Source organism: Lithobates pipiens, unplaced genomic scaffold (genome assembly GCF_037356315.1).
Source record: "Lithobates pipiens isolate NorthernLeopardFrog02 unplaced genomic scaffold, aLitPip1_a1.2 Scaffold_88, whole genome shotgun sequence".
NCBI classification, from domain to species: domain Eukaryota; kingdom Metazoa; phylum Chordata; class Amphibia; order Anura; family Ranidae; genus Lithobates; species Lithobates pipiens.
Window position 1 is genome coordinate 597,429 of NW_027507912.1, and position 144,179 is coordinate 741,607.

General features: G+C 44.2%; 3 protein-coding genes across 11 annotated transcripts; 2 read left to right on the top strand and 1 right to left on the bottom strand.

Moving 5' to 3' along the window:
• Positions 1-2,570: 2,570 nt before the first annotated feature.
• Positions 2,571-62,341, bottom strand: LOC143973629 (uncharacterized). 4 transcript variants are annotated; one of them, XM_077474486.1, is made up of 14 exons: positions 62,190-62,340; positions 60,406-60,509; positions 60,215-60,279; positions 59,990-60,101; positions 52,141-52,227; positions 49,392-49,484; positions 42,354-42,409; positions 38,547-38,649; positions 35,908-35,923; positions 31,089-31,128; positions 28,914-28,979; positions 24,400-24,468; positions 18,765-19,135; positions 2,571-2,889 (listed from the first exon to the last, which is right to left on the bottom strand). In XM_077474486.1, the coding sequence occupies exons 2-14, from the start codon at positions 60,434-60,436 to the stop codon at positions 2,691-2,693; spliced, it is 1,308 nt and encodes a 435-aa protein (XP_077330612.1). In that variant the 5' UTR covers positions 60,437-60,509; positions 62,190-62,340; the 3' UTR covers positions 2,571-2,690. The 4 variants fall into 4 exon arrangements, with proteins under 4 accessions (XP_077330612.1, XP_077330613.1, XP_077330614.1 ...); XM_077474487.1 differs by lacking the exon at positions 52,141-52,227 and having other exon boundaries at positions 62,190-62,341; XM_077474488.1 differs by lacking the exon at positions 60,215-60,279 and having other exon boundaries at positions 62,190-62,339.
• A 69-nt stretch (positions 62,342-62,410) lies between these two features.
• LOC143973626 (uncharacterized) lies at positions 62,411-84,036 on the top strand. 5 transcript variants are annotated; one of them, XM_077474479.1, is made up of 8 exons: positions 62,411-62,539; positions 68,217-68,283; positions 69,954-70,051; positions 70,159-70,258; positions 70,351-70,584; positions 71,218-71,316; positions 74,509-74,622; positions 77,141-84,036. In XM_077474479.1, the coding sequence occupies exons 2-8, from the start codon at positions 68,229-68,231 to the stop codon at positions 78,472-78,474; spliced, it is 2,034 nt and encodes a 677-aa protein (XP_077330605.1). In that variant the 5' UTR covers positions 62,411-62,539; positions 68,217-68,228; the 3' UTR covers positions 78,475-84,036. The 5 variants fall into 5 exon arrangements, with proteins under 5 accessions (XP_077330605.1, XP_077330606.1, XP_077330607.1 ...); XM_077474480.1 differs by having other exon boundaries at positions 70,354-70,584; XM_077474481.1 differs by lacking the exon at positions 74,509-74,622.
• Positions 84,037-95,544: 11,508 nt separating this feature from the next.
• LOC143973628 (uncharacterized) lies at positions 95,545-111,587 on the top strand. Of its 2 annotated transcripts, XM_077474484.1 has the most exons (9): positions 95,545-95,686; positions 102,044-102,153; positions 102,391-102,534; positions 102,623-102,719; positions 103,332-103,429; positions 103,529-103,628; positions 105,382-105,486; positions 105,582-105,680; positions 109,945-111,587. In XM_077474484.1, the coding sequence occupies exons 2-9, from the start codon at positions 102,061-102,063 to the stop codon at positions 111,159-111,161; spliced, it is 1,953 nt and encodes a 650-aa protein (XP_077330610.1). In that variant the 5' UTR covers positions 95,545-95,686; positions 102,044-102,060; the 3' UTR covers positions 111,162-111,587. The 2 variants fall into 2 exon arrangements, with proteins under 2 accessions (XP_077330610.1, XP_077330611.1); XM_077474485.1 differs by lacking the exon at positions 102,044-102,153 and having other exon boundaries at positions 95,566-95,686.
• Positions 111,588-144,179: the final 32,592 nt, after the last annotated feature.

Genomic DNA, 144,179 nt, shown 5'->3' on the forward strand with positions numbered 1-144,179 from the left:
AAGGGGCCAGGATCGGCCCTTTACTCGGATCTGTGATCACTCAAGTCAGGGCGTGCGCAAAGGGGAGGACGTCATATGACGTCATATGACGGCCTCCTGGAAATTCAGGTCCGCGCTGTAGCCGTCATTCGGCTATAGCGCAGACTTCAAGTGGTTAAAGGAAAGGTGAGGGCAGAAATATGGAGGCTTCCACAACATTCTATCCATTCACTGTACTTGTATCTCCCACATTGCTCAAACTACAGTAATATACGGTGCCTTGAAAAAAAAGTATTCATACCCCTTGAAATTTTCCACATTTTTTCATGTTACAACCAAAAATATAAATGTATTTTATTGGTATTTTGTTATAGACCAACACAAAGTGGCATATAATTGCGAAGTGGAAGGAAAATTATAAATGGTTTTCAAAATGTTTTACAAATAAAAATGTGAAAAGTGTGGCGTGTATTTGTATTCAGCCCCCCCTGAGTCAATACTTTGTAGAACCACCTTTTGTTTCAATTACAGCTGCAAGTCTTTTTGGGGATGTCTCTACCAGCTTTGCACATCTAGAGAGTGAATTTTTTCCCCATTTTTCATTGAAAAATAGCTCAAGCTCTATCAGATTGGATGGAGAGCGTCTGTGAACAGCAATTTTCAAGTCTTGCCACAGATTCTCAATTAGATTAAGGTCTGGACTTTGACCCAGGCCATTCTAACACATGAATATGCTTTGATCTAAACCATTCCATTGTAGCTGTGGCTGTATGTTTAGGGTCATTGTCCTGCTGGAAGGTGAAGCTCTGCCTCTGTCTCAAGTCCTTTTCAGACTCTAATGCCGCCTACACACGATCAGACTATCCGGCGGACAATCCGCCCATGTGTGGGCTCCAGCTGACTTTTTTTCCCCAAAAGTCTGGCGGACTTAGAAAGTAGTTTTGACTCAAAAATTTTCACCAGACTGCGAGTCCGGCAGACAATCCGGCCATCTGTGTGCTAGTCCGCTGGAACGCGGCTCCAGGTAGACGGGACTAGCGCAGGAGGTCAATGTCGGCACCTACCTACGCCGCCGTCCCGGCTACCTGGAGCCACATTCAAAATTAATGGACTTTTCTCCGTGTGCGGGAAAGTCCGTTCATTTCAAAATTCCGGTGGCCCCCACCATAGTCCGGTTGTGTGTGGGTAGGTCCGCTCGTTTGGAAAGTCCGGTGGACTTTCCGGTGGTTTGTCCGCCAAACTAAGTCCGCCAGATAGTATGATCGTGTGTACGCGGCATTACAGTTTTTTTTTTCTATATTTTTTTTAGCAGAGACCCTAGGGAATAAAATAGCAGTTGTTGCAATATTTTATGTCACATGCTATTTGCGCAACAGTCAATGCAATTTTTTGGGAAAAAATACACTAATGATTTAAAAATAAATAAATAAATAAATAAAATAAAAAAACAGTAAAATTAGCCCATTTTTTTCTTCCAAAAGTTTTGATTACCTGTTTTTGTGTATTTAATATATAGTTTTTTTTTTCTTTTTATCTAAATTATACATACAAGTTAACTGATTGGAGGTTTGTTTTGTTTAATAAATGTTTAAATGTAAGAAATTTTCTGTATTACTTATTGTAATGTATTTCTGTATAAAGCTGCTTTGGAGTGGGCAGGCATTGACGGTAAAACGCTGCTAGCTTTAGAGGCGCTTTACCGTAATTTTAGCGGCGCTATTCGGCTGCTAGCGGGGCACTTATAACCCAGCTAGTGGCTGAGGAAGGGGTTAAATGCGCCCGTGAAGCGCCGCTGCCAAATCACATTGCAGGCGCTTTGCAGCAGTGCCCATTAATTTCAATGGGCAGGAGTGGTGGAGGAGCGTTATACACGACTCCAAAGATGCTGCTTGCAGGACTTTATTTTAACGTCCTGCCAGCGCATCGCCTCAGTGTGAAATTCACACAGACTGCAGGGGAGCCGTTTTGCAGGCACTATTTTTAGCCCAAAAGTGCCTGAAAAATGCCCCAGTGTGAAAGGTGTCTAACTGTTAGAGTTTATGAGATGAAGGAAAAAAAAAATCGCCCTAACATATTGGCCCAAAAAAAAACGGCATCATATATCGGCCATGAGCAAACAAGCAGGACAAAACTCTGGATAGCCGCACACTGGAAAAAGACTTGAAATCCCATCTTTAATTGAAACAACGTGGGTCACATCAAAACAAAATAAAAAAATCCACAGAAAAAGAATAACAGGGTACAGGAAAATGTTGACGCGTTTCGCCCCGTAATCAGTGCTTACTCATAGCTCGTATATCGGTCGCCGCGATTTCTAAATATTGGCATCGGCCAGAGAAAAGCCCATATCGGTCGACCTCTTTTTTACATAGGCAGATCGCCGTTTTGTCTCTGCAGCTTGACCAGCAGGTGCCAGCAGACATTGTGAGCTGCCAGCGGCACACATTGGCGTCTGCTACCTGGCAGCGCAGGATCCCGTACACATATGTGATCTTGCACACAGCGGCTGCTGTAAAACTGCTATAGGGTGGTCAGCAAGCAGTAAAAGCAGATTGTAAAGTATTTGGCTAGCTCTACAAATAAGCCATATATTAATTTTAAACATCTTTATTGAATAGTAGAAACCATGGAAACAAAAATAGAATCTTAATTGCATAAAACAGCATAACGTTTGAGGGTAAGAACGCATCAACATAACTAAAAGGTCAGGACTAATACATGTACAACGCCATATCACTGGCTATATAATCACTCGGCCACAGGCCCACTTCTATGTAACGCCCATCTGGGTCTGGGAAGGCGTTTCGGACAGCCCATACAACACAAGATGGCACTGGGATTCTTTTCTTCTTCCCCCAAAATCCATGAATCATCCGAGTGTAGGACCGGAAAGCGGCTTTCCGCAGGCACCTGGAAAAAGGAAAAAAATAAATAAAAATCAATCGATTTTCAGCTCCTGTAATTAAAGCAAGTCTGTCCCAAAGTCAGGCTTCCTATTGGTGAATAAGAGAACCTCTCACATTCAGAGCAAGCATTGTGTGGGGTCAAGTACAGATTTGACAGCAATAAGGGTGCCTTGCTGTTGTTCTCATCTCAATACAGAGAAAAATCATTGCACCCTACATGTGGCTGAGGTTTAAATTTTGCACTTGAAGCGCAAGGTGGCTAAATAACTGCCTGCAATTAAAACTGTTAGATGTAAAATAAGTACGGTTGACCCGATGCCGTTTTTATTACCAGCGAGTACAGATATTTTCCGTCAAGTATTCACCGATACCTTTGCGGAACGATCTGAGACCATACAAAATGAATGGGCTCGAATCGCACTGCAAAGAATCGCATACAATTGGAACAGGAGTATGGTGCGATTCCTATCCGATTCACATGCGGTTTCCCACACCGCTCCTGTGTGAATCCAGCCTGAATAATAAAAATTTACACTGTACTAGACATGTGCGCTGCCGAAAAATGTGTTTGTTTCTGTTTCATTCGTTGTTTTTTTTTTTTTTTTATCTCTATTATCGAAATAAAAAAAAAATAAAAAAATAAAAAAAAACTATTTTGCATAAATTTGTAACTTTGGAAAATGTTGAATTCGTTATGTTCCATTAGATGCGGTATTCAAAAATCCCAAAATTTGCATAAACTAATAATAACTATTAAATTATAAGTATTGGAATTTCCTTTCAAATTTGGCTGTTAGTGAACGTAACGCATACGAATTTATCGGAAGTTACAAATGATCCAAAATAACGAATGCCCCATCTAAATGAATGGAATATAACAAATTAATAATAAATAAATAGTAACAATAAAACCTTTTTATTATTATTATCATTAACCACTTCAGCCCCGGAAAGATTTACCCCCTTCCTGAGCAGAGCACTTTTTTGCGATTCGGCACTGCATCTCTTTAACTGACAATTGCGCGGTCGTGTGACGTGGCTCCCAAACAAAATTGACGTCCTTTTTTTCCCCACAAATAGAGCTTTCTTTTGGTGCTATTTGATCACCCCTGCGGTTTTTATTTTTTACGCTATAAACAAACAAAAAAAAGTAACAATTTAGAAAAAAATAAAAACGCATTATTTTTTACTTTTTTCTAATAAATATCCCCCAAAATATCTAAAAAAATAGTTTAGGCTGATACGTATTCTTCTACATGTTTTTGTTTAGAAAAAAATAAATAAATGGCAATAAGCGTTTATTGATTGGTTTGCACAAAAGTTATAGCGTCTACAAAATGGGGGATAATTTTATGGCATTTTTATTCATTTTTTTTTGTACTAGTAATGCCGGGGATCATCGATTTTTTTTTATCATGACTGCAACATTATGGAGGACACATCTGACAGTTTTGACACATTTTTGGGGCCATTGGCATTAATACAGCGATCAATGCTATAAAATTGCATTGATTACTGTAAAAATGTCACAGGCAGTGAAGGTGTTAACCACTAGGGGGAGGGGTTAAGTGTGTCCTGGGGGAGTGTTTCTAACTGTCTGGGAGATGGGCTAGCAGTGGCACAACACTGATCGCTGTTCCGATGAAAGGGAGCAGACGATCAGTGTCCTGTCACTAGGCAGAACGGGGAGATGCTGTGTTTACATGGGCATGTCCCCGTTATTCAGCTCCGTGATACGATCGCGGGTATCCCCACGGCGATCGAGTCCGCGGGTCCTGCGGGCACGGTCACGGAGTTTGTGGCGCGTTGGCACGGTGGGAAATGCAAAGTAACGCATGGATACGTTACTTTGCCCAGCCATGCCATTCTGCGGACGTATATGTGCTGACAGCGGTTGGCAAGTGGTTAATTTGTTACGTTCCATTTGGTTAGATGCGGCATAATTCATAACGTCTGATAAATTCGGATTCTTTATGTTTACAAACCGCCAAATATGAAAGGAAATTCTAATACCTACAAATTAATAGTAAAAGTTATTATTAGTTATTATTTTGGATTTTCAAATTTTTAGGTTTTGGGATTTTCATTCTTATTTTCTAATTTTCTAATTTTTGTTTTGGAAAATATTTGTTAATTCGAATATTTCCCAATTAATGAATTTGTCGAATTTAGTTGAAAAACGAATTCGGAACAAAACGAATTGCACATGTCTACACTGTATCTAATTTTATTTTACTTTTTATCACTGTTGCTATCACAAGGAATGAACATCATCCCTTGTGATAGTATGGGTCCTCTTTATGGAGACATCAGGGGTCTATTAGACCCCCCCCACCCCCCCTTTGCCCCCAAAGCACCAGATCAAATGGAGATTGGTTTGATCAGATGCTTTCACAAGCCAGCAATAAACCGAAAATTGGAATCAATTAAATTCTCGTTGCTTCCAGTTTCTGGCATCACTCAGCATGAGGAACAATATCAATTCCTCTCAGTGTCCCAGGAAGCAGATGCCGCTGGCTGCATTCTTACTGGGCTGTACCATGCGAGGGCGCCCCCTTCCACCACCTGTAAAAGTAGTCCAGCAGCTCTATAGCTACTAGGATTACTTTTACAGTGAAGAGATATCTCACCGACCATCAGCCTTCCCATCCCAGGATGTACAGGTGCATCCTATGCACGGGAAGTGGGTGAATCAATGAAAGCCTCTTTGTAAGTCAGTCCCTAAAAGGGTGACCGACCTTAACAACTTAAGGTTCACCCTAAAGAAGTTCTACTGCTACAGGGCGGCACCTCTGCGACGGATCACGTGCCACCGGCGGCTCGCTCCCACTGTGAATACATACAGCAGGAGCTGAACAGCAGGTACCAAGGACTTGATGTGCTCCGGCACCCGCCGATCATCAGGCAGAGACAGAATGGTGGTCTACCTATGTAAACAAGGCATACTGCTGTTCTGACAGGAGGGAAGGGATGGATTCTGTGTCTCTGCAAAGCATGTACATGGATCCAGGTCTTCCCCTAATAAAAGCACCTCCTGCACAGTACAAAAACACTGGCTAAGCACACAGTTAACCTTTTGATTGCCCCTGATGTAACCCCCTTTCCCAGCCAGTGTCATTAGTACAGTGACAGTATATATATTTAGCACTGATCACTGTATTAGTGTCACTGGTCTCCCAAAAATGTCAGGTGTCCGATTTGTTTGCCACGATATATCACATTCTCCCTATAAGTAGTACACTAGTACTAGTAAAAAAATTAACAAATAAAAATATCCCATAGTTTGTAGACACTATAACTTTTATGCAAACCAATCAATTTAGGCTTATAGGGATTTTGTTTACGAAAAATATGTAGCAGAATACAGATTGGCCTAAATTTATGAAGGCATTCGATTTTTTTTACATTTTTGTATTTGATATGTTTTACAGCAGAAATTAGAAAAAGGTTTTTTTTTTCCAAATTGTTGGGTTATTTTTGTCTATAGCGCAAAAAATAAAAAATGAGGTGATCAAATACCACCAAAAGAAAGCTCTATCAGTGGGAGAAAAAAAAAGACATAATTATAATTTGGGTACAGTGTCCACGACAACGCAATTGTCAGTTAAAGTAACGCAGTGCCATATCATAAAAAATGGCCTGATCAGGACGGGGGGAAGGGGGGGGGGGGAGGGGTAATTCTTCTGGATTTTAAGTGGTTAATAAAAAAATAAAATAAAATCTAGACAGGTAGAGGGTGCTTACCTTCAACCACTTGCCTACGAGGCAATTTTTTCATACGTTACTATATGCAAAATTTTGCTATAAATTACCGTAAACTACCCAAAGAATAAAAGGATTTTTAGAACAGCTTACCTGTAAAATCCTTTTCTTGGAGTGCATCACGGGACACAGAGCACCATAGTAAATACTATGTGGTTATACTGTAGGCCACCTTCAGGTGATGGACACTGGCACACCCTAAACACGAAGTTGCGTCCCTATATAACCCCTCCCATATCAGGAACACCTCAATTTTTGTAGCAAAGCAATATACATATACCCCAGAAGAAGAGGGGTGGGACCTCTGTGTCCTGTGATGTACTCCAAGAAAAGGATTTCTACATGTAAGCTGTAATAAAAAGCCTATTTTCTTTATCGTACATCACGGGACACAGAGCACCATAGTAATTACTATGTGGGACATCCCATAGCAATGCTATTTGAGGGGAGGGAGACAACCCGTAGGGCGCCAACAGACTTGACGATCTATACTGCTGCCTACAGCACACTGCGCCCAAAGGCAATATGTTCATGCCCTTTTTTACATCAACTTGATAAAATCTGGTGAATGTATGGACTGCAGACCAAGTTGCGGCCATGGAGGCTTGTGATGCACTGCCCCAGAAGCAATAACCGCTCTAGTAGAGTGCACTTTGACATGAAAAAGGTGAAATCTTACCTTATAACCATTAGGCCTGAATTATAAATTGCCAAATCCACTTGGCAATAGTGGATTTTGACGCTGTCTGTCCCTTCCTAGGACCTTCTGGCAGCATAATTATACATCAGTCTTTCAGTCCTGAGCAGTCGTCTTTAAATAGACCTTGACTGCTCTCACTACATCAAGACAATGTAATGAGTTCTCTACCTTAGACCCTGGTTTTGAAAAAAAAAAAAAAAAAAAACTATGGTAGGGCAACATCTTGGTTTAGGGGGAAACCTAAAACCACCTTAATTAACTAGATGCCGACCGCCGGCCGTCAAATGACGGCCAGGCGGCGCACCTATTGTGGCGGGAGGCCGTCATATGACGGCCTCCCGTTTAAACAGGGAATGCGCGCGATCGTGCGCGCGCATCCCTGTTTCTTCGGTGGCGGCGTGTCACTGGGACACCGCTCGCCACCGAAGGGGGTGAACAGCCATTCGTTATGGCTGTTTACCACGTGATCGGCCGTGATGAAGTCACGGCCGATCACAGATGGTCACACCCCGAACGTGCACGGCGCATGCGTGCGATCGCGAGCACGCTGCGCGTGCATGTCGGTGGCGGCGTGTTCCCCGGGAACACTGCTCGTCACTGACGCTGGTAAACAGCCATTGGCCGGCTGTTTACCCACGTGATCGGCTGTGATCTTTTCACAGTCAATCACTAAAATGTAAACAAACTGCGGTAACGGGATGTTACCGGGTTCTCCTCCTCACACACCGATCGTGTGTGAGGAGGAGATTGCGGTAACATCTCGCTACCGCATACAGTGTACACCAATCATACTGATCGCCCCCCCCAATAAAGAGGACCTGTCACCACCCCTCATAGTACCTGTCAATCACAGTCCATCAGAGTACCTGTCACAGTCCATCAGAGTATTTGAGTACCTGTCCCAGCCCATCAGAGTACCCGAGTACCTGTCCCAGCCCATCAGAGTACCCGAGTACCTGTCCCAGCCCATCAGAGTACCCGAGTACCTGTCCCAGCCCATCAGAGTACCCGAGTACCTGTCCCAGCCCATCAGAGTACCCGAGTACCTGTCCCAGCCCATCAGAGTACCCGAGTACCTGTCCGAGCCCATCAGAGTACCCGAGTACCTGTCCCAGCCCATCAGAGTACCCGAGTACCTGTCCCAGCCCATCAGAGTACCCGAGTACCTGTCACGGCCCATCAGAGTACCCGAGTACCTGTCACGGCACATCAGAGTACCCGAGTACCTGTCACGGCCCATCAGGGTACCCTAGTACCTGTCACGGGCCATCAGGGTACCCGAGTACCTGTCACGGGCCATCAGGGTACCCGAGTACCTGTCACGGCCCATCAGGGTACCCGAGTACCTGTCACGGTCCATCAGGGTACCCGAGTACCTGTCACAGCCCATCTGAGTACCCGAGTACCTGTTCCAGTCCATATGAGTACCTGTCACCGCCCTTCAGAGTACCCAAATACCAGTCACCAAACCATCAGAGTACCTGTCACAAGGCCATCAGAGTACCTGAGTACTTGTCACCAGGCCATCAGAGTACCCGAGTACCTGTCACCAGGCCATCAGAGTGCCCGAGTACCTGTCACCAGGCCATCAGAGTGCCCGAGTACCTGTCACCAGGCCATCAGAGTGCCCGAGTACCTGTCACCAGGCCATCAGAGTGCCCGAGTACCTGTCACCAGGCCATCAGAGTGCCCGAGTACCTGTCACCAGGCCATCAGAGTGCCCGAGTACCTGTCACCAGGCCATCAGAGTGCCCGAGTACATGTCACCAGGCCATCAGAGTGCCCGAGTACATGTCACCAGGCCATCAGAGTACTCGAGTACCTGTCACCAGGCCATCAGAGTACCCGAGTACCTATCTCCAGCCCATCAGAGTACCCGAGTACCTATTTGCAGCCCATGTCTCATAGAATATACGTTGGGGTGTTTGCTTTCCAAAATGGGGTCATTTTGTGGGTAATTTCACTGTCCTGGTGCTCCAGGACCTTTAAAAGTGTGATGGGTAGGAATGAAATGAGATGTGTCATTTATGCTCCTAGAACGCCTGAACGTACTACTTCAATGTTCGGCCTCTCTATGTGGCCAGGCTGTGTAAAAGTCTCACACACGTGGTATCGCCGTACTCGGGAAGAGTAGCAGAATGTATTTTGGGGTGTAATTTTTGCTATATACATGCTATGTGTTAGAAATATCTTATAAATTGACAATTTTGTGTAAAAAAAAAAAAAATGCGTTTTAATTTTTTCCACATATTCCAAAAACTTCTGGAAAAAAATTAACCATTCAAAAGACTCATTATGCCTCACAGATTATACGTTGGGGTGTTTGCTTTCCAAAATGGGGTCATTTTATGGGCAATTCCATTGTCCTGGTGCTCCAGGGACTTCAAAAGTGTAATAGGTGGTTGAGAAATGAGATGCGTAATTTTTGCTCGTAGAACGTCTGAAGGTACTACATCAATGTTGGTGCTCTGTATGTGGCCAGGCTGTGTAAAAGTCTCACACATGTGGTATCGCCATACTCGGGAAGAGTAGCAGAATGTATTTTGGGGTGTAATTTGTTGTATGCATATGCTGTGTGTGAGAAATAACCTGATAATATGACAATTTAGTAAAAAAAAAAAAAAATCCTAATTTTGCAAAGAATTGTGGGAAAAAATGACAACTTAAAAAAACTCACCATGCTACTTACTTAATACCTTGGGATGTCTACTTTGTAAAAAGGGGTCATTTGGGGGGTATTTGTACTTTCCTGACTTGTTAGTGTCTCAAGAAATGAGATACACCTGATGTACTGAAGGCCTGATCAGAAGTGATAAATTTTCAGTGATTGGCACCATAGTTTGTAGACTCTATAACTTTCACAAAGACCAAATAATATACACTAATGTGGGTTATTTTTACCAAAGATATGTAGCAGTATACATTTTTGCCAAAATTTATGAAGAAAAATTACTAATTAGCAAAAATATATGACAGAAACGAAGAAAAAGGCATTTTTTTCACAAAATTTACGTTTTATTTTATTTATAGCACAAAAAATAAAAAACCCACTAGTGATTAAATACCACTAAAAGAAAGCTCTATTTGTGTGGGAAAAAAGGACGCAAGTTTCATATGGGTACAGTGTTGCATGACTGAGTAATTGTCATTCAAACTGTGAGAGCGCTGAAAGCTGAAAATTGGTCTGGTCAGGAAGGGGGTGTAACTGCACTGTATTGAGGTGGTTAAAGGAATATTTCACCTTTTTTTTCACTTTATGCATCATTAAAATGACTGCTCCAGAAAAAACATCAGTTTTTAAAACTTCTTTTTGCATTGATACATGTCCCCTGGGGCAGGAGCCTGGTCCCCAAACCCTTTTTAGGACAATAACATGCATATTGGCCGTTATAATTATCACTTTAGATTTCGAACGTTCGCGTCCATTGTAATTAATAGGGTTCTAACATTCGTGCAAACTTTAGATCCGTTCGCAGGTTCTGGTGCGAACCGAACCAGGGGGTGTTCGGCTCATCCCTATCTAATATATAAAACAAAGTTTCTTTTTCTCTTTACCTAAATAGAATGGTTAAAAGAGCTCTCCTTATTTACTAAGAAGGGAGGCAAAGGAGAAAAGGAAAGAAACGATCAGGGATTACCTAGAGAAGCTTAAATGCTTAAAAGTGACATGTGATGATCTACAGGAATTAGAGACCCCTATCTCAGTTACGGAAGTGGAAAGGGCAATTAAGGAAACAGCTATGGGGGGAAGCCCCGGACCGGATGGCTACTCTATCTTTTATTATAAAAAATTTCAAAATTTTCTAGCACCCAAGCTCTGTGATTATTTCAATGAGGTGGGGGACGGGGGGACTTTCCGTGAAGAGGCCCTGCTCGCCCACATCACATTGATTTTGAAAGAAGGAAAGGACCCAGCAGCGATGGAGAGTTACAGGCCGATTTCATTATTGAATACAGATGTAAAGCTCTATGCGAAAATTTTGGCTGAGCGATTGAAAACACTCCTCCCCGAGTGGATCCATACCGACCAGGTGGGATTTGTCAGGGGACGAGAGGGGAGGGATAACTCTCTGAAGTCAATAATGCTGATACAGGAAGCAATTAGAAGAGAGACTCCCACGCTGCTCTTGTCGGTGGATGCCGAGAAGGCATTTGACAGAGCAGATTGGGAGTTTATAAAGGAGACCCTAGAACATTTGGGGCTGGGTGAGAGAATGATGCAGAGGGTAAAAGCATTGTATAATAAACCGACAGCCAGGATCAAGGTGAATGGCTCCCTGTCTCGCCCCCTTGAATTATTCAACGGGACGAGACAGGGATGCCCCCTGTCCCCGATCCTCTTCGTGATTGCCTTGGAGCCGTTATTGGCAGCAATCCGGGGCAGTCAGGACATACGGGGAATAGCAGTGGGAGGTAGAGAGTATAAGGTCTCTGCATTCGCGGACGACCTGCTTTTGTATGTGACACACCCCAGAATATCAATACCAGCGATAGTGAAGGAAATGGAACAATATGGTCGAATATCTAATTTTAAAATCAATCTATCTAAATCAGAAATATTAAATTTGAACCTATCCAAAGAAGTTCAGAAAGACTTAACCGCAAGCCTACCATTTAAATGGAGTGGAGGGGAACTGAGCTATCTAGGGATTAAATTAACGGTAAAAAAGACGAATTTGTACGAAGCTAATTATATACCTCTACTTAATAAAATTAAATCTCAAATGGAAAATATGAAACATAAAAGAATATCGTGGATAGGCAGAGTGAACGTAATAAAAATGTTCATACTGCCGACGGTATTATATACATTTCAAATGCTCCCCATCGTCCTCCCGAGTAGTTTTTTCAGAAAATTAAAATCTCTTGTCCTTGCATTCATATGGCACCTCAAAAAACCGCGCATTGCACACAAGGTCCTTGTAAAGGAGAAGGAAAAAGGAGGAGTGGGTCTCCCAGATTTTAAAAAATATTATGAAGCCATAATATTATCTAGGATAGTAGATTGGATACACAACTTAGAGGGGAAGAGCTGGGCAGAGCTGGAAACAAGATTAAGTGGGACAGACTTAGCAAAAATGATTTGGATACCAGCCCAAGCAAGGAACCTAGGAACAGGTACTAGTACAGTCACAAGGCACATATTGAGAACATGGGACAAAATAAATAAGTCACATAACTGGACATGTAATTCTCCCTTAATGTCACTACTAGACACAAAATATTTTTTGCCAGGAATGGAAGAGCGGATGTATTATAGTAGATGGGCACAGAAAGTAGAAGTAACACTGGGAGAGGTGATGAAAGGGGATAGGATCCTAACATATAGGGAAATCACTCAACAATGGGGACACAGACCTTTAGACAAATGGAGATACAATCAATTAGCACACTTCACACAAGGGCTTCCATATCCCCTACGAGGAATGAATGAGTTAAGGCCACTAGAAAAATTATTTAAGGATCCACATAGCATAGTGAAAAGGATATCTAAATTATACAAAATACTAAGAGGTGAGGGAGAAGGGGAATTACCTGTATATTTAGGGAAATGGGAAGGGGAACTGGGGACACTTAGAAATGATGAACACAGAAGAAAAATCTTAAAAATGACATATGCACTAGCGAAAGATTCACGAACATATGAAATGGCATATAAATTAATAGCGAGGTGGTATATGACACCCATAAGAATGCAGAAATTAAGAAGGGGTGAGGATTTGATGTGTTGGAGGGAATGTAAAGAACAAGGCACGTTTAAACACATATGGTGGGATTGCCCAAAAATAAGACCCTTTTGGGATAAGATAATTGAAAATATATATTTGATAACTGGAAAGAGGATTAGGAAATGTCCATGGACTTGCCTGTTCCACGATACAGACATGGGAGTAAGGCAGTACAAAGCCACCCTCATCCCTCATCTCTTGAATGCAGCCAAAGCCGTAATACCAAACCATTGGGGAGATCCCCAGGGGCCGACAATCCTAGAGTGGGTGAAGAGGGTGGAGCAGAGTAGATTGATTGAAGATTCGATCAATAAAACCCAGGAGCCAGAAAGTGAAATCCAAGGGAAATGGCAACAATGGCTGACATTCATAGAGAGTGGGAACTGTCATGTCTGATTAATAGGAGCAGGGAACAGGGGAGGAGGGCGAAGGACACGGGCACAGCTCCGTCCGTTTTTTTTTTTTTTTGCCCGCGGGGGGGGGGGAGGGAGGAGGGGTTTTTTTTTTTTTTTTTTTTAAGTGTACTATGTAAGATGAGAGGTGTAAGAAGTTTGTAGCTCTGTAATACACTGTACGACTCCACTCCCAAGATTTGTAAAATGACGTGTGAATAATGTACGAAAAATAAAAATAAAGAATATATAAAAAAAAAAAGAAAGCTGTATTTGTGTGGAAAAAAGGACACAAGTTTCATATGGATACAGTGTTGGATGACTGAGTAATTGTCATTCAAACTGTGAGAGCGCTGAAAGCTGAAAATTGGTCTGGTCAGGAAGGGGGTGTAACTGCACTGTATTGAGGTGGTTAAATATGGCTTCTTTACAGGATAGAGTAGCCAACTCCAACACCCTTTTGTAGAGGGTGTAGCAAATCTAAACACTATTTCCCTTGTCAGAAGGCCCAAGGGAGTATGCTGTAATGGTTCAAAGGACTGTTTTGCAATACCGACAAAAAACTAAAGTTCAAGTCCCAAGGGTGGTCTAACTGGCAGAATAAGCCACATTACCCTTTGTATAAAAACCCAGCACCAAATAATGTGAAGCAAGCAGTCTGTGAAATAAGACCAATAAAAGCAGAGACTTGGCTCTTAATAGTACTCAAAGCCAGCTTCATTTGTACTTGTAGAAAAAACAAGAATTCTACCTATGTTATATTTCTGAGGGCGCCAACCCTTGGCTTCACCCCAGGAAACACAAGCCCTCCAGTGTCTATAATATATAAAACTCTGGAAGCCGGTTTCATTAATGAAAGTAGAAATCACTGACCCAGAGAGACTACGTCTCTTGAGAATGTGGGCTTCAATAGCCAAACCGTCAAACTTAGAGTTTGTAAGGTAGGATGGACTATTGGCCCCTGTGAGAGTAGGTCTGGCCATAGTGGAAGGGACCATGGATCCTCCACCGCCATCTTTACGATTTCTGCATACCAGGACCTTCTGGGCCATGCTGGGGCTACAATAATTACCGGCTTTCTTTCCAGCTTGATCTTGCAAAGAAGCCATGGCAACAACTGAATAGGGAATAAACCTACCTTAGTGAAAACTGACCCCATGGGATCACCACGCATCTGTCTCGCATGCGAGTGGATCCCTTGTCCTTGACATAAAGTTGACCAACTACATGCTGAACCTGGATGCCAAAAGTCTGGGATCCCCCATCTTTGGCATATAGCCAGAAAGATTTTGGGGTGAAGGGACCACTCCCCTGGGAACAACTGCTGGTGACTCACGTAGTCCGTCTGCCAATTCTCTATTCCTGAAATGAAGACTGCCGATAGTCAAGGAACATCCTTTTCCACCCAAGCTAGAATATGGTCCACCACTCTCTGAGCCACAGCTCTGGCATTGTCGGATTGGATCCTGACAGGACAATCCCTTAACCTGAATGTTCAGGGCTTCAGAGCCAGAAGCACTGCCCGAATCTCAAGGATGTTGATGGGCAAGTCTTTTTCGGTTCCATTCTTGGATACCGAGAACCAACTGAAGGCTCTGGAACACCTTTGGGGACAGCCACATTGGCAAGTCTAAAGCTTGAATCGTTTTGTTCCAAGCAGACAGGATACTGTTTTACAACAGTCTCAAATGGAACTGGGTACAGGGAACCGCTTCAAATGAAGCCACCATCTTTCCTAACAACCTCATGCAAAGGCAAATGGAGGGATCTCCTTTCGACCTGACCATCCGCACCAGCTCTTATGGAATTGATCTTTGCCTGAGGCAAGAACACCTTTTTCTGTGCTGTGTCTATGATCAGCCCCAAGTAATTCAGCCTTTTTAGAGGCAACTGGTTATAATGTGCATGCTTTGATCCAAACGAGTCACTGACTGATCTATTAGCAATAGATCGTCTAGGTACGGTAAGACAGTCATGCCCTTTGCCCTTAACCTGGCTAGAGGTGGGGCCGGGGCTTTTTTAAACACCCCGGAGTGCTGTAGCTAGTCCAAAGCGCAAGGCTACAAACTGGAAATGCTGCTGTTCTACCTCTAGCAGCAGAAACCTTTGGTGAGCAGGAAATATAGGAACATGCAGATATGCATCCCCGATGTCAATAGATGCCAGAAGTTCTTCTCTTTGTAGGATAAAAACCAATGACCTGATCGACTCCATGCAAAAGGAGTGGCTCTTCAGGAACTGATTTAGATTTTTTAGATCTAGAATGGGTCTGACATCTCCATTCGGTTTTGGTACCATAAAGAGGTTCGAATACAACCTCAAACCTTGCTCTTCTGTGGGGATTTGTATGACCACCCCCTGAGCCATTAATCGGTCTAGTGCCTGAAACAGAGATTTTTTTTCCCTGGATCTTTTGGAACTTTTGACCTCAGAAAATGAGATGGTGGAAAGTCACCAAATTACGGTTTGTACCCTAGAGTTACTGTGGCGATAACTAACCCATCTGTCCTGAATTTCCTCTTGCCAGACTTCTGAGAACTGCGGAGGTCTTCCCCCCATCCTGGCGAGGGGGGGGGGGCACGCGCACCCCTTCATAACGAGGCTTTAGAATTTTGCTTTGCAGGATTCTGGCCCCAGGACTTCTTTTGCGCCGCTCCTAGGCCACACCCCCTCTGTCAACCCGCTCCCCCTCCTTTCGTTTTTCAAAAACACTTTCCCGCATGCTCCGCGGGTGGCCTTCGGGTCCACAGACCCAACACAAGGGGGGAGCCCAACGACACAAGCAGGAAGAGAAAAACACAGCGAATCTCTGGACTTCCAGGGGAGGGGGGTATTACAAGGGGGAAACAACAGTTGCTGATTCCCTAACCCTCCTGGTCCTTTCAGGGGGGAAAAAGCATGGCAAATCGCTTACCTTGTGAGGAATCCCCATGCAAGCTGCTGCAACCACACAGACCGACACTGAGCTGAAGTGAAGACAACAGATTAAGGTATATGCATATACTCCCTCTAGTGGAGATTTAAGGCATGAAAATTTTTTTCCCTAAAGAAGAATGGATTTTTATAGTTCCTAGGCTTCTTCCCTTACCTTATCACCACCGCAGGATTCTGCTGAAATAACAAATTCAACCTTCACCCATCACGGCGGGCTATATTTAACAAACCTTCAAGGCCCGGGTCCCTTTTTAATCGGGGTTCCACTCCATTGGACCCGTATAGCACCCTGCCATAAAAAAATGTAGGCAATGTAGCATGACCAAAGCTCTGGGACCCGGAGTCCAGTCCTGCAAAGAGAGGCGTTACAGGCAAAACCTTGTGCTTTGTATACAAGGCCCGGGTACCTTGGGCTCAATGGCACTTTGGATGGATCTGGTCTGTGGAGGCTATTTAAATCCAGCAAGGATCCCTCCTGGAGCACCTCAGAGCACATCTTCACTTGTGACCAACAACTTAGACACTGGCAAAAAAACTGAGGTGTTCCTGGTATGGGAGGGGTTATATAGGGAGGCAACTTCCTGTTTAGGGTGTGCCAGTGTCCATCACCTGAAGGTGGCCTATAAATAACCACATAGTAATTACTATGGTGCTCTGTGTCCCGTGATGTACTCCAAGAAAAGGATTTTACAGGTAAGCCGTTAAAAAAATCTTATTATTCTTTGGGGAGTTTACGGTAATTTATAGAAAAATTTTGCATATAGTAACGTGTGCAAAAAAACGAAAAAATTGCCCCATAGGCAAGTGGTTAAAGGTAAGCTCGCTCTACCTGTCTAGTAGATTTTTTTTTTTATTAACTACTTGACCGCCAGAAGATTTACCCCCCCCCCCCCCTTCCTGATAAGGCCAATTTTTATGATACGGCACTGTGTTACTTTAACTGACAATTGTGTGGTCGTGCGACACTATACCCAAATACAATTATTACAATAATAATAATTATTAGTAATTACTATGGTGCTCTGTGTCCCATGATGTACGATAAAGAACATTTCTGAAAGCAGAGACCCTGTTGATAAAAATGGTGGACGTTGCAATTTTTTTTATGTGGCACAATGTTGTTTTATCTGTTTTCAGAAGAAAAAAAAACCCACTAAAACAAATTTTTGAACAAACACAATATTGTACCCAATTTTTTGGTAAAATATGAAAGACTGGGTTGTGTCAAGTAAACAGATCCCAAACATATTAAGCCTTAGTCCAAAGACACGCTGGTAGATTAATTGGCTTCTGACTAAATTGGCCCTAGTATATGAATGTGAGTTAGGGACCTTAGAGTGTAAGCTCCTTAAGTGTAGGGACCAATGTGAATGTACAATGTATGTGTAAAGCGCTGCATAAATTGGACGGCGTTTTAGAAGTACCTTAAATAATATTATTATTATTAAGCCTTAAAATTGCGCACGCTCGTAAAATGGCAAAAAAAAAACGACAGTGACCAAAATTCTCCATAACTGATGGGTACTGATTGACGTTTTTGATGGGCACCGATTGGCATCTGATGGGCACTGACTGGCGCTTTTGATGGGCACTGACTGGCATCTCATGGGCACTGATTCAAATCTAATGGGCACCTCTGATGGGGCTGTGCTGATCATCAATGCACTGATTATCAGAGCAGACCCCTCCCTGTCAGGAGAGCCTACGTCATAGGCTCTTTACCAAGATCGGAGATGCGGTTTGTCAGAGCGAGGCACCAAACCACCGATCTGCGTGCCCCTGCAAGCGTGCACGAGCGGCTTATCCTGCTGGATGTCACATGATGCCCAGTCAGGATAACTGAGCCACTATGCGGACGTCAAATCGCAATCGGGTGGTAGGGAAGTGGTTGTAAACCTCAGACATGAAATACGTACAAAGCATATCCCTCTATAGTATGTACTTGTCTCAGTCCAGTGTCATTTCTTTCTGCCGCCTGCTTCCTCTGTTATCTGCATGAGTTACTTCTGACAAGTTTTCATGACATCAAGAGGTAAAAAGGTGAGAGCTTAGGTAACTCCAACACACCATCTGTGATTGACAGTCTCAGCTCTGTTCCTGTGTGCTCCAATCATGAGCTCTGCAGAGTGTAACTTCAGCCCTCCGCCCTTGCTTTCTGAAAGCTCAGACAAGCTGTATAAATTATGCACTTTGAACAGATGCAAAGAAGAGAAGATGCAAATGAACAGGTGCAACTTATGTAGGAGTATTTGTTCAATCTCTGTGTATCGCTTGAGGATAGTCACGTCACTGGGTATATGTGAGTTTACATCCACTTTAAGGGGGAAAAAAAACTGTTAGGACGCATGTAATTTGTACTCACCGGTTCCTATCATTATCAAAATCTTTTTTAGTTGTAATGTTGTCGCATTCAAGCAGGTACCGAAGGATTCGTTCATTCAGGCAACGTTCACGGAATTCTTCTGCCTCCGTCAGGCAGTGCATTTCACCCGTGATAAACCGATCGGCACTGTCCACGTTGTGGCAGCACACCGATTCATAATTTGTCAGCATCGGTCGGCAGTTCCCGCAGACACACCAGTCACTGTTGCCGATGAGGGTGTCTCCCGAGGGGCTTTCGTCAGATGGTGAAGGAGGTCTAAGCCGTATTGGATCGTCTTGGAAGCATGGAGGTATTGGTTGACCTGGAGGATTTACTCTCTCATACATTCTTTGAAGTAATTCTTTAAGTTCCTAGTAAAAGAAAAGAAAAAAGTATTAATGTATTATGGTATAGCAGCAATGATAAACACCCAGTACTATCATCCTTAATATTTATACTATTGTGTTTTCCTTAATCCCTTAGAGCTGGCACCTGCCGGCCCTTTAAGGGGCTTAGAATGCTGGGAGGCAGGGTGGGGATTTTGGTCATGTGACCGCAGTGATTGGCTGTTACAGCGGTCACATGATCTGTTAGATGTCGGTAACTGTGTTGGGAGCTTGCTCTTGGCACAACTGTATTTGCACTATTGCAAGCAAATATGTGGCAAATATGTGGCTGCTCAACACAAAGGCCTGCCCTCCAAGAGGTTAAATGGATTGTAAAGGTTTTATTTGTTTTTTCTTTAACCACTTCCATACCGGGCCTATTCTGGCACTCCTCTCCTACATGTACAAATCATTTTTTTGCTAGAAAATTACTCAGAACCCCCAACTTTTATATTAAAATTTTATATATATATATATATATATATATATATATATATATATATATATATATATATATATATATATATATATATATATATATATATATATATATATATATATATACACACATACATACATATATACACATATGTATTTATATATAATACATAAAACATACAGCCTGTGTGTGTGTGCGCGCGTGTGTATATGTATATATATATATATATATATATATATATATATATATATATATATATACATATATATATATATATATACACATACACACACGTGTGTGTGTGTGTGTGTGTGTGTGTGTGTGTGTGTGTGTGTGTGTGTGTGTGTGTGTGTGTGTGTATATATACATACACACATACATACATACATACACACACACACACACATATATACATATACACACACACACACACACGCTGTATGTTTTATGTATTATATATAAATACATATATACATTTTTTTTACAATTTACATTTTTTACGACCCCCATTGGTGGGCTTTGGCGAAATATCAGGGAATAACAGATGTCTCACTTTTGAGAAAGGGACTGAGAACAGATTCATCAGTCCCTTTCTCTGCAGCCTCAGATTTCCAAAGCGAGCAAAGTCCTTTCTTGTATCACGTAACCTCCCTGGCGGTATGATTCAGTCTGGAATAAGGTGCTGAAAGCGGTACAATTATTTTGCATGGAAATCTGACTTTTATTTTGTAGTCCTGTAATTCTTAGGAATAACGCTCTGAAATCTCTTCAAACCAGAGTCTAGCGGACATCCCGGGTATGATAAAGTTTATAATATAATAAAGAATAATAAAAATTATTCAATAATGTAATCAAATCCAAAAAAAACTGAAAAAGGGACATGTTTTGGTTGCTATGGACAATCTCCAAATTCCAAGCAGTAAAAAACAGTATTTATAATATAAAAGTGCATGCAGGGCACTTCACAAACCACTAGGGACAAAGGGGGTGTGTATTTTTTTACTACAGCACTGTAATCTGTAAGATTACAGTGCTGTGTGTGTTTTGTGTGTTTTTACTTTTTTGAATTTGCCGCCGTTCTCCGCTCCCGTGCGTCGTAACGTCGCAGGGAACGGAGCTCGGCGGCATTCGGCACTGTGAATCGAGCGCAGGACGGCTCGATCACACAGCGCGGCGGACATCGCTGGATCCAGGGGACAAGGTAAGTAACGATCCCTGTGTCCTCCCCTGCATCGAGCGGTGCAAACCCGAGTCTGGCTCGCGGTTACCGCTATTGTAATGAAAATCCCAACCCGAGCCAGACTCGGGATTACCGCTAGGGAGGTTAAGGACCGGGCCTATTTTTCAAACCTGTTTACAAGTTAAAATCTTTTTTCTTTTTTTTTTGCTAGAAAATTTATTTAGAACAATCATAAAACATTATATACATATACACACTAGAGAATAAAATGGCGGTCGCAAATGACACAATACATTTTTTCACACCATATTTGCGCAGCGGTCTTACAAGCACACTTTTTTTTGGGGAAAAAATTCACTTTTTTTTTTTTATTGAAAAAAATAAAAAAAACAGTGAAGTTAGCCCAATTTTTTTATATTGTGAAAGATGATATTACGCCGAGTAAATTGATACCCAAGATGTCACACTTCAAAGTTGCGCCCACTCGCGGAATGGCGACAAACATTTACCCTTAAAAATCTCCATAGGCGGCGTTTAAAAAAAATCTACAGGTTGCATGTTTTGCGTTACACAGGAGGTCTAGGGCTCACTCTACCGATCGTAGCGATACCTCACATGTGTGGTTTGAACACCGTTTTCATATGTGACGCTACTCAAGTTTGCGTTTGCTCCTGCACGCGAGCTTAGCGGGATGGGGTGCATTAAAATCTTATATATTTTACCTTTTATTACATCCCTTGTAATAGAAACAAAAAATGACAGGACCTCTTAAATATGAGATCTGGGGTCAAAAAGACCTCATGTCATATTTACACTAAAACGCAATAAAAAGTGTTGTTTGAAAAAATAAAAAATAAAAAAGATCCCTTACCTGTACCAAGCTAGGAAGTAGACATGATCGCTTCCCCCACTGCCGGCGGCTCCGGTAAGCGGCTGAGGGTATAGGACAGCAGTGGGAGGGGGGCCCCCTCTCCCGCCGCCAATAATAGTGATCTTGCGGCGAATCTTCCACAGAGACCACTTTTATCTTGAAGAGGACCGGAGGATACCAGGGTTATGGCAGCTAGCTTCTGCCATAACGATATTCCTCTTCAAAGTAGCGACGTAAAACGACAACGGGCACTCCGTAAGTGGTTAAGAAAGGTATGGGAGAGGGAGAGGGAGGGAGAGGGAGAGGGAGATCATTTTGCCCTATACACATCATTAGTAAGACCTCATCTGGAATATGCAGTTCAGTTTTGGGCACCAGTTCTCAAAAAAAATATATTAGGGAACTGATAAGTTATAACCAAACTGATAAGAGGCATGGAGGAACTCAGCTATGAGGAAACTGAATTTATTCCCTCTTGATAAGTGGAGATTAAAGAGGAAGTAAACCCTGATGGGTTTACTTCCTCTTTTTTTCCCTGCAAAGGTAAAGCATAATGGACTACTATGCATCGCATAGTAGCTCATTATGTGTCACTTACCTGACACAGGAGCCAGCGAAGTCGCCGCTGATCCCTGTAGTCCGCCGCATCCATCTTGCTGGTGGCGTCTCGCAGCTCCGACCAATGACAGCGGCGAAGCCGCGATGACGTCACTCCCGCGCATGCGCACGGGAGTCGCGTCTCGCAGCTCCGCCGCTGCCATTCGGCGAAGCCGCGATGACGTCACTCCCGCGCATGCGCACGGGAGTCGACAAATTAGGCAAATCCATTCTTGGACTTGCCGCATTTAGTGCGCCTGCGCGCCGTAGACAGCGGTGCCCATTTTCGGGCAAATATCTCTTAAACCATATAGGTTTAGGAGATATTGCTTGGACCTACAGGTAAGCCTTAATCTAGGCTTACCTGTAGGTCAAAGTGGTTTGAAGGGGTTTACTTCCTCTTTAAGGGGGGGATATGATCAACATGTACAAATACATAAAGGTATGGTGAACTTGGTGTTGAGTTATTCACTTTACGGTCAACACTGAGGACAAGGGGGCACTCTTTACGCCTAGGGAAAAAAGATTGCATCTCCAAATACGGAAAGGTTTCTTTACAGTAAGAGCTGTGAAAATGTGGAATAGACCTGAGGTGGTTCTGGCCAGCTCAGTGGATTGCTTTAAAAAAAGATCTGATTCTTTCCTAAATGTACATAATATAACTGGGTACTAAAATTTATAGGTAAAGTTGATCCAGGGAAAATCCGATTGCCTCTCTGGGATCAGGAAGGAATCTTTTCCCCTGCTGTAGCAAATTGGATCGTGCTTTACTAAGGTTTTTCTCCTTCCTCTGGATCAACTGTGGGTATAAGATTGTGTATATGGGAATGTATGACATTTTTTATTTATTTTTTGGTTGCACTAGATAGACTGGTTTCTTTTTTACACCCGCTTAACCACTTCCCGACCAGCGCACGACGATGTACGTGGACAGAATGGCACGGGCAGGCATATTGGCGTACATGTACGTCCAATCTTCAATACCGCCCTGCCATCGGGAGCGTGCCGGCGGCGGCATGCTCCCGCGCTGGTCGGGACCCCCGTGAGTCCGGTCGCGGGACCCGCGCACTCGATCGCCGCGGGCCTCCCCGCGATCGTCTCACGGGACGGCTGAATGGAGGAAATGTCGTGTAAACAGCATTTCTCCATTCTGCCTAGCAACTAGTGACACTGATCTCTGCTCCATGTGATTGGAGCAGAGATCAGTGTTCACTAAATGAAAGCCCAACCCCCCCACAGTTAGTAACACACCCCTAGGAACACTTAACCCCTACACTGCCACCCCCTGGTTAACCCCTTCACTGCCAGTGTCATTTACACAGGAATCACTGCATTTATATAGCAGTGATTACTGTATAAATGACAATGGTCCCAAAAATGTGTCAAAAATGTCCGATGGGTCCCCCACAATGTCGCAGTCACAATAAAAATCGCTGATCGCCGCCATTACTAGTAAAAAAAAATAATAAAAAATTATTAATAAAAATGCTATAAAACTATCCCTATTTTGTAAACGTTATAACTTTTGCGCAAACCAATCAATAATCGCTTATTGCGATTTTTTTTACCAAAAATATGTAGAAGAATAAGTATCGGCCTAAACTGAGGGAAAAAATGTTTTTTTTATATATTTTTGGGGGATTGTTATTATAACAAAAAGTAAAAAAATAATGCATTTTTTTCAAAATTGTCGCTCTATTTTTGTTTATAGCGCAAAAAATAAAAACCGCAGGGGTGATCAAATACCACCAAAAGAAAGCTCTATTTGTGGGAAAAAAAGGACATCAATTTTGTTTGGGAGCCACGTCGCACGACCGCGCAATTGTCAGTTAAAGCGACGCAGTGCCGAATCGCAAAAAGTGGTCTGGTCTTTGACCAGCAAAATGGTCCGGTCTGAAAGTGGTTAACTATGTGTTTGACCAACAGCTGCGGAAATATTGTGCGCCATAAAAAATTGCAACTGCCACCATTTTATTCTCCATGGCCTCTGCTTACAGAAAATATATAAATGTTTTGGGGTTCCAAGTCATTTTCTAGTCATTTTGAAGGTAAGGATGAAGCAGAATACCAGTTAGATGTATAGAAGTTTAAGATAACTGATTTGAGTTGAGGTTATCCAGTAGTGCAAATGACTTGCAAGATTCACATTAAAATCAACATACCTCATCTGGCTCCCTTTCTGGAGAGGATGGTTCCGATTCCTCGTCTTCATCCGATGAATTCTCAAAAGACTTCAAAGTAAAAAAAAAAAAAAGGATTTAATATAAAAGTAGAATTTTTATTCTTCAGGAAATCAAACTTAAAGTGGAAGTCCGGTCAAATACTATGCTTAAACCTGCTTCCAACCCCATTCTAATCCCTATTCTAGCTACCCCCCTGTAGAGGGCAGACGTATATACCCATCTATCCTGAGGGCGCTCCGGTCCAGTCATGTGATTGGCTCCTAGTGCTGGTTTCAGTGCAGAGGAGGGACAGCCGACAACAGATGATCGATAGTAAGTCTTTGGGTGATGTCATCGTACAGACATTGCAGTCATTGTCATTGCTCTCTCCTCTTCACTGAAACAACCTGCTGGGGAGATCATGTGACCAGACTGGAGTATCCTCCAAAGAGGCAAGTACACACATCTTTCCTTTACAGTAGGGTTACCCATCGTAGGTGTCACTGGGGAGAACGGGGCCCCATCGTTGGTGTCACTGGGGAGAACGGGGCCCCATCGTTGGTGTCACTGGGGAGAACGGGGCCCCATCGTTGGTGTCACTGGGGAGAACGGGGCCCCATTATAATAATAATAATAATAATAATAGGAGGAACAGTGCCCCATTATTAGTGTTAATGGGAGGAATAGTGCCTCGTATTTGGTATTACCGGGGGGGGGGGGGGGGAATAGTGCCCCGACATTGGTATGAGAGGAAGGAATAGTGCCCCATTGTTGGCATCATTAGGATGAATAGTGCCTCATTGTTGGTATCATTGAGCGGACTAGTTCACCATTGTTGGTATTAACGGTAGGAATAGTGCCCCGTCATTGGGAGGAATAGCACCCTATCATTGGTATCCGTGGCAGGAATAGTGCCCCATCATTGGTATCGGTGGGAGGAATAGTGCCCCATTGTTGGCATCATTAGGAGGAATAGTGCCCCACCATTGGTATAATTGAAAGGAATAGCGCCCTATCATTGATACCAGTGGGAGGAATAGTGCGCCATCATTGGTATCAGTGGGAGGAATAGTGCCCTATTGTTGGTATAATTAGAAGGAATAGTGCCCCACCATTGGTATCAGTGGGGAGAATAGTGTCCCACCATTGGTATAATTAGAAGGAATAGTGCTCCATTGTTGGTGTCAGTGGGAGAAATGGCACCCTATTGTTGTTATTAGTTTGCGGAATAGTTTCTCAGTATCCATGAGAGGAATAATGCCCCAAGGGCCGGATAAAGGCAAGCAAAGAGCGGCAGTTTGGAGACCACTGCTTTACAGGGTAGTTAGAACAGAGCTTAGAATAGGGGTGGCAGCAGGCATACAAATCATTTCTTTTTTACTTTAATTTTAATTGACTTTAATTCTACTTTAACCGCTTGCCGACCGCTTCATTCTCTATGTTCGCCAGCGGCCCGTGACTGCGGTGAGGAGAGGCAGGACGGGGAGATGACTGTAAACAAGGCATTTCTCTGTTCTGCCTAGCAACATGACAGAGATCCACTGCTCCCTGTCATCGGGAGCAGTGATCTCTGTCATGTTGTAGTGAGCTCACCCCCCCCTCCCCCAGTTAGAATGACTCCCTAGGACACACTCCCCCCTAGTGTTTAAACCCTTCCTTGCATCAGTGCATTTTTATAGCATTGATCGTTGTATAAAAATTGTGTCAAAAGTGTCCGATGCGTACGCTATAATGTCGCAGTCACGATAAAAATTGCAGATCACCGCCATTGCCAATAAAAAAAAAATAAAAAAAAATAATAATATATATATATATATATATATATATATATATATATATATATAATAAAAATACCATAAATCTATCCCCTATTTTGTAGATACTATAACTTTTGCGCAAACCAATCAATATACGCTTATTACGTTTTTTTTTTACCAAAAAAAGTAGAAGAATACATATCGGCCTAAACCAAGAAAGATATTTTTTTTTTTATATATATTTTTTTGGGGATCTTTATTATAGCAAAACGTAAAAATAATATTTTTTTATATTTTTTTCAAAATTGTCGCTTTTTTTTGTTTATAGTGCAAAAAATAAAAATAAAAAAAACGTAGAGGTGATCAAATACCACCAAAAAAAAGCTTTGTGGGAAAAAAATGTGTTTGGGTGCAACGTCGCACAACTGCGCAATTGTCAGTTAAAGTGGTTGTACACCCTGTACAACTACTTTTCCCTACAGGTGAACCTATAAGGCTTATCTGTAGGTACTAGAAATATCTCCTAAACCTCTACGGTTTAGTAGATATCCGCCATAGAACCCGGCGCCGACATAATCGGCGCATGCGCACTAAAGAAAGTGCACGATCTGTGTCACTGGTCCCCAAAAAGTGTCCGTTTCCAATTTTTCTGCAGCAATGTCGCAGTCCAGCTAAAAATTGCTGATGGTCACCATTGCTAGTAAAAAAAAAAAAAAGAAAAGTCAATATAAAGTCCCAAAATCTATAATACGATAATTGGGATTTTTTTTTTACCAAAAATATGTAGCAGAATACATATTGGCCTAAATTGATGAAAAAATTCGATTTTTTACATTTTTTAATCGGATATGTTTTATAGCAGAGTAAAAAAAAATATATATATATTTTTTCCCAAAATGGTTGCTCTTTTTTTGTTTATAGCACAAAAATAAAAACCGGAGAGGTGATCAAATGCCACCAAAAGAAAGCTCTATTTGTGGGGAAAAACAAAAAAGTTTTTAAGTACAGCATCGCACGACCGCACAATTGTCAGGTAAAGTAATTCAGTGCCATATCACAAAAAATACCTATAAACTGTACCACTATAACAAATGTTTTAGGTGAAGGGAAGCAAAAATAAATAAAAAATAATAATATGGTTGCATAAGTGTGCACACCCTTACACTAATGCTTTGTTGAAGCACCTTTTGATTTTATTACAACACTCAGTCTTTTTTAGGTAGGAGTCTATCAGCATGGCACATCTTGACCTGGCAATATTTGCCCGCTCGCCTTTGCAAAAGCACTCCAAATCTGTCAGTTTGCAAGGGCATCTCCAGTGCACAGTCCTCCTCAGATCACCCCACGGATTTTCAATGGGATTCAGGTCTGGGCTCTGGCTGGGACATTCCAAAACTTTAATCTTCTTCTGGGGAAGCCATTTCTTTGTTGATTTGGATGTATATTTTGGGTCGTTTTCATGCTGAAAGATGAAGTTCCTCTTCATGTTCAGCTTTCTAGCAGAAACCTGAAGGTTTTGTGCCAATATTGGCTGGTATTTGGAACTGTTCATAATTTCCTCTACCTTGACTAAGGTCCCTGTTCCAGCTGAAGAAAAAACAGCCCCAAAGCATGATGCTGCCACCACCATGCTTCACGGTGGGTATGGCGTTCTTTGGGTGATGTGCAGTGTTTTTGTGCCAAACATATCTTTTGGAATGATGGCCAAAAAGTTCAGCCTTGGTTTCACCAGAACACATTTTCCCACATGCTATTGGGAGACTTCAGATGTGTTTTTGCAAAATTTAGCCAGGCTTGGATGTTGTTCTTCATAAGAAAAGGCTTCTGTCTTTCCACTCTTCCCCATAGCCCAGACATAAGAATACGGGAGATTGTTGTCACATTGACCACACAGCCAGATATTCCTGCAGCTCCTTTAATGTAGGCTGTAGGCCTCTTGGCAGCCTCCCTGACCAGTTTTCTTCTTGACTTTTCATCAATTTTGTTCTTGCTAATGTCACTGTTGTGCCATATGTTCTCCAATTGAAGATGACCGTCTTCACTGTTCTCCATTGTATATCTAATTCCTTGAAAATTCTTTTGTACCCTTCTCCTGATTGATAACTTTTAACAATGAGATTCCTCTGATGCTTACATTCTTTTTCTGCGATTAAGAAAATGTCAGGAAAGACCTACTAGAACAGCTGAACTTTATTGGGGGTTAATCAGAGGCACTTTAAATGATGGCATGTGTGTACTGACTCCTATTTAACATCAGTTTGAATGTGATTGCTTAATTCTGAACATAGCTACATCCCCAGTTATAAGAGGGTGTGCACAATTCTGCAACCACATTATTTTAGTTTCCTTATCTTTACTACCCCTCCCCCCGAAAGATTGCAGTTTGTTTTTCAATTGAGTTGAACAGTTTATAGGTCACATTAAAAGGTGTTAAAAAGTTCTGAAATTATTTATTTCAGTCTTTTTACATCACAGAAACCTGACATTTTAAAAGGGGTGTGTAGACTTTTTATACCCACTGTACCCGAGTGATCGCTGGCTGTGCCGCGAACTGCGGTTAGCTGCAGCCACCGGCAAACTGTCATTATAGTGAATGGAGCTGCAGTGGGAATCTCTGGTTCCTTCCGCTACTATACCGGCTCTAATCACCAGTGTGAATGTAGCCTTAGGAACTTTTCGCAGTTGGTCTCCGAGTGGTGAGACCGCTATCTGTCTGTGGTTATTACAACAGTCATGGCAACATCAAATACAACTCACTCCTCGATCTGAGTCCATGGTGTAGGAATACATATCTTCAATTGTTTCTTCATCATAAAGAAAATCCTGATTAAAATAAAAAGAAAAAAGTAACTGATCAATATGCATAATTCATCCTACAAAGTATAAATAGCACTGTGGTCTATATTGCATCTTCACCAACCCATTTTAAAACCACTTCCGGAATGCCCACCATCATTATACGCTGGCTGTTTTGAAGAGGGATATCGTTGTTATGGCAGCAGTTAGCTGGCATAACCCCGGTATCCTCTTCTTCAGCGAGCGGTCCAGTTTCAGATAAAAGTGGTCTCTGTGGCGGATTCCCGCTCCGGTGCCCTCTGCCGCTTACCAGAGCTGTTGGCAGCGGCGATCGGATCCTTCTTGTGGCTTGACATGGAGATTAGTGAGGGGAAGATGGCCGTCTCCATATCATATCATTGCAGGGCGAAAGCCACATCAAAATGTCACTTCAGCCCATAGCTCTAAAAAGGGCCATTTTTTATTTCACTTTTTGAAAATGACATTTTTTTTTTTTTTTATTGCATTTTAGTGTAAATATGAGATCTGAGGTCTTTTTGACCCCAGATCTCATATTTAAGAGGTCCTGTCATGCTTTTTTTTCCTATTACAAGGGGATGTTTACATTCTTTGTAATAGGAATTAAAGTGACACAATTTTTTATTTTATTTTAAAAACAGTGTAAAAATAAAAAATAAGAGGTAAAATAAATGTTATAAACGCGCCACATATGAAAACGGTGTTCAAACCATACATGTGAGGTATCGCAGCGATCGGTAGTGCGAGAGCAATAATTCTTGTACACACGGTCGGACATTCCGACAACAAAATCAAACTGATTTTTTTCCGACGGATTTTGTCCGAAACCGGTGTTGCATACACACGGTCGGACAAAGTTGTCGGAAAATCCGATCGTTCGGAACGTGATGACGTTAGTATGTTACGACGGGACTACGTTCAGGCTAGTAGCCAATAGCTTTGGTCTCGTAATTTGATCTGAGCAATGCGTGGCACTTTGTCCGATCGGAATTCTCTACTAACTTTGTCCGATCGGATCATGTTGTCGGAAAATTTTATATCCAGCTCTCAAACTTTGTTGGTCGGACATTCCGACGGAAAAAGTCTGATAGATCCCACACATTATCGGATTATCCGACAACAAGGTCCAATTGGACATTTTACGTCTGAATTTCTGACAGTGTGTACAAGGGCTTACTCAAAACATGCAACCTGTAGGATTTTTTTAAACGTCGCCTATGGAGATTTTTAAGGGTAAAAGTTTGTCGCCATTACACAAGCGGGTGTAATTTTGAAGCGTGACATGTTGGGTATCAATTTACTCGGCGTAACATTATCTTTCGCAATCTAAAAAAAAAAATTGGGCTAACTTTACTGTTGTCTTATTTTTTAATTCAAAAAAGTGTATTTTTTTTCCAAAAAAACTGTGCTTGCAAGACTGCTGCACAAATGCGGTGTGACAGAAAGTATTGCAACGACCGTCATTTTATTCTCTAGGGTGTTAGGGAAAAAAAAAAAAAAAAAGTATAATCTTTGGTGGGTAATTTTCTAGCATAAAAAAAAAAATGGTTTTAACTTGTAAATAACAAAATCTCAGAAAGAGGCTTGGTCCTTAAGTGGTTAAAAACCCTCTGACCCATACTTCCACCCCCCACACCGCTCTGACCGTCCTGCACCTCTTAACGTCATATATTTGGCCCTCAAACGTTAAGAGGTGCAGGACGGTCAGAGTTTTTTTTGGAGCATATCATGCCCTATGATTGCTTCGCTTTGCTCCAAAAAAAAAAAAATGTGTGTTAGCCACGTGGCAATCAAAAGGGACAAAAACCCCAAACATTAGCCACAAGATTTCTGCTAAGAGTAGGGCCAGCCCACCAACAGCTCCGTCTGAACACCTTTCATACAGCAGAGAACCATAACCAGCATCAATGAACAGCCACTGCCATAGAGATGTAATTGTGTGGCCTATTTTCTGATCACACGATGCATTAGTGGGCACCAGACACACTCATGAGTGGGCACCAGACACACTCATGAGTGGGCACCAGACACACTCATGAGTGGGCACCAGATTCTCCCATGGCCGGAGGGAGATTAACATATGGAGCGGTGTCATTCCTCTTAGATTTGACTACTTACTGTTGATCTTCCTAGCAGTGGGTCAGCGCCACCAGGAAATCTACAAAAGAAAAAGGGCAATGTAAAATAAATCAATATTGAGCTTTCTTATATATAGCACTATTATAGAATCTGTATAAATAACAAGGACGCCGCACACCTAAACAGCCCAGGTACTGAGCGAATGAAGTGCAGCTTCAGCCTGGCTCCTCTCAGGCCACGTCCTCTGATACGTTTCACCCCCACCCACAAGGCCTTGTCATAAAGAGGACTCTGTGACTAACATTTGAAGGTGGGGTGAAACGCGTCAGTGGCATGGGAGGAGCCAGATTAAAGCCACACTTTGTTCAGTCAGTACAGGGCTGTTTAGGTAAGTGGAGTCCTTGTAATTTATAGCATGCTAGGATGGGCGCTTCAGATGTCAGCAGTGAGGATCACCGGGGAGCCTCGGACTGTCGCTTGGAGCAGCGCCCTAAAAGGTATGGTGGGTTCACATTATTATAGCATGTCTACATTCTATTATAATGAATTAAGCCTGGTCTTGTCCATCATCAGCACCTGACCTCACAAAGGTTTTTTTTTTTTTTTTGATGGACCAACAAAATCCCATAGACACTCCACACAAAAGAGTACGGGGTGTTATAGATTCACAGGAGGTAAACTGCATATTAATGGCCATAGTTTTGAAATGGAATGTCCTATAAGCTCATATAGGCTGATAACAGGAAAAGAAAACCTGGGAATCAATCTCTCCTTCCCTGAGAGCTTACATTGGCTAACCGTAAAGAATCGGATCACATTCAAGACCCTTTGCCTCATCCACAAATGCGTGCATAGAGACGCTCCTCAATACCTACTCGAGAAAATAAAACACCCAACCGCAGTCTTCGATCATCTAACCAAAACCTCCTCCTCGCTCCCAAATCCCAGTACAAATCAAAGGGGGAACGGAGATTCGCTGTCCAAGGACCACGGCTATGGAACGCTCTACCAACCAACATCCGCTTGGAAGAAAACCACCAGGTCTTCAGGAAAAAACTCAAGACCTTCCTCTTCTAGAAACTGGACAACAAAGCTCCGCACAGCGCCTTGAGGTGATTCAGTTCGCATTTTGCGCTATACAAATTATTCATTCATTCATATAGTTGGGGTGGCCAGGTTTCCATTACCTTTTGCCCACGTATAATAAATATGGTAGCTGGTACCATTTTTGCTCCATCCCTGAGGAGTTTTCCTGTTGGGTCTCGTCAAGGACTTGGATCCTACCACAGCCTAGAGGACACTGCTTGGGCTTCTAATGTTTCACACCAGAAGGGGATTAAAACATCCCCACCCTCGGTTTAATTTCGGAAACAATTAGTGAATGCGGATACTTACTGTATGCAAACTGAGAATGTTTCATGGTTTGGGCAAGGTGGATAGAAAGTGTTTCTACAACCACAATACCCGATGTGTTGTAACCTATGATGATGGGTCATCATTCTTCTCTGTAGCACCACACACACACACACACACACACACTTTCCTTGAATATCCCATTTCTGTACTGAGTAGTAACCGGTATCAGACTACTTATGTGTAGGCGGCATACCCCTGTGTGGGTGGAGCCACCTTTTCGATCACGTAATAATTTGCTTGATTTTTAAAAACTCAAAAAGACTAAATTGTAAAAAAAAAAAAAAAAAAAAAAAAAACACTTTTGCTCACTTAGGCTCGGTTCACACTACTGCAACCTGAAGGTCATGCGGCTTTTCCAGGCGACTTGGGTACTACTTTGATGCGACTTTAGAAGCAACTTTTGGGAATGCCTGGCTAATCTTCCTGTAATGTCACATCAAAATCACATCATCAATATAGATGAGCAAGAATCCAACTTTTGCCAAAGTCTATTGGCACAAGTCAGATAGCAGTCGCCTTGAAGTAGCATGTTAAGGAAAAGGGGGAGGATTTAGGACTTTGAGTGAGATGTGTGTTAAGCCCCATACACACTATGCATTTTTCTGCAGAGTTTTTTTTTTCAGATTTACCAAAACCGTATAATAAGAGGTCAAACCTTAGGTGTTTCAGTTAGTATACAATCAGACAGGGCCTTGCACTACATGGTTTTGGTAAATCTGAAGGAAAAAGGTCAGCAGAAAAACTGATAGTGTGTTATATGGGGCTTTAGACAAAAAGAAATAAATTGCAGAATAATGAGAAAGTTTATTCATATATTTCCCCAACGATCAGGTTTTAGCATTCCATGACCAACTTTAGAGCCGATACGCAAGTCATTTTGGGGTGTTTGGCTTTCTCCTACCCCTACATCCTTATTTCCTTTATTGGAGTAATTTGGAATATTTTTTTATAGATACACATTCTGCACTTTTTTCTGAAGAAGTCAAACTTCATCCACGAAATGCGTCAAGATTTTAAATGCAGTTTTTTTTATTCAATCATGTATTTATATTATACCCTTTTCATATCTGCTATGCACCATATCCCATGTGTATTTATATGAATAAACTTTCTCATTATTGTGCAATTTATTTATTTTTGTCTAACACACATCTCACTCAAAGTCCCAAATCCCCCCTTTTACTTAATCAATAGGGAGGTGTATGTTTGTTTGACCATAGACCTCATTTAAAGTCCTTATTATTACCCTTTTTATGCCTTGAAGTAGTACATAACCTTTTGTAAAGTCAGAGCGACTTCAGTAGTGCTAATTAACCGCTTCAGCTCCAGCAGCGCAATGCTTGCTGCCGCACCCTGTTGCTAGAACATGGTGTGACCCCAATCTATGTAAAGAGCCGTGTCTCTTTAACCACGTGATCGGCTGTGTCCAATCACAGCCGGTCACATGTAAACGGTGCCGGTAATCGTCTCTCTTCGCCTCACACTGACAGAGTGTGAGGAGAGGAGAGCCGATCAGCGGCATCTCCTCACAAGGGGATATGTAGGAATGTAATCAGGGCACTAATCAGTGCCCCGATTACAATAAAGAAAAAAAGTGTCACCAATCAGTGCCCACCAGTGGCAGCAATTGCCAACAGTGCCCATTAGCGATGCCAGTCAGTGCTGGCAATCAGTGCCACCCATCACTGCTGTCAATGCCCATCAGTGCCACCCATCAATGCCGATCAGTACTCATCAGTGTCGCCTATCAGTGCCACATATCAGTGCCCATAAGTGCGGCATTAGTGCCTCCTCATCAGTGCCACCTAATTAGTGCCCATAAGTGCCACCTTATCAATGCCCACCAGGTTCAGCCTATCAGTGCCCATCAATGAAGGTGAAAAAAAACCTTTTTTTTCTCAAAAATGTTGGTCTTTTTTTTGTTTTTGTAAAAAATTAAAAACCCAGCAGTGATTAAATACCACCAAAAGGAAGCTCTATTTGTGTGAAGAAAATGATAAAAAATGTGATTTGGGTACAGTGTAGCATGACCACGCAACTGTCATTCAAAATGTGACAGCGCTGAAAGCTGAAAAATGGCCTGGGCAGGAAGGGGGTGTAAGTGCCAGGTAGGCAAGTGGTTAATGGAGAAGCTGCAGAAAAGCATGTAGTGCTTTTTTGCCACAATTTGCAGTTTTTAAATTTGCTCAACAACAAATCGGCAAAAAAAATAAAAATAAAAAGCATTAAAAAAAATAAAAAAAAAAGCAAAAATGCTAATTATTGCAAAATCACATATGTAAAAATGCACAGCAGTACTAGTACTATAAGAGCATTAGACGCACTGCCGTATGGTATGTGCGCCCACCTGGTGTGGTAAGAGTACCCATCTTCACATTTGAGTATCTTCCAGATGTATACCACTGTATATTCAATCCATCTGCATTTCTGATTTATCCATCTTGACCACGTTCCCTACTTCAGTTTGAGATTGAAGAGAAAGTTTTCCATTTATTGGACACTTTATATGTGGACGTTTGGTTGTTGGACTATTATGGTTCATTACTATTACCTTATTTTTTTGGTGTATGTTTTTAGGTCACATATACTTATTTTATTTTAATCTATGCTCATTTGAGGTGACTTAATTGTCATTTCACATAGTCACAATGTTTTAGCACTACACTATTTATCGGTTATATGATTTATTTCACTTTTATTTTATTGAATACTTAGCTGTGATTATAATATTTGGTTGCACTTCACTTATAATACTTTGATATGAACATGGTCCATGTGAAAATTTTCAAAATCTGTTGAAGAGTTGACTTCCATAGGAAGCTTTTCCTACATTGGGCCATGAAAAAACTGTTCCTGTCCTGTGTGAGTCAAGCTTGGTTCTCCAGGTAAAACCTTTGCTACTCTTTGAACAAGAGAACATTCCCACCATAAAAATGGTTCCTGACCAATGCAAGGTAAGCTTGGTTCTCCAGGCTAAACATTTGCCACCTCTTTGAGCAAGAGAATATTTCCATCATAAAAATGGTTCCTGACCTGTGTGAGTCAAGCTTGGTTCTCTGGGCAAAACCTTTGCCACTCTTTGAACAAGAGAACGTTCCCACCATAAAAATGGTTCCTGACCTATGCTAGTCAAGCTTGGTTCTCCAGGTAAAACCTTTGCCACCCTTTGAACAAGAGAACGTTCCCACCATAAAAATGGTTCCTGACCTATGCGAGGTAAGCTTGGTTCTCTGGGTAAAACCTTTGCCACAGTCTGAACTCAAGAACATTCCTACGACTCTATTGACAAGTTGCGAGGGATCAAGAAACTTTAGATGGATGATCTGTAACTAGAACACAATGGAAGGGTATTTGGGGTTTTTGGATTTTCTTCTGAAGTACGGAATGGGATATCATCTTCCATTTCACTATCCATAAATAAGTCTTTCGCACGGTATCGTACCTTCTGTATTGTCCATCTGAAAGAAAATTTAAATGGTAATGATTACTCAAATTCTTGAATATGTTCTATATAATAAAAACACATTCTGGAGAACAGGCTGTTAGAGGACCTGTTCTGCATAAGTAGACAACTCTACAAAAAATGTGCTTTCTTTTTATTTCAGGGTTTTGGTTTTCCAGGTATGGCCACAAAAAATAGCTCCAGCTGTCACATTGGAAATAGACAATTACTTAAATTAGATCTAAACCTAACTACTGCAATCTGTGTTTGTATGATTGGCTGAAGTCAGCTGCCAAACTCATGCTGTGTCCAAGCATAAGTTCTTGCTCCCCCCTTCTGCAGGCCCAGTTATAACACACAGTATAGTGTGAAGCCAGCTGTGAAGCCACAAGGAGTCACGGCTTCCCTAAGTAAACATTCCAGTGCCGAGTACTCAAAGACTGGTGAAGAACTGTCCCCGGTGAGGATGGTGAAGGATCCTTGGACAGGCAAGTGTACTTTATAATTTTTAAAGTCAGCAGTTAAAATTACTTGTAGCTGCTGACTTGTAATTTAAATTTTTTTATTTTTTTTGGTAAGCGTGAAGAACCGCTTTAAAAGAGAAGTTCACTTTTGGAACATGTTACATGTTCCACCCATTTTTAGGGTGGGACATGTAACATGTTCCAGCATCTGCAGCCTCTCCCCCCAATCCCTCTCCATCCATATGACAGGTGGCCAGGTATCTTTTCCCCGCACCCGCTGTCACTAATTGGAAATAGCATGGCTCCACCCACACAGCTGCGTCATTTACAATTCAGATTCCCTTTGAATGAATGCCTACAAGTAGTGTAAGCCATTGCGACTGACAGACTGTAGTTCTCAATGAACTGAAAGGGCGCTGCTAAGCGTCCTCATAGTCCAGGGATATACAATTAGTGGACCTCCAGCTGTTGCAAAACTACAAGTCCCATCATGCCTCTGCCTCTGGGTGTCATGCTTGTGGCTGTCAGAGCCTTGCTATGCCTCATGGGACTTGTAGTTTTGCAACAGCTGGAGGTCCGCTAATTGCATATCCCTGCCATAGTCCATTGATTTTCCTGTTCTCAAATAACTGCCTGTCCGTATGAGGTATGAGCAGACCGCTATCCTGAGAGTCTGCAGGAGCTGGACTTTGCACCCTTCATCTGCTGATCACGGGTGTCATGCTCTGCAGGCTCCTTAGAAAAAAACAAAAAAACAAAACAAAACGCACATTTTTTTTACCTGCATTTATTACTTTGTTTTTAAAAGGTGAACTTATCCTTTAAGGTGGCATGGAAACCAGGGATCTATTAGAGGCTGTTGGCTCCCGACTCCTCCACTTGGCACATAGGGGGAGATTTACTAAAACTAAAGCACACAGATTCTAGTGCAGCAGTGAATGGTAACCAATCAGCTTCTAGGTTGTATTGCCAAAGCGTAACTGAACATGCTGAAGTTAGAAGCTGATTGGTTACTATGCACAGTTGCACCAGATTCTGTGTGCACCAGTTTTAGTAAATATCTCACATAAGGAGGTTGATTTACTTAAAGGGGTTGTAAACCTGTGTGTCGTTTCACCTTAATGCAAAAACTTCTGGCAGTCACCGGACCCCAGCCTCCCCGTTTTACCCTTGGTGGGGATGTGCGGTCCCTCTCTGTACAGGGTATCGGCTCTTGATTGGATAGATTCATATCAGAGCAGCCATTGGCTCCCGCTGCTGTCAACCAAATCCAATGACACAGGCGCTGTGGGAGGGGGGGGCGAGTCCAGCATTCGCATCTATGGATGCCAAATGCTGGACTCGGGAGAATGCCTGCAAGGTAACCCCCGGGAGATGCTTCTCCTAGGGGGTTATCTGATGTGAGGAGCCGCTGAGGGACCCTAGAAGTCAAGGATTGGGGCTACTCTGTGCAAAACGAGCTGCACAGTGGTGGGTAAATATGACGTTTGTTATTTTAAATAAAATAAATATGAGCCTTTACAATCTCTTTAAAGTGTAAGTCCACCCTAACACTATAATCTCTACATCTACAGACATAACAATCTAACCCTGTAAAGAAGAAATCTCTATACATACCTTTTTTAAGCTGATCCGGTCCAATGCTGAGCTGTCAGCTGCAGCTTCGCTGTGGAGGCAGGTATAGAGGACACAACCGACAACAGAAGCCCCATAGTAACTCTATGGATGACGTCACTTCCTATTCATTTCACAGCCGTTGTCGGCTGTCTCCTCTGCAGAGCATCCACCGCTGGAGACCAGATCGGATTGGCTTCAAAAAAGATATGTATACCGATTTCTTCTTGCCAGCGCTAGATAGGTTAGTGTTAGATTGTGGATGTCTGTAGATGTAGTGATTTTAGTGTTAGGGTGGACTTCTCCTTTAAGGCAAATTTTACGTGTACTGCAAATGCAGTTGCGTTAGATCTGTGGGGAAGCGCTAATACGAGGAGAAGCTCTGCTGGTTTCCATCATCCAATCATGTGCAAGCAAAAATGCTGTCTTTTTATTTTCCTTGCATGTTCAACCCTACTATGTCCCCATTACTATGTACTGACAGAGGAGAGGAAGAAGAGATTGTTGTAGTGAAGGAACAAGGAGAATCTGGGACTCTTCTCTGGTTTTGGTGCTACTTACCTGCACCGATCTCTGTAGGAAATTCCTCCTCCTTACACTGTCCTGCATCTCTCATGTCCGAGTCTTGTGCTTCCTCCTTGACTTCAGCTTTAAGACTGTCATTCTGAATGGCATAAAGCAAAGAGAACATTACAAAAAGTGCCTACAAACATTGACACAACATATGGGGGGCCCCGTAGGATCCACGCGAGGAGTACTGTACAGGCATGATTGTGTCTCCTGTGTCAGAGTCACTATTACAGATGTGAAATCACTGCTGGATCGCAGAGAACAAGAAAAACTGACCCACTACAACCTTTATACAAAACTGAAATTTGTAAGACATTACAACACTGCAGAGGTGTGCTTTTCCTTGGTATGGCCTTGAGAGTCGGCCAACAGAACCATTCAGCCCTGAACGTGTGACAGGGATTAGCTGTAGCTTCAATATGGGGCAGATATGGGCAAATCGTGGGCCAATTTAGCCAATGGGATTGCTTTTACAAGTGTTCTGCCAGCTAAAAAAATAAATAAATAATAATAATAAAAAAAAAGGATAACGGAATGATGCCAGCACTTGTAGGCATCATTCCGGTATAGCCACTCAAAGTTGGGCGATGTACCGGTAATTTGCACGGTGTTAAGTGGTTAAAGTGTTAATAAAAAGGTAAAATAATAAACATGGTATACTCATCTGTAGAGATGGGCTCTGGCATGCTTGGGATCGAAGTCTCAACCCACCCGCCAGGAAGCCAACACTGCACACCGCTTATTACAGGCAGTGAGACATTTCCTGGTCTGTGCAGCTGCAGATCAGGAAATGTCTCAATGCTTGTGATTAGTGGTGGGCAGTGTTGGCTTCCTGGAGGGATCAGGCAGATGGGTTGGGACTAGGATCCCAAACACACCAGAGCCCATCTCTACTCCCCTGCTCTGTGCAATAGTGTTACACAGAGTGGTCCCGACTCTCTTCTTCTGGGGTCCCACGCAGGCAATCTTGGCTTCTTCTCTTCTTCGTGTGCCCCCATAGCAAATGGTTTGCTATGGGGGCACACAGTATGTGCTCGCTCCCAAGCTGTACATTTCTGTGGAGCCACGCTTCATAGACACACACAGGAAAAAGCCTTTTTTCCATCGGTGGGCTTCTTTTCATGTCCTCACATTCATACATTCTCACCATTCATTTTCACATCCTTATATCTCTTCACCAATCATTCAATTATTGAATTTTTCTTTATCATTCATTTTTCCTTGATTTCTATTTTATACATCATGGTAATTACTCCTTGTGTAGTCACATTGAGTTCACTACACAAATAATTCATTTATAATACACTTTTGTTTATGCACTTTCACACATAATTAGTATAATATTCTGTTTCTCAGATATCCCTGTTCCACTGATTATATATCATCACGTCTTGCTATATCAAATTGGCTGCCCACACTGTACACTTCCTCTGTTCGTCTGATGTTGCACCTCCATATTATGCCGCCTCAGCTCCCGTGTTGGGGGTCTATATCCGGGGCCTGCCCTGCGCCGGTCACCATGCGCTGCGTGTGCGGTTCGGGTTGGTGAGTGTGTTTAGTGAGCCATCTATTGACATATAATATCTTGTATAATTCTATTTTAAATATTGATATATCTTATATACCTTTATAGGAATCTCTGGTGCACTTGCTCCTGACGAGTGGATAAATCCACCAAACGCGTCGAGCTATACTTGATGACACAGTTGTATTCCATATGGATTGATCCCTACCCAGCTTTTATCAACATCTTATGATATTGTTTTTAGATTAGCCAATAGATCTGTATATACCCTGTGGGTGCATATGCCAGTTTTGGGTCTGTCGCTGTGGCATTTTTTTGCGCCATAGCATTTATAATTTTTCAAAATCATTTTCTCCTTTTTTATTTACTTATTTGACTTTGATCTTATATCGTTTTGACTATATTATCTTACTCATTGTGTTCAGGCTTTATGTGCAGTATATATGTATATGAAATAAATTATATTCTTCATGATTCTAGATGAATGTCTTCAATTAAATATTTAAATATTATTCATTTACAGTTTGTCTTCACTATACAATTGCTTCATCTAAAAGTCCCAAAACCCTCCTTACAGTTTTTACTGACTATTGGGATGGAAGCACCATGTTGTGCTTCATTTAAAGTCCCAAACTCCCCCCCCCCCCTCTGTTTTAATAAATATTGTCAAAGATGGTTTTACATGATGGAATATCCTTCCACTTTTTTAAATGATTAATGTGGAGCTGATGTGGATTCCCTTGGTATATCCTGTGGGGTGGGGGGGGTTAAGATTCCATCTTTGTGAGCCCATATTAACGTCTCTTAATAGGGGGGTCAATATGATATAGTAAGTGTATCCATTTCAGTATCGTCAGGTCACTGTAGTGTCACCGTTTGGGGTATACACGTAAAGCCACCCATAGACGGAACATTTTTTTTTCCTGTCTCGACTCCCCCATTAACTTAGTAGTGATGGGGGAATCCCTTCTGCAGAGCCATTGTGTTCTCCTGGCCGAGGAAGCCACCCCCAGCAAGAGAACACAGTGATTAATGCAAGCAGCTATAGCAACCGCTAGCAAAAGCCGCTAGCAATAACTGCATGTAAAATCTAGCAGGCTGGTTCTACCCAAGTTGATCGATTCAGCCTGCCCATACATGGCTCGAATCTTGGACGTTTACTGCTAAACTGGCTGAGATTTGAACCATCTATGGCCGGCTTTAAACTGGATATTGAAGATCCTTTCACTTTGATATCACCTTTTATCTATATTGGTGGACTGTTTTTTTTTTTTTTTTGGGACCTTTCTCAATTCACTTTTATGACAAATCAGAAAATCAGAATCCGTTTGAGCTTTGCCTCTACAGGAGGTTTTCATTATGGCTAGACCTGCTAGTGGACAAATGGTGAATATACTCTGTTGCTATAGTCTTACTGAAACCTGCTTAGCAAAATCTGTCTGCAATGTCTCTCCTTTTCCTGGATCTTTATTAGGAAAGCTCTGCCTGCCCCAATCTCTGCTGTCCTATGTACTTAAAGGATAAGTCCACCCCAACGCTAAAATCACTATGTATATAGACATCCACTATATAAACATAATCTATCTAGCCCTATAAAGAAGAAATCAGTATACATACCATTTTTGAAGCCGATCCAGTTCGGTCTCCAGCGGCGGAAGCTCTGCAGAGGACGTGGCTGACAACGGTTGTGAAATTAATGGGAAGTGACGCCACCCATAGAGTTACTATGGGGCTCCCGTTGTCGGCGGTGCTTTGCAGGTTGTTTTAACCCTTTTTTGGCTGCTAGCGGGGGGTTAAAAGCACCCCGATATCAGCCAAAAACGACGGTAAACCTCAGATGGCGCAGACGCCGCAGGGTGAAAGGGGCCTTAGGGTGCACTTATCCTTTAATGCTTGCTGGCTTGGAACTGTTAGGGTGGATGTCTACTTTAAGCTCTGATTTTCCTTGCAGAATGCGGTACAGAGTTCTGCTAGGTCACATGGGTGCTCAACCTGTGGCCCTCCAGCTGGACCAGCAAGTCCCATCATGCCTCTGGGAGTCACGCTTTTAAGTGTCAGCAGCTTCATGGTACTTGTAGTTCAACAACAACTTTAGGGCCACAGGTTGAGCACCCATGTGCAAGGACATTTCAGTTTTTGGTTCTCTCTCAGGATTGTGTTTGAATAAAAGTTGTACGTGTACTGTGTTGGTTTGCACCTTAGCCCTTTCCTTTGTTGTTACACCCCCCCCCCCCCCAATGAATTATATGATTTCAAAAAGTAATCTCATCTACCTGACAATCCTGTACGATCCAGCTATCGTCCCGTGCACGCTTGTTACCAAATTCACCTGTAGGAAAACACTTTATTGTTAAAGTGACCCTGTCACCATGACTCGCATTTAAGCCTAAACACAACCAAAAAATAGGATTTTTATAACAGCTTACCTGTAAAATCCTTTTCTTAGAGTACATCACGGGACACAGAGCCATAGTAGTTACTATGTGGGATAAATAGGCCACCTTTAGGTGATGGACATTGGCACACTCTAGACAGGAAGTTCACTCCCTATATAACACCTCCCCTTACTGGGGGTACCTTAGTTTTTGTAGCAAAGCAATATACGTGTATCCAAAGAATGGAGGGACCTCTGTGTCCCGTGATGTACTCCAAGAAAAGGACTTTACCGGTAAGCGGTTATAAAAAATCCTATTTTCTTTACCGTACATCACCGGAAACAGAGCCATAGTAGTTACTATGTGGGATGTCCCAGAGCAGTGCTATTTGAGGGGAGGGAGACACAAACAAAAGTAAGGCGTCATCAGACCTGAGGACCTATACTGCTGCCTACAGCACACTGCACCCAAAGGCGATATTCTCATGCCTTTTTACATACACATGATAGAATCTGGTGAATGTATGGACTGAAGACCAAGTTTGTGGCCTTGCAGATTTGAGCCATGGATGCCTGGTGATGCACTGCCCATGAAGCACTAAATCAGCCCTGGTGGAGTGCGCTTTGATTTGAAAAGGTGGAATCGTCCTCCTCAAACCATAAGCTTGAATTACTTGCCAAATCCACTTAGGCCCCTTTCACACTGAGGCGTTTTTCAGGCGCTACAGCGCTAAAAACAGCGCCTGAAAACCGCCCCTTTTCACTCCAGTGTGAAAGCTGGAGGGCTTTCACACTGGAGCGGTGCGCTAGCATGACAGTGAAAAAAGTCCTGCTAGAAGCATCTTTGGAGCGGTGAAGGAGCAGTGTATCCACCGCTCTTAAACCACTCCTACCCATTGAAATCAATGGGGCAGTGCGGCTATACGGCCAGCAAATCACCGCTGTATCGGCGCTTTGGGGGCGGTTTTAACCCTTTTACGGGCGCTAGCGGGGGTTAAAACCTCCCAGCTAGCAGCCGAATACCGCCGCTAAAACGATGGTAAAGTGGCACTAAATATAGCGCCGCTTTACCGCCGATGTCTGCACTGCCCCAGTGTGAAAGGGGCCTTAGAAATAGTTGATTTCGAAGCTGCCTGTCCTTTTCTAGGACCTTCAGGAAACGCAAACAAAAACATAAATTTTTGGAATCTAAGTAGTCACTTTCAAGTAGACTTTGACTGCTCTCACTACATCAAGAGAATGTAGAGACTTTCCTAACGTAGAACAGGGTCCTGTAAAAAATGAAGGTAGAGCAATATCCTGGTTTAGATGAAAACCTGACACTACCTTCGGCAGAAAGCTAGGATGGGGACGCAATACCACCTTATCCTTGTGAATAACTGAAAGAGAGAGGGAGGGGGGTGGTCGAGGTGGAAAAGGGGGGAGGGGGGTGGTCAAGGTGGAAAGGGGGGGGGGGGGAATAAGAGCCAGGCCATCCATCCCATTATCCTGATTGGTATGCCCCGTCTCAACAATAATATAGAATCATCAGTTAATGCTCAGTTAGACATCCAAGGGGATCAGACCTGGTTATACTTCCAAGGACAACCTCTATTCCAGTGGTGGCTGGTGCGCCATCTTCTTGGGGGGGGGGGGGGGGGAGCCCTCTGAGGCAGCCAACCACATAAATGACCCAACCCCTGGTGCTCGCTCCATTGTTGCTCCCCCCGTTCCTCGGATGATGACCTGTCCAGGTGGCGGCTTCTCCCTCTGACGCTTCTCCTCCCGGCCAATCAGGAGTTAGGAGGACTCCCAGCTAATCGGGGACTCATCGCCCCCTTCCTGACTGGCCGGGAGGAGAAACAGGAAGACATTAGCGAATATTAATTCTCTATTGTCACTCGACTGTTTGGAGCCTCTGGGTTGGAAACATATGCCACTTCAAGGCTAGTTGCCTTCTCCTCCACCTCATCTAATGATCAAGATGTGCGATTCAGAAGATATATTCCCCCCTAACCCATGACTTGAAGGAGTCCCACAGCAACATCTGATTGAGAAAGCTAAACATGGAAGAAAAAGAATGTTAAAAAAAGACAACGTTGTGCCCAGGCGTGTGTTTAACGAATCCCTCCAAAAATAAAAAGGGAATATGAACACATCACAATCCTATAATCTCTCTCCAATCATGTCTAATGTAACAGTGGTAATTATAGCTAAAAAATGTGATAAAAAAAAATTAAAAATATTAAATGATAAAAAAAAATATTTTGTGATGTGATATTTTGTAATCTTGACGTCCAACAGGTTTCCTTTTCAAGGGGCAATGGGCTGCAAAACCAAAAACCAGCCACTCTCCTCCACTTTTATATAATCAATCTCTCCAGAGGCGTAATTCGAAATAAAAGAACCACAGCATAAAATCCTTTCTTATTTTATGTAAACCACATGCAGCACTCATGTGTAAAAGTGTCTCCCAACACTGGTAAAACGGGCATAGGTTATATGTGTCCATCTTGAATCTCACGATCCCATTTATTGACTTTTGTATTTTGCTTTTTGGTTTGATATAGATATGTATACAGATTTAAAATGATTGTAAAGTTATTTATAATATATATATATATATATATATATATATATATATATATATATATATATATATATATATATATATATATATATATATATAATTTCTTTTCTTTTTTTTATAACAAACAGAGCAGCTCGTTTTGCGCAGAATGGCCCCGAACCTCGTCTTCTGGGGTCCCTCGGACGGCTCTCATGGCTTCTCCCCGCATCAGATAACCCCCTGGGAGAATCGATCTCCCGCGGGATTAACTTGCGGGGGCGCGTGCTCAAGTCCAGCATTCGGCATCCACAGAGGCCAAATGCAGGACTTGGCCCTGCCCTCCTGATCATTGGATTTGATTGACAGAAGCGGGAGCCAATGGCTGCACTGCTATCAATATATCCAATCAAGAGAATGGAGCCCATGGAGAGCGAGACAGCGCGTCCCCACCGACTGAATGAAGGGGGTCAGGTAAAAACGGAGGGGGGGGGGGAGGGGGCTAGTGACTGCCATAGGATGCATTAAGGTTAAAAAACATGAACCTTTTACAACCCCTTAAGGTCCGGTTCACACCGCTGCGGGTGAGAGATCCGGATGTGATTCGCACCGCACTGCAGTGCAAATCACATCCGATCTCCGTAGCGATGCGAGTTCAGCCATACAGATAGTATGGCTGAATTCGCATCGCTCCCGCGGCAAACTCGCACGGGACCCTTTTTTTGGTCCGCAGCAGAATCGGATCGCATGGGTGTTCACACCATGCGATCCGATTCCTGTGCGAGTGTGCAGATCGCACTGCGATATGCGGATGGATCTGGGGGTGTCATTAACATTTCATTGACACTCCCAGCAGTCCGCATAGGGCAGTGTGAACTGCCGGCGGGAGGCATGCGATGCGGGAAAACGCTGCGGATTTGCGGCGTTCCCGCATCGCTATAGTGTGAACCCAGCCTTAAGTAGATGTTTATGTGGGTTTAGTTACCCACTCTTTCATCTTATCATTTAATATTTGAATTTTCATTTCCTATTTTTCTATCACATTTTTTTTTTTTTTTAGATATTTTTATTTTAGATTACCAGTGTTACGTTAGAAATTATAGGATTTTGTTGGGTTTATATTCCCTTTATTTTTGGATGGATTCGTTTTAACACACACACCTGGGCACAAACACTGTCTTTTTTTCTCATTATATATTGAATAAAGATAATACACATGTATGTTTGTCATGTCTAAAAGTCTATAATAAAGCGCATTAAATAAATAAACACAACCAAAAACCCCCCTTCCCAAACCCCCACCACATATTAAAGCGGGATTCCACTGCCGTTTTTTTTTTTTTTTTTACCTGTGTCACTGTTGGGCGATTCCTACCGGGTCTTTGCAGTCACGATCGGCGTCTTTTTAACCCCCGGCGTGACGATTTCATTGCTAAGGAAAACTTTTAAAAAAGCAGTCCGGCGGTTTCCATTTTCACTGTGGGCGTTTGAAGCCCACAGGCATTTACTTCCTGGATGCGATGACACTGAGCTCCCAGCATCCACTGCTCCATCTCGCACATGCTCATTGAGTGTCCTCTTTGTTTTCCTTCCTTTTGTCTCCTGTGCTATAGTGGTAATGGCTGATAGAGCTGCCTGCCCACTTTCAAAATGGCAATTTCGGCTTGACTGTGTCCCCCATGGATTCCTGGGAAATAGCTAAAAAAGTTCCCAGGGACCATTGCGAAGCCGATAAACACGCCTACTCCCACGGGAGGAGAGCCCAGAAGTCGGCATAAACATTAAAAATAAAAGGTAAATACTGCATATTATTTTATTTCAATGGTCATAACTGCATCTATGTTCCAAAGCCATTTGAATAAGATGAACTTGCAATTTTCTGTACAAAACCACCTTAAGCAGCAGGGAAAGAGCCCACCGCCAGCCTTGGAATACTTGAATCCTCAATCAATTCAGAACACCCAATAGGGGTGGTGTGAGCCAATAGGTGTACCTCCTGTGGTGGAAAAACACAGGTAACAGTAGAGATGCTGGTGCAGCAACATAAGTCACATAATAAAGAGCCCTCCTAGAAAAGAACAACAGAGTTCTCCTCGTCTGGTGGTGTAGTAGTGCAAAAACTGACATACAAGACCCTAGTGGATCACCCAAAGGGTACCAACACCAGTTCATGGCATATATGGATATAAGGGATAGGAATCCCAGGTGTTGCAGATAGCCAGGGAAAAAGTTCCAGGGCATTACACAGAATCTTCTTCAATGGATCGGTGGCAATGAGTGCAGCCAGGTGGACCCCTCACAGGGGGAAGTGAAGAACCGGACCATTACCCCACCTCGAACCCACAGGTAGGCTTGATAGAGGACACTGTAGTGAATTCCATAGGTGCGCAGAGCAGCTTTAACTTGATCAAAAGATCTCTGAAGCTTCCGTGTCTTCAGAGTAATCGGGGAAGATAAGCAAGTTGGTATTTTGGTAGGTAAGCTCTCCCTGCACCCTGGCTCTCCGGAGAACTTCATCTCTGTCCCTAAAACGCAATAACTTCAGGATGAAAGTGCAGGGTGGCGCCCCCTGGGGGTCCAGGCTTGGGTGGTATACGATGGGATCTCTCCACATAGAGAAAGAGAGATCTGGGCCACAGGTAGCCGGGTGCGCAGCAGATTCTCCACAAAAACGGTTGGATTGAAGCCTTTCCACACCCTCAGCCAGGCCCGCGATGCAGAGGTTGTTCTTCTGGTTGTGGTTCTCCGCATCTTCAGCCTTGTATTCCAGTGCCCGGATCTTGGTCTGTAAAGAGCGGAGAGCAGTAGTGTGCTGAGACACCATGTCTTCAGTTTGGCACCTTCTGCTGAGGAAGGCTGGGACCCCACTTTATCCATGCCCTGACGGAGAAGCCTCACATCCAGCTGCAACCTTGGAGGTTAAGGCAGCCTGAAAAACAGTAATAGCCACCATAACATCAGCCAAAGCCAGCTGAGTGGAATGAGCTGGCTCTTCCAATTCTGAGACACCATGTTTGAGAAGGTATGAGCGCGGGTCTCCACATGGGCGCCAACAGCCAGGAGAATCTCTTCCACCAGCGGTGGGAAATTAAGCTTCTTGCTACATCCGGATGAAGGGCGGCACATTAATGTGTCATCGGCTGCTGTAGAGAAGAGAGCGGAGAAACAGGAGAGGAGATGGATAAAGCCAGCAGAGCTCCAACATTTGCTTCCACTTAGGCCACCATCTTGGTCACGCCCCCACGTGAGCAGTGATTTCTAGCAGCCTCACATAATATGTCCGCAGTCTCTGACCGCCTCTTGCATCATGTCCGCAGTCTCTGACCGCCTCTTGCATCATGTCCGCAGTCTCTGACCGCCTCTTGCATCATGTCCGCAGTCTCTGACCGCCTCTTGCATCATGTCCGCAGTCTCTGACCGCCTCTTGCATCATGTCCGCAGTCTCTGACCGCCTCTTGCATCATGTCCGCAGTCTCTGACCGCCTCTTGCATCATGTCCGCAGTCTCTGACCGCCTCTTGCATCATGTCCGCAGTCTCTGACCGCCTCTTGCATCATGTCCGCAGTCTCTGACCGCCTCTTGCATCATGTCCGCAGTCTCTGACCGCCTCTTGCATCATATCCGCAGTCTCTGACCGCCTCTTGCATCATGTCCGCAGTCTCTGACCGCCTCTTGCATCATGTCCGCAGTCTCTGACCGCCTCTTGCATCATGTCCGCAGTCTCTGAACGTCTCTTGCATCATGTCCGCAGTCTCTGAACGTCTCTTGCATCATGTCCGCAGTCTCTGACCGCCTCTTGCATCATGTCCGCAGTCTCTGACCGCCTCTTGCATCATGTCCGCAGTCTCTGACCGCCTCTTGCATCATGTCCGCAGTCTCTGACCGCCTCTTGCATCATGTCCGCAGTCTCTGACCGCCTCTTGCATCATGTCCGCAGTCTCTGACCGCCTCTTGCATCATGTCCGCAGTCTCTGACCGCCTCTTGCATCATGTCCGCAGTCTCTGAACGTCTCTTGTATCATGTCCGCAGTCTCTGACCGCCTCTTGCATCATGTCCGCAGTCTCTGACCGCCTCTTGCATCATGTCCGCAGTCTCTGACCGCCTCTTGCATCATGTCCGCAGTCTCTGACCGCCTCTTGCATCATGTCCGCAGTCTCTGACTGCCTCTTGCATCACGTCCGCAGTCTCTGACTGCCTCTTGCATCATGTCCGCAGTCTCTGACTGCCTCTTGCATCATGTCCGCAGTCTCTGAACGTCTCTTGTATCATGTCCGCAGTCTCTGAACGCCTCTTGCATTATATCCACAAAATGCACCGCAAAACGCGCTTGGAAACGCATCAACCGCATAGACGTGAACCTAGACTAAGATAATTCTGTAATTAGTATTCACCTGTGCTGATCTCTACAGGAACTTCCTCCTCTTTAATCACCATGTGCATTTCTCCCGACATGTCGATTCCGATGTCTCTGGTGTTTCCACGGTCTGTGAATAAAGGATATGAAATAGAAATTGTTGGTGGCTTGGTATTTTTTTTTTTTTTCATGGGGAAAACCCTGGCATGGGCAAATTTTCTGTTGAACTTTTACTTTCAGCAATAATAAACCAAAAAGCAAAAATGTATTATTATTGCAGCTTACCAATCAGATGGCTGCATTGGTTTTAATTTTTAGGCTCTTTTCCATTCTATTTTTATTTGATGATCTGGCCAACAAGTCTGTTTTTCAAAAGAACAAGCTCTCTTCCAAATGTATCAGTTGACAGGGAAGAGACTAACCATTCAACACTGGCAGGGGGTGCTTGCAATGATAAGCTTTTATTTATCCATGGAAAACATTTATCCACAAAAACAAAATAAAAAGACAGTTGCTGCAACTGATTATAAAGCGATTCTGGAGTTGGTCTTCAATTGGTTAGTGTAGTTAAATCTGTTAATACATTTAACACTCCCCTACCTCCCCCCAGACAGACAATGCTGCTGTCCAAAGGTTCCCCTTTACTCCTTCATCCAGAGTGGGGGCGTTCTAATACAGATGGTGTCTTACTGGCCAGATCATCAGGTGAAAAACAGAGGAGAAAAAAAGCCTAAATAAAACCAATGCAGCCACCACATCTAATGATTGGTAAGCTGCAATATTTTACATTTTTGGTTTTAGGTTTAACAACACTTTAATAAAAATGGATCTGACATACCCTAAAAAAAAGTTCAGATTGGCAGGATCTCACAAAAATTCCTACTACCAATAAGTGAACAATGCCGTCACATCACACTATATAACAAACGATTTTGGCTTGATATATCCTTTATTCACTCTATGTCCTCCGGCACCCGCCGCTGGATCATAGAGAACACACACAGAATGGGGATCTGCCCATGTAAACATCTCTTCCCCTAGTGAAAGCACCACAGTGTACACAAAAACACTGGCTAGGCACACGGTTAACCCTTTGCTTGCCCTAGATGTTTAACCCCTTCCCAGCCAGTGTCATTAGTACAGGGACAGTGCATATATTTTACCACTGGTCACCGAATTAGTCACTGGTTACCAAAATTGTGAAAAGTGTCCGATTGTTCACAACAATATCGCAGTCCCACTTTAATGCGGAGTTCCAACAAAAAAACAAAAGTCAGCAGCTACAAATACTGCAGCTGCTGACTTTTAAAAATTGGACACTTACCTGTCCCAGGGTCCATCGATGCGGAGGAAAATGCCCGGTTCGTCTCCCCCTCTTTGCTGTGGCGCCAGCATTGTCACTGTGGGCGCCCGGCTGTGGCTTCACAGCCGGGCACGCACTGCGCATGCGCGAGCCGTTCTGCGACTGGCCGGGCAATCTGGGACCTGTGACGTGTCCCGGATGATTGCCGAAAGGGGGGGGGGGGGGGGGAGATGAACATACTTCTGGTGCCACAGTGCCCCCGGGAGGAAGTGGGAGCTGAAACCCTCTAAAAAGAGGTTTCCCCCCCCCCCCCCCAAAAAAAAAAAAAAACTGACATGCCAAATGTGGCATGTCAGGGGGTCACCTTCCCTTAAAGCAAACGTTCCATTTTTGGGTGGTACGCAACTTTAAGTCCTGATTTCCGCCATTACAAGTATAAAAAATAAATAAAAAAAATTACATAAATATATCCCATAGTTTGGTTTACGTGAATGTTATAGCGTCTACAATCAATATACACTTATTGTGATTTATGAAAAATGTAGCAGAATACATATTGGCCTAAATTTATGAAGAAATTTGGATTTTTTTTTTTATTATTTTTATTGGATATGTTTTCTAGCAGAAAGTCAAAAAAAAAATATTCTTTATTTTTCAAAATTGTCAGTCTTTTTTTGCTTATAGTGCAAAGAAAAGAAAAAAAAAACAAATAAAAAAAAATAATAATAATAATAATAAAATGCAGAGGTACTCAAATACTAACAAAAAAATGCTCTATTTGTGGGAAAAGAAATGATATAAATTTTGTTTGTGTACAGCATTGTATGATCGCGCAATTGTCAGTTAAAAGTAACGCTGTGCCAAAAAGCAACAAATGGCCTGGGCATGGGGGGGGGGGGGGGTAAATCTCCCAAAGGTCAAGTGGTTAATAAGCTTTACCTGTGGGTACTTGTGAATATCTTGTAAAAACTTGTGCCGTTTAGAAGATATTCACTGTGGATGTAGCCGGTAACATCACCAGCGCATGTGCAGTAGTTCTGCATTCTGGGCACACCGAGTGTGCCATCAATGCAGCAAGCACTGTGCCGCAATCATGACTCCCAGGTGCATGCGCAGGGATGATACCATCACAGCTTGGCTGTTCAGCAGCATGAATACAGGAGGAAGACCAGGTGGGGGTGGATGCCCTGGTAGCAGTGACAACTTGCCCCGCTGGAGGGCTCCGCTTTACAAGCAAGTCTGCCATAATGTGCTAGTATGTGGTGCATACCAGCACATTATGGCCTTACCTGCAGGGGGCAGGCTAATCTACATAATGGGGACAAAAACAATAAGAATCTGACAGAGGTTCTAACACCTCGTCACAAAAAAAAAAAAAATAATAATAATAATAAAAAAAAAAAAAAAGTGTTTCTATGCAGCAAGTGTCATCTGTACAAGAAGACTCTGCAAATTCATTTTGTACTTAGTGTTTATTACTCACTTGTGCTGATTTCTGTAGGAATATCCTCCTCTTTTATCCTGCTCCTTCTTTCCTCAGCTCTGGTGCTTCTCAAAGTGGCTCTGGTGTCTGTGAATAAAGATGAGAGTGAAGCCCCCTGTACTGAGATGTATAATGTATAAACAATGCTCAATGCTATAATATCCAAGCACACTCAAGTCACGTGATGGTGTGATGAAACGCGTTGGAGGGAGCTTTTTACATCGTTCCACAAACCCAGAAGAGGGCAGCGTTCCAGTGAGTTGATGCAGAATTGAGGTGCGTATCATTTGGACGAGTGGTATAACCCTTGCTAAATGTATGAGAGACCCCAGAGAGTGTGTGGGGGGGGGGGAGACTGGTCACGTCTCTTGGCTGGTAACACACAATGACATGATGTGAGGAGGAGATCCGGAGTCTAATAGAGGCTGATGGCTCCTGACTCCCCCACTGGGCACATACTGTCCCCCCATTACTGTCTACTGACAGAGGAGGGGGGAGGAGAAGAGATTGTTTTAGTGACTGAACAGGGAGAATCTGGGACTCTTCTCTGGATTTAGTGTTTATTACTTTGTCGCTTCTCATATGTAAAATGTTTTTTGCTTCATAAGTACACATCAGGTTTCTTTGAGTGGACATTTCTCAAACAAAATATCCCTGGAACGTTTGCATAAGCCATTCAAAAGGAAAATAGGACTATGACTAAGCCCTGGGGGTGGGGCGAAACGTGTTGAAGCTGCTTTCACTTCATTTCCACCTGGGGTTGTTTTTCTTGGAGTGTGGCATTTTATACTCTTCCTTCCCACAATGGGAAAGCAGGTAATGTATTACGTTGGGCCAGTGTAAAGGAGTCAATCGGCAGCCTACACATTTTTATCTGCTTCCATTGTTTTAGAGTTCACGGCAAACATTGGCTCCAGATGTCAAAAGGCCAACAACAGCATGACCCTTTGACATCTATGACCTATTGCATGTATAATACAACAGTGCCATCTAAAGATGGAGTTTGTGAAATTTTCGCTAGTAAACAAATGCGAAAAATGTATACGGCCACGTGGGAATGGCTACACACAAACTTTCCAGCATAAGCTGCAAGGATAGGCTCCATAACAACGAAGGAAGATCTGTGCCAGAGAGCTTCCATAACCACAAGACGACCAATGCCGCGTACAAACGCTCGGAATTCCGGCCAGGAAAAGACCGATGAGAGCTTTTCATCAGAAAATGCGACCGTGTGTACGCTCCATCGGAATTTAGCGGCCCGAATTTCCGCCAGCCAAAAAATCGATAGCATGTTCTCAATTTTCCCAACGGAAAAACTTTCTATTGGAAATTCCGATTGTGTGTATGCAATTCCGACACGCCAAAACTAACACATGCTCAGATTCAACTACGAGACGGAAGCTATTGGCTACTGGGTATTGAACTTCCTTTTTCTAGTCCCGTCGTACGTGTTGTACATCACCGCGTTATAAACGATCAGAATTTGGTGTGACTGTGTGTAGGCAAGACAGCTTGAGCCGAATTACAACGAGAATTCCGATCGTGTGTACGCGGCATCAGAATGAACTTCACCTGGGAGGAAGTAAAGGCAAAAAAAAAAACCCCCCAAAAAAAAAAAAAAACCCACACCCTGTAAAGGCAAAGGCATAATGCGCTAGTATGCATAGCATACTAGCTCATTATGAATAACTTACCTGAGAACGAAGCCACCGAAGCAGTCCTCCGTCTTCATGTCCGCCGCTGCCATGGATCCCGGAGTGACTTCCGTGTCTCGCTGCTCCAGCGCTGTGATTCGCCGGAGCAGTGATGACATCATACGCACGGGAGCCGACACTCGCGGCATATCACAGCGATCTGCGGCCTGCCCAGTGCGCATTGGCAGCTGTGGCTGTCTTCGGGTAAATATGACTTCCGGGTCTCTCTGCTCCGGCGCTGTGATTCGCCGGAGCAGCGATGATGTCACTCCCGCGCATGCGCACTGGATCTGACATGAGCGGCATATCACAGTGATCTGCGGCCTGCCCAGTGCGCCGCTGTCTACGGTGCACAGTGGTGGCTGTCTTTTTGCAAATATCTCCTAAACCTACACGGTTTAGGAGATATTTCTTGGACCTACAGGTAAGCCTTAATCTAGGCTTACCTGTAGGTCAAAGTAGGTTGTAAGGGTTTACAACCACTTTAAAGCTACACAAAGAGAGAGACCCGTTTCTGCAATCTCTCAAATAGCTGGAAGCCCTGGTTGTCTACAGAGATCATGAAACCGTAGCAAAGTGATTAAACAGCTCAAGTATATCTAGATCCGATTTCTTCCCATTTTGGAATAAGGTAGTAAATGGTTATAATCCGTGTCCCATTGGAGAGTTTATCATGCACTTTCTGTGCTGAAGACACAACAGGAATCAGGAAAAGTTTCTCCAAAATTAGTAAAAATTGTAGTAAAGTCTTTGTGTGGGCTTGTACCTACAGGTAAACTTTTAATAAAGCTTACCTGTAGATACTGTGAGCATCTTCCATACTTGTGCCGATTGTGCCGCCATTGTTCATGCACATTCACTAGGAAGGGTAGGTAGTGTGTGCATGCGTTGTATGTATATCTCTAACACTTTGTATGTCTTCGTATTGTTTTTCTACGGTTGTAAATAGTTTGTATGTGCAACATTCTTGTTTAGCAAAGCACCTTATCCACCTCCGATCCAGAAGGTTTTACCCTCTTCATGACCAGGACGTTATTTTTGCTATTCGGCACTGCGCTAATTTATTTAGCAATTGCGCAGTCATGCAACGCTGTACCCAAATTTTATATCATTTTTTCACACAAATAGAGCTTTCTTTTTTAGTGGTATCTGATCACCACTGTTTTTTTTTTTTATTATATAAATGAAAAAAAGACCGAAAATTTGGGGGATTTTTTTGTTTTTTTAACTGTTATAAAAACATATTCAATAAATTAAAAAAATAAAAATAAATCTAATTTCATCATAAAATTTAGACAAAATGTATTCCGATACAGGTCTTTGGTTTAAAAAAAAAAAAAATAATAAAAATCCCAATAAGTGTATATTTATTGGTTTGTGTGAACGTTATTAGCGCCTACAAACTATTTGATCCCCACAGATTTTGTAAGATTGTCCGCTTACAAAGAAATGAAGGGTCTATGATTTTTATATTAGGTGTATTCTAAATGATAGACAGAATATCAACCAAAAATACAGAAAAAAAAAAAAAAACATAATACAAATGTTATAAATTGAGTTGCAGTTCAGTGAATAAAATAAATATTTGATCCCCTACCAACCAACCATAATACTGGCGCCCACAGACTGGCTACAGCAGGGATCTCAAACTGGCGGCCCTCCAGCTGTTGCAAAACTACAAGTCCCATCATGCCTCTGCCTGGGGGGAGTCATGCTTGTAACTGTCAGCCTTGCAATGCCTTATGGGACTTGTAGTTTCACAACAGCTGGAGGGCCGCTGGTTTGAGACCCCTGGGCTACAGTATGTGCTCATGTGGTACACAGATTAGTCCTGTCAATGTAAGAAGGTGCTCCTAACGTCAACTCCTTATGTGTATAAAAGACACCTGTCCACAGGATCTCTCTCTTACATTCAATCCTCACCACCATGGGCAAGACCAAAGAGCTGTCAAAGACAAGATTGTAGACCTGCCCTAGGCTGGAATGGGCTACAAGACCATCAGCAAGAAACTTTGTGAGAAGGAGACAACAGTTGGAGCGATTATTCGCAAATGGAAAAAATACAAAATAACCATCCATCGCCCCTCGGTCCGGAGCTCCATGCAAGATTTCACCTCATGGGGTGAGGAGGATTATGATAAAAGTGAGGGATCAGCCCAGAACTACACGGGAGGAGCTTGTGAATGATCTCAAGGAAATTGGGACCACAGTCACCAAACAAACCATTGGTAACACAATACGCTGCCATGGATTGAAATCCTGCAGTGCCCACAAGGGCCCCCTCCTCGAGAAGGCTCATGTACAGGTCCATCTGAAGTTTGCCAATGAACATCTGAATGATTCAGAGAAGGATTTGGAGAAAGTGCTGTGCTCAGAGGAGATTAAAATAGAGCTCTTTGGCATTAACTCACCATGTTTGGAGAAAGAAAAATGACAACCGTAACCCTAAGAACATTCCTACAGTCAAACATGGAGGTGAAACATTATGCTTTGGGTGGTTTCTCTGCTAGAGGTACAGGCCTCACTGAGGGGCCAATGGACGGGCCACGTATTGTAAAATCTTGGATGAGAACCTTCTTCCCTCAGCTAAACACTGAAGATGGGTGGTGAATGGGTCTTCCAGCATGACAATGACCCAAAATATACCGCCAAGGCAACAAAAGGAGTGGCTCAAGAAAAAGAACATTAAGGTCATGGAGTGGCCTAGCCAGTCTCCAGACCTTAATCCTACAGAAAATTTATGGAGGGAGCTGAAACTAAGTTGCCAAGAGACAACCAAGAAACATTAAGGATTAGTGAAGATCTGTAAAGAAAAGTCCCTTCTGAGATGTGAAAAAAATAAATAAAAATCTGGTAAACCAACTACAAGAACCGTCTTACCTCTGTGCTTGCCAAAAAGGGTTTCTCCACCAAGTACTAAAGGTGTCCATTCATGAAGCAGTGAAAGAAAATATTTCAATGCTTCATTCTCTGGCATTCTCAGAGGAGATTGTTCTCCTCTGTGTGCCAGTTTATGACGTTTTGTAGATCGCTTCTCCTTTGGAGGAGTGAAGCGATCTACAAATGCTTCAAACAGTGGAGAACGACCCCTGATACTGGAATCTCGTGAGACTTTACGAGATTATAGTATCAGCAATTCATAGAAATACGGAGATGTACGTTTATTAAGCAGTGATAAAATTATCACTGTTCAGTACACGGACTGATGGCGTGGTTAATACTAATAATATAAAGAGTCCCCCTACACACACACACACACATATACGTGTGTGTGTGTGTGTGTGTGTGTGTGTCATATATATATATTATATTTTAGGGCTGTGGAAATTAAAGATTAATTCCTCGATTCATTTTTTTGATCGATCAAAAGAGTTCCGTCGGAGATCCGGTGACATCACGGACATCAACGTCATTGGACTCCTCCCCCCTTCCCCAAGTGCCTCCGTCTGCTAATGAAGGGAAGGGGGGAGGAGTCCGGTGACATCAAAGTTCTGATTGAACGCATACGGGGGAGGAGCTACGCATGACATCACCCGCTGCTGCCCTACGAAACGAACACAATTGTCGGCTTTACATGCTGTGTTTTTATCATCTTTATGTCAGTAGTTTGCGTTCGAACACAAAAAAATAAAATCTTATACTTAAGCGGTGAGCACTTCGATCTTTTCTTTCTACCCATGACCTGGTGTTATTGCTGAGATCTAAGGAGACGTGAGAGAAGTTTATGGTCCGTGTTAACCCTTTTGATACCCGCTTGCATGACCACCTGTTTGCACAGGGGTCCATGCCATAAGGTGAGAGTGATTAGTTAGACCCGAGGTGGAGGGATTGTCACACTACTGTGAACAATAAAATACTTACGTCAGTGCTACAGTTTGAATTTAAAACGTATTTGTGAGAACTGTGAAGTTAAGTCATGGATTGTGGAAACAAACTAGTGTCGGGTGATTGTATATAGTGTATACCACATTTACCACCGACTAATGCAGAGTTGCAATGCAAGGAGATCAGCTAAAAGTAGTTGGATCTGTATGTGCGTTATAATTAATCGAAATTAGTCGATTTAAAAAAAATAATCAAACCCAATTAATCGAACACGAAAATTTGAATCAGTAACAGCCCTAATTAATATAATATAAAATATATAATATATACACACTAGTGCTGAAACGATTAATCGACATCATCGATAATAATGGATAATGAAAATCGTTGTCAACGATTTTCATTATCGATTAGTTGGTCCGCACCATGCGATCCGCGGAGCGGTCCGTGGCTGCGGCCTTAGGAATGGCCGCGGCTTCGGCCTAGCTCCGGTGCTGGCGGCCATCTTGGCACACCCGGCGGCGGTGTTGTAAATTGTAACCCCGTCACTTCCGGTGTGGCTCCGTTGTATTGTCATATTTTGCTGCCTATCACAGAATGCTACAGAAGTGAGGTTGCCACCAGAAATTGCGTACTGCGCATGCGCATAGCGTTCCAAACACTCGCGCCGTGCGTTCCAACATAGTTTCGGCAATACGGTTCAGCGAAACCATCACATAATGTTACGGAAGTGACGTTACAGACAACACAAACACTGGGCCGTGCGTTACAACACTAACATTTCCCTTGTTACCTAGTATCATTATTTACCAACCATGCTGAGCTACGTGCCGTGTTAGGTTCTGCATTGCTGGGACTTGTAGTGCCTATCCTGAGCTACCTGCTTCAATGTTCAGTGTCCTCATCCCCATCCCCGAGCTTCAATGTTCAGTGTCCTCATCCTTATCCCCAGGCTTCAATGTTCAGTGTCCTCATCCTTATCCCCGTGCTTCAATGTTCAGTGTGCGGAGATAAATAATCGGGGGGAGAACATGTTCTCCCCCAATTATCTCCATTTCATAAACCACTTACCGCTGTTCACAGTTTCATAAATAGACACCCAAGTCATATTTTGCTTGGGGATCAAATACTTATTTTACTCACCGAACTGCAACTCAATTTATAACAATTGTATCATGTGGGTTTTTTTTTCTGGATTTTTGGTTGATATTCTGTCTCTATAATTTAAAATATACTTATGATAAAATTTGTAGACCTTTTATTTATTTGTAGGTGTGCAAATAATTATTTTCTCCACTGTATACTGGAACTTTTTTTTTTTTTTTTTTTAATAGTAGTAATGTCAGCGACTTATAGTGGAACGGTGATAGTGTGGAGGGTACTCTGACACTGGGTGAGATCTGACTGACATTTTCATCACCAGTGACATTAATACAGTGATAAGACAATACACTGTCACTGTACTAATGGCACTGGCTGAGAAGGGGTAAAGATCTCAGGGTAAGCAAGGGGTTAAATGTGCGCCTAACAAAGTGTAATGTGTGCTGATTTTTTACTAAAGATCTGTTTCTTATCCCTGCTTTGCAGGGATAAGAAATATTGTCCCCTCTGTTCAGAGCCCTGTGTTGATTGTCAACACAGGGCTCTCGGCTGTGATTGGACTGCTGACAGACTCCCGTTGTGTACAATCACAGAGGGTGTCCGTCCTTTTCCTAGGAGCAAGCAGCAGTATGTCGCTTTGCCTGCATGGGCCGCCTACATTGCGGGCAGGTGGTCCAAAAAAATGGGCAATACACTACAGAGGTTTATGCTGCCTTGATTTTCCTGCAAAGTGACCTTGAAGCGGGAGGTTCACAAAAAAACGGAAACCTCCGCTTTTCGGTACCCTCCCCCCCCCCCCTCCGGTGTCACATTTGGCACCTTTCAGGGGGGGAGTGCAGATACCTGTATAATACAGGTATTTGCACCCACTTCCGGGAATAGATTCCCGCAGGAGTTAGACCCCTCCCCCCCACCGTCTTCTGGGAAACACACAGGTCACAGGAGATAGCGGGGACCATTAAGGACGCGCAGTGCGACTTGCGCATGCGCAGTAGGGAACCGGGAAGTGAAGCCGCACCGCTTCACTTCCCAATTCCCTCACACAGGATGACGGCGGCGGCGGCAGCAGCAGCAGCCGTGAGATTGATCGTCTTCCAACATCGCTGGACTCCAGGACAGGTGAGTGTCCATTTATTAAAAGTCAGCAGCTGCAGTATTTGTAGCTGCTGGCTTTTATTTTTTATTTTTTTAGGTGGAGCTCCCCTTTAAAGACAAAGACGATGACTCACCTGTGCTGATCTCTGGAGCGATTTCCTCCTCAATACATTGCTCATCACCCCACATGTAGGTCTCTTCTACTTCCTCCTTCACTTCCGCTTTAATGCCACTTGAATTTCCACTCTTAAAAATACAAAACAAATTTTCCATGCTATATTATAAAGCCAATACGCACCCATAAAAACAACACCGAGCATTACAAAGACTAGGCCATCATAAAGACTATTTTCTGCTACCTTGTGATATTGTGGGAAATTGCGTCCTTCCTGTCTATCCGATGTATTTTTATTACTGGATCCACCTGCAGGAAACACACATACTGATTGAATATGGCGTTCCTAGGGCTTTATATGGGAGGATGTGTGTATCTAGGTGGATCCTCAATAAAAAAAACTCTCCTTCAGAAGAAATGAAAGTCTCCTCTCACCTTCTGACATCCGGGGCGGCCAGTTCTCCATCTTCTCCTCCTCCCACAAGTCCTCGGGGCTTTGGAAACAGTTCCTCTCCTCTGGCCTCTTGGTTTTGCTCACACTGAAAAATGTAAAGAAATTGCACAAATTTTAGAAATACTGATGGGAACCAACCAAGGTAAAAAGATTGACGTTCAACCTGGAATCACTTTAAGAACAATAAATAGCCGTATGCCCTTGATGAACGCATGGCACATTGGCACTGTTTGACTTTTGTCCTCTCAGGTTCTCCAGCAATCGGCACTTGAGTATGAAAGAGATCCCAGTAACAGATGATCCTTTTACTTCATTTATTTCAGAACTTTATTGGTGATCGTAAAGGAAACAGATGTAGCCAGCGCGTTTCGGGGAACAGCCTCCTCCCCCTTCTTCAGGGCTGTAGATATGACAACTTCTACAGCAGGAGTCTCCAAACCGTGGCTCTGTACTTGTCTTTATCCGACCCTTGGGGCACTACTCCTGTCTCCGACACCAACAATGGGGTACTATTCCTCCCACTGACACCAAAACAGAGTACTAGTCCTCCCACTGACACCAAAACAGAGTACTAGTCCTCCCACTGACACCAACAATGGGGTACTATTCCTCCCACTGACACCAACAATGGGGTACTATTCCTCCCACTGACACCAACAATGGGGTACTATTCCTCCCACTGACACCAACAATGTGGTACTATTCCTCCCACTGACACCAACAATGTGGTACTATTCCTCCCACTGACACCAACAATGGGGCACTATTCCTCCCACTGACACCAACAATGGGGTACTATTCCTCCCACTGACACCAAAACAGAGTACTATTCCTCCCACTGACACCAACAATGGGGTACTATTCCTCCCACTGACACCAACAATGAGGTACTATTCCTTCCACTGACACCAACAATGGGGTACTATTCCTCCCATTGACACCAACAATGTGGTACTATTCCTCCCATTGACACCAACAATGGGGTACTATTCCTTCCACTGACACCAAAACAGAGTACTATTCCTCCCACTGACACCAACAATGGGGTACTATTCCTCCCACTGACACCAACAATGGGGTACTATTCCTTCCACTGACACCAACAATGGGGTACTATTCCTCCCATTGACACCAACAATGGGGTACTATTCCTCCCGCTGACACCAACAATGGGGTACTAGTTCTCCCGCTGACACCAACAATGGGGTACTAGTTCTCCCGCTGACACCAACCCGGATAGGAGCTTCGTCTAATTGACCCAGAAGTGTGTATTATTGTGTCTGAAGTACCATAGGGAGAAAAGGAAGGGAGGTCTTCTCTCTGATCTCCATCACCAGACTGCGGTGCAGAAAAGATTATATATATATATATATATATATATATATATATATATATATATATATGTTACCCAGGCTCCACCCCCTCTTACAACAGCCTGACCAATCACAACCTTGTGCTAAAAAGTCCTCTTTTGACTAATCGTGGAAGGACGTTTCTCTTTTTCGAACTCATAAACCAGGACGGGAACGCTAACCTGCACGCGCCCTGGAGGTTTCCTATCATCCCCAGATCCCCAAACCACTCCATAAGCTGATTTCCATAGAATGTGAGTTCTATCACCTCCAGCACAGCCCCCATCTCATGTTCTACACATCAGAGGAATTGCAGGAAGATGATGATGTGTGGCGGTGACATGATCCCCCCATCCAGTCCACACACAGAGTGCTGAGACTCCCTTCTCTCATAATAAGAATATTATAATTACCTCCTCTTCACTGGGTACACTCTCTCTCTCCACACTCAATTCACGCAGCAGGACCGCTTTAGTACTACATCTCCTCCCCGCCTCTTCCTCAGGGCTACAACAAAATGGCGGCTACCTGCACTCCTTCGGCTAACCTGAGCCACTGGAAAATGGCGACTTCCTTCCCATTCTCCAGGGAGCCAATCAAAATAGCTGCTCTCCCCGGGCTTGACGGCCAGCAGAGGGCGCTGGTCGGTGCTTTCCCTCCCTGCGTTCCGTACAAGGAGAGAGGCGCTGCTCTGTCACTCACTTCCGGTGAGTGGTAGAGAGGTGACCAGGGACTTCCGGTCAGGGTGGCTTGAGAGCTGCTGGTGAGTGCTACCTGATAATGAGCTCATGAATATTAATGAGGGAGGAGAGGGGTATTGTGGGAAGGGGAGGTGCTCTTTTTACCTACTTTTTAGAAGAAAGGGGCAGATGCATTGCAGAGGGAGGAGGAGGAGGGAATAATGACTCCTTATTAGGAGAGCACACAGTGTGGACTGACATCATCATATAAATGCAGGACCAGTGCCCACTGCAAAAAAATGTAATGACACCCCCAGCACTCCTCATTTAGGCTGATGTCATCACTGGGCCTCTATGCTTCTCTATGCAATGCAGGCAGATTGTGGCTGGTGGGAGGGGCCAGCAGGGTGCTGTATTTACTTTCCTGAAAAGATCACAGCACTTCATCTCCGCACTCCTCTCAAGAGCCCTCAGTCAGGAAAAGTACAGCAACATTGCTTTAACCGCTTCCGCACCAGCCGCAGGTTGGCTCCCCTGTGCAAAATCATGTAACTATACGTGATCTGACGGGGTCCCCATAGCATTGCTTATGCCCGACGGTCGTGATGACTGCTGGCCACAAGCGATTGTGACCAGGAGACACAGAACAGGGATGAGTGTGTGTAAACACTTCCCGGGTTTTGACAGGAGTAACAGATCTTGTGTTCCTATTACCCTGACTCCCCCCCAAAATAAGACCTAGCGTGACTGTCGGTGATGGCTGCAATATAAGCCCTACCCCCCCCCCCCCCCAAATAAGCCCTAGTTAAAGTCCTTGTAGGTCTTATTTCCAGGGTAGGGCTTATTTTCGGGGAAACAGAGTAGGACTTATTTGGGGGTGTAGGGCTTACATTACAGCCATCGCCGACAATCACGCTAGGTCTTATTTTCGGGGAAACAGGGTAGTAGAGCTGCACGATTCTGGGGAAAAATGAGAATCACAATTCTTTTGCTTAGAATGAAGATCACGATTCTCAAGAAACTGTTTTATTTGAAAATTTAGGACTACTCACTACTATACACAGGTCCCTGCTGGGAATTGTAGTCCCTCATGGAGAATAAATCATGCTGGGGAGTCCTCAGTGCTATATGTCCCCTCCCCCCATATAGGGGCATGCTAAGGGTTGTAGTCCCCAATAAACCAGAATCATGCTGGGGGGTTATAGTCCCACATAAGCCAAAATCAGTCATGCTGGGGGTTATAGTCCTCAGTACACCACCTCCTATAGGGCCTTTTGGCAGTCAGTCTTCAGGTGGTTTATATTGCCCCATATAGGGTCATAATCCCCATACAACAGTAATGCTGGGGGTTGCAGTGCCCCATAATATAGAATCAGCCATGCTGGGGGTTGTAGTCCTCTGTACACCAGCCTCATTACTTAACAACTCACCTTATAGGGCCATGCTGTAGTCCACTCCAGTCCTCAGTACTGTATGTCACCACCCCCCTAGAATCAGCCATGCTGGGAGTTGTAGACCAACATCACAGTGCGCACTCACGGCTGTTTCCCGGCCACTGTACCCGCCCACGCCCAGGCAGCGCCGCGCCGCATCACATGCTCCGATGACTGACTTCAGTTCCGATGACTGACGTCAGTTCCGATATCCGCCATTTGCGTTCCACGCTGGTTACGTGGAACTGGCGGCGCTAAACGAAAATCGTGGGTCACCCAGACTTTAGATCGCGTGGGGGGTGAATAGAGATTGCGATCTTTTTCGCGATTAATCGTGCACCTCTACAGGGTAGCTATGTAAACGAGGCATTTCCCCGTTCTGCCTAGTGACATGACAGGGATCTACTCCTCCCTGTCACTGGGTGCCGTGATCGCTGACATGTCAGTGGTAGCCCTCCCCACCTCCCTAGGACACACTTAACCCCTTAATGTCCCCGTAGTGTTTAACCCCTTCCCTGCTAGTGTCATTTACACACTAATCAGTGCATTTGTATAGCACTGATCGCTGTATAAATGACAATGGTCCCAAAATGGTGTCCGATGTGTCCGCCATAATGTCGCAGTCATGATAAAAATCGCAGATCGCCGCCATTACTAATAAAAAAAATAATAATAATAAAAATTCCATAAAACGATCCCCTATTGTGTAGATGCAATAACTTTTGCGCAAACCAATCAGTATACGCTTATTGCAATTTTTTTTTTTTTTTTTACCAAAAATATGTAGAAGAATACATATCGGCCTAACCAGGGGTGCCCAACCTTTTGAAGAGCGAGGGTCACCTAAGCAAATTGGTAACCGGTCGCGCTCCACAATGAGCGGAGAGGGTGCATGGCAGCCCACTCTACTCTATAGAGCCCACTCTACTTTTTTTTTTTTTTGCAGATTGGATTGGAGGTAGGTGTTTGTAAGCGAACACAAGTCCATTTACATCTACTACTCCTTAGAGGTGAATGGAGGGTCCAATTGGGTCAGACTGACCATGTGAAAGGGGCCTATGGCACAGTGCAGGTAACCCTCAGGTGCACTGCTCTGCTCTGTACTGCACTGCTCTGTACTGCACTGCTCTGTACTGCACTGCTCTGCACTGCACTGCTCTGTACTGCACTGCTCTGCACTGCACTGCTCTGTACTGCACTGCTCTGTACTGCACTGCTCTGCACTGCACTGCTCTGTACTGTACTGCACTGCTCTGCACTGCACTGCTCTGCACTGCACTGCTCTGCACTGCACTGCTCTGTACTGCACTGCTCTGCACTGCACTGCTCTGTACTGCACTGCTCTGTACTGCACTGCTCTGTACTGCACTGCTCTGCACCTGCCAATCAGTTTGAAAGCAGCCCCATAACCACTGCAGAACAGATATGCCCATACCATATATACACTGTGGTTTTAGTAATAAACTTACTATTAAAGAGGAAGTAACCCTGATGGGTTTACTTCCTCTTTGTCTCCCTGCAAAGTAAAGCAAAATATAATGGCCTACTATGCATCACATAGTAGCCCATTATGTGTCACTTACCTGACACAGGAGCCAGTGATGTCACCCCTGTCCCCTGTAGTCCAGTCCCTTCCGGGTATCGCTGCTCTGGCCACTCAGAGCAGCGATGACGTCACTCCCGCACATGCGCAAGGGAGCCGTCACTAACGGCATATCGCCGTAGACAGCGGTGCCTGTGTTTTGGCAGATATCTCCTAAACCGTATAGGTTTAGGAGATATTTCTTGGACCTACAAGTAAGCCTTAATCTAGGCTTACCTGTAGGTCAAAGTGGTTTGTAAGGGTTTACAGCCACTTTAATAACAGTATTCTATTCTAATCCATCCCAGAGCAGGAGGTCGCCGCCACATCAGAGGGCTCCTCGGGCCACATGTGGCCCCCGGGCCACTGGTTGGGCACCCCTGGCCTAAACTGAGGAAAACATTTTTTTTTATATATTTTTGGGGGATATTTATTATAGCAAATTGTCAAAAATATTGCTTTGCTTTTCAAAATTTGCGCTTTTTTTTTTTGTTTATAGCGTAAAAAATTAAAACCGCAGAGGTGATCAAATACCACCAAAAGAAAGCTCTATTTGTGGGGGAAAAAAGACAACAATTTTGTTTGGGTGTAATGTCGCACCGCCACGCAATTGTCTGTTAAAGCGACGCAGTGCCGAATCGCAAAAAGTGCTCTAGTCAGGAAGGGGGTAAAATCTGCCGGGGCTGAAGCGGTTAAACACCTTTACAGGTTACCAGTTCAGCAGTAGGAGAGCTAGTGCTAGAATTAGTTCTCTCTCTCTAAGGTTTATGGCAATACCTCATGTATGGTGCGAACGTTGTTTACATATGCGTGCCTGACTTACGTATGTATTCTCTTCTGCGTGTGAACACAGTAGGATGGGGCTCTTCACATTTTTATTTAATTTTTTTCTTATTTTACTTTATTTTTTATTTTTTTTACACTGTCCCTTTTAATTTTTTGATCACTTTCATTCCTATTACAAGGAATGTAGGTAGAGGCGCACCAAATGGAAATGTTGGTGCTGAAACCGAAAATGCAGGATGCACTTGGGCGAAAACCGAAACCAAAAATGACAGTTTTAAAAAATATATATATTTTTATATATAATTGTATTATATTTGACTTTTTAATTAATATTTTTAAATGAATAGGCCATTATCTGCACCTTTAGCGCAAGAAAAGCTTAAGAAAAAAATGCATCCCTTTAAATTCTATGAATGTCTTCACACTGGTCCACTGCGCTTCCATTGTGGTGTTAACAATTTTGCTTGCTGCATTTTTGGTCAATTAAAAAAACAAAACTGCACCTCCCCATTGAAATGCGTTGAAAATGCAGCAAGAACGCATCAATAGCACACCCTTGTTATGTTTTTTATGTCGTTTTTGAGTCACGTCGTACCCCTACCCATTCACCTGAGGGAAAAAAAGTGCCAATAAAAAAACACACTAGACAGATTTTTAAAGTAATTTATTAGGCAGCTCCGGGGGTCTTTTTCAGACTTCAGGGGTCTCTTCCGACTTCTTCGCTCTCTTCTCCCGGTCTCCGGTTTTTCTCCAGCTCTCCGGTTCTTCTGCCGGGCTCCTCCGCAGGGTGCCCTCTTTCCCCAAAGCACCCACCCCCTCATGTTGAGGGCATGCGGCCTGGTACGGTTCAGGGGGGCTCACTCGTCCCCATCCCCTTTTCTGACCGGCCAAGCTGCGTGCTCGAATAGGGGTCTGGTATGGATTTTGGGGGGCCCCCGGGCCTTTTTTCCGGCGTAGGGGTTCCCCTTAAAATCCATACCAAACCTAAGGGCCTGGTTTGCCCCTGGAGGGGAACCAATGCGGTTTTTATTATCAGATAGGCGACTTTTGCTCTAAAGTCGCTTCAATATAGATGAAGATCCAACTTGGAGGCGACTTCCATTGAATTCTATGGGTACAAGTCGCCTAGAAGTCTGATTGAAGTAGTACAGGAACCTTTTCTAAAGTTGAAGCGACTGCAGTCGTGTGCATTAAGACGGATCCATTCACTTACATTGATTTTTTTCATGTAGCGCGACTTGAGGGGACTTGAAGTCGGATCCAAAGTTGCCCCTGTGTGAATGGACACTCACCTGCAGACCCTGTTTTTACATGCAAATAACCAACATTCATATGTAAATAGCAGCAACATTCATATGTAAATAGTTGCAATCAGCAGCATAGATATGTAAATAAAGGCAGCATTCATATGTATATTATGCGCCCTGCAGTGAAGAGATGGTGTGCTGTAACTTCTAGCAACCAATCAGTGAGCGGTATTGATGTACAGTAATCTATAGCAACCAATCAGTGAGCAGTATTGATGTACAGTAATCTCTAGCAACCAATCAACAAGCAGAAATTGTGCTGCAACATCTAACAACTAATCAGTGAGCCCTAATGTGTGTTGTAACCTCTAGTAACCTGTCAGTAAGCGGTAATGATACACTGTAACCTCTGGCAACCAATCGCTGCCTGATCTGATACAGTAAACTGATTTTAAGTCTAGCTGCTATTTATTGTATGTCTCAGAGCAGATGGAGAGCGAAACTGTATGGGGGGGGGGGGGGCAAGAAAAAATGTGCCCAATCAATATTAAAGATGGCCCTGTTACAGATCTATCACCATCCCCCACTACAAGAGTTATTCTCATACAGCCATATATGGTACCAAGTGCCAACTGCACATTATATTTATAACCGGGGTCATTCATGAAATACGTGTTGCACACTGACGTTTACCAATTTGCATATTTTACAGTTGGGGTTTCAGATGTCATTCTGTGAGGATCCCATGATGGAGGATGAGCGGTGCCCGGTCTCACCTGGTAAGAGAATTCTTTAACCATCATTGTACTGTGGACCGGCGTCTCCTACAGGCACAGCGACGTACCTGTACATTGCTGTCCTCCGCCGAGTCACCTATCCTGCCCGCTCCCGCTGTGATAAGACTTAGCAGGGTTTTGTCAGCAAGTCACGATTCCTGCTGATCGGCTGTGACCAATCACAGCCCAGAGCTCTGTGTTAAGAATCAACATAGGGATCTATACAGAGGGAAAAATCTCTTTGTTTCTTCTCCCTGCAAAGCAACTAATGGATTTTTTTTTGTAAAAAGCAGCACTTACATACATACACACATTAAAGCGGACCTCCACCCTAAAAGGTTCACTCATCGAAAACCCTCCCCCCTTCCGGTGCCACAATTGGCACCTTTCAGGGGGGAGGGGGTGCAGATACCTGTATAATCCAGGTATCTGCACCCACTTCTGGGACAAGCTAGGCACAGATGCCCCCCCCCCCCCATTGTGTTCTGGGAAACACACAGTTCCCAGCGGGGACTAGTGGAGACACGCAGTGCGCCTCGCGCATGCGCAGTAGGGAACTGGGCAGTGAAGCCGCAATGCTTCTTTTCCCGATTCCCTGACGGGATGGTGGCGGGGCCAGCTGAGAGACGAGCGATTGCTTGTCATCTGCTGCCGACATTGCTGGACCCTGGAACAGGTAAGTGTTCATTTATTAAAAGTCAGCAGCTGCAGTCTTTGTAGCTGCTGACTTTTAATATTTTTTTTTAAGGTGCAGCTCCTCTTTAACACTTGTTAGGCACACACTGAGCGGATGACAGATGAGAGCCCTGTGTAGGTAAACAACACAGGGATCTCTATAGACAGCAGCAATGTGCCGTTTATATTCTCCCTGCTTATCAGGGAGTAAAAACTGTCACATTGCTTAGTGAAAGCAGCACACACACTAAACAATGTTAGGCACACATTCAACCTCTTGATCGCCGGAGATGTTAACCCCTTGCCAGCCAGTACAGTGACCGTGTATAGTATTGTCACTCTCCGTGTAATTTAGGCCCGTTCATACCTGAGCGATTTTTTTGCTTGTAGCTCTAAAACGCTCAACAAGCCAAACCCCATTCATTTCAGTGGCCCCTGTTCACATCAGAGCGTTCTGTCACCTAAAGCAGAACGCCTTTCACTCAAAAAAGTTATTTTTGGCAGATTGGGCCCCCATAGTCTTCAATGAGAACACCTGAAAATGTGCTACATGAGCGACTTAGAAGTATTTTGTCACACGCTTTCTCCTCAAAAAGCAGCTCTCCATTATATTATCCACTTAAGGACCACCCCACGTACATGTACTGCGGCAGGGCAGCCCTTAATCGGAAAATCACATACCTGTACATGATTCCTCGGATTGGCTCTGGGGTGCACCAGATCAAACGTCACCAGATCTCCAGAATGTAAAGAAGAAATCTCCCATGGTGAAGTACATATATTTTATTAAAATAGCGCTAAAAAATTCCACTTTAAGCAAGTGCACATAAAATAGAAAAGAAGGTGGGGGCAGGGGTGCCAGCTGCACTCCACCTGTGTTCCACTATGGGTGGAAGTGACGTATCATGCTCGACCATACTCAACGTGTTTCGTCAGTAAGTCTGACGCCATCAGGGGTCACAACTTTTCAAAAATGAGTCTAGATGTGTTTCCTACAGATGGATCCAGTAACATAAATCCCCCAGAGAGATGTCCCCGTCCTCTGTATTTCCGGGACTCCACAAAGGAAGATCAGGAGATCCCTCAAGAGGATCAGGTAGATGAGACTAAAAATTACGTAAATTGTCTACTGATTCTACTCTATATGATTGCTGCAAATGTTTATTAGATCTAACAGTGTGCAACATTTGTCTTTGTTTTTAGCATACAAATATGAATAAAGTTAAAGAGGAAGCAGAAGAGTGGTATGTGAGTGGTGATGATCCATGTAATAAGGAGGCAATCCCTCCAGAGATCAGCACAGGTGAGTAATAAACACTAAATCCAGAGAAGAGTCCCAGATTCTCCTTGTTCAGTCACTACAACAATCTCTTCTCCCCCCCCCTCCTCTGTCAGTAGACAGTAATGGGGAGACAGTATGTGCCCAGTGGGGGAGTCAGGAGCCATCAGCCTCTATTAGAGCGATGCTTTCCTCTCCTCCTGTTATTGTGTGCTACCTGACAAGAAGCCCCTCTCTAATCCAAGACCCTGGAAGCACCACAGTTGCACAGGAAAATCTCTGCGTTGAAGAGGAGGAAGAGGGGCATGTGAAGATTAAAGAGGAGGAACTTCCTGCAGAGATCCCAACAGGTGAGAAATTAACCACTTCAGCCCCGGACCATTTGGCTGGCCAAAGACCAGAGTACTTTTTGCGAATCAGCACTGCAGTGCTTTAACTGACAATTGCGCGGTCGTGGAAACGTGGCTCCCAAGCAAAACTGACGTCCTTTTTACCCACAAATGGAGCTTTCTCTGATGGTATTTGATCACCTCTGCGATTTTTATTTTTTGTGCTATAAACAAAAAAAGCAACATTTTTAGAAAAAAACACATTATTTTTTACTTTGTGCTATAATAAATATCCCCAATTATCCTCATTTTGGCTGATACATATTTTTGGTAAAAAAAATCGCAATAAACGTTTATTGATTGGTTTCACAAAAGTTATAGCGTCTACAAAATAGGGGATAGTTTTATGGCATTTTTATTAATATTTTTTTTTTTTTACTAGTAATGCCGGCGATCAGCGATTTTTATCGTGACATTATGGCGGACACATCGGACTGTTTTGACACAGGGAAAGGGATGTTTGGTGTTACCCTGGAAAACGGTGTACCTTTGGAAGTCCCAACTGAGATGACTGCTGCATTTTTTTGTCTTTCATGCTTCCACTTCCGTAGTCAACATATATAATTAATAGACGCAAATCCATTTTATTCACAGACCCCAGAGACATAACTCCAAACCATGTCAAAGTTGAAGAGGAGGAAATACAATGTGTGAAGATTGAAGAGGATGAAATTCCTGTAGAGATCAGCACAGGTGAGTAATAAACACTAAATCCAGAGAAGAGTCCCAGATTCTCCTTGTTCAGTCACTACAACAATCTCTTCTCCTCCCCCCTCCTCTGTCAGTAGACAGTAATGGGGAGACAGTATGTGCCCAGCGGGGGAGTCAGGAGCCAGAAGTTGTTGCTTTCAACAGTACAAAGCTCAGTTTTTGAGACAGGGGCATCTCTGAATTGGTGACTCCCACAATGTTAAAAGCTACGAAGTCTTCTTTTTCCAAGGTCTATCATTGGAAGGTGAAGGTATAATTCTCTTGGAGTGCATCTCAGAGCTTTCAACCCAGGAGATTCTCCATGGGATGAATTTAATTTGTTCCTTCCTTTAGCTACATCTGAACCAGTGTTTTTCTCTCGCCACTATCAAAGGCCAAGTTTCTGCTCTTGCTTTCCTGTTTCAGAGACCAGTGGCCTCTCATTCCTGTATTAGGACCTTTGTACAGGGTGTCTACTATGTTGATAACCCTGTTCATTTCCCTGTGACTCCATGGAATATGATACCCAACACAGAGGGACCTTTGAAATAACTTTCCGGTTTTAGGGAACCTCTGCTAAAAATTATTATATCTACAACTCATGATACATTAGTGTGATGGTCAGTGAGAAGAATGCTCCTTACACTTGTGGTCATTGGGAAGAATTACCTCTTTACAGATAACTAAAAAGATCAATGGTGTCAGTGGTAAGGGGTCAACCAGTATTGTTTTTACAGGCCGATACAGATTTTCAGCCTCCCTTCAGGCCGATAGCTGATAACAGGTGCTGATATTCTGTACATCACCATCACCAGCCACCAGATGCAACATCTCACTTGCCACCGTCTCCTGCCACCCAGAGGCAGTATGTCACCTGCCACCTGTATGCAGCTTGACACCATCACATGTCACTTTCCACGCTCACCTGCTACCCATATGCAGTTTGTCACTGCTTACACTACTTCTGGCAGCCTCTCCCCAGAGGGGTCCGAACGGGTAAACTTCCACATGCGGGCTGGTGGGCAGTGAGAGATGACGGCAGAGACTGCAGTGAGCGCCGCATGAGGACAGGGGGAGGAGGTCTGACCAATATCGGTATTATCAGTAAGATTCTGATAGATAATTTGAAAAATTTGAATTTTGGCCCCCAATAATTGGGCACTCCAATAATAAGTCGACCCCTAGTCAGTGGGAACCTATCTGAGAGGCTGAAATTGTTCATTGCTCAAGGAACCCCTAGAAACATCTGTACAAATCCTAGAGTTCCACAGAATCCCTGGTTGAGAAACCCTGCCTTAGAGATTTTATCTCTCTACTTTCACTCACAAGGTGGTATTCCTAGTCCCCATCACCTCTCCGAGGCAAGTGTCTGAACACTTATCCTGTAAGGTGTCTTCCCTGGTTTTGCATAGAGACAAAATGGTATAGAGGCCCAGGATATCCTGCTTGTCTACATAGAGGTATAGAGACCCAGGATATCCTGCTTGCCTACATAGAGGTATAGAGACCCAGGATATCCTGCTTGCTTAGAGTAATCTCTGCAAATGCAAATTTCAGTGGAGAGAGTCGCTTGGCAATTAGCGATTGCAGCCAATTACCACTTCCAAGCTACCAGGGTCTGGTGGCGATGTGTCAGCAGGCACTGCAGCAGGGACGGATCCAGGGGGGCAACGGGGCAATTGCTCCCCCCAAGAAAATAATGAGCGGGTAAGCCAGCGTGTAACTGAGCAGCCGACGGATGAGCAAGAGGACAGGCAAGCTGGTGAGTGAGCAATCATCCCGGCGGGCTGGTGTGTGAGCGAGGCAAGCAGGCAAGTGTTATCGGTAAGCCGCTCCCCTTCTGAATATGTGACTGAAGGGACGTTCCGTCGTGGCCATCTTGGTACTCCCACACTCATCCACAGTAAGCCTAGTGTTATAAGTCGGCAAGCGGACATCTTTATACACCCACCAGAGTTATGCTTTTCACGGTTATTTTTAAGGCCGCGTACACACGCGCGGACTGTTGGCCCAACTTTGTCCGTCCAACAGTTTGAGCGAACAGTCCGCTCAAACTTAGCATGGACGGACATGGCCACACACGACGGACGAACAGTTTGCTGAAACCGTGCGCGATGACGTGAACGGCACGTACGACGGGACGAAAAATATGACGTCCTATACACTGCAATGCAACCTTCCGACGTGGAAATCCTTTCTGAGCATGCGCGAGACTTAGTTGGCCGAACAAGCCTACACACGAGCGAACAGTCCGCTGAAACCTTGTTTCAGCGGACAGTTTTTCGGAATTTCCGTAAGACCTTGTTCGGCCAACTGTCCGCTGAAACTGTCCGCTGAAGCCCCACACACGAGCGGACTGTCCGCCCAAACACTGTTCAGCGGACAAGGTTGGGCGAACAGTCCGCGCGTGTGTACGCGGCCTAACAGTAAACTCAACTTATATTTCACAAAATAAGTTGAGTTTACTGTTAAAAATAACTGTGAAAAGCAAGACTCCGGTGGGTGTATGAAGATGTCCGCTTGCCAACTTCTAACTCTAGGCTCACTGCTGACAAGTGGGGGCGTACCAAGATGGCCGCAATGCAACATCACTTTGGTTGCATATTCTGATGAGTAGTGGCTTTCTGACATCATCTCTAACCCTGCATCACCACAGCTCAGCTTCTGACAGAACATGCCATCACTGTGCAGGCGTGGGCAGCAGAGATTACATTATCTCTCACTGCCCGCCCTGACTCTGGCACACAGCCACTGGCAAGTGACAATCCACATCTTGTGGCAGGCGGCATTTGCAGTGACAAATCTCATCTGGAGGCAGGGGATGTGGCAAGTGACAATCCGCATTTGGTGGCAGCCGACAGTGGCAAGTGACACACTACATCTGATGGAAGCCAACGGTAGCAAGTGACACACTCAGGGCTCTGATTCTGCGTTATGGTGAGTTGAACTATTTAATTTTATATTACAATGTAATAATAGAAATAATGCGCTTCAATCATGCTGACACCATATCAACCATGGTGCCGTGGTGATTGAAGCGCCAACACCAGCCATTGCTCCGAGAAATTGGCCGCAAAATTTTCTGGCAGTGTCCCTCCCGAGACTAGGCTTTGGATCTGCCCCTGCACTGCAGGAGCCGCCATGGCCATGTATCGAGAAAAATGTGTGTTCACTCCACTTAGCTGCTTTTTTCAGAGTTCCTACCCACTTGGATGGTGCCAGGGTTCTGCATCCCAAGGAAGACACTGGAGCCCGATAAAGAGACAGCAGGGGTGATTCATGTCCTGAAAAGCATCAGAGTCACAATGGGTGAGCAGAGCACTGCAGTTAAGCATCCAGCACTGTCGCCATCTTGGACACACCCCCACCCAGGGCAATCTCTGCCTTTCATCTCAACCTGGATATTAGGCTCCCATCCATCTGTGTGGCTCCAGTTCAGGCAAAGGAAATGTCCCTCCTTTGCCTAGATGGGGTTTATCTCTTAGCCACTCTCCTTCAGAAAGACTTGTTTCTTTTTTAGCGTCCTGGATGGTCCAAATAAGAGTTCTCCAGCTTCATATCCGACCATCTCTATGTGACTCAGACAGACCATTATTCAAGCTTTTGGTCCTAAGATCCCCTTTCCTGCCAAGGCACCCTCCACTAGCTTGGCTTTTCAGCATCAAGCCAGATTTGCAAGGCTGCCAACTGGTCCTCAGTTAACTTATTCCCTATATTTGAAAAACTAGATGTTTTAGGGCTCATTTGGTGCCAACTTTAGGTATAAGATCCTTCAGGCTGCGCTTTGAGCTGTTTCATTTTATTTTATTTTTTTACTTGGATTATTAACATTGTTTGCTGTGTTTCCAACCACTGCTGGACTGCTTTTGGATGTCCCAAAAGTGAATGACTTCCTGTGCCCCTTGGAGCATGAGAAAGAAAAGTAATAGTTATAGCTAAAGCCCAACTCTGAGCAAAAAAATTTTACCGTGCAGTGGAGCTGGGCCTACCTATAATTATTTACACATAGAGTACCCATCCTGGATTTGTTGTTTTTTTGTCTGTCCAGTACCCAGTGTTGACAAGCGCGGTTTTATCTTTATAACCACACTGCAAGGTTAACTGCTCATTTTTTGTCTAGGGGAGAGGAGAGAGGAGATTTATTTACTTAATCCTCCGATCCTCCCAGCACAAGACCAGTCTTGTACCCCCGCGCTCCAAGAGTCTTGAATTGTGGACTGTTCATGATATCATCAAGCCCAGAGAAGGCTCCATAGACCAGGAACCGTCCATCGCTGAATCGGGGGCTGGGAAACGGAGGAAAAGGTGAGTATAAGCTTTCTCCTAACCCCTAGACAAAATGAGCAGGTGACCCGCGCAGTACCATCCAGCTCATCAAATCAGAAAGCAACTGAAAGTTGTTGTAAAGGATCAGGTTTTTTTTTTTTTTTACATATTATATACTTACCTGCTCTGTGCAATGGTATTACACACAGGGTCCCTGAACCTTCTCTTCTGGGGTGTGCCACTGGCGCACTAGGCTGCTCCCCTTCTTGGTGCACCCCCATAAGAAGCCACTTCCTATGGTGGTGTACCTTCGGGCTTGCTCCTGAGCCAGGCTGTGTGCATCTATTGACACACACAGAGGGTCTCAGCCCCACCCCCTACTCTCTCCTCACAGGATTTGATTGACCGCATCGGGAGCCAATGGCTCTCCCTGCTACAAATGGGCACAGTGCTAGATCGAGTGAGGTCTCATGTATGTATAAGGGGGTGAGGGGGCGATACTGGTACCAAAAAAATATTTTGTTCATAACCAGGGCATTTTTTGCTATTCAGCACTGTGCTAGAGAAACTCCAGTAATATTTGTGTTTATTAATGCCGCATACACACGATTGGATTTTCCGACAACAAAACCATGGATTTTTGTTTGAAGGACGTTGGCTAAAACTTGTCTTGCATGCACACGGTTACACAAATGTTGGCCAAAAATTCGGAACGTGAGAACGCCGTGACATACAACACATACGATGAGCCGAGAAAAAGGAAGTTCAATAGCCAGTGTGGCCCCTTCTGCTTGATTCCCAGCATGCGTGAACTTTTGTGCGACGGACTTGTATACACATGATATGACTTTCTGAAAATGTTTGTTGCCGGAAAATTTGAGAACCGGCTATCAAACATTTGTTGGTGGAAATTCCGACAGCAAATGTTCGATGAAACATACACATGGTCGGACTTTCTGACAACAAACTCAGATTGAGCATAAAAGTCAGCAGCTACAAAAACGGTATCTTTTGACTTTTAATAAACAAGCGCTCACCTGTCCCAGGATCAAGCTATGTGTTCACCAGAGCCGTCCCTTCTTTCGGTCTTCTCTCCTCTGCGCAGGCATCTCAACTGTCGGCACCCACTGTGCATGGCCAAGCCACGCTGCGCATTGTGAGCAGTCCTGCAGTCTTCTGGGACCTGTCGCGTGGGGAGGGAGGGGGAGAGGAGAACTACATCTTCAATTGCCTAGGCAATCTGAGCGGAGGTGGGAGAGAGTACCTGTCAAGACCAGGTACCTGACCCCCTCCGTCCCAAAAAAAAGGATAATCTGGGGAAGTGGAGGGGGAGAGAGCATACATGTTTTAACCAGACACTGATAGAAGTCACAAGACTGCTATACACTGCTGATGAGAAAAGGTACTTAGCAGTTTATATTTACAAAAACAATTGGATTTCCATGTTCTGTGTACTGTGAGAGACCAGATATAGTGAATGCAGGGTCCTGGGTTTAGTAACACTTTAATTGGATGGAGTTTTATTTATTATATTCATATTTCCTGCTTTCATTTTCTCTAGATGGAGTGTATCATAAAAATAGTAAAGAGCCTCCAGATGATGGAAGAGAAGTTACATCCGACTCTTCAAAAGACCCGATCACCCCAAATCTTCACCCAGCACCTCACAATAGAGATCTGTCATTCATTGGGAATGGGAAGCATTTTTCTGGCCACTTACACTTCATCATCCAACAAGCAGCATTTAGAAAGGAAGAACTGTTCTCATGCACTCTGTGTGGTACATATTTTACTGATAGGGCAGGACTCCTCTCACACGAGAGATCGCACACGGCACAGAAACCATACTCATGTTCTGTATGCGGTAAAGGTTTCCCCTGGAAATCATCCCTTGCCAAGCATGAAAAAATCCACAGGGGAGAGAAGCCATATTCATGCCCACAGTGCGGAAAGAGCTTCATTGAAAGATCCTCTCTTGTTATCCATGAGAGAATTCACACTTGTGAGAAGCCGTTTTCTTGTTCTGAGTGTGGAAAAAGCTTCACCCATAATGGGAATCTCATCGCTCATCAGAGGACTCACCAAGGAGTGAGACCTTTCCCATGCTCCGAGTGCGGGAAGTGCTTTAGCCGGAAATCAACTCTCGTCATGCACATTAGGATTCACACGGGAGAGAAACCGTATGTATGTTCCGAATGCGGGAAGACGTTTTCTTTAAAGCAATCTTTAATCTCGCACACAAGAATTCATACGGGAGAAAGGCCGTTTTCATGTCCCGAGTGCGGAAAATGTTTTCGCTGCAGGACCCGACTTCTCAAGCACCAGAGGACTCACACGGGGGAAAAGCCATACGCATGTTCAGATTGCAAGAAATTTTTCTCATCACGAGAATGTCTTATCAGACACCAGAGGATTCACACGGGGGAAAAGCCATATACGTGCTTGGAGTGTGGAAAGTGTTTTGCTGATAGATCGGTTCTCGTCATACACCAAAAAACGCACACTGGGGACCGTCCATATCCATGCTCTGTGTGCGGGAAGAACTTTTCTTGTAAACGGCAACTGACCGGACATCAGAAAGTTCACACGGGGGAGAAGCGACATTACTGTGATGAATGCGGGAAATGTTTTAGCCGAAAGTCGACTCTCGTGACGCACCAAAGAATCCACACGGGGGAGAAGCCTTACTCGTGCACGGAGTGCGGGAAATGTTTTTCCGTGAGAAGACGTCTTATTTCACACGAAAGAACTCACATAAAAGACAAATTGTTTTCTTGTTCTGAATGTCAGAAATGTTTTGCTGACAAGTCAGCATTTGAAACACATCTTAGAACACACACAGTGATATCTCATAGTCATAGTGAACCAGAAGCTTTTCTGAGCAGACATCAGTGAATTATCTCCTAGGCAGGGGTGGACTGACAACTCATGGGGCCCCCGGGCAATAGGAGATTATGGGGCCCCCAGGCAATCCGAGTTTATGGGGCCACACAGTATACACACACACAGAATACAATCACACAGTATACACATACATAGAAAATATGGGTATAGGGAGGGTGGGATTATTACGGTGCCAATTTAAATATAGAGTTATATCATAAAGTGCCCAATATCCCAAAATTATAAATATTATACATAAGGGGATTTTTATAAATACAACAAAGCTTTATTGAAAAAACATTTAATAAAAAAAAAAAATACACAATATTCTGTGCAAAGCCAGTTATTTTTACAGGAAATACCAGAATACATAGATAAAAATTCAATCCATTCAATTTAAGTTGTTGGTCAAGAGAATCCCGACATGTTTCGCCAAATTCGTGGCTTCTTCAGGGGAATAAATTCTTTGACCCAAAGAAGAATGAATAATAACCCTGGCTCATACACAAGCCCGCAATCGGTGGAGCCCTCCCACAAACAGGGGAAAAAGATTGAAACAGCCAAGCCTTAGGTCCCACCCATAGTGGCAATTACAGATTGATATAAAGGGTTAATGTTGGGAACGCTGAAATTATTGCAGCAAGTTTTTAGTAGAAAGGGCTTTGGGGTAATCTAAAACTTAACCCAAAGCTGTTCGGGCATCTTCATCAATCAAAAATGGTAATTGGTATCCAGCAACTAAGCCCAACCGTGACAGGGCTAGATAGTAAGCAATGTTGCTTAGTATGGCCCCTTTCCACCTACGCCACAGACATCAGCATTCCCAAAAAGCCAGCTAAATTAAAATGTAAATTGGCACCGTAATAATCCCACCCTCCCTATACCCATATTTTCTATCTGTAATTAGGGATGAGGTGCCCCACCTATTACATTTTCTCGCCAAAACATTCCTCCCACAGTATACACAGACATGTTTCTATTGGCTGAGAAGGTACTGCAGAGGTGGGGCAGCTATAATCTTGGAATTTTTAGACCAAAAGGATGTCGGTAAGGGACATTTCAGAGACAGATGTAAAAAAAAAACACAGATTTTTACATCCTGTCCCTGGTTTTACTGAGGCTGGCAACCCTGATGGGGCCCCTGGGCAGTGCCCAAGTGGCCCAATGGTCAGTCCGCCCCTGCTCCGAGGTGAAGCCATGTTCCTGTTCCAATTGCAGGAAATGTTTTAGCCAGAAGTCAATTCTCACAACACATGAAAGAGTTCTCTCTGGGAAAGCCGTTTTCAGGTTCAGAGGGTGAGAACCATTTTTTCTGTGGAAATAAAAGCTGGTTTCCCCTGAACAGCATTGCGCAGGGGAGAAGACGTTACTACTATAGATGTTTTTCCTTGTAAATTGCAACTTCAAAAAACAAGAGGATTTATACAGGAAAGAAACTCTATTTATATTCAAATTGTGGCCAGTGATTTTTGTCCAGGGAAAAACCTGATTATGTAGCAGGGAAGCCTTATGCTGCGTACACACGACCGTTTTTTTCATCAGAATAAACTCTGGCGGTCTTTCCGACGGAGTTGCGCTAAAACGGACTTGCCTACACATGATCACACCAAAGTACGTTAGTTTAGAACTCAATGACGTACGACGTACGAAGTTCAGTAGCCAATAGCTGCCCTTGCGTAGTTTTTGGTCCGCCGGACCAGCATACAGACGAGCGGTTTTCCCGATAGAAATTTATTCCGTCGGAAAGATTTAAAACATAAAACATGTTCTATTTCTAGGTCCGTCAGAATTTTTGAAAAAAAAAAGTCAGATGAAGCCCACACACGATCGTAATATCCGATGAAATTATTCCGTCTGACTTTTTCTGCCGGAAAGTCTGAGCGTGTGTACACGTCATTATACATGGGCCCAATGCAGGAAATGCTTTATCTACAAAATGAGCCAGATTAGACACGAGGGAGTCTAATGCTGCGTACACACGGCCGGACTTTCCGACGGCAAATGTGTGATCAGAGCTCGTTGTCGGAAATTCTGACCGTGTGTAGAGTCCATCGGACGGTTTCCATCAGAATTTCCGTTGCTCAAAATTTGAGATCTTGTTCTCAAGATTTCCGACAACAAAATCTGTTCGTGTGTAGACAATTCCGACGCACAAAGTGCCACGCATGCTCGGAATTAAGCAGAAGAGCAGCACTGGCTATTGAACTTCATTTTTCTCGGCTCGTCGTACGTGTTGTACGTCACCGCATTCTTGACTTTCGGAATTTTCAACCAACTTTGTACGACCGTGTGTATGCAAGACAAGTGTGAGCCAACATCCGTTGGAAAAAAAGCATCGAATTTTGTTGTAGGAATGTCCGATCGTGTGCACAGGGCATTACAGTCAACTGTATTCATTCTCAAAATTTCGATAATCGTTTTCAAAGGAAATCTTTCCTGACAAGTGACAGGTTCTGTGCAAAGCCCAACCATCTTAAGCCTCATACACACGATAGGACTTTGTACAAACTTTCCCTTGGATTTTTGTACAAAGGGCGTCGGCCCTGAACTTGTATTGCATACACACAGCAGGACTTTTTCAGCCAACTTTCACCAAACCACGTGGTTTTTCTGCTCTTTACCGCCACCTTTGGTCAACTTCTGTATTGTTGTCTGATCTTTTGCATTGGTTCTGAGCATGCGTGTTTGCACTTTGTACAAAAGTCCTATGGTTTTCTGTATGCACGATCAGACTTTGCTCCATCAGACTTTTGTTGCCAGAAAGTTTGTCCGTTCGCACAGCCAACAAAAGTCCGATGAAAACCAAAAAAGTTTGTCCGATGGAGCGTACACACAGTCGGATGTTGCTCCAAAACAGCTAATTTGCATGTTTGTTGTCAAAAAGTCTGATCGTGTGTATGGGCCTTAATACTCGCCTATCCAGCATTTTACAACCACATTATGTGGTGTTGGAGCTTAGCAAAGACATTATGTTAAGAAAACAGCAGCACACTCTATATGTCAAAAGGCATATAGCAAGTTCAGCGCTCTGTAATTCAGTTCTCAGCAGAACGGCCAGTAAACTCTTGTAGAAGTCAGATGAACACCAGGATCCTATATTAAATCCAGGATAGATCCAGCCAGTAAAAGAGCAAAGCAGCAAGGGCACAGAATCAGTGTATAGTATCATTTATTAACCACTTGACCTCTGGGAGATTTACCCCCCTTCCTGACTAGGCCATTTTTTGCAATACGGCACTGCGTTACTTTGACAATTGCGCATTCATGCAACGATGTACCATACTGTATGTATTTTTTTCCTCCACAAATAGAACATGCAACGCTGTACCCAAATAAAATGTATGTGTTTTTTTCCCCACAAATAGAACTTTCTTTTGGTGGTATTTGATCACCCCTGCAGTTTTTATTTTTTTGCTCTATAAACCAAAAATGAGCGACAATAAAAAAAAAAAAAAAAACAATATTTTTTTACTTTCTGCTATAAAGCATATCCGATTAAAAAAATGAAAAAAATTAATTTCTTCATACATTTAGGCCAATACGTATTCTACTACATATTTTTGGGAAAAGAAAACCCCAATAAGCGTATATTGATTGGTGTGCGCAAAAGTTATAGCGTCTACAAACGACAGGATATTTAAATTTTTTTTTTTTTTACTAATAATGGCTGCGATCAGTGACTATGGCGGACATTCTGACACTTTATGGGGACCAGTGACACTAATACAGTGATCAGTACTAAAAATAAGCACTGTCACTGGCTGGGAAGGGGGTTAATATCGGGGGCAATCAAAGTGTTAACTGTGTGCCTAGCCAGTGTTATACTATACTGTGTGAGGTGCTTTTACTAGGGGAAGAGATGGAATTTATTCCCTGCTTTGCAGAGACACAAGTTTCATCTCTTCCCTCCTGTTAGAACAGCGATCTGCCTTGTTTACATTGGCCGATGGCTATTCTGTCTCTCTGCCTAACGATCAGTGGGTGCTGGAGGACATCGGATACCGTGCACCCGCTGTGTGTAATCACCCCCCTACCCGGAAGAGTCGGATAACGTATAAAAATGTGATTAGGGGCACTGATGCCACCCTGTCGCTGTAAAACTGCTATAGGGTGGACATTAAATAATGAAACAAAAAATATAGCACAGTTACATATAAGAAGCCTGTAAATTGCCTGAGGAGCAGAAAGGATAAGCTGTGAAGCCAATGGTAAGGTTTCTGAGATGGTAAACCTCTGTGCATTGAAGCTGTACTCGCCAGTTTGGGAGAAAGCTGGCGGTGTCTATAGCCATCCCTCAACACAATGTCAATGGAATGGGTGGACCGCTATGTGTTTCAGGGGCCTCTGTCGAGTTTCGACAAAAGGGGCAGGGCCCCTAAAACATGTAGAAGTCCATCCATTCCATTGACGTGTTGCCTGGCAGAGGTACATGAGGGACAGCCATAGATGGTGCCAGCTTTCCCCCAAATTGGTAGGTCTGGCTTAAGTGCACAGAGGCTTACCATCTCAGCAGCCTATCTATCATCCTTGCCATTGGTGGCACAGTGTACCCCTTCTGCTACTTAGGCTGTTTACAGGCTTCTTATATGTAAGTGTGCTATATTTGTTTTAATAAAATGATGCTATACGCTGATCCTGCACCCTTGCTGCTTTACTCTTTTACAGAGCATGATGTTACCCCCTTATAATGTCACTGTGCTAAGGACTAGTGACTGGTCACAAGGCCCAAGAACTACATCCTAGGACAGTGATGGTGAACCTTGGCACCCCAGATGTTTTGGAACTACATTTCCCATGATGCTCAACTACACTGCAGAGTGCATGAGCATCATGGGAAATGTAGTTTCAAAACATCTGGGGTGCCAAGGTTCGCCATCACTGTCCTAGGAGGAGGTCATATGCTTTTGCATATCTAGAAGCCATGGGTATTTTGCAGCAATGGCCAGTGAAAGAATCAGTAGCTGGGAAGTGTTGGAGAGGCAATTATATGGTAGTCGAGAAGGTAGACTTTGAGGGTCCAGTCACACCTGGGCGTTTTCAGCTCGTAAAACCTTTGGAAAATGCTCATCTTAAAAGTTCCAATACGCCCAACAAGCAAAATCCCATTTATTTGAATTGCCCCTGTTCACATCTGAGCATTCTGTCGCCTGAAGCTCAAAAAATGACATGAGCTTCTTTTTTTTGGCAGATTACAGGCATTTTTCTGCTTTGTACATTGGTGACCTTTTGACCTGTACAAAATCGCAGAAAAATCACAGTAAAATTGCGCAAACTTCCGCCTGAAACGATGCGCTCAGGTGTGCATGCAGCCTAAAGTGACCCAAACGGCTAGGTGACAGGGTCCCTTTACATATTAAACAGCCATTTAGCTGTTCCATTGTGACATTGCAAGTAGTATGTGAATTGACCATTAATATTTGTATCAGATCTGTACAGTTCTTGAAAAGTCAAGCAATGAATTTGTGCGTTTAATTGTCCATAGCTCCATATTCTTAATGATCCTTCGAGGTCATGTAAAAAATGAACAGTCTAATGAAGACTTTTGGAAAATAAATGTCTTATATTTTAAGAGAATTTTATAATCGTGCTTCTTTGGATAATTATCTAATGCGAACCTGCTATGTAGTTTTTAAATCAAGACCCTAGTTGTCTAACAGCCACAACTATTAACAAGTTTCTTATCTGTAACAGTGCTGGGTCTATTAGATTGCTTAACCACTTGCCTACTGGGCACTTTCACCCCCTTCCTGCCCAGACCAATTTTCATCTTTCAGCGCTGTTGCACTTTAAATGACAATTGCGCGGTCATGTAACACTGTGTTGAGACAGATAGAACTTTCTTTTGGTGGTATTTAACCCCCATTGGGATATTTTTAATGAAAAAAAAGACAGAATATTTATTCTTTGTTTCTGTTATACAACTTTGCAAATACCTTATTTATCAGCGTATAACACACACTTTTTACCCCTGAAAATAGGGGGCAAATCACGGGTGCGTGTTATACGCTGATATTGTACCTCAGAGGGGAAGGAGGGGGACAAGCGCCACAGTCATCTCGTGCTTACTCGGCTCACGCGTCACACACAGAGTCCGGCCTCCGCCACTGGCATTGGACCAGTGTGCTGTCTATCACAGGAACTGGTCTAATGCCGATGGCGGACGCTGGACTGTGTTTGACAGCCGAGTAAACAGGAGATGATGGCTCAGTGATTTCCTACACCGTTCAGGCTGCATTGATGAGAGATGGTGTATATGGGCATTGAAGCTGAAAATGCTTATTAATCAGGCGGCATTGAGGTAGAAAATGGGCATTAATCAGGCGTCATTGAGGCATAAAATGGGCATTAATCAGGCAGCATTGAGGCATAAAATGGGCGTTAATCAGGCTGCATTGAGGCTAAAAATGGGCATTAATCAGGCTGCATTGAGGCTGAAAATGGGCATTAATCAGGCTGCATTGAGGCTGAAAAAGGGCATTAATCAGGCTGCATTGAGGCTGAAAATGGGCATTAATCAGGCTGCATTGAGGCTGAAAATGGGCATTAATCAGGCGGCATTGAGGCAGAAAATGGGCATTAATCAGGCTGCATTGAGGCTAAAAATGGGCATTAATCAGGCTGCATAGAGGCTGCAGATGGACATTGATCAGGCTGCATTGAGGCTGCAGATCGGCATTGATAAGGCTGCATTGATGGGAGATGGGGAGGCTGCAGATGGGCACTAATCAGGCTGCATTGATGGGCACTGACCCTTATTTTGCTTTAAAGTTTTTGTTTAAAAAATATGTTTTTTTTCTGAAACTTCCCTCTTAAAATGAAGGTGCGTGTTATATGCCGATAAATTCGGAAAGTAATTTTTCTTCTTCACTGATGAGGCGGCACTGATATGTTGCACTGATGGACACCGATATGCTACACTGATGGGACTGCACTGATGACCAGTGCCCTGATTATCAGTGTAAATGTCTCCTGTAACTGGAAAGCCGGTTATCTGAGGAAAGGAAATGCTGATAACCGGCATTTGTTTACATGTCATAGACTGTGATTGGACACATGGTAAAGAGCCTACATCATCAGTGTTTTACCCTAATTGGTGATGTCCGAGGGCCACAGCTCACCGCCAATCGCTGTGGGGCACGCACCAGCAGCACAATGTGAAGGACGTCATATGATGGTGAGGCACCCCCCAGCTTCAATCTGCTTTAGGCCGGGCGGGAAAGTGTTAATCACTTTTTCTACAACCTCTCAAAAATATAAACTAGAACTTAATAACACACATTTGGCCTGGCATCCCCGCCACAGCTTAAGACTGATTGGTCTAATGCAGGGATCTCCAAACTTTCTGAATAAAGGGCCAGTTAACCTCCCTTTAGACTTTAGGGGGGCTGGACTGTGCAACTTTTTTTAAAATTTTTTATTCTGACTAGGTTTGCGAGAGTTGTCTTGCAAAACAAGCAGAATTCAAGCCAATGGGGTGTGCTGCACCGCATTTGGCCAAAGGGGCGGGGGCGCTGGGGACACTCGGAACAGTTCGGAGCCGTTTGGGAATCACTCAAATACTCTGAAACACTCAGAAATAATCCGTTCCAGAGTGTTTCTGAGGCTTTCCGAGTTCTGCCGAGCCGTCCCTGAGTATTTCCAAGGCCCTCCCACCTCTGGACACATGCGGTCCAAACAAATTATCTTTGTTTCCATTAACTTCTATGTCAATGGAAACGGACCTGTTTTATGGGACAATCTGACCGTCTGTATGCTCCATCAGACAATTGTTGGTTTTTCAACAGACAAATGTCTTCTGCGCAGGCTCTCAAACTTTTCTACAACAAATTTCCGATGGAGGATAATCCGATCGTGCGTACACAAGTCCATCGGACTAAAGTCCAAAGTACAAACATGCATGCTCAGAACCAATGCTAAACATCAGCCAACAATAGCAGAAGTTGCCCAAAGGGTGGCGGTAAAGAGCTGAAAAAACATGTGATTTGGTGAAAGTTGGCTAAAAATGTTCTGCCGTGTGTATGCAGAACAAGTTCACGGCCAACGGCCATATGGGCAAAAATCCACGGAAAAGTCTGATGGAAGTCCGAACGTGTGTATGAGGCTTTAGAAATCCTCCTTTGTCAAAGTCACCCCCATCGCTGTAATCTTCTGGTGCTGCGGGGGCCTATACAGCTAAGGGGTTGTCAGGAGCTCTCATCAAGAAGCCAACTATGCCCTCCTCTACCTGGCAGATCCGCCATTTATAAAATCTGTACTACAACTATCAAAAACAGTTCCTCCATTTGTTTGGAGTGGGTCAGGGTTTGATTCCTTGCCAGCACCAGCTTTAACTGATTCATTGCTGACAGGAATATCTGTCAGAGAGAGCAATGTGCAGAACTGCCGAATCAGGATCCCTCTTTTTCTAATTCTTTTGAAAACTGATTTTTTAACAATTTTTACACAAGGAATAAAGGACAACAATGCAGCATGGAGTACGAGGGTTCCAAGATATATGGTACCCACAGTTGCCGTGATAGCAATCAAGCAAGTTTAAGGCCTTCAGTAATGTGTCATGTCAGCAAACCTTAGTTAAAAGAGACTACATGTTCGCTAGACATCGCTAGTCATTCCCGGCCAGGACAAGTACTGTCAGTGAGTAAAGCGGGGATGTAGCGGCCTTTTTTGGGGCATCAGATCAGCCCTGGGGGTAGGTGGCAGTGTCAATTTCATTCCGAGACGCTGTATTGTCCTAGAATGAAGGTGCCCGGGACAGACCTGCAAAATGCAGGACTGTCCCGGGCAATCCAGGACGCGTGGTCACCCTAGTACCACTCTATAGCCAAAATATGGCTATAGCGCAGTACTATTGTTCTGGGAGGGCATCCATAGATGTCCTTGCAGAACCCCGTCCCCTGCGGCACACAGCGGGCACGCTCTGTGACTGCGGTGTCCTTTGAAAACAGCCAATCACAGATCGGAGCAAAGGGCCAATCACAGCAGCCCTTTACCATGTGATCATTTGTGTCCAATCACAGATGATCACATGTAAACAGACTTGCCGGTTATCGGCATTCCTTTCCTCGCACACTGTCACAGCATGAGAGAAAAAGAGCTGGTGACTGGCAAGTTTGACAGGGCACATTTACACTGTTAATCAGAGTACTGATCATCAGTGTCCTGCCTATCAGTGCCGCCTCATCAGTGCATATATTTTGACCACAGTATATACAATATGCACTATAGCATTTATTTGAGTATAGTGGAGGTGTTTTAGAAATTGGAGTACATTTGTGTACAATAACATGAATTAATAGAATGCTTTGGCTACTGAGATTTTATGCATACAGTATATAGACCCTCCATAACTAGTATTTCAGTTTTTGGTGTTTCAGTAGTCCTCCCACTGACACCAATGATGGAGCACAATTCCTCCCACTAACACCAACAATGGAGTACTATCCCTCCCACTGACACCAACAATGGGGTACTATCCCTTTCACTGACACCAACAATGGGGTACTATCCCTCCCACTGACACCAGAGACAGGGAACTATTCCTCCAACTGACACTTCTGATAAGGCCTCATTCCCCTTATGCCGCGTACACACGACCGGACTTTCCGGCAAACTAGGTCCGACAGAATCAGTCCGTCGGACAATCCGATCATGTGTGGGCTAATCTGATCCTTTTTCGTTAAAAAAATCAGACAGACCTAGAAATAGAACATGTTTCAAATCTGTCCGACGGACTCAATTCCTATCAGGAAAACGTTCGTCTGTATGCGGGTTCGACGGACCAAATACGACGCAAGGGAAGCTATTGGCTACTGGCTATTGAACTTTGTTTTTTAGTCCCATCTTACGTCATCACGTTCAAAACAAACGGACTTTCTAATGGACTTAGTCCGTCCGTGTGTGGCCAAGTCGGAACTCCGCCGAAAGTCCGCTGGGAAGACCGTCGGACCTAGTCTGCTGGAAAGTCCAGTCGTGTGTACGTGGCATTACTGTCACCAATAATGCATTTTTTTTGTAGTCCCACTGACCGCCAAGCCTATGACGTTATTTACTCCCACTGATGCCAGGGCATTTTCTACTCCCACTGGCCACAGTTTGGCCCCCCTAATGTTTGAAGGGCAGTAAACTGCGTGTAAGGGGCTCTCGCCGGAGGTGGTCACTGGACAAAAAAAAGCTCTGGTGTCACCCCTCTGATGAGTGTCACCTGGCTGCGGCCCGCACCCCCATAGCAACGCCACTGCTCATGCCAGCACCTTTTTGTACACACTGCACTCTATTTGGAATCAACTTTTCTACATCAGTAACAGGTAATTACATTCTTTAACTATTCATGCTCACAGAGGCTCACTCCTATTTTTGTCATTTATATCTGTTTCATGGTTTTCTTTTTTTATCTCTTATGAATGAATGAATGAATGAATGAAATACTTATATAGCGCACAATGCGAACTGAATCGCCTCTAGGCGCTGTGGCGAGCTTTGATCATCTGCTAAAAGAGGAAGGTCTTGAGTTTTTTCCTAAAAGCCAGGTGATTTTCTTCCAGGCGGATGTTGATTCCTCCTCACACACTATTTTCCTTTCCACTCACTTGTTCACCTGCACTTTGGTGTTGGGCTCTAGCAACTTCTCACAATATAGAGTATTTACAGTATACCCAATATATATTTTTAGATATGGAGCCCACTCACACCATTACCTGGATCCCTGTCTTTCGTCTTCTTGGGGATTATGTTTATGCGCCCGGTCCCTCTTCTGCGGGTCCCTTCCACAGCTCCCGGTACAGACAATTTGGGCAGCCTCTGACTCCTCGTCTCCCATTTTCTGGACTTAGAACAATGTAAGTACTTATAGGGATGAGTAACTCCTTTTTTTTGTACATATCCTCCCCATTAAGGGGTACAACACTGGATCATACTGGTCTACTCATGTTTTGTTTTATAGATTTGTGTGCACCCGGCCCTGAAGAGTGGTATTATCCACGAAACGCGTTGGGATAACTTGGATACCCTTATTCTCATGCAGACGCCTCTACTCATTACATTATCTTGAGTTCACCACCTACCATGTATTTTTAAGTGTTTTTATTACATCCAGGATTAGTTCCATACCACACAGCGGTTGGCTGGTTGCTACTGATGTTTGTTTCTATATATGGTCTTTAATATGTCATTGACAATTGTATTCAACACAGTGCGGCCATGATTGTCGCGCTGCGCACCTCCGCAGGGTTTAGTTCCTCATTAAGGCCGGGTTCACACCGCTGCGATGCGGGAACGCCGCGAATCCGCGGCGTTTTCCCGCATCGCATTACTCCCGCCGGCAGTTCACACTGCCCTATTCGGACGGCTGGGAGTGTCAATGATATGTTAATGACACCCCCAGATCCGTCCGCATATTGCAGTGCGATCTGCCGACTCGCACAGGAATTGGATTGCATGGTGTGAACCCCCATGCGATCCGATTCTGTTGCGGACCAAAAAAAGGGTCCCGTGCGAGTTTGCTGCGGGAGCGATGCGAATTCAGCCATACTATCTGTATGGCTGAACTCGCATCGCTACGGAGATCGGATGTGATTTGCGGTGCGAATCACATCCGGATCTCCCCCCGCAGCGGTGTGAACCCAGCCTAAAGTGGAACTTTAGGCAGAAAATTAAGTCCTGATAGATCACTTCAGACTGGCCCCTCTTGCAGGTATGGCTATGTAAAATATAAAAAATACGTGTTTATACTGTTTAACTGCCCTGAGGATACTTACTGCAGCAGGGCAGCCCTTCAGTGCAAAATCATGTACCTGTACATGATTTTGATTTCCAGGTCTCGGGTACTCATGCGCAAGCCACCAGCAACCCGCTGTGATTGGATTCAGTGGGAGCCAATCAGTGGGTCTGGCAGACCCGATGTTCGCCGTCACCCAGCGATCATTATCAAGAGAGGCAGATCACCATTCTGTGGCAAGATGGAGATCTTGTGTTTCTGCTAAGCAGGAACATGGATCTCTGTCTTCCCCCAGTCATAGCATCCCCCACACAGTTAAGAAGCACCCCCAGGGAACACCATTAACCCATTGATTGCCTCTGATGTTAAACCCCTTCCCTGCCAGTTTCATTAGTACAGTGACAGTTCATATTTTTTTAGCAATGATCACTGTATTGGTGTCACTGGTCCCCAACAAGTTTCACATAGTGTCAGATTGGTCGACCACAATGTTGCAGTCCCGCTAAAAATCACTGATCGCCGCCATTACTAGTAAAAATAAATAAAAAGTCTTTAAATATATCCCATAGTTTGCATACACTGTAACTTTTGCGCAAACCAATTAATATACGCTTATTGGGATTTTTTTTATTTTTTTTTACCAAAAACATGTAGCAGAATACATACTGGCCTAAACTGATGAAGAAATTTGATTTAAAAAAAAATGATTGGATATGTTTTATATGTAAAAAAATATAAAAAAAAAACAAAACCCAAAATGACATAAAAAAAAAAAGATTATATTTTTATATATAATTGTATTATATTGCACTTCTAATTGATATCATCAATTAACCGCTTCAGCCCCGGAAGATTTGGCTGCTGAATGACCGGGCCATTTTTTGTGATTTGGCACTACTTCAATTTAACTGACAATTGCGCGGTCGTGTGACGTTGCACCCAAACAAAATTGATGTCCTTTTTTTCCCCACAAATAGAGCTTTCGTTTGGTGGTATGTGATCATCTCTGCAGTTTTTATTTTTTGCGCTATAAACAAAAAAAGAGGGACAAATTTTTTTTTTAAAAACACATTCTTTCCTCAGTTTAGGCCGATATGCTTTCTTCTACATATTTTTGGTAATAACAATCACAATAAGCGTATATTGATTGGTTTTTGCAAAAGTTGTAGCGTCTACAAAATAGGGGATAGATTTATAGCGTTTTTATTATTATTATACATTTTTTTTACTAGTAACGGCGGCGATCTGCGATTTTTATCATGACTGCGACATTATGGTGGACAGATCGGAAAATTTTGACAAATTTTTTGGACCTTTGGCATTCATACAGCGATCAGTGCTAGAAAAATGCACTGATTACTGTAAAAATGTCACTGGCAGGGAAGGCGTTATCACTAGGGGACGATCAAGGGGTTAACTGTGTTCCCTCTCTGTGTTTTAACTGTAGGGGGGATGGGACTTGCTAGGGGAAGAGACAGATCAGTGTTCATACTCTGTATGAACACACACTCTGTCTTTTCTCCCTTCAGAGAACTGGGATCTCTGTGTTTACATGCAGAGATCCCGGTTCTTGCCATGTCACGAGCGATCGCGGGAGCCCAGCAGTCACGTGCACTCGCATTGGCTCCAGGGGCGAGCAGCGGGCATGCATGCGCGCCCCCAGTGGCCACATTAAGAAGCAACGTAACATGACGGCGATTAGTTAGCGGTAAAGCGCTGCTAATTTTACCGCTGTTATAGCGACGCTTCGGCAGCGGTGCCCATTGATTTCAATGGCAGGGGTGGTGCAGGAGCAGTGTATACACCGCACCTCCACCGCTCAAAAGTTGCTGCTTGCAGGACGTTTTCTAACATTCTGCAAGCGCCCCACCACATTGTGAAAGCACTCAGGCTCTCACACTGGGGCTGCGGCGGAAGTGTTTTCAGGTGCTTTACAGGCGCTATTTTTAGCCCAAAAGCGCCTGAAAAACGCACCAAGGTGGAAGGGGTCTTACTTAAATATATTTCTATGGCTGTTTTCACACTGGGGCAGGCGGGCGTTGAAGGTAAAACGCTGCTAGTTTTATCAACGCTTTGCCGGCGTTTTAGCGGCGCTATTCGCCCGCTAGCTGCCGAATGCCGTTGCAGGCACTTAGGCAGCGGTGCCCATTCATTTCAATGAGCAGGAGTGGTGTATACACCGCCACAAAGATGCTGCTCACAGGACTTTTTTTAATATCCTGCCAGCGAACCGCAACAGTGTGAAAGCACTCTGGCTTTACCCCTGAGAATGCAGGGGAAGCGCTTTACAGGCACTATTTTTAGCCCAAAAGCGCCTGAAAAATGCCACAGTGTGAAAGGGGTCTATTAGTATTGGCAAAATTTCCATTCAATGCAGCTCTAGCAGACATGATACAGAAGATGATCAGATACTGCAGACATGATACAAGAGATCAATGCAGCCTCATCAGTACCATCAAATGCAGCCTCACTGTGCCCATGAGATGCAGTCTGCCAGTGCCCATCAGATACAGCCTCCCCAATGCCCATGAGATGCAGTCTGCCAGTGCTCATCAGATGCAGCCTCCCCAGTGCCCATGAACTGCAGCCCGCCAGTGCCCATGCACACCTCTCAACTTTTTGAGATGGAACAAAAGACACCTTAGCAAAAGTATGTAGGCACAGGACACCTGGCACGTCTCTTTAAAGGAGAATTATACAAAAAAAGAAAAATTGTTAAACCCACAAGTGCTTATTTTTAACACTATTATTCCTGCATATTGGATTTTGACATTTACAAATGTAGCAATTTAGAAATTGGATGAAAGGTTTTGTGCTGGGAAATACTGTTTGAACGATAAAAACTGCTTTTTATATACAACCATATAGCTCAGACAAAAATGAGGGACAAATGAGGAGGAAAGATGGACATTGTTCCAAATCAGGGACAGTCCCTAGAAATCAGGGACAGTTGGGATGTATACCCATGAGCTTCAGCCTCAACAGTGCCCATGAGCTGCAGCCTCCAGAGTGTCCATGAGCTGCAGCCCGCCAATGCCCATGAGATGCAAACTCACCAGTGCCTATGAGCTGCAACCTCACCAGTGCCCATGAGCTGCAGCCTCACCAGTGCCCACAAGATGCAACCTCACCAGTGCCCATGAGCTGCAGCCTCACCAGTGCCCATGAGATGCAACTTCACCAGTGCCCATGAGCTGCAGCCCGCCAGTGTGCATGAGATGCAACCTCACCAGTGCCCATGAGCTGCAGCCTCACCAGTGCCCACGAGCTGCAGCCTCACCAGCGCCCATGAGCTGCAGCCTCACCAGTTCCCATGAGCTGCAGCCCGCAAGTGCCCATGAGATTCAACCTCACCAGTGCCCATGAGCTGCAAAATCACCAGTGCCAATGAGCTGCAGCTTCACCAGTGCCCATGAGCTGCAACCTCACCAGTGCCTATGAGCTGCAACTTCACCAGTGCCCATGAGCTGCAGCCCGCCAGTGCGCATGAGATGCAACCTCACCAGTGCCCATGAGTTGCAACATCACCAGTGCCCATGAGCTGCAGCCTCACCAGTGCCCATGAGCTTCAGCCTCACCAGTGCCCATAAGCTGCAGCCTCACCAGTGCCCATGAGATGCAACCTCACCAGTGCCCATGAGCTCCAACCTCACCAGTGCCCATGAGCTGCAGCCTCACCAGTGCCCATGAGCTGCAGCCTCACCGGTGCCCATGAGATGCAACCTCACCAGTACCCATGAGCTGCAGCCTCACCAGTGCCCATGAGCTGCAGCCTCACCAGTGCCCATGAGATGCAGCCTACCTGCCAGTACCTGGTAATGCGATCTCACCCTGTGTCACAGAGCTGGATCTGAATCACTGGCCAGCCACTGTAACAAAGTCCTGCCTCCTTTGACATATGGCAAAATGATTCCCAGCATTGGATCAGTGTGCAGTCTGTCATAAGAGCCGGTGTAGGAGGTGAGACATTGTTACAGCACTGCTCGGCGATTCAGTCCAGCTCCCAGGCACTGGTGAGGCTGCATCTGACACTTGAAAGGAGAGGAGGAGGGAGGGGAGGACTCTGACAGGGGCGCACCAGGATGACACATGTGCAGCACCCGGCAGGACGGACCTCGCTCCCTTTTTCGGCTTTATTATCTGCATTTTTTTTCTTTCGGCTGCCAAAAACACAATTTTTAGCCAATATGTTTCGGTCCACCATTTCTAAAAAACACCAAATTTGTGGGCATTCAAGCAGTTTTCTTCACTGAGCTAAGTACAGCCCATTGTTTTTGATGGGCCCACACACACAGGTGTGTAAACTTACACTGCGTATAGATCAGTAACACAAAAATACAAAAAATCAGTGTTGCCAGTCAGTAGTTTAACATGCAATACTATGAGAATTTTATGCACGCGTATGGCAAGTGTTACACAGTTCTTGCGCTTTTTCTGCCAGGAACTTCTTATGATCACATATCAGTACCGTGTACAAATACTAGCAACCTCATAACTGAAACTTTTTCCAATCAGTAGGTGTATTTTTAGAAGACGAGGGTTCCAGCTTACTGGAGAATATCCCCCGAGGGTCATTCGCCCTGGCGCCAGCAGAGCTGACCATCTAAGGTCCCATTAGAGGAATTGCAGGAAGATGATGATGTGTGGAGGAGACATGATAATCCCTCCATCCAGTCCACACACACAGTGCTGAGACCCCCTTCTCTCATAAAAAGAACACATTATTCATACCCCCCAACTGTCCCTGATTTTTAGCAATGTCCCTCTGTCCCTCTTTCCTCCTCATTTGTCCCTCATTTTGGTCTGATCTATAGAGTTGTATATAAAATGCACTTTTATCTTTCAAAAAGTGTTTCCCAGTGCTAAACCTTTCATCCAAATTCAAAATTGCTGCATTTGTCAACTTTAAAAGACAATAAAAAGGAATAGTAGTGGTAAAAAAAAAAGCACTTGTGGATTTAATGAACCTTTTTTTGGTAATGCCCCCTTTAAGGGGCGTGACAGGGGGCGTGTCCTATGCCTACATACGTTTGCTAGTAGGTGTCCCACATTTCCATCTCAAAATGTTGGGAGGTATGCATTATGACCTCCTCATGATCCCTAGGCACACATTTGAGGTCAGATGTAAAAAATACACCTCAGCTACAAAGAAATAATTCTCCGAAATAAAATGTCCTCAAAGCAGGAGGCTCAGACGCCATTTTGTTGTAGACAGCAGACGAGCTAAAACGAGTCTACAAGCGGCGAGCGGCGACCTGCGCCCTCTGCTGGCCGTCGTGTGCATTCCACACGTTCTCAGAAAGAGGGCCAGGAAATAAGCGGAGCAGCCATATTCTTGTAGCCCTGAGGAAGTAACGCAGCCATTTTATCATGGTCCACCAGGAAGTTGTAGAATTGACCAAAAAAAAAAAAAAACAAGGGGGACGGGTGTCAGATTGCCCTGCTCTGTCTCTTGTGTATTTATCCCTGCAGTTCTGGCTGTGTGTGGCTGGGTTGGCCAGGCTGAAACAGGTATGATGAGGCAATGTTTGTTGTTATTGCTGTCTGTCTGGGGAGGAACTTGCAGCTATAGGAGGGATGTGACCAATGTGAACCAACAGAGGGGGGGTGTTAGTGTTGGGCAACCAATCTTGGTTATAGTCAAGCCACAAAACAATGGGTTGCCCTATTACTTTGGCATGAAATGTTGCCTATCTGTTTTCACTGCTGGTCAGGAGCTGTAGCGGTACAAGCCAATAGCAAGGTATGACAGCGGGCAGACCAGTGTACTGATAGGACGCCTGTCATCAGAGGGTAATAGAAATCACTGGTGCAGATCTCCTGAAAATACCAGTTGCCTGACTTATTCTGATCCTCAGGCTTCAGTACTGCCAGCCGCACATCTGGAACAAGCAAGCCAATTTGAACAACTTTCCTGATCTGCCTCCAACTTCTGGAAAATCAAACCCCAACCCTGAACCACTTTTTAGAGTCCTGGAGCCATTTTAAAATTGTTTTGTTTACAGGTAAAAAAACAAAACAAAAAAACAACAATTTTAATGGGGCCATTTGGGGGGTGGGGGTGTTGTGCTATCTGAACATTTCAGGGCCTCTGTAACTGTGATAGGTAGTGAGGAGTAAAATATAAATTGTATGCCTTTTAGAAATCCTGAAGACGCTGACAGCTGATCACGTGGTAAGGGTCTGTGATCGGCCCCTTACTGGGATTGGTGATCACCCGAGTGTCCGTGCCGCAGGGAGCAGCGTGCAAAGGGGAGAAATCCTATGATGGTCTCCCGGAAATTCAGGTCCGCGCTGTAGCCGTCAAGTGGTAAAAATCCTTTTCAGGTTACCACTTTAGCTTTACAGAGGTCTACTGCCCTCGATCTGACCTCTGCGTTGATACTTCACATGCATGGTGCAATTGCTGTTTACATATGGCACCAGACCGGCGCTTGTGTTCGCCTTTGCACATGAGCATGGGGGGACAGGGGTGCTTTATTTATTTAGCTTTTTTTTTTTATTTTTAAACCGTTCCTTTTCATTTTTTTTTATTTTTATCTCAGGGAATGTAAATATCTCCTTTTGATAGCAATAGGTAGTGACAGGAACTCTTTATTAAAAAGATTGGGGGTCTATTAGACCCTAGATTTCTCCTCTGCCCTCAAAGCATCTGACCACACCAAGATCAGTGTGATAAAATGCTTTACCAATTTTCCAATGGTGCTGTTTATATCCGGTGAAACCCAAGTCATGAAATGTTTATAGCTTCCGGTTTCTTAGCCCATAGAGATGATTGGAACTGTTCTGGTCTCCAATCATCTCTATGGTCAGCTGGACGGAACCACTGGCTGCATTCTCGGGTTCCCTGTTGGGACAGGAGAGCCTGAGAAAACCATGGAAGACGGTGGAAGGGGATATTCCCTCCCACTGATTGTAAAAGCAGTCTAGAGGCTAATTAGCTGCTAGGATTGCTTTTACATGAAAGCCAACCGCTAGTTGAAACAAATGATACCTAAACCTGCAGGCATCATTCTAGTATAACCACTCGCTGCTGGTCCTTATTGGGCATATGTTGTAATGTTCTTTTTTCATGCAGCCTGTGGGCTGAACAAAAAAGAGATTGATCGGTGGGTATGTCCACCATTAGAATACCGCCCTTCATCCACCCACTTCTAATGATGGGCATACATGCCCAATCCTTCTTTTTTCTTTTTTTTTTTTTTTTTTTTTTTAACTGTGGTGATGAAATCACCTCCTACAGTGCTGGAGTTGCTGATTTTTGTATCAAACGTTGCTGCTGTCAAGATAAATATGTCAGTGCTACAGCTGAATATCTGCTTTGTTTTGTGTTTTTAACTGTGGTTGTGAAATCACCTCCTACAGCGCTGGAGTCACGGCTTTACGTATCGTGGGAGCAAATGCTGTTTCTGTCAGAATAAATAAACCCGTGCAGCAGCTGAGTGGTGTACCTGCTAAGCAAATGATGGTTAACAATAAAACAAAGTAACATTACAGTATAACCGTTATGCCCTGTACACACGGTCGGCAATTCAGACAGAAATGGTGAGATCAAATTATGTTTTCGGAAAATCTGATCGTGTGTGGGCTCTATCGGACTTTTTCCATCGGAAATTCAGATGGAAAAAGTTTGAGAGCTGGATCTAACATTTTCCGACAACAAAATCCGATCAGACTTTTGTCCGATCGTTTGTGGAGAATTCTGAGGGACAAAGTGCGTAAATTACGAGACAAAAGCTATTGGCTACTGGCCTCTACGTAGTCCTGTCGTATGCAACGATCGTTACCGCGTTCAGAACGATCGGATTTTCCGACAACTTTGTCCGACCGCGTGTATGCAACACAAGTTTCAGAAAAAAAATCAGACGGATTTTGTGGTCGGAATGTCCGACCGTGTGTACAGGGCATAAGACATACTATACCTGCAAAGCTAATACAATAAAACATAGTAAAAATAAAACATTACAGTTTAAAATACAGTAACAATAGAGAGAGAACAATAGATATAGAACAGAGCGGACAATAGAGAGCGAACATAAGACAGAACAATAGAGAATAAAAACAAAACCACAATATTTTTGGCTTTTTTTAATTTAATATAATTTTTATTTTTTTCACTTTTATATAAACTGTAAACTTTCCAGATTAGGGTCTTTCAAAATGGGAGACCCTGTGTAAGTGTGCCTAGGACTATGCAATTCTGTACCCTACGCTAATACTCCACTAGTTTGTGGTCGCGTTTGAAACATTCACCAATGCAAAGACCATGTTGGTCAGGAGGGACAATAAAAGCAGTTGTCACGCCTATATCCATGCTTTCTACAGACACAACATCTTCTTTGGGGATTTCTTTGGGTAGGGGTACCAGGAAAATGCCTCCCATACAGCCGGCTCAATGCATTTTGATTGGGAAGTTGGGCCACAGTGCCGCCTGGAAACAGAAGGGCTGTGATGATCTCTTCCTGGAATTTAAGGAAGGATCCAGTTCATCCTGAAACTTTGTATAGCACATAAACATTCAGCAAAGCCAGTTGGAATAAGTGCCAATAACTGTACAAGGGCTAAGAATGTTAAGGTTGTATTCATGGACACAGAGGGGTTTCTCCACAATGTCAGTCACCATAGGAATTTGGACCGTCGTGTCTGCGTGAAGGGAAGACGGAACGAAAACATTCTTAGCCCTTGTACACACGGTCGGAGATTCCGTCGGAATGTTTCCTATCGGAGCGTTTTGTCGGATATTCCGACTGTGTGTGGTTTGCATCGGACTTTTTCCGTGGGAATATCCGTCAGACCAACTTTTCCAACTTGCCGGAAATATTTTCCGACAAAATGCTCCGATCGGACATACTCCGATCATGTGTAGCCTACTCCGACGGACAAGGTGCCACGCATGCTCAGATCAAATTCCTAGACCAAAGCTATTGGCTACTAGCCTGAACGTAGTCCCGTCCTAACAAAATAACGCCATCATGTTATGCACAATCGGATTTCGACAACTTAGTCCGACCGTGTGTATGCAACATCACTTCCGGACCTCTTCCAGAATTAATCCGTCGGAATTACTCCGACGGATTTGGTTGTCTGAATCTCCGACCGTGTGTACAAGGGCTTATTATCCCTCCACTTCACAGCGAGCAAATTATATCATCTCACGCAGGCTCTCTCCCCCAGCCTAAGACGGGAATCTATAAACTGCTGGGGTAAGCCCCAGCAATTAGATCACACAGTGCCACATTCGCCAATTCCATGATCAAACAAGTGACTCAAAAGTGCCACGCATGTGTAGTAATTGCCCACATACAAATGGTACCCCTTTCTGAATTAGGGTGACACCAAGTCCCACACAATCTTACCAGCCCTCCCTATGTAGTCTGGGCAGTTTTCCAGCTCTACGTAACTATCTCTTCCCTTGTAAACCATGAAACTATATGTATAGCCTGTGGCCCTGTCACAGAGCTTATACATCTTGACCTTGTATCTGGCACGCTTGCTAAGAAGATACTGTTTGAATGACAAGCGGCCAGAAAACTTAATCAGGGACTCATCAATGCAGACAACTTGATTGGGAGTAAACAAGGCTGCAGACTGCTGGTTGAAGTGGTTTACAAGAGACCAAATTTTGTAGAAATAATCGTATTCAGGGTCACCCGAGGACGACAGAGTTCATTGTCATCGAAATGCATGAACTGCAACATCTCCTCGTATCGTGTCCTGATCATGGAGGCAGAGAGCACGGACATATGGTGAATTGGGTCAGTGGACCAATATGACTGCATTCTCTTTTTAGCTCTGCTCATGAGGAGGGATAGGCCCAGGAAGCCCTTCAATTTGGAGACCGTAATAGGTCTCCAATGTCTGGCGAGGGTCAACTGGGGATTAGCAGCGATGAATTGACCAGCATACAAATTGCTTTGGTCCACAATAGATCTATAGAGATCTTCCGTGAAAAACAGTGAAAAAAAATCAAGTGACGTAAAATAAACTGTTTCCAGCACTGGATAATTTTACAAGAGCACTTTGGGTGTTCTATGTTTGCAAGCGGTGGAGGATATTTACACATTGATTTACCAACCACGTTTTCATTTTTTGAACAATTACGGACGAATATTGACTTTTTTTTATTTATAATACTCAGTGTTTTGCATAGTTAAATTTCTGTATATTATAGTTTTATAAATTTGTGAACAGATGCCAAATTACATATGTTGGAATATTTCTATTTTAGTAGTCACAGCGCCCCCTATTATCACTTCACAATTGCCCATTTGTTGCCCATGCATTGCCACAATTGCTTGTTTGTTGCCATGTATTGTAACAATTGGCCTATTGCTGCTGGCTTATGTTAGTATTTGTGGGTTTGTTGTCTGTGTATAGTATTGCTGCCCCTTTTATGTCAGAATAGGATGCTATGTTTTTGCCTACATACTGTCATGTCAGTTTGTTGAGACTCAACCAAGGTTTCGTGGAACCCTAGGGTTCCTCCAGGCTAGGGTTTTCTTGAGCTGGGTATAACTGAAATCCCATCTGATGGTGCCTGCTTAGTACTTGGCAGAGCCAGTGACAATACTGCAATGGGTGTCAAAATGGCCATTCCTGTAAGGAGGCATTCTTCCTACTTGCCACCACCAATGCAAGAGGGATTTTCCCAATGACCACCAACAGACTAATACCCCTAGGGAAACCTGAAAATGATTTCAAGAGATCCTCTGGGGTAAAAAGGTTGAAAGGCTGGCAGCAAAGGAACACTTGCTAAAAAAAAAACTATCTACAACGCATGATACATTAGAGCAATGATCTCCACAAACTGGCCCAGGAGCCAGATGTGGCCCTTTGCCTGCTTGTATCTGGCCCTTGGGGCACTATTTTATCCAATGATACCATCAATGGGACTCAACTCCTACCAATGACACCAACGGCATGGCACAGTTCCTCCCAATGACACCAACATTGGGACACAATTCCTGGCAAAGTCCCCAATAGGGTACAGTTCTGCCCAATGACACTAGTGATGGGGCACAATTCCTCCCAATTACACCAGCGATGAGACTACATTTTTCTTACTGACACCAAAGATGGGGCATTGTTAACTCCCACTGCTGCTGGGACATTTCCTACACACAATAGCCACAGTCTGCCCCCCCCCTAATGTTTGAAGAACAGTAAACTGGCCCTTTGTTTAGAAAGTATGAAGACCCCCTGCATTAGTGTGGCGGTCAGTAAAAAAGAATGCTCTTTACACTTGTGGTCATTGGGATGAATTACCCCCTTATAGATGGCTAAAGAGATCAATGGTGTCAGTGGGAACTTATCTAAGAGGCAGAAATTGCACATTGGTCAAGGAACCCTTAGGAACTCTGGGGTTCCATGGAAACTTGGTTGAGAAGCCCTGGTTTAGAGTATCACATGTCACTCCAGTACCCACAGGCATCTTGGGCTCGCTGTTTCCTAAAGGTTCCCAGGTTTGGGCTTTGGTGAAGCTCAATACTGATGTTGGTAGACAAGATCATGGTTTGTGTTGGGTTTAGGCCAGAGCTCTGTGCAGACTATAAATTAGACCTACCTACCATTTGTAGCCACTGAGGTCTTCAGTACAGCATGTTCTGCCACCAATTTTCATGGCGGTGTTTTAATTATATTCCCATGTTTAAGAGTGTCCAGATACTTTTTGGAAAATGTTATCATTGTTCTCGCTCTAAAGCAGGAGTAGGCAAACTTTTGCCTTCCAGCTGTTATGGAACCACAAGTCCCATGTGGCATTACGAGAGTCACAAGCATGACTATTTTACTTTGCTTGTAATGTGTGGAGGACTATTCCTGACCAACCATGACCCCTTATTTATTACATATATATTGCTTTATAACCAGAGTCCAGTACTGCAGCCATGACTGATCCACAGACCATGAATGAGGAGAGGATGATGACGGAGAAGATATTAAACTTCACCTTGGAGATTATCTACCTTCTTACCGGAGAGGTGAGGGGGATTCTGGGAGGTCACATGACATCACTCTTATCTCTATTGATAAAACACAGACCTGACCGGAGAGGTGAGGGGGATTCTGGGAGGTCACATGACATTGCTTTTATCTCTATGTATAAAGCACATATCCAACTAGAGAGATGCGATTTAATTATTTTATTAAAATAAGAGTTCCAAAACTTTGTTGTGAGTTGAGTAACATTTTTAGTAATATGTATTTATCACATATAGGATTACATAGTGGTGAAGAAGACCTCTGTTGACCATACAACAACCAGACACATGATTTCTCCTCGTGCTCTGATAACTGATAAAAACAACAATAGGAAGATTCTAGATGTCACATGTAAGATCACAGAGCTGCTGACAGGAGAGGTGAGGAGGATTCTGGGAATTCTGGGACATTATCCAGTAACAGACGAGGGATGTGTCTGGATGGTGACCGTTTTATTGTTTGTTCCAGGATGTCACCATCTGCTTCTCATCAGAGGAGGAGGTGAAGGAGTTAGAAGAAAACAAGGACTTCATGATGGAGAACCGGCCACCCCTCAGATCACCGAGTAAGAGGAGACTTTCATTTCTTGTAAAGGAGAGAAGAGTATTGAGCAGTTGTGGTGTGTCCATTAAGGGTGCATGGGCGCCGCCCCCTCTCTCCAGCCACCCCCCCCCCATTGCATTGCATGAATCTATCCATGGGCACGCTGCCGCCCCTATTCAGGTACCCGGCCCCTCCCTTTGGGACATTGGGGCACCTGAATTGCGGCGGGGGTGTTCTTTTGAAGCAGCTGATTAGAGCCATAAGCGCGGGTCTGTTACCTGATTGGCTGAAAGGACAGGCGCTGTGATTGGATGCCTAGCAGGAGGAGGGGAGGAGACGAATGGAGGACACAGGAGCTGCTGTCTGAACCGCTGCAAGGTTCCACAGCTCACTGCCGTCACCTACTGCCTGACCCGAAACCAAGACAGGGTGGGGGAGGGGGGTGTGAGGGGGTCACAGTGGCAACTTTAGGTGGGCACAGTGAGGCTGCAATTTTCAGTTTGTTTGCGCGCCCCGCAAAAAAAAAAATTGAGCACCAGCCCCCACTGGTATTGGGGTTGCACCAAGATACGTACATTCTCTGACACAAAGACATAGAATCAATCTCTTCAGTCAGTGTGTGTGTTTCCTACAGATGGATCCAGTAACAGAAATCCCCCAGAGAGATGTCCCCGTCCTCTGTATTCCCGGGACTCCACACAGGAACATCAGGAGATCCCTCAGGAGGATCAGGTAGATGTGATTGACACTCATCAGTCTACTCTTTATTATCTGTATTTTCTGGTCATTTTAGGATTATGCAATCTGCTGTTTGTGTTCTGTGTTATTCAGGGTAAAAACCTATTTACTATTAAAGTTGAAGTTAAAGAGGAAGTAGGAGAGCCATCTGTAAGGGATGATGACCTAGAATTTTCTCCAGAGATCCATACAGGTGAGTAATAAAAGCTAAGAGTGCATTCACATCTGAATGTAGCAGAAATGAGCTTGTGGTGCCATTAAAAAAAAAAATGCAAAAACTCGCTTGACTCAATGCCAAAAAAAGGTACATGAGCTACTTTGGCACCAAACGTGTTGCGTCCCTCAGGTGTGAATGCAGTCACAGTCCAGAAACAAGTCCCAGATTCTCCTTGTTCAGTCACTACAACAATCTCTTCTCCCCCCCTCCTCTGTCAGTAGACAGTAATGGGGGGACAGTATGTGCCCAGTGGGGGAGTCAGGAGCCATCAGCCTCTATTAGACTCCGGATCTCCTCCTCACATCATGTCATTGTGTGTTACCAGCCAAGAGACGTGACCAGTCTCCCCCCCACACACACACTCTCTGGGGTCTCTCATACATCTCAGTACAGGGGGCTTCAAGCATATCCAAACCCAAAAGCAAAATGTACTATATTGCAGCTTGCAGTCCTCAAAAGTGTTGGTTGCATTTGTTTTCTTTTTTAGGCATTTTTCTTACTTATTTTTGCCTGCTGATCCTGCCAGACTGTTTTTTTTTTTTTTTTTGGAGGTTTTCGTTTTTGTTTTTATTTTCTTTAACCACTTACAGACCAGACCATTTTGCTGGCTTAAGACCAGACCACTTTTTGTGATTCGGCACTGCGCCGCTTTAACTGACAATTGCGTGGTTGTGCGACGTGGCTCCCAAACAAAATTGACGTTCTTTTTTTTCCCACAAATAGAGCTTTCTTTTGGTGGTATTTATTCACCCCTGCGGTTTTTATTTGTTGCGCTATAAACAAAAATAGAACGGCAATTTTGAAAAAAAAAACATTATTTTTTACTTTATGTTATAATAAATATCCCCCAAAAATATATAAAAAAAAATAAAATTTCCCTCCGTTTTAGGCCAATACGTATTCTTCTACATATTTTTGGTAAAAAAAATCACAATAAGTGATTATTGATTGGCTTGCGCAAAAGTTATAGCGTTTACAAAATAGGGGATAGTTTTATGGCATTTTTATTAATATATATATATTTTTTTTTTTCTACTAGTAATGGCGGCGATCAGCAATTTTTATTGTGACTACGACATTATGGTAGACACATCGGACATTTTTGACACATTTTTGGGACCATTGTCATTTATACAGCAACCACTGCTATCCAAATGCAGTGATTCCTGTGTAAATGACACTGGCAGTGAAGGGGTTAACCAGTGGGTGGCAGTGTAGGGGTTAAGTGTTCCTAGGGGTGTGTTACTAACTGTTGGGGGCTGGGCTTTCTTTTAGTGAACACTGATCTCTGCTCCAATCACATGGAGCAGAGATCAGCGTCACTTGTTGCTAGGCAGAACGGGGAGATGCTGTTTACAACGGCATCTCCCAGTTCAGCCGCCCTGTGAGACGATCGCGGGTATGCCCGTGGCGATCGAGTCCGCGGGACCCACGACCGGAATCATGGGAGTCCCGACCGGCGTGCGAGCCGATGGCAGGGCAGCATTTAAGATTGGACGTACCTGTACGCCAATATGCCTGCCCATGCCATTCTGCCGACGTACATTGGTGTGCGCCGGTCGGGAACTGGTTAACGGACCAAGTTATCCTGCAAAATTGGTAGTTAGAGGGTTGAGACAAAACATGTAACATTGGCAGGGGTGCATACATCAGTTAGCCTTTTTTTAATTTAGTTAAAATATATCTCCAGTATAGGTTGCTTTATTCTTCTTCAATCTTCTTTATTCAGACCTTGGAGACACCAGAGCCACTGAGGAAGATGTCAAAGATGAAGAGGGGAAAATTCTGAAAATTAAAATTGAGAAAGATGACATACCTGTAGAGACTGGCATAGGTGAGTACTAAACCCTTGCTGCCTGAAACAATGTGTGTGCTTCTTGTTTTGATGCATCTCATTACAGGGGGCTTCACTCTCATCTTTATTCACAGACACCAGAGCCACTCAGACAGAGGTCAAACATGAAGAGGAGGAACCACAAGTAATTCAAAAGGAGGAAGAGGAGGAAATGTCTCCATATATCACCATAGGTGAGTAATACATTAAACTCAGAAAAGCTACTTTGGTGCCAAATGTGTTGCCTCCCTCAGGTGTGAATACAGTGTCAATCCAGAGAAGAGTCCCAGATTCTCTGTGTTCAGTCACTACAACAATCTCTTCTCCTCCCCCCTCCTCTGTCAGTAGACCATAATGGGGGGACAGTATGTGCCCAATGGGGGAGTCAGGAGCCATCAGCCTCTATTCTATGCACCGGCACGACTGACCAGTCTTCCATCCAACCCTTGTGTGACTTCTAAATTCTGCAGGACCCTGTGATGGGCCCTTCCGACAGCAATTTTCACATCAACAGGTGGCAACATGGACGCTGCATATGAGACCCTTCCACTAGTGACGCAAAAAGAAGGAAAACATGAATCCCGGATGTCACATGTGTCACGTTTAGGTAGGTACTTAAAGGACTTGTAAAGGCAGAAGGTTTTAGCAGCCTCCCCAACCTGAGCTCCTTCTCTCTCCAGCAATGTCCACAATCCCCTCAGCCATCCAGTACACTCCTCCTGATTGGCTGAGACAGAGCAGCGGCGCTATTGGCTCCCGTGGCTGTCAGTCAGTCAGACAATCGAGGGGAGAGGGGGTGGGGCCTGGTCAGGGCTCCATGTCTGAATGGATACATGGAGCTCTGACTCGGCTTGGGTGACACCTGTAGCAAGCTGCCGGCTGAGGTGCACTCAAAGGAGGGAGGGACTAGGAGCAGCAAAGAGGGACCTGGGAAGAGGAGGATTGAGGCTGCTCCGTGCAAAACCAACTGCACAGAGGAGGTAAGTATAACGTGTTTTGTTATTTGTAAAAGCTTGTGGTTGTGTTTTTTTTTTTTTTTTTTTTTTTATTTAATCACTTTAAGGTTTTGGGGTGTGTGTGTGTGTGTGTGTGTGTGTGTGTGTGTGTGTGTGTGTGTGTGTTTTTTTATTTATAAACTAGGTACCAAGGTTGAAGTGTAAAGGTATTTTTTATTTATTTTTTCTCATTGAAAATGTGCTTTAAAATGTTATAATCACACTAAACTTTTATATATCTCTAGTGGCAATTTGTCGGCAACCACTCAGAAAACGATAAACATTTTTCTTTTTCCGAGTGGTTGCCGACAAAGTCGCACTAAAGGGTATAAAAGTTTAGTGTTGATATAACAAGGACGGTGACAACCAATACCTACATTTTGAAGGGTGGAACAATTTTTCGGTAAAATGTTTTAATCAACCACTTCCCGACTGCGCTATACCCAAAAGATGTCTACAGTGCCATTGTCTTGTTCTGGGAGGGTATTTATTGACGTCCTCCAAGAACAACGTGCGCCGTCTAGGGCGCTCAACCAGCGTGCTCTGTGACCGATGTGTCCTTCAGACACAGTTGATCACAGCTCGGGGTAAAGGGACATTCTCAGCGGCCCTTTACCATGTGATCAGCTGTGTCTTACCAGTTATCGTCCTTTCCTTTCCTCGCGCTGTCACTGCATAAGGAGACGAGAGCCGGTAACCGGCAATTGTGACAGGTTTTTACTTAATAATAATAATAATAATAATAATAATCGGGGCTCTGATCATCAGTGCAGCCCCATCAGTGTCACCTATCCATGTCCATCAGTGCAGCTTATCAGTGAAGAAGAAAAATTACTTATTTGCTAAATTTTATAACCGAAACTTAAGAAAAATGTTTTTGTTTTTTTTATCTTTTTTGTTTAGCAAACAATAAAAAAAAACACAGTGGCGATTAAATATCCACCAAAAAGCTCTATTTGTGTGGAAAAAAAATTATAAAAATGTCATATGGGTACAGTGTAGCGTAACCGCGCAATTGTCATTCAAAGTATGACAGCGCTGAAAATTGGCCTGAGCTGGAAAGGGGGTAAAAGTGCACAGTATTGAAGTGGTTAAACAGGCTTACCCAAAAAAACTATTTTATATTCTCTCCTTCTTTTAGCTTTATTTACTTTCTCAAAACTGAGATCTGACAATTGCTGCCATGCGAACTGCCCTGCCATTGAATGAAAAATGATCTATGAATGGGAAGATGGGTGGACTTGTAAAAGGTCTGCCTTCTCCATTCATAAACCATTTTTCATTCATAGAAGCTATGGTGCAGCTTCTATGAAAGGAGGAGGGAGGGTGGAAAGGGCAGACATAGTTGGCACGCACTCTTGATGTGTGCCTATGACAGGTACACTGGCTCTAATAACCCCCAACGCACCAGAAGATTACAATGGCGGGGGATTGGAGGAGGAAGATTTCAACGAGGCAGCAGTGCAAGGGACATATCACATTGACATTAGGTAATGTCTCTTGCGCTGATTATTTTTTAAAAAGTGTTTCTTTTTTTTTGTTTGTTTACTAAACTTCGGCTTTAAAGTCCCTTTCACACGGGGCGGATCCGTTTTGACAGGCTCTGCTTGCTCGGTGGGGATCGCCGCAGGCTGATGACGGGTCCGTCTCCACTCACTGTGCAGAGATGGACCTGTCAGTCCTGCTCTCAATGGGGAAATTGGAAGAAAATGGACAGGCTGTCTGTTTTCTTTCAATCCGACCCACTGGATGGATGGCGAACGACATCCACCTACCCATAGAGGACAATGGATGGCCCAAACGGGTCCATCTGAAAAACTAACAGGCGGACCCGAACGTGTGAAAGTGGCCTTAAGCTGATCTCCAGTTTTACTGTCGCTTTAAGAGGTTCTTCTATTGTGCCCCTCAAACACAAAAATGAAGTCAACAGCTACAAAAGCTGTAGCTGCTGACTTTTATTAATAGGACATTTACCTGTCCAGGGGTGCAGTGCTGTCCTCACCTGGGCTGGTTCTTCGCTGGTCTTTGGGTCCCTGGTGCTGCCATCCTTACTATAGGAAGCCGACTGTGACTCATTCAGATTCACAGCTTGCTCCCTACTTTGCATGTGCGAGTCGCACTGCGCCCCGTGAATGGTCCCACAGCCTCCTGGGACCTGTCATGTGTCTCAAGAGGCTCTGCACAGAGGTGGGCACAACTTCCACTCGGATCACCTAAGTGTCCAAAAGTTAAAGGGGGGGGGGGTGTCGGAGGAAGCAGAAAAGCAGAACTTCCCTTTAGGGCTGAAGTTCTGCTTTAGCTAGTTTTTGGCCCAAACAAACTTTCCAACACTAACAGGTGCGTCCGCTGGGTGCACTGTATAAAACTGCATGTAGCCTCAGCTACATACAATAAAAAGCACTGTGTTCTGTCTGTGGAATGCAAACTTCCCATGCCACACCATGTCAGCCATTCATAGGCAGGTTTGTATTCTCTGAATGTAGTCAATGCTTTTCCTGGTTCGGTGAGGTGGAGAGGCAGGCAGATGATGTCACAATCTCCACGCCCCAGCCAATCAGATGAAGCTTTGTACTTATTCAGAGAATACAAAGCTGCCTATCAATACCAGGGCAGCACTCGGCCTGGCTCAATTTTTATTCTGGGTATGCAACGAGATGTTTGTGTCCCACAACTGGAACATAAGGCTGTCTACTGTAGCTGGAGATCAGCTTTAAAGGCTAGGTAGGGAGGTGATGGGAGGGGTGGAGGAGCTGGGCCAGCAAAAAACAGTAGTTTGGACAATTCCAGTAGAGGAGAGGGCTATAACAAGCAAGGAGGGAGAGATCTGTTCTAGAGAATTGACGCCTCCTGGAATAGCAAATCAATGAAAACGGATTTATGGAAAGGAAAAATGCTGTAGGTAAGCATTTCAAATTAACTTTATTTTTGTTGTTGTGCTTTTCCCTGCAAGGCTGGTGACAGGGTCTCTTTTTAAAAGTAAATAACACTCCGTAGTGGAAGCTCCACATGGGTGTGGACTGAAAACTTCCATGCATAATTTGTACCTATAGGTAAGCCTATAATAAGACTTGCCTATAAGTACTGTAAATATCTCCTAAACACTCACTGTCTAGGAGATGTGTACTGTACATGCAGCCAGTTACATCACCGTCCCTTCAGAGTCCTGTGCCGGCTCCCGCACGGGAGACGTCATCGCGGCTCTGGCCACTCGCAAAGCCGGAGTCCACAAACCCAGAAGTAAAACTGGGTGAAAATAGAATCCTTGTCGGCAGTGACCGCTCGCTGCTGGAAGGGCTTTGTTCTGAGGCAAGTTTTCACGCGATGCATACTAGTGCATTATGGCTTTTCCTTGCAGGTTAAAAAAAAACAGTGGTACTACTGCTTTAACTGCATCCAACTGTCCATTTCCTGCACCTTAATTCGTTATTTTTACCATTTATTTTATTTATTTTTTCCTTTTTAGATGGAAGACGCAGGAGAAATAACATGAGATCCCATCGAATGATCTCTCCAGATGGTGAGATAGAGGAGGATGAAGTCACGTTCGATTCCTCAGATAAAAGCCACATTATCGTAAAGGTTGATCCTGCAATTCATAGCGCAAATCTGCCATCTGATCACAATGTTGCCAATCTGGCAGCTCATGCTGGGTGTGAGACCTCCCCATGCGCTGAATGTTTAGTGGAAAGAACAGAATGTCATTTGGGCCAAAGATCTATCGCAAGGGAGAGACCGTATTCATGTTCAAAATGCGGGAAATGTTTTTCTTGTAAGTCCTATCTAATCATGCATGAAAAAATTCACACGGGAATAAAGTCCTATTCATGTCCTGACTGCGGTAAGTGTTTTTCTTGGAGGAGGACTCTTACCATACATAAACGAGTTCACACAGGAGAGCGGCCATATTCCTGTACCGTGTGCGGGAGATGTTTTAGACAGAAGTCTGTTCTCGACCTCCATGAATTAACTCACAGGCCGGACAAGCCGTTTTCCTGTTCCGAATGCGGAAAGCGTTTTATCCAAAGAGGACAGCTTATTGCTCACATGAGATCTCACACGGGAGAGAAGCCTTACTCGTGCGAAGAGTGTGGGAAATGTTTTTTTTCAAAGTCAGGCCTTTTAAGGCACCAGAAGAGTCACACCGGGGAGAGGCCATTCTCCTGTCCAGAGTGCGGGAAGTCTTTTTCTCACAGAGCCAATCTGGTCCAACATCAGAGAGGCCACACGGGCGTTAAACCGCATCTGTGCTCTGAGTGCGGTAGAGGCTTCAAACGAAGATCGCATCTGAAGGAGCATCAGAGAGTCCACACAGGCGATCGCCCCTACGCCTGCTCCGAGTGTGGAAGAGATTTCGCAAATCGCTCCGCCTTAATTAGGCACGAGAGACTACACACTGGTCATCGGCCGTATTCCTGCTCTGAGTGCGACAAAGGTTTTACCAACAAGTCCGACCTGGTTAAGCATGAGAGAGTCCACTCTGGCGCTCGCCCGTTCTCCTGTTCAGAGTGCGGGAGAGGTTTTGCCAGTAAATCGGCCATGGTTAGACATGTAAAGGCCCACGCCGGTGAACTTCCATATTCATGTCCTCAGTGTGAGAAACAGTTTTCCCATAAGTTCTCCCTTATGTCCCATCTTAGTTCCCACAAGGGACAAGAGGTCCCAATTTCGGGAGGCAGCTGAGCAAGGATGTGCACACTGATGCTTCTTATGGGGCTACAGTGTTAGGACACAAGCTGGAAAACCAATATTTCTGTTTATAACTGTGCCGGATGTGCAAAGTGGGTGACTTCGCTGATTTTCATGAGGACAGTTGGCAGCAGATATATACTTTCTTCTCTTGCCAGTTGGTAGTTCTGTGGATTCAAGACAAACAGTATTGCAAGCTAAGGAAATATCTTACTGATTGAAACTTTTATTGTGCATATAATAACATATTGTCAATGGGTGTGAAATGTGTGTGTTGACACTGCTCACAAATTTAAGAGACTGCATATGCATACCCTCCATATTCAGTTTTACTCAGGTCTCTGCAAGCTTGTTGTTCTGTGTGTGTGAACATTAGACTGGATCTGGAACATGAATAACTGCAGTCCTCTTTCTGGAAAAGATGAAAATATGGCATAGTGTCTGTTTGGTAAGCAAGATCAAACCGTACAGGTCTGCTTTATGCTTTTCTTCTGCAGTTGTTATAAATACTACATTGTGAAGGATTTTTTTTTTTGGGGGGGGGGGGGTGGGCGCTATTGGGAGCTCCTGGCAACATACAGTGCATCCAGAAAGTATTCGCCACGCTTCACTTTTTCCACATTTTGTTCTGTTACAGCCTTATTCCAAAATGTATTGCACTCATTATTTTCCTCCAAATTCTACAAACGATACCCCATAATGACAATGTAAAAGAAGTTTGACATCCTTGCAAATGTATTAAAAGTGAGAAAAAAATCACATGTACAGAAGCATTCACAGCCTTTGCCACAACACTCAAAATTGAGCTCAGGTGCCTCCTGTTTCCACTGATCATCCTTGAGATGTTTCTACAACTTTATTGGAGTCCACCTGTGGTAAATCAGTTGATAGGTGTGCCATTCAAAATCGTGTCCAATCTATATAAGGTCCCACAGTTAACAGTGCATGTCGGAGCACAAACCAAGCCATGAAGTCCAAGCATTTGTCTGTAGACCTCCGAGACAGGATTTTATTGAGGTTACAGAAACATTTCTGCAGCATTGAAGGTCCCGATGAGCACAGTGGCCACCATCTGTAAATGGAAGAAGTTTCTCTGTGGAGAGAGGAGAATCTTCCAGAAGAACGACCATCTCTGCAGCACTCCACCAATCAGGCCTGTATGGTAGAGTGGCCAGACGGAAGCCACAACTCCGTAAAAGGCATAGGACAGCCCACCTGGAGTTTGCCTAAATGCAACTGAAGGTCTCTCAGACCATGAGAAACAAAAATTTCTAGTCTGATGAACCAAAGATTGAACTCTTTGGCCTGAGTTGCAAGTGTCAAGGAAAGCAGGCACCGCTCATCACCTGGTCAATACCATCCCTACAGTGAAGCATGGTGGTGGCAGCATCATGCTGTGGGGATGTTTTTCAGAAGCAGGAACTGGGAGACTAGTCTGGATTGAGGGAAAGATGAATGCAGCAATGTACAGAGACATCCTTGATGAAAACCTGCTCCAGAGCGCTCTGGACTTCAGTCTGGGGCGAAGGTTCATCTTCCAACAGAACAGCGACCCCAAGCACACAACCAAGATAACAAAGGAGTGGTTATGGGAAAACTGTGAATGTCCTTGAGTGGCCCATCCAGAGCCCAGACTTGAACCCGATTTGAACATCTTTTGTAGCAACATACTAAAACTTGAGGCTGTAATTGGTGCCAAAGGTACTTCAACAAAGTATTGAGCAAAGGCTGTAAATACTTGTGTACATGGATTTTTTTTATTTTTTTTTATAAATTTGCAAAGATTTCAAACAAACTTTTCATGTTGTCATTATGAGGTATTGATTGTAGAATTTTGAGGAAAATAATGAATTGAATCCCTTATGTAATAAAGGCTGTAACATAACAAAATGTGGAAAAAGTGAAGCACTAATTTTTTCCAGGTGCACTGTAATTCATTGACTCTAATGAGGTTTGGGTGAACATTTTGACTGATCAGCAGATTTATTTGCATGCATCCATGGTAAAGTTGCCAACAGGGGCGGTATAGACTTTACCAAAAGTAGATAGCATAAGAGAAGGTTGGATGCAACCACAATCTTTAACAAAATTGGCTCTACACTTGACCAAAGGTTGGGTGCTAGCAGTATAGAGAAGGTTAGGTGCTCCCTTTTGTTGCCAGCGGTTTAGACATTAATGATTGTGAGGGGACAGAAAATTTACACTGTTATACAAGCTGTACGCTCACTACTTTACATTGTAGCAAAGTGTCATTTCTTCAGTGTTGTCACATAAAAAGATAGAATAAAATATTTACAAAAAAATGTGAGGGGTGTACTCACTATTGTGAGATACTCTATATCTCTGCAAAGGCCCTGCAAGTATAGAAAATCCTGTTGATCTGCCAGAGATGCACTCGGCTCCTAAATGACTGTTTAGGGCTGAGTAGTGTCAGCTCTGCCCAGTTGTCTTTTGCTTAAAGTGGTGTTGCCACCAAAAAAAATAAAAAAAAAATAAAAGTTGCTTCAAATTCTTAAAAAAAAAAAAAAATTGGCAAAAAAAATTTTTTTTTACTCACCTCTAAATACCTGTTGCTAGGGGGTGCCTCGTAGTCTGCCTTCTTCCTTGCCCGGACTGGTGACATCACTTCCCCTTGCGCCGCACAGTCACCTGGGACCTGTCACGTGTCCCAGGTGACTGTACGGCGTATCAGGGCGCCCTGCGCCGCTCGTGCATGCGCAGTGGGTGCTCGGCTGTGGCTTCACAGTACACATGACGGCGCCGCGAGAAGAGCGGGGAACGAGGGGGGGGCTTCATTCCCCTGCATCGCTGGACCCTGGGACAGGTAAGTGTCCGATTATTAAAAGTCAGCAGCTGCAGTATTTGTAGCTGCTGACTTTTAATTATTTTTTTTTTAGGGGGTACCACACTTTAACTATTAACCTAATCGCTCCCATTCTCATCTCCACAGCATAAACAATAATTCTCAACCTTTTTAACACATAGGAACCCTTGAAATTTCCAGTCTCAGGGAGTCCCTACTAAAAGTTACTATAGCTACAACTCATGATACGTTGGTGTGCTGATCAGTGGGAAGAATGCTCCGTATAATTGTGGTCATTGAATTACCCCTTTTTAAAGATTTATAAAAAAAAAAAAAAAAATTGTAATTCCTTTATTAAATGAAAGAAAATATAACAGAAGCATGGACAACATTGATAGAACAATTCAAAAAAAAACAAAAGCCATGGTATCACTTAGGCTGGAAATACAGTAAGCAGTCCCGAACTTAGGCGTAAACAGACTTGTAGGCGCTCCCGGACTGGGAGCGAGACTCTTTTACAGGACCTCTAGTACCATCCAAGCAATTCAAGCCAACACAAGTGAGCAGTAATCATTGCCTGACCATGCATTGCAGTAATATGTGCAAATTGTAATTCTATAGAGAGGGAAGGGGAGAGGGAGGAGTGATGGGCTGCTACCTGGTCGATCTGAGTGTACATTATCGATGACAAGTAGATTCCGGGGAAGCCCACCACCCAACCACGTCCTCAAAAACTGACGGATGTCGTCTGAGTAAGAGAACCAGAAGGAATGGAAGGGGGAGGGGATTACAAGGGTTGGGCAGGGGGAAAGGTAGGCAGAGGGAAGGAGCCAGAAGATGGGAAAGTAGGTATAAGAAAGAAAGGAAGAAGATTTATAAATTTGATCAATGGTGTCAGTGGGAAGTTACATAGTATTTGAGGTTGAAAAAACACAAGTCCATCAAATCCAACCCATGTGTGTGTGTTTATATGTCAGTATTACATTGTATTGAATACATTGAGTATGTTGCGGTCGTTCAGGTGCTTATTTAATAGTTTCTTGAAACTATCAATGCTCCCCACTGAGACCCCCGCCTGTGGAAGGGAATTCCACATCCTTTCCACTCTTACAGTAAAGAACCCTCTACGTAGTTTAATGTTAAACCTCTTTTCTTCTAATTTTAATGAGTGGCCACGAGTCTTGTTAAACTCCCTTCTGAGAAAAAAAGTTTTCTCCCTATTGTGGGGTCACCAGTACGGTATTTGTATATTGAAATCATATCTCCTCTCAAGCGTCTCTTCTCCAGAGAGAATAAGTTCAGTGCTCACAACCTTTCTTCATAACAAATATCCTCCAGACCCTTTTATTAGCTTTGTTGCCCTTCTTTGTACTCGCTCCATTTCCAGTACATCGTTCCTGAGGACTGGTGCCTAGAACTGGTCAGCATATTCCAGGTGCAGCCGGACCAGAGTCTTCTAGAGTGTGAGAATTATCATTTTATCTCGGGAGTTGATCCCCTTTTTAATGCATGCCAATATTCTGTTTGCTTTGTTAGCAGCAGCTTGGCATTGCATGCCATTGCTGAGCCTATCACATATTTTTGCCACCCAAATGCATTATTTTACATTTTTCTACATTGAAGTTTTTCTGAGAGGCCGAAATTACTCATTGCTTAAGTAACCCCTAACAACCTCATGGAGGAACCCTGGTTGAGAAACCTTGTTCTAGTCTAAGATGAGAACTAGGCTAGCCAATTGGACTCCTTGTGATAACACAGGACAGTCCCAAATTTCTGACATGATCAACAGGTAATTTTTTAATTGAACACTTATAACAAAGACTTTTAATGCAAGATTTAACACGCCAAATGGTGGTAGATAGCAATTTGTTGCAATATTTAACTCACCAAAAGATAGCAATTAACCAACACGATTGCTGACTACCCTTCCCTAGTGACTATGGCAGTGGCCACACTACTGTCTCTATCAGATTGTATAATGACTGCGTTGACTTCTGTAAATAGCTTCTTTGCACTTTTGAGTTTGCCACCAGCTCAGGTTGAGCTTTTCTTGTCAAGGAGTTTAGTAAATCTGCTGGTATCTTTTGCGGCTTCTGATCACTATGAACATGCAAAAATGATCAGATTAATGCAACCTAAGACCATCCCATATAAGTATTCAGATTGTGGTCAGTAGGTTGCCTTGATCCTCTTGTCTGTTAATGTAAGCAAAACCTGCCTATATTTGCTATAACCTGTCAGCATGGCAGAATAGGATAGAATTGGCTTCCCCAACGATCATTAAAATTGGCTCTACTATTTTCTAGCAATTTTTGCCAGCTTTGAATGGCAAAAATGATGCAGCAGTCTACAGTGACCCCCCCCCCCCCCCCATGATCGTAGGTTTCTTCTGACCCTTTAGTTAATTTGTGAAGTTGAAAGCTAGTTCTGATTGCAAGAACATAGTCCCGTGTATAGCCTGAGTAGCACCTCATTGCTGCTTTTCATTATGTTTATAATACATTTTCAATGAACTTTCTTTGTTTCTGTATTGAATAATGAAAATTTTGATCATTGTAATCCTTGTTTGAAAGTAATTAAAGATTTGTTTGGAAGTGTCAAACTTTAGTCCTGTATTATTCCTGGAACAAACATTCTTTTTACATGCTGGAGGCCCATCTCTCACAATTGTGTTCTCTTCTGTAGACCTCTTTAGCGATTGTACAAAATGTGTGAACAAGTAAATAAAGATCCCCCTGCCTGGCAAAATTAGTCCTAAGCTAGGAGCGGTGCTGAGGTCAGGATTGAGCAGACAGAAGATAATGGAAGAAGGTAAAGGGGGGAAAGTAAATGGTGCAAAAACGGGAGGGATAAAGGATGTAAGTGACACCCCACAAAGTAGTGCTAAAGCGCACCAGGAAAGAGAGGAGAGGAGATTAGTAGAAGAGGAAGTAAGTGAGGAAGGGAGCCTGAGACTCATACCTCAAGAAGAACCCCTCTCAATAAAGGAGATGCTGGGGGAGATGTTCGCAAAAATGCAGGCATCCCTAAAGCTAGAACTAGCAGGAGTAAGGGCAGACATAGGTTTGGTACTGGAGAGGGTGGAGGAGATAGAAGAAAGATTAGATAACCAGGATCAAAGGATGGATGAGATAACAGAACAAGTCCAGACTCTCCAGAAAACGAATAGAACCCTCCTGTACAAACTGGAGGACTAAGAGAACAGGAGTAGGAGGAATAATGTGCGTATTAAAGGTCTTCTGGAAAAATATAGTAGTGGGGAACTGGGCAATATAGTACAGCGGGTATTTAATCCGCTATTAGAAAGAGAGCCAGCTGAAACCCTAAAGATAGGGTCCATAGGATTGCGCAACAGAAGGCTGCAAGGGAGGATTCCCCTCGAGATGTGATAGTGAGGTTTCATTACACAGAGGAGAAAGGGCGGATAATGGGGAAATTAAGGACATTGAGAAGGGTGGCCTTTGAGGGTGCAGAACTGCAGGTGTTCTCGGACTTGGCAGCAGAAACACTAAGGAGAAGGAGATTACTAAAACCTCTAACTGAACGGATGACCGATTCAGGAATCTCCTATCAGTGGGGTTTCCCAGCTTGCTTGAAGGGGAAAAAAGATGGACGATCTGCAGTTTTGAGCTTTCCTGAAGACCTAAGAGGGTTTTGCGAGCATCTGGATATAATCCCCTCTCCCCTACCAGGTTGGCAGGAGGAAAAGGAAGCTAGGCCTCCCCAAAGGAAGTTGAGATGGCAGAGAGGGAGAGGAGTGGAGATAAATAAAGGGAGGAAGGGTAAATAGTACTAGAGAACAGGCAAAATAAGGGAGTGGAAAGGTCCTGGGGTGCAATGGGCGTGGGGCTAAGGGGAGATGAGGAGGTTGGGAGGAGGGAGGTGCCCTCCAGTCGGTCACTGATGTGAGCCCCCGGGAAAATATGGAGAATAGACGATATCAAGGAGATATAGGTCGAGTCCATATATCCCCAAAAAAAAAAGAAAAGGGTGAGACTCCGACCAACTTTTGCAGACGCATTGTTGGGGAGATGGGAATAGAGGGGGGTGGGAGTACTCGGGGTTTCTTTCTTTCTTAACGCCCTCTCTGTCCCTCAGCAAATGCCCTCCGGGTCAGTCTACGCAGATCTGTGAACCAATGGAACAGCAGTAAGGCTGCTTTCACACTGGGGCGGGAACGGTGTCGGCGGTAAAGTGCCGCTAATTTTAGCGGCGCTTTACCGTCGTTTTAGCGGCGGTCTGCAGGCGCTAGCGGGGTGGTTTTAGCGGCGCTTTGCTGGCGGTATTGCCGCGGTGTCACATTGATTTAAATGGGTAGGAGCGGTGAATACACCGCTCCTTCACCGCTCCAAAGATGCGGCTAGCAGGACTCTTTTCACCGTCCTGCCAGCGCATCGCTCCAGTGTGAAAGCCCTCCGGCTTTCACACTGGAGTGAAAGGGGCCGTTTTTTTTCAGGCGCTACACAGGCGCTATTTTTAGCGCTGTAACGCCTGAATACCGCCCCAGTGTGAAAGCAGCCTAAATGGTAGCTATTAATGTGATGTGATATATAATGTGAGGGGTTTAAATATAAAGGAAAAAAGATATAAAATTAACAAGGAACTCCAGTTTATGGGGGGAATGTAGTATGCCTTCAAGAGACGTATATTACTAATAATTCAGGGATAAAATTTACATCATTCCAATTTCCACTCTGGTTTTATGGAGATACCCCATCTATCTGCTCACTCAAGAGGAGTGGCCATTGGTTTCGATAGATCATCAAGGTTTGAAATTGAGGAACGTTTGGCTGACCCAGAGGGTAGATATTTATTTATAAAAGGAAAATTGGGGGAAATGCAATGTACTATAATAAATGTGTATGCACCAAATAGAGATCCAGATAAATTCTTAATGAAAGTCCTAAAAAGATTGGAGGAGTTTAGAACAGGCAAAGTGATTATAGCAGGAGACATGAATTGGTGCCTAGACCCCAAGGTTGATACATCGGGGGGAGGCGCACAGGTGTCGGAACAGAGATACAGAACAGTAAACAAAGCATTGACCAGTGCCCAGTTACAATATGCATGGAGGATTAGCCATCAAAAAGAACGGGACTATACTCACTTCTCAGCGGTACATAAAACTTTTGCAAGATTAGACTATATATTGATAGAGCATCGATTAGTGGATAACCTGAAAAAAGCGGAAATCACCCTGTCAGTTCACTCCCCTATAAAAATTAAATTAGAAATTCAGGGTTATATGGGGATAGGTAGAGCCTGGAAGTTGAATGACTCACTCATTCAAGAACAGGAGGTGAGTAGTAAAATTGAACAGGAACTGAGGTACTTCTTTGAGCTTAACGATACGGCAGAAATCTCTAAAGCTACTATCTGTGAGACACATAAGGTAGTCATTAGAGGGATTTTGATTGGGATTGGAGCAGGGATAAAGAAGGAAAGGGAGAAAAAGAAAGTTCAATTATATAGAGAGATTGAGGAATTAGAGCAAAAAACCAGACCCAGGGGGCTTCAGGGGAGTCAGGAATTACAAAAAAAAAAGGGAGTTGGAAGAGTTCCTGGAGCAAGAGAGGAGAACAGCTTTCTATAAAATAAATAAGGAGAGATACCAGTGGGGGAATAGGTCAGGTAAGTGGCTGGCGAGAAGAGTAAAGGAACAGAAAAACAGTATTTACATACCGAAGATTAGGGATAAAGGGGGAGAGATGAAGTTTGCCACGCCAGATATTGCAGAGAGTTTCCATACTTATTATAGCGATCTGTATAATATAGGAGCAAGAGGGGGAGATGCGGGGAAAAGGAAAGGAGCTATAGGGGAATACCTTAAGAACCTGGACTTCCCAAAAGGAAAGAGGGAGGAGATGGAGGCACTAGAGGCCCCTATCTCAGTAAGGGAAGTAGAGAGAGTAATCAAAGATATAGCCCCTGGAGGGAGTCCTGGTCCAGATGGATACTCCATCCAATATTACAAAAAATTCCAGAATTTTTTAGCACCAAAACTCTGTGAATACTTTAATGCAGTTGGAGAGAGGGAGACCTTTCGTGAAGAGGCCCTTCTTGCCCACATCGGCCGATATCATTATTAAATACGGACGTAAAGATCTACGCAAAAATAATGGCAGATAGATTGAAAACACTCCTCCCGAGTTGGGTGCATACTGACCAGGTGGGATTTGTGCAGGGACGGGAGGGGAGGGGAGGGACAACTCCTTGAAGTCTATTATTCTGATCCAGGAGGCAATTAGAAGGAACACTCCCACAGTGCTTTTATCTGTAGACGCCAAAAAAGGCCTTTGATAGAGTAGATTGGGAGTTTATAAATGAGACCTTAAAATATATGGGGCTGGGTGAGAGAATGAGGAGATGGATCAAAGCGTTATACACTCAGCCGTCTGCCAGGATTAGAGTGAATGGATCCCTGTCTCACCCCCTTGAATTGTTCAACGAGACGAGACAGGGATGCCCTCTATCACTGATTCTGTTCATGCTCATCCTGGAGCCCCTTTTAGTAGCGATCCGAAGGAATCAGGATCTTCGGGGAATCTGGGTGGGAGGGAGCGAATATAAGGTATCTGCATTTGCAGTTGATGTACTGTTATATATAGCAAACCCCAGAACATCGATCCCGTCTGTTCTTAAAGAACTAGAACAATATGGACGTCTATCAAATTTCAAAATAAATCAGAAATACTAAATTTGAATTTATCAGAAATAGATCAGAAAGCTCTGTCCGCAAGCCTTTCCTTCAAGTGGTGTAGAGGAGAGTTGAGTTACTTGGGTATAAAATTAACAGTACAAGGGTCTAATTTATATGAAGCTAATTATATACCCCTCTTAAATAAAATTAAAGTGCATATGAACAGTATGAAGCACAAAGCACTATCATGGATGGGTAAAATAAATGCAATAAAAATGTTTATATTGCCAATCGTAATTTACACATTTCAAATGATACCCGTTCCGCTACCGGCGAGTTTTTTTAGAAAGTTAAAATCCTTGGTCGTGTCATTTATATGGGCCCTGAAAAGGCCGCGCATTGCATATAATGTTTTAGTGAAGGAAAAAGACAGAGGAGTGGCATTACCAGACTTTAAAAAATATTATGAGGCGATAGTAATATCCAGAGTAGCGGACTGGTCACATAATCAGAAAGAGAAGAGCTGGGTGGAGTTAGAAACTAGACTGTGTGGGACAGAAATAGCAAAAATGATATGGATACCACCTCACTGGTGGAATTTAGGAGTAAGCACTAGTTCTATAACAAGACATACACTAAAAATTTGGGATAAAATTAATAAGGCACATAATTGGACTCACAATTCCCCATTAATGTCACTGTTGGACACAAATTATTTTTTGCCAGGGAAGGAGGAGCGTCTATATTTTAGTAGATAGGCAAAGAGAGAGGAAATAACACTAGGGGAGGTGATTAAAGGGAATAGGCTATATACACAAGAGTGGGGGCACAAACCACTGGATAGATGGAGACACACTCAATTAGTACACTTTACACAAGGGCTGCCACAGCCCTTACGAGGAAGGACACTGTTAAGACCATTCGAAAAATTGCTCAAGGATGCACAATGTTTAGCGAAAAGGGTTTCGAAAATGTATAAAATATTAAGGCGGGAGACAGATTTGGAGATACCGGCATATCTGGGAAAATGGGAAGGGGAACTAGGGCCACTAAGAAATGATGAGCACTGAAAGAAAATACTTAAAATGACTCACTCGCTCCCAAGAGATTCCCGAACGCTTGAAATGTCATACGAATTAATTAATGTGGAGGCTCAGAGGGGAAGAGCAATCAACTTGCTGGAGGGAATGTACAGAGCAGGGTTCCCTTAAACATCTATGGTGGGACTGTACTAAAATAACCCCTTACTGGGATAAAATAATAGAAATTATATTTTTGGTAACGGGAAACAGGATTGGAAAATGCCCATGGGTATGCTTGTTCCATGACACAGAGAAAGGAGTTTTGCAATATAAGGGCACGATAGTCCCGCATTTGTTGAATGCAACCAAAGCGCTGATCCCATGCCATTGGAGAACTACACAGGTTCCAACAATAACGGAGTGGGTGAAGAGGGTGGAACAAATTAGGCTAATAGAAGAGTCGATACATAAAACACAAGATACAGAAGGGAAATGCCAAGGGATATGGCAACAATGGCTGACATTCTTGGAGATGGGGGACTGTCGTGCAATGTTTGAGTGACAAAGGGACAGTGAGGGAGGTAAATGAGAAAGGGGAGATAGAGGGGCATACCTCCCCCTTTTTTTTTTTTTTTTTGCCCCTGGGTGGAGGGGGGGGGGGGTAAAGGGTATGAGAGGGTTGCTTAAGTGGAATGTAATGCGTAAGAAGAGGTGGCGAAAGAAGACCTCTAAATAAATTGTACTAAATGTGTTTATAAATTTGTATGTATAAAGAGGAAAAAGAAAAATAAAGAATATAAAAAAAATAAAAATAAAAAAAAAGATCCCCCTGCCCTCAAAAGATCAGAAGCACAATATCTCAATGCGAGACTTACACTATGGAGTCTAGAGTAGAGTAAGTAAACCAAGTGTTTACAAAAGGAAAAAAGACAAGGGGGTTGTTAACAAAATGGCGGTATGAGACTATGGCTTCACATAATAACAGGTCTATCAGTATCCAAGTAAGAGCCCTGCTCCTTACGATGGGCGTTGGTGGCCTAAGTCAAGTGAGGAGAAGGGGTCCAAATACCACCATTCAGACCTGGGAGCAGAAATAGGAGCCTCAAAGGTATCGTACAACAAGCCGAAAGCAGTAGCGAGGAAAGATGAGGATGAGGAAGGTGTTAGCCCCTATACACACGGTCGGACATTCTGCCAACCAAATCCGTCGGATTTTGTCCGAAACTGTTGCATACACACAGTCGGACCAAGTTGTCAGAAAATCCGATCATTCAGAACGTGATGACGTTATTTCGTTACGATGGGACTACATTCAGGCTAGTAGCCAATAGCTTTGGTGTAGGAATTTGATCTGAGCATGCGTGGCACTTGGTCTGATCTGAATTCTCTACACATGATCGGAGTATGTCCGATCGGACCAGTTGGTCGGAAAATATTTCCAACAAGTTGAAAAATTGGGTCCGACGGATATTCCGACGGAATCAGTCCGATGCATACCACACACAGTCAGATTATTCGACAACACGGTCCGATAGGACACATTCCGACGGATTCTCCGACCGTGTGTACAAGGGCTAAGAGGTTGTGCAGGATTCGGCCATATGTACTGGGGCAGAAGCCGAGCTGTCATTATAAATGATTCACAGATCCCAAACCTTCAAAAAGTGTGCATGTATTTCATTCAAAATAGAAGTGAGGCTTATTATACACCATATTCCCCATACTTAACTTTTAACAAGGTTGAGAAATTGCTTCCTCCAAACTTTGGGCAATGCCCGACATCCTGCCCTGCACACAAACCTTGCCAGTTTCATTTGGTCCCTGGTGAATTAATTCTATTTTGTAATGGCCTATAGCAGTGGCAGCCCATGCATTGTGGGCGCACGGGTTCCTCTCCCCAGTCCCTGCCACCGCCCCCCCCATCCATGCGCCCATCCCCTTTCAGGACATTGATGCCTAAGGCAGGGGTGGAAGGTTTTTTTTGTGTTTGTTTTTTTTAGCACCTGTTTAGAGCCAGAGGCTCTAGTAGGCTTCAAAATAGGGTGGGCTCAGGGAGCAGAGGGTGCGCCCTGATCCCACCCAATTGTGTGACAATAGCAAATACATTTTTCACACTAACATTCCTCCCCGCCAATCGGGAGGCAGGTGGTGAGACCTGTTTCCCGATTGGCCAAAGCGTCAGGCGATCCTATTGGACGCCTAGCACTTAGGAGCAACAGAGAGGAGATGTGGGAGGAGCAGACACGAGCGAAGGAGAGGAGACCACCACACACCCCCAGCCTGGATCCGGTAGGTTCCGATATGCTGGCAGTGGGGGAGGGAGTTGTGGAGTTGTTAGTCCCATGCCGCTGGCCTAGGGGGGTTGTTGTTTGCCAATCCTGCAGGGGGGTGGTGTGGGCTGTATACCCCTGAGGCCATCCAGGCCCAGCGCTGACCCACTCTTGAGGTCCTTAATGACCCCCCAGTACCTCCTCCCCTGAAAGCAGCTTCCAGTAGATCTTTGTGTGTGGTACTGAGGGACAGGTTGAGGAGGCCATCAAGGAACCGAGATATTGAGTCCTTGTTGGGCTGTGAGGGTGAGCTATATAGGTTGGAGTAGAATTCCTGGAAGGCGTCAAGGATTTTGGCGGGGTTGGCTGTGGGCGGTTGACCTGCTATTCTGATCTTGGGCATAGCATGTGTATCTTAACACGGGGGGAGAGTTTTGCAGCCAGTAACGATCCCATTTTATTTGCGTGTATATAGAATTTGGAGTTGTTCCAGCAGATTGCTTTCTCTGCCTGCCTGGTGAGGGCTAGGTTGAGATCCAGTCTGGCTTTGTCTATGTGGATTATGGGTACTTTAGAGGGGTCTTATTTATGTTGAGCCCGCAGGGCTGCATACTCCTGTTCTAGACGCTCTATGTCAGCCCTCAGTTCCTGCTTGAGTTGAGTGGAGATCTGGATTATTTTACCCCGGATGAAGGCTTTGTGGGCAGCCCATAGATTTCAGCACAGGTTTCCTGTGTCGTTAAGTGAAAAGTAGTCCTGAAGTGCTTATTGATTTCCTCGGACCTAGCGGGATTGGAGAGGATGGACTTGTTTAGTCTCATTAACCCCGTTTCCTACCAAGCGCACTGGAGCAGATAGTCATGATCACCACAGAGTGATCCGACAGGGCCGTGTCTATGATATGGGCGTTAAGTATTAATGGGAGAAGGGACACTGGAGTAGGAGAATATACATTTTAAAGTATTTGTAGTAATCTAAAATTTTCCTCCCTTTTGACAGGGGAGTTTAGGTTCTGGACATTGTAGGAAGATATTCATCCAGGTGTATCAGTCCGGACTGAATCCCCCGGAACTTTAATTTAAAAAAAAGGGGGGAGGGGAGGTGGCTCCTGGTGTCCACAGGCATCCCTCAAGGTTTCGCGTGGCAGTCCCAGCTGATGGTACCCCTCTGCCGGGCCTTTGCAGTGGACTAAGGAGAAGTTCACTTTGCATATTCCAGTAGTCGGGCAGCTAAAAAGGGTGGTAAAAACCATGAGGGATACCTGATTTGTCCGAGGGGATCCGTTGTTTCCAGCATTTCAATGGAGCGAAAGGGAAAACTTGAGAACAAGAATTAAAATCCAGATAGTCCAGAAAACTGTAAAAAAAAAACGTGTAGATTAGTCATGGAGAACATGTAGATTGTGGGAAGGTGGAAATCACTAACAATGGTCACAGACGGGTCTGTGGTTGGACTTGCTGCACCACCAAGTTAAGCATGTGAGCCAGATAGGGCACATGGGTCAGTTGTCCCTGTCGGAGGGTGGAGAGGAGGTTGGTGCCATTGTCGCAAACCATTCCTGGCTTAAGCTGGCATAGCGTCAACCATCTCTCAGCCTGTCCCTGCAGAGCTGACAGAATATCTGCCCCAGTGTGGCTCCTGTCCCCCAAGCACACCAGCGCAAGTGCGGCATGCCATCTTTTTGCCTGCGTACATGCATAGCCCCTTGAACCCCTACGGAGCACCGCTGGATCTGAGGACAAATCACAGGAAGAGGCCATGAAGGAAGAAGAAGAGGGGGTGGAGGAGAGACGTGTGTCTCAACCAGTAGTAGCATTTTGGAGGCGTGGTGGTGGAACAAAATCCAACACTACTGCACCTTGTCCTGCATCCTTCCCAGCTGCTAGAATAGTCGCCCAATGCACCGTGAAAGATGGGTAACGTCCCTGTCAGCGGTAATATGCACCTGACCGCCCTGTCCAGCGAGGCATGGATATTGCCTTCCACATGCCAGTAGAGAGACGGAATCTCCTTCTGTGAGAAAAAGTGGCATTTGGGAACCTGCCACTGAGGAACCGCACATTGTACAAACTTACGGAAGGGGGCCGAGTCTACCAACTGAAAAGGCAGCAGTTGAAGTGCTAGCAATTTAGCCAAGCTAGCATTCAACCGCTGAGCATGTGGATGGCTGGGAGTGAACTTCTTTCAATGGTCCAGCAGCTGGGGCAGGGAAATTTGCCTGGTACAATCGAACATCGGTGTACTGCTACCAGAGTGCCTGCAAGTACTTGGCTGTAACACACATAATTCTACACCTTCATTCCTCTCAGTGCAGGTTTCAGAGAGGGCTGAAGGTCTAGTGGGGTTGGAGATCCCAGCTAATGAGGAGCAGGGAGAGGTCCCCTTTGTTCTTTGGTGTGGGTTTTTAAGGTATGCTTGCCAACAAACTGCATGGCAGGTCAACATATGTCTGGTCAAGCATGTGGTGCCCAGGCGGCTGATATTTTGGCCACGAGAGGCCAAAAGCTCTTTAGAGGCAGAGCTCTGCAGTGTGATTCAGTCAGTGTGCTGCCCTTAAGCTGGCCCCTGGAGGGCATCCTGCCTCGTTGGAGATGTGCCTCCTCCTCCTAATCCTCCTCCTCTCTCCTATCAGGCACCCACGTGGAGTCAGTGACCACATCATCCTCTCCCTCCTCATCACTGGAGCAAACCTGGCAGTATGCTACAGCTAGTGGAACATGACTGCAAGATTGCTGTCCTTCTTGGGCATCCCCTCTCTCTGGGCTCAAGCTACTGCCTTCAAAACGCTGGGCATCCTCCTGGAGCTCAAACAGTTCGGGGGACTCCTCAGGGGCACATGGTGGGTCTAGGGAAGGAGTGACTGATGCCATTGAGATGAGGGAAGAGGTCGCGTTGGCAGCTGCTTTGCCAGTACCCTGAGCCTGGGTGAGAGAGGATGAGGAGGGCTTGGTCATCCACTCTACCAAGTCTACGGCATGTTGTGGCTGAACACGTCCAGCTGCCGAAAATAAGGACAAGCGTGTCCCATGGCCACGTGCTGATGACGATGCACCGCGTCCACGACCAGCACTGTTGCCTCTAGACACAGAGCCTGCTTGCCCTCTTTTATTGGCTCGTGACTGTCTGCCTCTCCTTGTTGGCCTTCCAGACATACTAATGGCCTGCAGGGAGATGAAAACACCAGCAATTGGGGTAGCTTTAGGTGCACACTGAGCAGGGGGCACAATACACCAACTGTAACTACTGCAGCTGCCTGTGTTATAGGACCAGAACAACATGAACAATTGGGGTAGCTTCAGGTAAACACTGTGCAGATGGCAACTTCTGCAGCTGCATGTGGTATAGGTCAGAACAACCCCAGCAATTGGGGTAGCTTCAGATAAACACTGTGCAGGGGGGACAACACACCAACTGTAACTGCTGCAGATGCCTGTGGTATAGGACCAGAACAACACCAGCAATTGGGGTAGCTTCAGGTGTACACTGTGCAGGGGGCACAATACACCGACTGTAATCGCACTAGGTTCACAAGAAATTAAGACACTCTCTCTATGAGCTGCCGCAACACACTACGCAAGACCACCGTACAGGCGGCCTTATATAGTGTGGGGCGTGTACTAAACCCCCTGAGCTATAATTGGCAACAGGCACCCTGCCTGTGGCCAATTATGGCTATCCTCACTGCCGGTGCTGTGATTGGCCAAACATGCGGGTCATAGTGCATGCTTGGCCAATCATCAGCCATCAATGCACTGCGATGCCTCAGTGCATTGTGGGGCGTGAGCGCCACACAAATATGGCGTGAACAGCCCATAAAGTTCTGGCTTCGCCGAACGGGTGAACACCCGGTGTTCAAGACGAAAATGTGTTTGACTCGAACACCCAGCTCATCCCTACTAGTGGCTGGATGTTGTGCTGCGGCCATCATCTTGAAAATCATCATGGTGTCATACCGCAATCCTCACCTAGGCTAGTGTGATGCCACTTGCCTCGCAGCCTCCTGGGACACGTCACATATCCCAGGAGACTGCAGTATCATTCACAGAGCGCCACCTGAGCTTGGTCATGTGTAGTGGGGAGCCGGTGTTCTACCAAAAACTCCAACCACGTCACTTCCGGTGACTGCAGCATCATTAATTGGAGATTTCGATGAGTTGGCTGTTTTGACAGAACAGCAACAGCATATACACTACAGTACATGATGAGTTGGCTGTTTTGACAGAACACCGGGTAAGGAGGAAATAAAGTTGTCGCCGCCTTGGAGGCAGTCAATTTGCTGGTTATTAGTGGGCGGACTAACAACGTCCACTTGTATGGTGAACCGTAGCGTATACGCTGCGGGTGTTCTGTTAAAACAGCCAACTTGTCAAAATCTCCAATCATTGGTGCTGCAGAGTCATCAGAAGTGACCTGGTTGGAGATTTTGGCACGTCTGTGATTCTGGCAGAACACCGGCTGGGATTCCTCAGGAAGCCACAGTCAGCTCCCATATCCAAGATGGTGGCACCAGGAACCCACAGTGGTAAGAAGAATCCGCTGCGCGAAGAAAGCGCTGGAATCCAGGCACTGCTAAGTACCTGATTTTATGCAGTCAGGAGCTGCAGTATTTGTTTAAAAAAGTATTGCTGCATTCACACCTAAGCTTATTGAGAATGCGTGCAAAATTGTGCCGCGTTTGTGTACATTCTTAGGCATAGAGCAGTCCATTCATTTTAATGGGCTGCTCTACAAGCGGCAAAGTAGCTCTTGCAGCATTTTGATGGATTGAGCCTCGCACATTTTCCTGTGTGGAAAAAAAAAGCATGTCTGTTTGCCATATTTGGGGGTGCCATTAATAATAAACAGCACCGTAGACACAACACGCGTTTTATGCGTGCGTTCAGCTCAGGTGTGAATGGAACCGAACAGGGTTTTTAATCTTTCTAAACTCTATAACTAAAACACTTTAAAATACTATATTAACCACTTCGCCCCTTAGGATGTTCAGGGACGCCCTTGACTTTGTGCAGTGATAGCTGAATGATGCCTGCAGCTACAGACATCATTCAGATATTGCCATTTTTAGCCAGCGATTCCCTGCACCATGAGAACGATCATAGTGGCTGTTCCGCCACGACCCTCCGGTCCTTCTACCGACTCATCCCTACCATCGGTTAGTCGGAGAATGGATCTGTCAGCCCTGGACAGTGGCGATAAAGATTTCCGGTGGAACAGTTGCTTGCCGGAGTCTCTATGATCATTCAGAGGCTGGGCGCGATGTTATGATGTCACGCCTGGCCTCTGCATTAAAAAAAAAAAAAAAACTGCGCCGCCATGGCTGGGAAGCCGTGATCATTTTTTTTGTTTTTTTGGGGGGATTTTAGGCTTTGCAGCCTAGAGGTGAGATATAGGGTCTTATTGATCCCATATATCACTGTAAAAAGAACAGATTGTGCCCTATTCCTATTACAAGGGATGTTTACATTCCTTGTAATAGGAATAAAAGTGATCAAATTATTATTTTTTTAAAGTGTCAAACAAAAAAAAAAAGTAAAATTAACAATAAAAAATTAAATAAAGCGCCCCTGTTCCAGTGTGCTTGCACGCAAAAGCGAACGCATACCTAAGTCACATATGAAAACGGTGTTCAAACCACACGTGTGAGGTATCGCTGCGAAAGTTAGAGCGAGAGAAATAACTCTAGCCCTAGACCTCCTCTGTAACTCAAAACATGTAACCAGTAAACAAATTTAAAGCTTCGCCTATGGTGATTTTTAAGTACCAAAGTTTGGCGCTATTCCACGAGCGTGTGCAATTTTGAAGCGTGACATGTTAGGGATCTATTTACCTGGCGTAACTTCATCTTTCACATTATGCAAAAAAATTATGCTGACTTTTTTTTTTTTAAAGCAAAAATAAAGTGTTCAAAAAATTGCTGCGCAAATACTGTGCGAGATAAAAAGTTGCAACGACCGCCATTGTCTTCTCTAAGGTCTTTGCTAAAAAAAAAAACATATATATAACGTTTGGGGGTTCTATGTAATTTTCTAGCAAAAAAAAAATTATCAATTTTACATGTAGGAGAGAAATGTCAGAATTGGCCTGGGTGCAAAGTGATTCAAATATTATAATTCCCACCTATCTTATAAGAAGAGGGCACAGCCAGATCCCACATTCCTCTGCTCCACCCCTATTAAATATTCATAAGCCTTATTAATATACATCAGCTTGAGAAGGAAAGCGCCGACCTGCGCCCTCTGCTGGCCAACGGGCGTATACTCTTTGGCTGCAGGCAGACCACTGCCCCAGATTGGTACCTAAAAGGACCCGTAGCAGTGTAAAGAGGCCATTTTCTTGTAGCACAGAAGGAAAGGGAAGGAAGTAGAGCAGCGGCCATTTTTCTGTGGTTCATCAGGAATTTTGTAGAATTGATAGAAGAGCGCAGGTGCCAGGTTCCCCTTGTCTGTCCATTGTGTATTTACTATTCACAGTGCAGGGTGTGTGTGCAAGCTGAGACAGGTAGGTTGGTTCAATGTATATAATAATTATATTATTAATATTAGCCTAATCTGGGGGCTGAAATAATTAGAGTGATTTTGGGTGTATAGAAAGTGCAGCAGTGTAAATATTAAATACATAGCATGTATAATCTCTACTAGGACCCTGAAATTCAACCACATTTTGTATTACAGTTAAACATAGGGGATGCCCCATAATGTTACCCACATACAATCATAGAAGCTTGTGAACGGATCGCTCTAAACAATGTCCAATCAACATATCCAGTTCAGAGTGTAAAGTTCATCTTCAGCTATTGAGCTCTGTAGATGCCACGCTTTTTTCAACAAGGTAACTTGCTCAAATTTAAAGGGTTACTTCACCTTTACCAAAGAAAAAAAAATGCCTATGCAAATAAGGGGCATCTGTAAGGGTTGCTGAGGATGTTGAGATAAAGAGCATGTGAGGGGGTTTGAATCAAAGACCCCTGTGATGGTGGAGGTGAGTAACAGCCAGACGTCACTTAGCAACGCCTTAAGAGTTCTCCATTCAGGCTTTAAGAGGTAGGTAAATAGACTACACCTATACCAAGAGCATTATTTATTTTGGTCAAAGTTTGTATTTATATACAGATGCCCCTTATCTGCATAGGCAGTTTTATGGTAAAGGTGAACTAACCCTTTAAAGCTGTATTTCTTTTTTTTACAATTAGATCCCTCTTGCCCTATAAATCATTTTGTAATGAATGATTTTTTTACCACAATGCCACAAAACAATCCCATTTTCTTCATCGGAATTGCTTCCTCCATAGGTGGCTTCCTATGATGGTGTCCTGTTGTTAGTTACTGGGGTTTTCAATATGACCCCCGCTACTGCCGTTGTTTGTTGCTGGAGATGGTGCTTTGTTCAGTCCAATGTATTCAGGTGGGATAGAGCCTCCTGTCTGTATGAGGTGTCTTTGAGCTGGTTAGTTTGCTTTTCGGTAACTCTACAGCAGCTGTTCTCAACCTTTTTCCTGTGGAGGAACCCTTGAAATAAGTTTCCTAGTCTCAGGGAACCCCTAATAAAAATGTATTTCACCATGATTAGAGATACACTAATAAAAAATAAAACAATCTGAAAATAAATATGCCCCTTACATTATTGGTCAGTTGAGAAGGGTCACTTCACATTGGTGGTCAGTGAAGAAAGGACCACATCTGGTCAGTGGAAGCGTGCCCTCCTTACATCAGTAGTCATTGGGAAGAATGTCTTTTACTTGGATGATTGGATGGAAGAATGCTCCACTTACAGACAACTAACACAATATTTGGTTACTGTCCTGAGAGATGAGAGCAGAAGTTCCATCAAACCCACTCCGAGACTCCATTAAACCCACGCCAATGTCCCTGCCAACTGATATCAACTTCAGAACCATGCCGTCACTATCAGGTGGGAGATCACTATGTCACTGCTCAAGGAGGCCCTAGTAAGCTGTCGGGAAACCTAAAGCCCCGTACACACGAGAGGACTTATGTCCGACAGACTTCCGAAGGAGTTCCGTCGGAGTTCTGCTGGAGTTCCGACAGAGTTCTGACGGACTTTTCGGCTGAGCGGACTTGGCCACACACAATCACACTAAACTCCGACGGATTCGAACGTGATGACGTACGACTGGATTCGAATAAGGAAGTTCATAGCCAGTAGCCAATAGCTGCCCTAGCGTCGGTTTTAGTCCGTCGGAATAGCATACACACGAGCGAATTTTTCAAAGGGACCGGGTCCGGCGGAGTTCCTTCGGAAAAATTTGAAGCATGTTCCATATTCTAAAGTCCTTCGGACTTTGGCGAGTCAAAAGTCCGTTGCAGCCCACACACGATCGAATAGTCTGACGGAATCAGTCCGTCGGACTTTGGATGTTGAAAAGTCCGCTCGTGTGTACGGGGCTTTAGGGTTCCATGGAACCCTGTTTGAGAAAGGCCGCTCTAGAGGAAGGAGAGGACTTGCTGCATGAAGAAGTTGATTGTGAATGAGATATATGGAAGACTATCAATGACCAGTGGTTTACCTTTATTAATAAAAGTATTTTTTTTTTTAAGTTTGCTTCATTACAAAATTCGCTGCCTGGAGGTTCTTCCATGTGAACTACAGTTAATTCCTTAAGTCATGACTGATCCACATGATCCACATGATATGGATAAAGAGAGGAATAAAATGACCCAGAGGATCTTAAACCTCACCCTAGAGATCATGTACCTGCTGACTAGAGAGGTGAGGAGGATTCTGGGAGGTCACATGACATCACTCTTATCTCTATTAATAAAACACCCTGGGGACGTGAGAAGGATTTTGGGAGGTCACATGACATCACTCTTATCTCTATTAACAAAACACAGACCTGACGGAGAGGTGAGGAGGATTCTGGGAGGTCACATGACATCACTCTTATCTCTATTAATAAAACACAGAGCTGACCGGAGAGGTGAGGAGGATTCTGGGAGGTCACATGACATCACTCTTATCTCTATTAACAAAACACAGACCTGACGGAGAGGTGAGGAGGATTCTGGGAGGTCACATGACATCACTCTTCTCTCTTAATAAAACACAGACCTGACCGGAGAGGTGAGGAGGATTCTGGGAGGACACATGTCATCACTCTTATCTCTCTTAATAAAACACAGAGCTGACCGGAGAGGTGAGGAGGATTCTCGGAGGTCACATGACATCACTCTTATCTCTATTAATAAAACACAGAGCTGACCGGAGAGGTGAGGAAGATTCTGGGAGGTCACATGACATCACTCTTCTCTCTTAATAAAACACAGACCTGACCGGAAAGGTGAGGAGGTTTTTGAGAGGTCACATGACATCACTATTCTCTCTACAGGTTAAACACAGACCTGACAGGAGAGGTGAAGGATTCTGGGAATGTTACATTATATCACTGTTACCTTTATTGTTAGAACAGACACATGAATTGATAGCTAAAAGGTTCTTGTTACAAAAGCACACAAGTTTAGTGCTGTATCTGGTAATATGTGTACGTTTACTTTAATACTCAGGATTACATAGTGGTGAAGAAGGCATCTGGTGAACATGTGAAACTCAACCTCAATATGGAGCATCCAAGTCCCTGTATGATACCTGACCAAGTCAAAGTCAAGAGAATTCTGGATGTCACATATGAGATCATTGAGCTTCTGACTGGAGAGGTAAGAGGTTCTGGGAAATATGGAACATTATCCAGTAACCATAGAGATGTGTCTGGATGGTGACGGTATCATTATGTGGGTTCCTATAAGGTGTCAGGATGTCACTGTCTATTTCTCCATGTAGGAGTGGGAGTATATAGAAGGACACAAGGATCTCTACAAGGATGCCATGATGGAGAACCGGCCGCCCCTCACATCACCGGGTAAGAGGAGACTTTAATTACTTGTAAAGAAGAGAAGAGTATTGAGGATCCACCTAGATACACACATCCTCTGATATAAAGACATAGAAACAATGGGGTTGATTTACTAAAGCCAGATATACTTTCCTGGTGCCTCCATGGCAGCATACATATGGTTGGTTGCACTGCCCCCAACCAACCCACAGGACCACTTTAACTCTTATAAAAGAAAGAGTCAGCCCCCCCCCCCCCCCCCATGTCATTATTTTTTCTGTCCCCAAGCCCGCAGGATCACCTGGAAACAGCCCTTACCATACCACTATGTTGGTGCAACCATTACAGGTTCATGCTCCCCTGTACTATGGAGTCATAGCACTTAGGCTGCTAAATGCGCAATAAAAGTATGGGAGCCCATTTTTCTGTGGGTCTTTTTGGGGGCCTTAAGGCTCTAATTTATTATTCCCCTTATTTCCCTATCTGGTCTCCTCTCCTTGCAGCATGGAGCTGGCTTTTTTTTTTTTTTTAACTTTCATAATGATTTACCTTTATCCAGGGCTGTATTCCCCTCATTCTTTGGACAGGTCAGCTACAGCATGGATGCAGGGCTGGTTCCAGACCACCCAACCACCCAGGTCTGCATTCATCAGCGGCCAGCGTTCTGCCCAGCGGGGCCTTCTCGGCTGGCCACGCAGAGTAAAAAGCTGTACTCTGACCCCTTTCCATTCCTCACCCCTCCATCTCAGCAGTGGCGATTCGCGTGCACCTCCTGGAGCCAATTTGCCGATTTTGAAAGTGGAGTCACGTCAGGTTGAGTGACATCATTGGCACATATGCCATAGCTGTGAGAAGGGGCTGCTGGCCATCTTGGTACACCCAATCGGCTCCTGTAAATGGAAGGATGCCTGGGCTCAGTATGGAGGCAGCTGTCAGAGGGGAAACATCTCCAGAAGGTCTCGGAGCATTCCCTCGGTTAAAGGGATACTCCCCTTGGTGTCATGCGCCCACCCAAGCCACTTTTTGTAGTCCAGTGCTGCACCAAAAAGATCCTCGACATACCACTAAGTAAGAGGCTGCAACCTGCAGGTAAGTTTTTAACTTAAAAAGAGCACTTCGGGCATGTTGTATGAAATTCCTTTTTATGTTTCACTACAGCGAATCCTGCAGAGATTCACTGGATCGAAGGTCAAGAGGTCATGGTAGTTCTAAACGAACACTCCACAGTTCCTGGAGGTCATCTCATCATACCTCCAGCAGACCTACCCCTCCACACAGATCCACCCATCCCAGAGAAAAGCCTGCTGGGTTTGCGGAGGACAGGCACTGCCTGAAAAATTAGTATGTGAAGGTTGTCTCTTAGAGGCCCCTGGAGACTAGGAAAAGGTCAAGCAGGAGCAAAGCCCTTCTTCCTTTGATTTTGGCTTGATTGAACCATTTGTGGTCGCAGTAAAAGATGCAGTACATTGGGAGGAGGCTTCTGAACCCCCTGCTAGAAAATATTTTCTCCAGCTGAAGAAAAAATCTCCATCATTCTCACTTATGGAAGAAGTAAAGGAAATAGTGACTAACCAGAAACACAACATTGCCATAGGATCGTCTCAGATCTAAAGAAGGCCTATCAAGCAGCAGGAGGAGCTTGCAAGCCAGCGGTGCCCTAACTTCTGTCTCTAGGGCCACAAGAGCTTGGACCAATAATATCGAGCAAGCTCTCAGGCGAGGCGTGGATTCTGAGGACATTAACGTGGGACCTCACCCTCACATAGGCTCCTTGTGATGTTGGGCAAGTCATATTATCACTTATGTGTCCCAGCCTTAAAATGGTGCCGCATACCCTACGATAGGAAAACTCTATTTGGTGAGAAGCTGGATACTGTGATAAATAGTTAGAGGAGGAAAACGTGGCTTAATCCCTCAATATAGAAACAGGAGGGAAACGTTTGCTACATGGCCTGCTTTCCAACAAGAGTTGCTAGGGCAAATCGTCCAGGGAGAGATTTCAGAAAGGACTGAAAGGGCTCCCAAGCTACCTTTTTTAAGACGGGGGAGCAGAAGGCTACAACCTTCACACACGAAAATCAAAAGTCCTTTTAACTTCTTGCCCACCCAAGCTGTACCAGTGGGATCTCAGGGCTTCCACTCTGGTTTGGGGGGAACTTGTTTGGACCAGTGGGTCACTTCCACGATCCTTCAGGGTCATCCTTTTTTGGAGGTTCATTCACCACCCTTCCCTGCTCTTCCTTCCTACCCACCAAAGCTCCAAGGGAAAGAATTATTTTTTTTTTTTTTGCTCCAATATGTTCATATGCTGTGACATCAACAAGCAGTAGTGCCGGCCCCAATGATTCGGAGGGTTCTATTCCCCATTCTTTCGGGTACCCCAAAGGGTCAGGGGGGATAGAGATCAGTACTACATTTGAAGTGGCTAAACATATTTATCCGCTTGAAACACTTCAAGATGAAATCCCTCAACACAGTTGACAATGCAGCCAGGGATTTGGGTGGTCTCTATAGATCTCCAACACCCATACCTCCACATACCAACCCATCAGTCTTCAATAGTCATCAATCCATTCCAGTCTTTGCTATGGTTAAATAAGAGATCTTCACTTGCAGTTAAAAATGCCTACCCTTTGGCATCTTGACAGCACCCAGGACCTTTACGAATATTGGTATTGGTATACGGTATTGGTGGCAATTTTGGTTCCTACCTGAGGGAAAGGGATATGCGTTCTACATTACCTAGATGATATATTGATTCTGTCCCAAGACAAATTAATTCTGGAGACACACCTACAGGAAGTCTTGACCACACTGATCAAGTACGGATGGCTAATTAATTATGCAAAAAATCAACTTATACCTCCTGCCCAGAGAATAGCATACCTGGGTGGATTGTTCAATACCCCAGAGAAAGTGGTGTCACTTCCGCTAGAGAAAATCCCTATGGTAATAGGAAAAGTATAAACAGCACTGGCAAGCAGGCTCATGTTGACATTAAACTGCCTGAGTCTTCTATGATCCCTCTCCTCATGCATACCAATGGTGAATTTGGCCAGATGGCATCTCCATTTTTTTTTTTTTAACAGGGATTGCAATCACAGTGGAGGAGGAAAACCCTATCTCAAAAAATCCTGATCACACTAACAATAAAGTCCAGCCTGTGATAGTGGATAAGACCATTCAACCTTCTAAACAACTGTTGTCTTGGCCCCATCTCGTGGATCACTTATTTCTGATGAAAGTCGGTTAGGTTGGAGCGCCCACTACAAAGACCGATTGAGCCAGGGGAATTGGCAGTTCAACACAGAGAGCATAATCTCCAAACATCTTGGAACTAAGGGCAACATGGATGGCGGTATTGCACTTAGCTCCAAGTCCATACTCCTACAGATAGACAACAGGGCAGCTGTAGCCTATGTCCAGAGCCAAGGAGGTACACACAGCATATTTCTATCCAGCGAGGTAACCCCGGGTTTAGGGTGGGCCGAGAAGAATCTCGCCAATCTTAGAGCGTCTTAGATTCCAGCTCCCGAAAATCAACTACCGCATCATGTGCTAAGAGAGTTTGCCAACAACAACAAATGGTCTTTGTTGTATGTTTGTTTGTTTGCATCTTTCGTTGGATTTGTCATCAAGGGGGCAGTTCTCAAATAGTCCTATTGTGCATCTCCACTAAAACACCAAGTCGCCTGGATTCTTCATGAGATATCCTGCCCAGAAATCAGCAGGAGTGGATGCCCTAGTCCAGCCTTGGACCTTCAGATAGGGTATGCATTTCTGGTACCTAAGATTCTGAAGTACCTTCAACGCTTGACACAGGAGAAAGTGACCATCCTAGCAATGATCCCTTACTGGCCACGGAAGACCTTGGTTCACACTCTTGGACAAGCTATCTCTTTGCAAGCCATTACTCCTTCTAAGCACGCGCAACCTTCTGTCTCAAGGGAACTTCATCCACTCACATCCAGATATCCTGCATTTGAAGGCTTGGAAATTGAGCGGAAAAGGCTGAGAGATTTAGGTTTTCCACCATGGAATAATCCAGATACTGCTTCAAGCCAGAAAGTCATCCACCAATAATGCCTACTACCTCAGATATGGAAGAAGTGTTCAGGGTTTGTGGAAGCCAACCATTTGTTCCATGATATTCTCCTTTTTTCTTTTTTTACAAAGGGGTTTAGATTTGGATTTGGGGTTGAGTACCCTAAAGGTACAAGCATCAGTCTTATCAACCCTGACAGACACAAGATAGACCTCTGATAGAACATTTTCAGAGGGCAGTTATAAGACTAGGATCTCTATATCCAAAGTGGGATTTACCCTTGGTGCTCAATACTGTTACAATTCCTCCTTTTTCACCCACTGAAGAATGTGTTCTGGAAGAGTTTACCCTTACAGATGCCTTGCTAATTGCCATCACCTCAGAAGGGAGAGTTTCGGAAATCCAAACTTAGGGGCTCAAGAACGATAAATTACGTTCTTCTCGGGAATTGAGTCGCCCTACAGCCTATTCAGCAGTTTGTCTCCAAAGTGCCACCAGTTTACCACCTTAATCGGGAGTGGATCCCGACATTGGAGGAAAATCCAGTTACTTCAAACTGGACATAGCAAGAACTCTGCAATGGTACATTAAGCTGATGCAATCTTTTTGTGAAGTCCAACGCCTGCTTGTTATCCCTAATGGTGCTAGAAGAGGGATGACAGCATCTAAATAACCCTAGCAAGCTGGATTGTACATCTGATACAAAGGCATACCAGGCTAGTGGTCTCTCAGTGATGAGGGCAATCAGTGCTCTCTCGACTCGGGGAAAGGCCCTCCCCTTAGGCGGCTTTAGCGCGGGTCTTTCAGGAATTACTTATTATGCGGCAAGTTGCTCTTTCTTTAACACCTTCATGGCTCACTATAGCCTGGAGCCAGCCGCCCTTCCCAGGTTTTTGGGAAAAGGGCTTTACAGATTGGCAGTTCTGTAATACAAATTGAATTATATATTTTTGTAGCCCTCCCAGTGAGCGAGTTATTAATCATATGCATGCTGCAATGGAGGCACCAGGAAAAAGGAAAACAGAATACTTACCTTTCTGTAATTTTCCTTTCCTGGTGCCTATCCATGGCACATGGCAGCATATGCCCTCCCTTTCTATAATCCTAAATGTTTGAGTCTAGTTACAAGAATGACGTGGGGGGGTGCCTGACTCTTTCTTGGTTGGGGGTGGAGTGCATTTTTGCTTGCGCATGATTGGGTGATAGAAATCAGCAGAACTTCCCCTCAGATCTAGAGCAACTGTATGTTAACCTTTAGTAAATCAACCTATATGTATTCAGTCAGTGTGTGTGTTTCCTACAGATGGATCCAGTAACAGAAATCCCCCAGAGAGATGTCCCCGTCCTCTGTATTCCCGGGACTCCACACAGGAACATCAGGAGATCCCTCAGGAGGATCAGGTAGATGGAGCTGATATTCTTCATCTATGCTATTTAAACTTCTCACATTCTTGAAGGATGAAAAGACTGTAATATACTATACAACCCTCACATTTTTGTAAATATTTTATTATATATTTTCATGTCACAACTCTGAAGAAATGACACTTTGCTACAATGTAAAGTAGTGAGTGTACAGCTTGTATAACAGTGTAAATTTGCTGTACCCTCAAAATAACTCAACACACAGCCATTAACCACTTACAGACCGTACCATTTTGCTGGTCAAAGACCAGACCACTTTTTGCGATTCTGCACTGTCGCTTTAACTGACAATTGCGCGGTCGTGCGACGTGGTTTCCAAACAAAATTGATGACCTTTTTTTTCCCACAAATAGAGCTTTCTTTTGGTGGTATTTGATCACCCCTGCGGTTTTTATTTTTTGCGCTATAAACAAAAATAGAGCGTCAATTTTGAAAAAAAACGCATTATTTTTTACTTCTTGTCATAATAAATATCCCCCAAAAATGTATAAAAAAAACATTTTTTTCCCTCAGTTTAGGCCGATACGTATTCTTCTACATATTTCTGGTAAAAAAAAACGCAATAAGCGATATTGATTGGTTTGCGCAAAAGTTATAGTGATTACAAAATAGGGGTTAGTTTTATGGCATTTTTATTAATATTTTTTTTTTTAAACTAGTAATGGCGGCGATCAGCGATTTTTATTGTGACTGCGACATTGCGGCGGACACATCGGACATTTTTGACACATTTTTGGGACCATTGTCATTTATACAGTAATCACTGCTATATAAATGCAGTGATTCCTGTGTAAATGACACTGGTAGTGAAGGGGTTAACCAGTGGGTGGCAGTGTAGGGGTTAAGTGTTTGTAGGGGTGTGTTACTAACTGTGGGGGGTTGGGCTTTCATTTAGTGAACACTGATCTCTGCTCCAATCACATGGAGCAGAGATCAGCGTCACTAGTTGCTAGGCAGAATGGAGAAATGCTGTTTACACAGCATTTCCTCCATTCAGCCGTCCCGTGAGACGATTGCGGGTATGCCCGCGGCGATCGAGTCCGCAGGACCCTCGACCGGACTCAGGGGTTAACCAGTGAAGGGGTTAACCAGTGGGTGGGGTTAACCAGTGGGTGGCAGTGTAGGGGTTAAGTGTTTGTAGGGGTGTGTTACTAACTGTGGGGGGTTGGGCTTTCATTTAGTGAACACTGATCTCTGCTCCAATCACATGGAGCAGAGATCAGCGTCACTAGTTGCTAGGCAGAATGGAGAAATGCTGTTTACACAGCATTTCCTCCATTCAGCCATCCCGTGAGACGATCGCGGGTATGCCCGCGGCGATCGAGTCCACGGGACCCGCGACCGGACTCACGGGGGTCCCGAACAGCACGCAAGCACGCCGCCGGTGGCACGCGAGCGATGGCAGGGTGGCATTGAAGATTGGACGTACCTGTACGCCAATATGCCTGCCCGTGCCATTCTGCCGACGTACATCGGCGTGCGCCGGTCGGGAACCGGTTAATGTCTAATCCGCTGGCAACAAACGTGAGTACACCCCTAAGTGAAAATGTCCAAATTGAGCCAATTAGCCATTTTCCCTCTCCGGTGTCATGCGACTCGTTAGTGTTACAGGGTCTCAGGTGTGAATGGGGAGCAGGTGTGTTAAATTTGGTGTTATCGCTCTCACTGTCTCATACTGGTCACTGGAAGTTCAACATGGCACCTCATGGCAAAGAACTCTCTGAGGATCTGAACATTTTTATTTATTTTTTGCTCTTCATAAAGATGGCCTAGGCTATAAAAATATTGCCAAGACCCAGAAACTAAGCTGCAGCACGGTGACCAAGACCATACAGCAGTTTAACAGGACAGGTTCCACTCAGAACAGGCCTTGCCATGGTCAACCAAAGAAGTTGAGTGCACGTGCTCATATCCAGAGGTTGTCTTTGGGAAAAAGGTGTATGAGTGCTGCCAGCATTGTTGCAGAGGTTGAAGGGGGGGGGGGGGTCAGTCTGTCAGTGCTCAGACCATATGCCACACACTGCATCAAATTGGTCTGCATGGCTGTCATCCCAGAAGGAAGCCTCTTTTAAAGATGATGCACAAGAAAGCCTGTGAACACTTTTTTTGACAAGCAGACTAAGGACATGGATTATTACTGGAACCATGTCCTGTGGTCTGATGAGACCAAGATAAATGCATTTGGTTCAGATGGTGTGAAGCGTGTGTGGTGGCAACCAGGTGAGGAGTACAAAGACAAGTGTGTCTTGGCTACAGTCAAGCATGGTGGTGGGAGTGTCATAGTCTGGGGCTGCATAAGTGCTGCCGGCACTGGGGATCTACAGTTCATAGAGGGAACCATGAATGCCAACATGTACTGAAGCAGAGCATGATCCCCTCCCTTCAGAGACTGGGCCGCAGGGCAGTATTCCAACATAACGGCCCCAAATATACCTCCAAGACAACCACTGCCTTGCTAAAGAAGCTGAGGGTAAAGGTGATGAACTGCCCAAGCATGTCTCCAGACCTAAACCCTATTGACCATCTATGGGGCATCTTCAAACGAAAGGTGGAGGAGCGCAAGGTTTCTAACATCCACCAGCTCTGTGATGTCATCATGGAGGAATGGAAGAGGACTCCAGTGTCAACCTGTGAAGCTCTGCTGACCTTAATGCCCAAGGGGGTTAAGGCAGTGCTGGAAAATAATGGTGGCCACACAAAATATTGACACTTTGGGCCCAATTTGGACATTTTCACTTAGGGGTGTACTCACTTTTGTTGCCAGCGGTTTAGACATTAATTGCTGTGTGTTGAGTTATTTTGAGGGAACAGAACATGTACACTGTTATACAAGCTGTACACTCACTACTTTACATTGTAGCAAAGTGTCATTTCTTCAGTGTTGTCACATATATATATTTTTTTTTTTTCAAAAGCTTGATTATAATTCTATTATACATTTTTGTATTATTCAGGGTGAAGATATAATTGCTATTAAGGTTGAAGTTAAAGAAGAATCAGTAGGGCCATATATGAAGGAAGATGAGACATGTGAGGAGGAAGATCCTCCAGAGATCAGCACAGGTGAGTAATAAACACTAAATCCAGAGAAGAGTTTCAGATTCTCCTTGTTCAGTCACTACAACAATCTCTTCTCCTCCCCCCTCCTCTGTCAGTAGACAGTAATGGGGGGACAGTATGTGCCCAGTGGGGGAATCAGGAGCCATCAGCCTCTATTAGACTCCGGATCTCCTCCTCCCATCATGTCATTGTGTGTTACCAGCCAAGAGATGTGACCAATCCCCCCACACACACTCTCTGGGGTCTCTCATACATCTCAGTACAGGGGGCTTCTCTCTCTTCTTTATTCACAGACACAAGAGCCACTCAGACAGAGGCTACAAGTGAAGAGGAGGAACTACAAGTAATAATTAAAAAGGATGAAGAGCAGGAACTTCCTCCATATATCAGCATAGGTGAGTATTAAACACTAAATTCAGGAAACTTTATTTATTTCAGGTACTTATATAGCGTCGTCAATTTACAAAGCACTTTACATATACTTTGGCTCCAAACGCGTTGCGTCCCTCAGGTGTGAATGCAGTCTCAATCCACAGAAGAGTCCCAGATTCTCCTTGTTCAATCACTACAACAATCTCTTCTCCTCCCCCCTCCTCTGTCAGTAGACAGTAATGGGGAGACAGTATGTGCCCAGTGGGGGAGTCAGGAGCCATCAGCCTCTATTACACTCCGGATCTCCTCCTCACATCATGTCATTGTGTGTTACCAGCCAAGAACTGTGACCAGTCTCCCCCCACACACACTCTCATATCATGTCATTCTATGTTGATGGATAGGTAAGCCACCAGGCTGGCATGTTCTCCTTACAAAGTAGTCAGTTTACTTTTAGGTGCCTTTGACCTGTTTGTCCTCCTCTTTACATGTCTGTGCATTTGCATTAACTTCTACGAAGAGAAAATCAGTTCTGATGCAAGCAAATATCTATGTCAGTGATGGCAAACCTCGGCACTCCAGATGTTTTGGAAGTACATTCCCCATGATGCTCATATACTCTGCAGTGTAGCTGAGCATTCTGGGAAATGTAGTTCCAAAACATCTGGGGTGCCGAGGTTCGCCATCACTGATCTATGTATTCGAGCCAAAATTCTCCTTACATTCTTTTTCTTGGTTCCTTCAGATGACCGACACAGCAATAATAACTCCGAGAAATGTCCCATTATCTCTACGTATGTTGAAATAGAAGATGACATCACACTCTGTTCCTCAAAAGAAAACCCTATTTCTTCGGATCTTGATCCTGTTCTTCACAGTTCAGATGTTTCGCCTGATCCTTCAACACAAAGGGGGAGTTTTCAGGATCGCTCACCTCCCATCACCCATCAGACAGCTCATGCAGGATGTGATTCGTTTCCATGTACTGAATGTCTCACTGAGAGAGCCGAACTTATCACACACCAGAGGTCTCACACAAGAGAGAAACCTTTTTCATGTTTAAAGTGCGGGAAGTGTTTTCCCTGGAAATCGCATCTCATCGCACATGAAAAAATTCACACAGGGGAGAAGTCATATTCCTGTTCTGAATGTGGAAAGTGTTTTTCCTGGAGAAGAAACTTAACTATACATAAGCGAGTTCACACAGGAGAACGGCCATACGCATGTTCTGTGTGCGGAAAATGCTTTAGACAGAAGTCTGTTCTCGACATCCACGAACGAACTCACCGGCCAGAAAAGCCATTCTCTTGTTCCGAGTGCGGGAAATGTTTTACCCAGAAAGGGCAGCTTGTTTCCCATCAGAAGACTCACACGGGGGAGAAGCCTTTTTCATGTTCTGAATGCGGCAAGTGCTTTGGTTCAAAGTCAGATCTTATAAGACATCAGAGGAGTCATACGGGGGAGAAACCGTTTTCATGTCCCGAATGTGGGAAGTGTTTTTCTTACAGAGCCAATCTAGTTCAGCACC

What these genes read in the sequence shown, in the direction of transcription:
- LOC143973629 (XM_077474486.1), bottom strand. Translation starts at nt 60,436, where the DNA reads ATGGAGAACTGGCCGCCCCGGATGTCAGAAG. An exon ending in CAGAAAGGGAGCCAGATGAG is followed by an intron (nt 19,136 to 24,399) that starts GTATGTTGATTT and finishes TTCTTTTACTAG; the next exon opens with GAACTTAAAGAATTACTTCA. An exon ending in TTTGATAATGATAGGAACCG is followed by an intron (nt 2,890 to 18,764) that starts GTGAGTACAAAT and finishes TCCTTTTTCCAG; the next exon opens with GTGCCTGCGGAAAGCCGCTT.
- LOC143973626 (XM_077474479.1), top strand. Translation starts at nt 68,229, where the DNA reads ATGTCATTCTGTGAGGATCCCATGATGGAGGATGAGCGGTGCCCGGTC. An exon ending in CCCTCCAGAGATCAGCACAG is followed by an intron (nt 70,259 to 70,350) that starts GTGAGTAATAAA and finishes CTCCTCTGTCAG; the next exon opens with TAGACAGTAATGGGGAGACA. An exon ending in TCCTGTAGAGATCAGCACAG is followed by an intron (nt 71,317 to 74,508) that starts GTGAGTAATAAA and finishes TGCTTTTTTCAG; the next exon opens with AGTTCCTACCCACTTGGATG.
- LOC143973628 (XM_077474484.1), top strand. Translation starts at nt 102,061, where the DNA reads ATGACTGATCCACAGACCATGAATGAGGAGAGGATGATGACGGAGAAG. An exon ending in AGATCCCTCAGGAGGATCAG is followed by an intron (nt 103,430 to 103,528) that starts GTAGATGTGATT and finishes TGTGTTATTCAG; the next exon opens with GGTAAAAACCTATTTACTAT. An exon ending in GTCTCCATATATCACCATAG is followed by an intron (nt 105,681 to 109,944) that starts GTGAGTAATACA and finishes TTTCCTTTTTAG; the next exon opens with ATGGAAGACGCAGGAGAAAT.